General features: G+C 48.7%; 2 protein-coding genes and 1 non-coding gene across 3 annotated transcripts; 1 reads left to right on the top strand and 2 right to left on the bottom strand.

Moving 5' to 3' along the window:
- Positions 1-2,142: 2,142 nt before the first annotated feature.
- Positions 2,143-10,744, bottom strand: MED10 (mediator complex subunit 10). Its single transcript, XM_006047710.4, has 4 exons — positions 10,540-10,744; positions 9,436-9,519; positions 5,234-5,336; positions 2,143-2,762 (listed from the first exon to the last, which is right to left on the bottom strand). Exons 1-4 carry the CDS (start codon positions 10,659-10,661, stop codon positions 2,664-2,666), a joined length of 408 nt encoding a protein of 135 aa, XP_006047772.1. The 5' UTR covers positions 10,662-10,744; the 3' UTR covers positions 2,143-2,663.
- Positions 10,745-77,915: 67,171 nt separating this feature from the next.
- Positions 77,916-135,932, top strand: UBE2QL1 (ubiquitin conjugating enzyme E2 Q family like 1). Its single transcript, XM_006047711.4, has 2 exons — positions 77,916-79,009; positions 134,588-135,932. The coding sequence occupies exons 1-2, from the start codon at positions 78,215-78,217 to the stop codon at positions 134,717-134,719; spliced, it is 927 nt and encodes a 308-aa protein (XP_006047773.2). The 5' UTR covers positions 77,916-78,214; the 3' UTR covers positions 134,720-135,932.
- TRNAC-ACA lies at positions 82,158-82,230 on the bottom strand. Its single transcript has one exon. It is a non-coding gene; the product is annotated as a tRNA-Cys (tRNA).
- Positions 135,933-144,179: the final 8,247 nt, after the last annotated feature.

Genomic DNA, 144,179 nt, shown 5'->3' with positions numbered 1-144,179 from the left:
ATTCATCCTCTCAAGGATCCACAGTAAATGGCCGAAGGCTGCCTGATCCTCAGGCCCAGAGCAGGCAAAACAGCCCCCTTTGCCAGCTATGTCCTGCGAGTTCCGGAACCCAGATGGGAATCGAGGATGCCTGTGGACCTGCTGGGCAGCCAAGCAGAGGGGTGCAAACACCCCTTCCAAGGCTGGGGGTTCGGGAAGCCCACATCCAGATCGTGAGATGCTTCCAGAGGACGGGGAGGGTCTGCTGCGGTCAGGTCGCTGTGTCAAGTGCAGAAGTGGAACCGTGTGCACCGGAACCCGCGCTGGACAGGCGGGCTGCACGCCACATGCGCTCTCTACATGCCTGCCGTGAGCCTGGGCTGCAGGGCCGTGCTGCTCCGGGCCGTGATGGGGACCACCTCCTGCAGCTCAAGGACTGTGCTGGGGACCGAGTGGACTCGTGGGAGCTGGGCCTCCCAATGCCCACAGGCGCTGACAGGGCGGCCGGAGGCGGCAGGGCCAGTGCAGGAGGACCCAGGGCCCAGGCCTACCGGACAGGCAGTCTTCATCCGGCAGAAACCAGGTCAGGAGGCGAGGCCTTTCCCGGTGACGTTCAGGAGAGGACGAACCACTGACGAGGAGGTAGCAACTTCCTTAGGGGCCTGGCCCCGACTCCTCGCCAACACAAGACCCCTTGGGGAGCGAGGGCACACAGGAGCCCCCATGCCAGAGGAAGGGGAGGCTGAGAGCCAACAGCTGGACTCACCTGACACTACAGCCCGCACTACGCCCAGACCCCGTGAGACTGAAGGGTCCCAATCCCGGGGGTCCAGAGTCACTGGGGCGGGTGCCCCTGTCCACGCCCAGACCCCGTGTGACTGAAGGGTCCCAATCCCGGGGGTCCGGAGTCACTGGGGCGGGTGCCCCTGTCCACGCCCAGACCCCGTGTGACTGAAGGGTCCCAATCCCGGGGGTCCGGAGTCACTGGGGCGGGTGCCCCTGTCCACGCCCAGACCCCGTGAGACTGAAGGGTCCCAATCCCGGGGGTCCAGAGTCACTGGGGCGGGTCCCCCTGTCCACGCCCAGACCCCGTGTGACTGAAGGGTCCCAATCCCGGGGGTCCGGAGTCACTGGGGCGGGTGCCCCTGTCCACGCCCAGACCCCGTGAGACTGAAGGGTCCCAATCCCGGGGGTCCAGAGTCACTGGGGCAGGTGCCCCTGTCCACGCCCAGACCCCGTGTGACTGAAGGGTCCCAATCCCGGGGGTCCAGAGTCACTGGGGCGGGTGCCCCTGTCCACGCCCAGACCCCGTGAGACTGAAGGGTCCCAATCCCGGGGGTCCGGAGTCACTGGGGCGGGTGCCCCTGTCCACGCCCAGACCCCGTGAGACTGAAGGGTCCCAATCCCGGGGGTCCGGAGTCACTGGGGCGGGTGCCCCTGTCCACGCCCAGACCCCGTGAGACTGAAGGGTCCCAATCCCGGGGGTCCAGAGTCACTGGGGCGGGTGCCCGTCCACACCCACACCCTAGTTCTGGGTCTCGATCCCAGCGGGTCTGGAGTCACTGGGGCGGGTGCCCCTGTCCACGCCCACCTCCCCGTGAGACTGAAGTCCCCAGCATGGGTCTCAATCCTGGGGGGTCCGGAGTCTCTGGGGGCGGGAAACCAGCAAGGCAGTTCTGGGGGCCCAAGCCCAGAGCCCCTGACCCAATAGGTCCACCTTCCCAATAAACGAGTCCAGGACATTCTGGAGCCGGTGGTCTGTGAGACCCTTGAGAACCACTGCCCTGGGTCGGCGGCTCTGAGTCAGCCCACGGATGCAGCAACAGCATTGCCCAAGTTCAGCAGCCACACTGCCTCCCGCTGCCCGCCCCGCCCTGCAGGTCAGAGGGCACAGTAACCCCATGCAGCCCCGCAGGCTGACCCACGGGGCCCCGCGGCGGCGGGGGAGGAACGCTCCTGAACTGTGGTCACTACAGCCGCGAGGGCCCCTGTGAGACAGGCTTCGGGGCATCAAGTTCTGCCTTCTGCTTTTGCTTCTCCTGTTCCAATGCCCACAGGACACATTTTACCAATATTCCTCACACTTGAGCGAAGTGATCATGGTTTATAAGACACACAGTACTAAATTATAAAAATGTTATAAACACAATTCCACGGAGCAAGTAAGTATTTAAAGACTTTATTACGTTAGACAAACTGAAGTCCTTGGAAACACAGTTCCACTGAACGCATTCTTTATGCAACCACACTCAAAAATATACAATTTAAAGTACTTCAAACCAACTTAAAGTACTTCTCATATTAAACCAATTTTTCCCATTTTTTTTTTCAGTTTTGACATTAAAAAAAAAAAAAGGAACAAAGAGTACATTAAAAGAAAACTGCCAGCGCGGGTTTTTAAAAACGTTTGGTTTACCTGTCACATTATTTCCAAGGCTGCTTGGCCGTGGAGACGCAGATGCCTCGCGCTCAAAGCTGTGCGATCACCAGCTGTCTGAGGGGTGAGGACCACACGGGGCACCAGGGAGGGCAGGCTGGGGGCACTGCCTGCACGACCGCAGGCCCCATCCCCAGAGGCCCGCAGCGGGGACGAGGGGACGGGCGATGCGCTCAGTCACAGCGGCCTGAGGGCCACGACCAACTCTGCAGGACGAGGAGGGTCTTCAGACAGAGGGCGGGTGCAGTTAGGAGGGAGGGTGGTCCTCCCCTCGGATGCTTCGGTACTTAGCCATGTCTTCTGGAAATACTTTAGAAAGTTCTTGAATCAACAGGCTTTTAAATTTCTAAAGAGGAAAAACACACACGGTCAGCATGCTTTTGCTGGGGACCCGCCACCCGAGTTAAAGCAGAAGCCCGCCGAGCCTCAAGCTCAGGAGACACCGTGCCCTCGTGGGGCTGTGTGCTCGGCCCCGGAGGCGACCCCGGGCCCACGGCAGCGGGTAACTGCCCGAGACCGCGGCGGGTACGGCAGCTGCCTGGAAAATAAGCTTCACTCAAACGCCATTTCTTTGCTCCTGCCTCTGACGACAAAGAGCCAGCTGCACGGGCAGAGAGGGTTTCTGCACATGACACACAGCACAGGAATCGTCATGGAATATTTAACTGAGCAATTATTAACTCAAACCGCATCCAGGCCACTGTGTGCACACAGCCTGAGCGAGGCTTTCGGAGAACCCGGAAACCAGTCTTCCCCAAATGCTGGGGCTCCTTGAGCCTTGCTATTAGCGTATTTGTTTTAATCCGACCTCAGATGCAGCTAATACCGGCCAGCATCTCAAAGCCTTTTCTAACGAGCTGTACAGTAAAGCTGTACCGCAGGGAAAAACAGAGACCGCCCTTAGGTGAAGACAGGAAGACATCCTCAAAGGAGGCTGCACACCAACGCTCCAGGAAGACAGAGCTCGAGCAGGCTTCAGCACACGGCCCACCAGGCACACGAGCTGTCCCGTGAGGCGTTCACGGTGACAGGAAATGACACCAAGAGGCAGAGAAAGGAACGCAAACCGCACGGACAGCGCTAGCGTCACTGCCGGCGGGCGGGTGGGCGACCTTCCCGACGGCGGAGAGGACGGGAGCGCAGGGACCCGGGAGCACACCCCCAGGGGCCGCGACCCTGCTCCTGAGTGGTGGCCCCTGCTGGACGACACAGCTCAGCCACACGGCGGTCGAAACCACCCCAGCTCACGGGGATGATGCCCAGTTCAAGAGCAGCTGGGGCTCCAGCTGACAAAGCAGAAGGGGGGCCGTGGGCGCCACACGAGCCAACACGACACAGCCACGCCTGGGGCAGGGCCCCTGCCCTGAGCACAGGATGGCCGTCACTGCGGTCCCCACGCAGCCATCCCGTAGCACGCCAGACACCATGCGGCACGCTGCACCCGGGGGCAGTGGCAACACATGCCTCGTGCTCTTGGTCTCCTGGGGCTCGGGCCGCGGGGAACACAGGGCAGGGATGGAGAGAAAGCTGGCCCGCAAGGCCTCTCAAAGGGGCAGAGATGCTGACCCTGGAGGGTGGGCAGGGCATAGAGGACGTGCGGGGGTCCCAGCAGAGGAGACGGCAGGGGAGTGGCCACGGAGGAGGGGCTCGAGGTCAGCCAGGCCGGCCGGAATGAAGACCCGGGTGGAGGGTTCCTTGTCGGAGGCCAACGGGAAGGGGTGGCAACACCCACCCCACAATCTGAATCATGGGCAACTCAGTTTAAGGAAACAATTCCAGGCATCATGCTCAAGATGCCAAGCTTTCTGGACTTCATCAACACCAAGAGTCGTGGAAAGAGCAGGGCCTCCGTGGAAAACAGGGAATCGGGTACAGGGGACGTGAACTGGCTGCTGGCAAGGATCCCCGAGGAGGAGAGGAGGAAGGTACAGAAGCCTCCAGGCCCATGACCTGCAGTGGCAGGGACGGGACTGACCAAGGGACGCAGAGAGCACCCCGTGCAAGCTGCGGACACTAAAACCTTACAAATGAAAACAGCACAGTGAAGTCAGCGACAGCTAACACTACAAAAATTACCTGGGACTTTCCTGAAAGACTGCCACATCGTTTCATTTTTTTATGCTATGACACGTCTCCAAGGTATTTAATTTTATTACCTATTTCCTTGGAAGGAAGGCTCTGACAAACCTAGACAGCAAATCAAAAAGCAGAGACATCACTTTGCCTACAAAGGTCCATATACAGTCAAAGCTATGGTTTTTCCAGTAGTCATGTACAAATGTGAAAGTTGGACCATAAAGAAAGCTGAGTGCTGGAGAACTGAAGCTTTTGAACTGTGGTTGTTGGAGAAGACTCTCGAGAGTCCCTTGGACTGCAAGGAGATCCAACCAGTCAGTCCTAAAGGAAATCAGCCCTGAATATCCATTGGAAGGACTGATGCTGAAGCTGAAACTCCAATCCTTTGGCCACCTGAGGTGAAGAGCCAACTCACTGGAAAAGACCCTGATGCTGGGAAAGATGAAGGGCAAAAGGAGAAGAAAGCAGCAGAGCCAACTCAATGGACAAGGAGCCTGAGCAAACTGAGGGAGAGAGTGGAGGACAGGGAAGCCTTGCGTGCTGCAGTCCACGGGGTCGCAAAGAGTCAGACCTCACTTAGTGACTAAACAACGACTGAGCAACAACCTGCTACACAATTCAGAAGTCTCCAACCGTGTAATGCGGTCAAACAGCTGACACCTCACAGGGTCTATCAGCCTAACTGGCTTTGTGAGCACTTCTTGCTGCTCTGACATCACTTTCCATTTATAAGAACCTTACCTTCATTGTGTCAATCTTGCCTTTAACTTGCTCATTCTTCGCCAGAGCCCTCTCCAGGCACTCTTTGGTGTAGAGCTGGGGGTTTCGCCCTTGATCTATGTACCTGGAAACAGGAAACATCGCCGTTAACATCCTCACGGCTGACACCTTCTCTCACAGTTTCCTTACGGGGGAAAAGACAACGGCAGAGCTTGTAAGCTCACACGGCCCTGTTTAGAGGGAACTGTGTCCAGGAACCGGCTGAGTCAGGGTTCCTTCACTACACACGTAGGGATCACTTGCGCTCATGTTACTTCTAATCATATGAATAACTCATGAAGTCAAGTGATGATCACTTATAACCCAAGCAAGCTCCATGGCCACACCAGTTCACACATTTCTCAGCATTCGTGTTTTGCAAAAGGTTTCACCACCTCTCCATCCTCATGACAGCCTGTAAGGTCAGGCAGCTCTTCACAAGAGAGAACCAAGTGTGAGCCGGAGCCTCGGGCCTGGGCAACACAGGGAGCCTGCCGAGAAGCAGCCGTGTTCTGCGTGCACCCAGTCCTGGAGGGGACGCGAGAGAGGAGAGCCCCGTGCAGGAGAGCAGGCCCTGCCCATCCTGAGATCAGTTCACAGACTGGGGAGAGACGGGGCTGATATACTACTTTCTTTTTTAACTTTTTATTTTGTACTGGGGTATAGCCGGTGGGGTATGAGCTTCCCTGGTGGCTCAGATGGTAAAGAATTTGCCTGCAATGCAGGAGACCTGGGTTTGATCCCTGGAATGGGAAGATCCCCTGGAGAAGGGAATGCCAACCCACTCCAGTATTCTTGCCTGGAGAATCTCCAGGCACAGAGGAGCCTGGCGGGCTACAGTCTACGGGGTCGCAAGAGTTGGACCCGACTTAGTGAATAAATCACCACCACGTAGCCAATTAACAACGTTGGTAGTTTCCAGACAGACAGCAAAGGCACTCAGCCATACATATATGTGTATCCATTCTCCCCAAACTCCCCTCCCAGACAGGCTGCCACATAACACTGTCAGAGCTTCTGTGCTGTACAGTAGATCCCTGCTGGTTTTCCATTTTAAATGCAGCAGTATATACACGTCTACTGATCCTTTCCTAAGTACCTGGATTTGGACTAAGACAGATTCTCTCCAATTATTTCTTAACAATATAAAATGATTTCTTGAAATTTCACCTTGTCGCCAATCAACCAAAGACTTCACTGAGCACACGCCTAGATGAACATCCACATTTTACCCGGGTCAGGCCACATGTCTGCCTGAAGACCTGCACGTCACTCGGCCAAACAGAATTATTAACAAAGAAAAAAAACCACGACAACCAAGTCCCATTTTTATGCTCCAGTTAAAAAAAAAAATTATCATTTCAGATTAAAGACATTAAGTTACTATTGATGGCATAAAAATTGACCTTTAATTACGACATAGCAAAATATTAATAAATCAAAAGTTCTAGAAATCCCATGTTACTGGGATGTATTTGAAATGATGGAATGAAAAAAGCCAAAATTATGATTAATTCTAAGCAAAATCCATCCATTTCTGGGGGGAGAAACCTGACTGGCCCAAGTGTCCAAAATAAACCACCCTTTCGACAGTGACGTCACCTAGATTAGATGCTTCTTTGGAGACCAAGGGTTGAATCCCACGTCTGCCAACTCCCCGACCCCGAGTTCCCGCCAGGAGGGCCGAGCTTCACGCTGTCAGCTCTGGCGCAGTCCCTGCGGACACCCTCCTCCACCGGCACAGAGCGACCGCAAGTGCGCACTGCTGCCCACTGGGCGTCCAGAGGCCACCTCATCTCAGCCCACGGGGGTCCCAGCTGGCCCTGCGGCCAGCTGTGGCTGCAGCTGCAATGGCAGAGCCTCGCCATCGCCACCCCTTCAGGGGTTTCGCCCTCCTCTGCTCCACTTCGGAAGCCGGGAGTGGTCCTCGGCGTCCGTCAATCTATTCATCCCACACACTGAGGGCCAGGACGGCTCTGATGAGGACTCTTCCGGAAAGGGGAATCGGGCTCCACTTCCCGCGCCTCGCCCGCAGGAGTCTAGAGCTGTAACGCCCGCCCCTGGGCACCACGCCCGCCCCTGGGCACCATGCCCGCCGGCCCGCAGGACGGGACAGAGCTGAGACCCTGAAAAGTGCAGCCTGTGCGTGCTGACTGGTGCACAGCTGCTGAGCTGTGCTGTGACTAGGACTTCTATCTCTGACACTTGGGGACGTATAATGAGAACTTTTCCCTCTACTGTGCAAGGAACTCCAGTGATTCACATCTTCAGTTTTACTGGAGAAAGCCCCAGAATTCTCTTGCTGTTCCAAGCCAGCTCTGGGAGGAAGGCTGCTTAGCCCAGAGAATTGGCCCTGGTCAAGGACAACACAAGTCCAGGATTTTTAAACTAAAAACAGAGTTGCCACATAATCCAGGAATCCCACTCCTGGGCATATATCCAGACAAAACTAAAATTCACCAAGATACGTGCGGCCCTGTGTTCACAGCAGCACTGTCTACAACAGCCCAGACGTGGAGACAACACAAGCGCCACCAGAGATCAACGGGTAAAGATGATGTGGTGTATAGTTCAATACTCCTCTGCCTTTAAAAAAGAAAGGAAATAATGCCATCTGCAGCAACATGGATGGACCTAGAGATCATCACACCAAGTGAAGTCAGAAAGACAGAGACAGATATAATATCTGTCACCTACATGTGGAATCCAAAATACGGCACAAACGAACTATCTCTGAATCAGAGACAGACTCACGACGTAGAAAACAGCCTTGTGGTTGCCAAGGGGGAAGAGGATGGGCAAAGGAGGGATGGGAGCTTGGCATCAGCAGAGGCAAACCATATCGGATCCAACCCGCACAGCAAGATCCTACTGTACAGCACAGGGAACCACAGGCAGCACCCATGAGAAATCATAATGGAAAAGAACACGAGAAAAATACATATGTAACTAAATCATTTTGCTACAGAGCAGAAATTAAAACATTGTATATCAACTATACTTCAATATTCAATAGAGTAAAATTTTAACAAGCCCAGAAGTTTAGCCTCCACTCCGACACTGACTAGCCAGCAAGACAGTGCAGTTACCTAACAGTTCTTTCACCTGCAGAATCAGGGCACTAAAACCTGGATTAATAAAACCTAAAAGAGTTCATTTCCCAGAGGCACTCTCCAGGCCATGACTATACCCGGGTGCAGCTGACTCTCTCGCAGCAAACAGTAAACATCCTTCCCAAACATCACTCTTGGAAGAACTTTTTTTTTTCCCCCAATGAAGCACATATTATCATCTCCTAGAACTATTACTGCCAGGGCAGTCTGGGAGACACCAAATTCATACTTCTCGGGTTGTTTCTGCCTTTAATTTTTATTTTTTTATAATATAGCCACATGAGACTTTCTCATTCTCAAGAAAAAAAACAGAGGTCAGGAAGTCATGGGGCTGACCTTTCAGCTAAGTAGGATCTTGAAAGTCTATGATGTCTTTCAAATATTTCAAGAGCCATTATTCACCTGTAACTCTTTTCCAACAATACTATACTGAGATCTTTTTTTTTTAATTGTTTAGTTCTATTAGAATATAAGCTCCATGAAAGTGAAAGTGAAGTCGCTCAGTCGTGTCCAACTCTGCGACCCATGGACTGTAGTTGGCCAGGCTCCTCCGTCCATGGGATTTTCCAGGCAAGAATACTGGACTGGGTTGCCATTTCCTTCTCCTGGGGATCTTCCTGACTCAGGGATCAAACCCAGGTCTCCTGCATTACAGACAGACTCTTTACCATCTGAGCCACCAGTGAATCCCTGAAGCTCCATGAAGGCAGGTATTTTTCTCTGCTTCCTTCCCTGGCATATGCCCAGCACCCAGACCGTCCCTGCCACAGAGCAGACACTTAAACACTGGTGGTCAAGGAAAAGTGTTAGTTGCTCAGTTGTGTCTGACTCTTTGTGACCACATGGACTGTAGCCCACCAGGCTCCTCTGTCCGTGGAATTCTCCAGGCAAGAATACTGGAGTGGGTTGCCATTCCCTTCTCCAGGGGATCTTCCCATCCCAGGGATCAAACCCAGGTCTCCTGCATTGCAGGCAAATTCCTTACCATCTGAGCCACCAGAAAAGCCCTATGATAAGGAAATCATTACAGGAAAACCAAACAAGAACCAGAATATCAAGTACGGTACTTACTCAAATACTTCTAAAGGGACCGTGATATCATGAAGCTGCTGTCTGCATTTATCAATATCCTGTAAGCCAGTAACAATAAAATTCCTGGGGGAAAAGCAATAAAAGAGAACATTAGGTTAGTTTTGGAGAAGGCAATGGCACCCCACTCCAGTACTCTTGCCTGGAGAATCCCAGGGATGGGGGAGCCTGGTGGGCTTGCGTCTATGGGGTCGCACAGAGTCGGACATGCCTGAAGCGACTTAGCAGCAGCAGCAGCAGGTTAGCTTAGATGACCACACTGGGCAGCACCCACACCGAGCCGAGGAGGGCTCTAGAGGCCTGTTCCTTACCCAGGAACAGGTGACACGCAGCTCTCGGCTCTTTGGTTAGCTCAGGATTCCCCGGAAAGCTCTGGAATTATACAATATGCTCACATATCCCTCGATTTTCTTTTTGAACAAGGAATTACCAATACTGAAGGGTCAGAAACCAACAGGAATAAGGGCGGGAGCCTCTGAGATTTTGTGTACCCTTTGAGACAACAAGGGAGGTGGTGGGGGGACTGGAGGCGCAGTGGACTGGCCTTCAAGAGTCCATCCTCCGAGTCTGAGGGAAGAAAGCCACCAGGCCTAGTTTAATTTCAGTTCGGCTCGGGAGTCCTCCTAGAACACCGGGCTGGTCCCACAGCACTGCGTACGAAGGTGGGGTTGCAAACACGGCTGTTATGTTTGAACCTCCATAAAGCTGCGAGCCCTTATCCACAGCATTTGACTCCGCCTTTGGTCCACCCCAGGGGCCTAGCACCAGGGCCTGCACAAGGCTGTTGCCAGAAAAACTATTTCATAAGCGTTCCGTGGCCCCTCTCAGCCCCCCAGCAACCACCGTCATGCGATTCCTCCAGAAACGGTAAACTGTTATCTGGCCCTGATGACTTCTCCAAATGGGGCCTGAAGGGAAGGTCCCAGCCAGGGCAAGGCGGGAAGAAGGCAGCGGCGAGCGCCCCTGCGCACAGCCCGGACTAGGAGGGACAGGCCCCCGAGCAAGAGTTGGGGATAGGCAGAGGCTCGCGGCCGGACCCGGCTTCCCACTCCGGCCCAGGCAGACACCGCCCCGCCTGCCACTCACAGCTTCTGGTTGAGCCCGGCCTGGCTGCTGGGCTGGAAGTCGCTGACGATAATGCCAAGCTGCCGGATGTTCTCCACGAACTTCTCCAGGTGCTCCTCCAGGTGGTCGAACTTCTCCGCCATCGCCGCGCAGCCCGCACACCGCCGCGGGCGTGGTCCTGCCCCACCGCTTCCTGCTTCCGTCCGGGCCCGCCACCATTTCCGCTTCCTCTGGGGGCCGGATGGGGCGGGGCCTGGGTAGTGGGGCGGGGCGGCCGGGGTGGGTCATGGGGCGTGGTTTGGTTGCGGGGCGGGGCGTTAGGCGGGGCCGCCGGGGCGGGGCTTGACCGTGGGGCGGGGCGGAGTCAGCTTGGTCCCGCCCCAGCATCCCTAGGCCCGCCAGGTGTTGGTCCTCAGGACCTGCAGGCGTGGCTGAGGGACACACAGAGCCAGCGGTGGGGAACTCTGGGTTCCCGCTCTGTCTCCCCTGGCCCTGAGCAAGTTCGCTAGCCTCTGAGCCTCTTGTTCTCATCCGTAAAATCGGGATAAACGAGACCTGACCGTTACCTGAAGTTTGTTAGAAGAGAAAATGCCGAGAAGGCTGAAGCCCAGCGGGCCGTACTTGGAAAGAGTAGCTTTACTCCACGATGAAAAGACTTTTTTTTTTTTTTTTTTTTTTTTTTTTGCCTGAGTATGCGAATTACAGGTGGTGGTGGTTTAGTCGCTAAGTCGTGTCCGACTCTTGTGACCCGTGGGGCTGTAGCGCGCCAGGCTCCTCTGTCCATGGGATTTTCCAGGCAAGAATACTAGAGTGGGTTGCCATGTCCTTCTCCAGGGGATCTTTCCAACCCAGGGATCGAACCCAGGCCTCCTTCATTGCAGGCAGATTCTTTACCGACTATAATACAAATTACAGGTTAATTACTGTTTGTAAATAATTGAAAATTTCATTAGTTTTCTCTCTGCTTTCATGAGAAACTAGATGATGAACAGTAAAGAAAAGCAGATTGTTGAAAAGATGAGTCAATTCAGCAAGTCCATCAGGAAAACAGAGAGAAAATAAACGATATTATAGATGAATGAGGGAACATAAATCAGTAACAGTGAAACCTGTATTCATATTTTGAAAACTTGAAGAATGTGGACAATCTTCTAGGAAACTCCCAAAAGTTAACCTAAAAATAAAAACCCAAAATCAATAGATCCTAACCTTCCAAAAAACTGGCCCAGGAGACAAAAATCTCAAAGAAACCAAAGACATCAAGCTCTGACTGTTTTTAACACTAGTTTGTTCTTTTTTTTTTTTTTTTAACATGTATCATGTTCCTGTTCAGCCAGGTTGGACTCTTTGCAACCCCCTGGACTGTAGCCCACCAGGCTCCTCTGTCCATGAGACTCTCCAGGCAAGAATAATGGAGTGGGTTGCCATTTCCTCCTCTGGCGGATTTTCCTGACCCCAGGATTGAATCTATGTCTCCTGTGTCTCCTGCATTGCAGGCAGATTCTTTACCCACTGAACCATCAGGAAAAGAATTTCAATCTTAGATGTTTTCAGAGACTAGAAAAAGAAGAAATACATTCCAGCTCAGTTTTAAAGAGTTATGTAACTTTGATAGGAAATGCAGACAAGGACAGTCCAAAAAAAGGAAGAAAATATGGGCCAATCTTCCTTCTGGAAGCAGATGTAAAAGTCACAAAATATTAGCAAATTGAATCAATTATCCTGTATGAACTATTAACTGCTACATAAACAAGCCTCCTCAAAATTTAGTGACTTGAAACAACTATCTGCCTCTATTTTGCTCACAAATTTGAAACGTGGACTGTGTATGACATTCATAACTTGCCCCCTGCTCCGTGTCACACTGGCTGGATGGCTTGGCTGGGTCTGGTGGATCTGCTTTCAAGATGGCTCACTCCCATAGCCATCACATTGATAATGGATGTTAGCTGGGAGCCCAGCTAGACCGTAGGCTAGAAACCACAGACCTTCACATAAGTCTCTGAAGAGGGGCATCATTGCTTCATGGTGGCTGGGTTCCAGGAGCACATAGCTCAAGAGAAGTAGGTAGAAGCTGCACTGCCTTTTATGGCCTTGCCTCCAGAGTCCACGAGCATCTCTCCCACCATCGCTGTCACACAGATGGCTTCCCAGGGAGGAACAAAACCCCGGTCTCTCAACGGAAGAAATGAGAAGCCGGTTGTTGGAAGAACAAGTGAAATCGAGATCTTTCTAAGACATTTTTGGAAAATTCAGTCTGTCACACGTCACATTGGGGAAAAAAATTATCTGTTGGGCTCTTCCTAGGACTTCAAGAATAGTGAATATTATGAAATCTTTTATGTATTTAAGTCCATTGAGGATTAAAGCAGAGAAACCTCTCAGATAGATTCTTTAAATAGACACGATAAAATTCAACTTGATTTGTTGCTGTTGTTCAGTTGCTCAGTTGTGTCCGGTTTTTTGTGAACCCATGCACTGCAGCACACCAGGCTTCCCTGTCCTTCACCATCTCCCGGAGTTTGCTCAAACTCATATCTGTTGAATCGGTGATACCATCCAACCATCTCATCCTCTGTCGTCTCCTCCCCCTGCCTTCAGTCTTTTCCAGCATCAGGGTCTTGATTGATGGGTTAGTTTTTTTTTTTTTTTTTAACAAAGAAACCTCTGAGAAAACTAATAGAGACTTCCTGGTCCTAATAGCGGGTAGATACTATAACCTTAGAGAGGGCATTTGACTTAATGATAGAACTTTGGGAATACTCAACAGCCACGGGAGCAGCACTGGGCTGTCACTCCTGTCCTCCCTGTGGTCTGCCTCTTTTGACCCTGAACCTCTGCGTACTTCCCATATCTTATACCTTAGCTTCCCAGCTGTGTTTTAGGAATTCTGAGGACAGGAAGCCAAACTTAGACATCCTCCAGAGTCCCAGATGTATGCAAACTAGCTCACTAAACAGTTTTTGATTATGTGAAGGCCACCGGGGAAAAAACAAAGGAAGCAACAGACAGAACCCAAATGCCTGCTTTTTCACCATGGGTGTAACTCCCCGGGAAGCCATCCTTTTCTGTCAAGTAGACCCTGGGGGCAATTTGCTCTCCATATAATTAAGAGAAATGGGTACTTCTGAGGTTTAGACTTACAGCCCCATCTGTGCTCCCCCTCCCTCTGTCTTTTTCAGCACTTAGCAAGTTGTTTGGCCACCTGATGCAAAGAGCTGACTCACTGGAAAAGACCCTGATGCTGGGAAAGATTGAAGGTGGGAGGAGAAGGGGACGACAGAGGATGAGATGGTTGGATGGCATCACTGACTCAATGGACATGAGTTTGAGTAATCTCCTGGAGTTGGTGATGGACAGGGAGGCCTGGCGTGCTGCAGCCCATGGGGTCGCAAAGAGTCAGACAAAACTGAGCAACTGAACTGAGCAAGTTGTTGCTGCTGCCTCCTATACTTGCATCCCTAGCTCATCATGGACCAGTCTCTAAGAGCAGCCGTGGCCGTGGACAAGGTTGCATGGAGATGCTCTGCGCTGCTGCTTCTGCCCATAGTCAGCTGGTCTGGGATCCTGTTGCCCATTGTATCAGTTCCCTAGGGTTGCTGCAACAAAATACCACAGACAGAGGGACTTACAGGATAGAAATGTGTGGTCTCACAGGCCTGGAGCCCCAAAGTCTGAGACCCAGGTGTCCGCTGGGCCGATTCCTTCTGAGACAATCTGCTCCAGCCTCTCTCCTAGCTTCCAGGGGTTTGCTGGCAGTCCTTCCTGCGCCTTAGCTTGTAAATGCATCAACCTGCTCTCTGCCTTCACGTTGACAGCGTTCTCCCTGTGTGCGTGTCTCTGTCCAAATTTCCCCTTTTTTATAAGGACATCAGCTGTATGGGATTATCGCCCACCTTAGTGACTTCATTTTAACTCAGTTACATCTGCAAAGACTCTGTTTCCAAGTACAGTTACATTCTTAGGGACAGGGAGTTAGAATTCCAATGTGTGTTTTTGGAGGGGATACAGCTGAACCTGTAACACCCACCTCTTCTCTTCGGGAATGTATCCCTCATTCTGTGTATTGTGACCGCTGCTGCTGCTGCTGCTAAGTCACTTCAGTCATGTCCGACTCTGTGAGACCCCATAGACGGGCAGCCCACCAGGTTCCCCCATCCCTGGGATTCTCCAGGCAAGAACACTGGAGTGGGTTGCCATTTCCTTCTTCAATCCATGAAACTGAAAAGTGAAAGGGAAGTCACTCAGTTGTGTCCGACTCTTCTCGACCCCATGGACTGCAGCCCACCAGGCTCCTCTGTCCGTGGGACTTTCCAGGCGAGAGCACTGGAGTGGGGCGCCATCGCCTTCGTGGGACATTTAATTCAGGCCAGGTCACAATGAGTACAATCATGGTCTCATTTTTTACATTCTTGTGATCTGTGATTAGCCATCAGCTCCCGTTTTCGTTCACATAAGTGTTCTCTTTCCTCTCTTCTCCCATTTCCATTGGTGAGCGTGAGAATAAGAATGGGAGGTTTTCAAGTCTGACTTTTGAAACCATCCCAAGGAGAGCCATTGAGATCCACTGAGACGCCTGGAGTTTGCAAGAATCTCGAAATCACTTGTCTCCTCATTGTCCTAACTCACTGTTCCATTGACTATTGTTCTCTGATGAAACCAAAAGCCGTTCAAGTCCACTGAGACTAACAGGAAAATTCTTGCTTTTCCTCTCTAAGCAGCTAAGCTGTGGCTGCTTTCCTTTTACTGAGCATGGTAAATATTGTTGATTTGTTTGTAAGGAATGGTTTAAGATGTAAACACCCCAGGCTCCAAGAGCAAATAGAATTAGGCTGGGAAATCCCAGAGATTTGGAGGCGCACTGGGTGGGGCTCTGCACGCAGAAACCCGCAGGGCTCTGCTGACCTGAGGGTGTTGCTTCCGTTCCCCTCTGAGGTCAGCATGGTCTGCCCCGCAGAAATTTCCAGGGTTCTAATACTTTGTGACCTTGGAATCTGGAGGCACTTTCTTTCTTTCTTTCTTTTCCATTTGCATTCTTCTTGCTCGATCAGTGCTCGTGGCCTTTAGGGATGCCATTTGGAACATTTTTGCCATACATTCTCATTTATACTGAGAACCAGATTCAGCTTAAGTTAAAAAAAAAAACTGCAGCTATTCTACCAAGAGGGCAAAACAGCTGGTTTCTGCCTTCCTCTTTGTGACTTTTCCCCACATTAGCAGTTCTAGCAGGAGGGAATATTTGCAGCTCTGTTGCTTTGATGACGATCATGGTGATGGTGATGATGATGACGATCATGATCACACTGAGGCCAGTATCTAGCATTTTGCTGAGCCCTTTATATGGATTATCTCATTTATTCTTCGTAACCCTAAGAGGAAGCTTCTATAATGTGCACCATAGATGGTCAAATGGAAGCCAGAAAAGCTTCCCTAAATACAGAATTGAGAGGCAGAATAATTCCAACTGTTGAAGGATGCTGAAAGCATTTTTCCATAAGTAGCTCATTGACACATGAGTGTTCAAGTAAATCAGATTTACCACTTATTCTATTAGGGTCACATGCCAGTGAAAGTGCGAGATTTGTGCCATAAAAATAATAAATTGTGTCTTGGTTTCACACTAGTAATTATTGAGAGGCAGTAAGATTTCTCTTCCACTTCCTTTGACATGAAACATCTGTTGTTCCACCTGAAATTCTTTGTGATGAACCTGTGACGAGACTATACTGCTGTCGCCTACAGATTCTCATGCAAGCCAATCAGAAGATGGAAGTATGCAATTGACACTCACCATTAAGTTTTGATGAAGAGTTTTGCTACAAGTTCAAGAGGAGACAGGGGAAGCATTATGGAAAGAGCGAAAAGCTGAGACATCTAACTGTTTAGCCAGTTATACACACAAACACAAAAATATAAACCTTTTAGACTTCATGCCAGTTTTCACCCTGTTAGCTCCTTCAGTACGTTGCTGAGGTCCTGAGATCTCAAACACTAGCGTAAAAACTGGTGACATTCAGCAGAACTCTAAGTTTGTCTTAAACACTAGGAAGAGAAATGCATTTGGTGTAAGTAAGCTCTTCTAATTGTGACGATCCAGAAAGCAAATCCTTACCTTGCAGAAAATCATTGTGCCCATGGGTGGAGAACACCTGCTTCTGGTTCTAATCAAGAAAGAGAACCGGGACGCTGCCAGCAAAGAGCACGCGAAATAAGCAAACAAGAAGCAGCTTGTGTCAGAAGACTAAGGAAAATATATCAAAACCCTTCAGTCTGGAAGACGGAAGCTGAGAGGGGCTGTGATCAAGGTCTGCACAACTTTGGTTACAAGGGACACCAGAACTAGTGTCAACCTCCTAACCTTCTGGAAAATGGCTTTAGTTGTGCTATAATGGCTCCTGTGAGAAGCAGATTCCAAGATAGGATTGAGTATCCAAGATACTTTTAAAAGAAATATTGGTAAAAGAAAATTGGGAAGGAATCAGAAAAGACTGGGAGAACCATCAGACCAAAGTGCAGTTCTGATTCCAAGAAAAGGAGAGAAAGAAGGATGCAGGGAGGGAGGGAAGGCATGAGGGGAGGAGAGAGGAAGGAACAGGGTGAGCTGGCAGGCTAGAAGCATCTTAGACGGCAGGGCAGTTCTAGGGAGAGTTAGGGAAGACCACTATGAAGTCTTCAAACCTAAATCCCTCACCAGCAGAGTCCCATATCTCTCAGGATGAACATGACTTAGTATTCCTGCCTCACTGAGTCACTGGCTGGAAGCCGTCCCTGGGAGCAAAAACCAATACGTTTCCAAGCAGAGCACTGGGGCCTCTGGTCCATTCTGGCCACTGCACTTAGGGATCTGAGAGCTGCTTTTCTGCAGGCACCACATCAGGTCAAGTAACAATCAAAACCACAATCATGACTGTGGCCGTTCACCGACAGGCTGCTCAGAGACAAGCATTACACTAGATGTTTTACATATGTTAAGTATAATTTTCAAGCAGCCCTCCAAGCGAGGTACATTTGCTCCCCAATTTCAGCGAGGAAGCTGAAGCTTGGAAGGGTAAGACGCTTTCCAAGACTACACAAGTGGTTGATGCAGAGGCGACAATGGATCCTGAGTCATATTCTTCCCACAACAAATAGATCAGAGGACTTTCACTTCTGCAACAAGACATACTGACTCCCCTGAACTTAAGCTAAGAAAAAAAAAAGTGTTTTTTTAAATATAAAAAATGCTGAATATGGGGCTTCCCTGGTGGCTCAGCAGTAAAGAATCCTCCTGCAATGCAGGAGACAAGCAAGTCACAGGTTCAATCCCTGGGTCAGGAAGATCTCCTGGAGGAGGAAATGGCAACCCACTCCAGCGTTCTTGCCTGGAGAATCCCATGGACAGAGGAGCCTGGCGGGCTACAGTCCATGGGGTAGCAAAGTGTCGGACATGACTGAGTGACTGAACACACAATGCTGCACGTGTTCTGCATAATTCACAAGTGACAAGATGTGAGAGCGACACCCTCACACTTTCCAGCAAATGACTCCTCACAGCCCTGGGCCCTAGATGATTCCAAATGGCATTCCTTGAGTCCGCCTGACTGTCTACAGATGGAGCTCGGGTGTGGCCAGCAAGGGACAAAGTCCTAATACTTCCTTCCTACATGACTGTAAGAATTACCTTGGTCATCAGCGGTCTCCTCCTAGAATCAAAGTCATGTCTATAAACACGTAAAACATCCAGCATGGCACACAGCATGTGACAGGCCTTGGACAAACGTGGTCCCCTTCTATGAGCTTCTACCAAACATGCACAAAGTCAAGCTGTTCTTCTTGTACCACGAACTAACTCTCCAGTTAACATTAACTATTAATATTAACTAATAATAACTAATAATAATATCAATTATATATTTAATATAATTACTTATAATACTAATAATCTGCTGTAGATTTTTACACTCTCTGTGTAACACCATCCACACACCCTTGCTCTGCTCTGTTACCCCAGTTCTGTGGGTGGGCTGGAGGAGGCAAGCAGGTGCACCTCCCTGAACAACGACATGAGACATTCAGAGGAGTAGACTGTGTAGTCTGAAAATTCTCATCCTCCAGCAACTTGGGCTGCAGCCCTCATCTCCCCTTTGAGAGTTTCCAGGCCTCAAGAGGAATCCCAAGGGACTTCCCTGGTGGTCCAGTGGTTAAAACTCCATGCATCCAAGGCAGGGGACGTGGGTTCAATCCCTGGTCAGGGAACTAAGATCCCATATGCCATAGGGCATGGCCAAAAAAATAAATTTTCTAATTAAAAAAAAAAAGAATGAACTCCAAGTACTTGCCACCCCAGGGCCTGGCTGGCCCCTGGTGGCCCTTGTCTCCTGCCTCTGTTGGGTTCCTCCCTCTACATGGAAGTGCCCTTTCACGCTTTTGTCCCATACTTGGGGAACTCTCTTGTCCATTTCAGGAATGTTTTCACTCACTGACTCAGACAGAATTGTAATTCTCTGGTCAGAGCTCTGGCACATTGGAACCTGTTCTATCCTGTGAAGACAGTGGATCAACTAGAGGCTAAAACCAGAGACCCAACCTATAGGCACGTGAGTGTGGTGGAGACTACAGAATCCAAATAAAACCCATCCTTCCTTCTTCCATGAAATTAGAAGACTCTTGCTCCTTGGAAGAAAAGTTATAACCAACCTAGATAGCATATTAAAAAGCAGAGACATTACATTGCCAAAAAAGGTCCATCTAGTCAAAGCTGTGGTTTTTCCATAGTCATGTATGGATGTGAGAGTTGGACTATAAAGAAAGCTGAGCGCCCAAGAATTGATGCTTTTGAACTGTGGTGTTGGAGAAAACTCTTGAGAGTCCCCTGGACTGCAAGGAGATCCAACCAGTCCATCCTACAGGTGATCAGTCCTGAGTGTTCATTGGAAGGACTGATGCTGAAGCTGAAACTCCAATACTTTGGCCACCTGATGTGAAGAACTGACTCATTGGAAAAGACCCTGATGCTGGGAAAGACTGAAGGTGGGAGGAGAAGGGGATGACAAAGGATGAGATGGTTGGATGGCATCACTGACTTAATGGACATGAGTTTGAGTAAGCTCTGGGAGCTGGTAATGGACAGGGAGGCCTGGCGTGCTGCAATCCATGGGGATGCAAAGAGTTGGACATGACTGAGCAACTGAACTGAACTTCCTTCTTCCATAGAAATGGAAGTGAAGTCAGGCCCATGACTGCCTTTCTGGGCCACATTTCCCAGGCATGCATGGCCTTGACACTGAGAAATTCAAGTAGAAGTGATGTGGCCAGATTTGGGTCTGGGACTTAATGCATCTGCTGGGTTTTCCCCACGACCACTCCCCTCATGTCTCTGCCTGGACCTGGACAAGGCAATGATGGTCCAGTAGACCTTCCTGAGATGATGGAAATCTTCTAGCCTATGCTGTCCAAGGTGGTAGCCCCTGGACATTTAAAGTGTGGCTAGGGCAGCTGAGGAATCACATTTTAATTGTAGAAGAGCCTTGTCAGCAGTGGATACTGTATCAGACACTGGCATCCTTGGGGATGGAGGAATAAAGACATGGACAGAATGTGGGTCTTGGGATGCCTGGCAGAGCAGACTTACCCCACCAGTATGGACCACTTAACTCAAAACTGTTGCGAGTCGGGAGAAGTCAGTATTAGTATAGTGTGGCGGGGTGGTTATGGCAATGACCGGCAGGGGTCACTTTGTCCGTTCCAATTCCACTTAGTTAGCTCTGCCGCTTAACATCTGTGTGACCTTGAGCAAGTTGCTTAATGTCCTGTGCCTCAGCTCTCATCACTGCACACTTCGCTACCCAGGGATTAAACCCATGTCTCTTATGTTTCCTGTATTGGCAGGTAGGTTCTTTACCACTAGTGCCACCTGGGAAGCCCAATAGTTACCATAATCTGTAACTATTATTATAGAACATATCGTATTATAGTATAGACAGTTGTTGAATTATTCCTCTGCTCCAGGGTAGAGACTGTCGTTAATTTTCTTGTTCTTCAGTGATGAGCACAGTGAAGATGCTAAAAACTGTTTATTGAATGAATGAATAGATAAGTAACTCCTCTAGTATTCGTTTACCTGGAAACCCAATACCTTAGCTGTCGAATTGCTGCTTCTGAGCCTTCCCTTGGACGTCCAATCACCATGGCAGTCCAGTAGCAGCCCAAACAAGGGTTCTCTGTCCCCACCACCCAGAGCCTCCCCAGGGAAATAGCCCTTCCAACCCTCACAGAAAGGTTACTATGTAGCCTTCCCTGAGCACAAAGGCTGGCCGGGATGACTCACTCCTGTGGGCTGTTGGCAGAGACACCTTCCAGATCACTCTCATCAATTCCAGTTTATCAAGTGTGTGTCCCCAAGGAGTGCTGGGGACAGGTGGAGACCTGAGGCTGGAATCTAAGGGCCTTGGCAGGGGCAGCACTGTGCCCCAACTCCCACAGGTAACTTTTCCTAAGCGGGAGCCTGGCCAGGAATCTCTGTTCAGGCACCGGTGGAAGGGGAGGGTGTGCAGTCCTCCCTGTAGTCAGGGCAGGACCAGGGAAGAGCTGGCCAGTGGCAGTAGCTAGAGACCCACCTGCACACCCATCAGGCAGCGAGCCTGGGGGTGGTGGTCAGCCAGCCAGGGCTCTCCAGAGAAACAGAACCGGTAAGATATATAACTTATTGATATATATGTAGATCTATTGTTGTTGTCCAGTCGCTCAGCCACGTCTGACTCTTTGTGACCCCATGGACTGCAGCACGCCAGGCTTGCCTGGCCTTCATTATCTTTCGGAGTTTGCTCAAACTCAAGTCCATTGTGTCGATGATGCCATCCAACCATCTCATCCTCTGTTGCCCACCCACCACCTTCTCCTGCCTTCAATCTTTCCCAGCATCAGGGTCTTTTCCAATGAGTTGACTCTTTGCATCCGGGGGCCAAAGGATTTGGAGCCTCAGCTTCAGCATCAGTCCTTCCAGGGAATATTCAGTACCAGTGTGAAGGCCTGAAAACCAGGGAGCTGAAAACCTAAGTTCTGATCTGAGCATAAAACCCCAAGAATCAGGAGTGATGACGTCCATGGGTTGGACATGGATGTCTCCACTCAAGCAGGGCAAATTCGTCTTTCCTCAGCTTTTCTGATCTGCTCAGTCCCTCCACAGGTGAAGGGGGGTCTTTGCTTGCTCTGCTGAGTTGAATGCTAATCCCTTCTGGAAACGCCCTCCAGACACACCCAGAAACCATGTTTTCCTAGCTATGGGGAGGCCCCTTAGCACAGCCATGTTGAGAAATGCAATCAACTGTCACACCCATACTACTTTCTGAAATCTGAAAAATTGAATGCCGACCCAGGTCCGGGGCCACTGTTGGGGTTCGGAAGAAGCACCCACAAGAACCGTGGGTCTGTCCAGCGGGAACACAAGGTCTCAGGGAGTGAATGCTGTTGGGTGGGGGCCGATCCACAGGAGCCTTTGGGGGTGAGAGCTGAGTAAGCGTGGGCTTGGCCGCCATTCTCAGTGGTCCTGGCTTCCATACAAGTCCGTGTAAGACAGGAAGCCTGAGTAGAGAGGTGGGGTGTCTGCGGGGACACTCAAGTGAACTCGGCTGAAGGAGAGACTGAGGGAAGAACCACGTGTGGCTCTGTGTTCCAGCAGGAAGGCGAGGATGAAGAGAATCCAGAGGAAGGAATCAAGGGGCATGGAGTTGGTCCCAGCCACGTGGAGGCCAAGCTGCTTGCGGGGGGTTCCCAGTGGAAATACCCAGCAGACCGTTGTGAAGATGCCCTGGGTGCTCAGTGTCAAGGTCATGTCATGGCCATGGTAGGAGGGGTGAAGGGGACCCAGGACCACAGGTTACGGATGCCAGGTATGGGCTGAGAAGGTTCAGGGAGAGCGTGTGGGGTGAGACTCGAAGGGCTCAGGGTGGTCATCCAGGGCTCTGCAGTGCACAGCAGAGGCTGGAAAGAAACCCAACAAGGTGGGGAGAGAAGGGACCTTGGAAGGTTCAAGGTGATGTGGGGTGTAAGGACCTGGAAGGCAAGACGGAGCAGCGACTCAGACGGGAGCTGGACACAGGGACAAGTGACCACAGGGAGGGTGAGTAGGAAATGCACCCATGGTTAGCAGAAAGCGAGGCTCTGGAGGGGCACATGGGGAGTCTCTTCCAGCATCATGTGAGCAGGGACCTGCCTGTAGAGTGATGCAGCTTGCTGGTTTTAGAGTGTTGTCCTGTGGTGGTTTTGGACTATGGATGAGGGCCGCAGCAGACGCTCGCATCCTGGGTGGTTGCAAGTGAAACCAGCCCTTCTAAAGAGGCAGCATGAGCCAGGCTGCTCATAATCACCTCACACATTTTAACTCTGCTTCCCTTGTGGCTCAGCTGGTAAAGAATCTGCCTGCAATGCAAGAGACCCAGGTTCGATCCCTGGGTCGGGAAGATCCCCTGCAAAAGGGAAAGGCTACCCACTCCAGTATTCTGGCCTGGAGAATTCCATGGACTGTGTAGTCCATGGGGTCACAAAAGTCGGACAGAACTCAGGTACTTTCACTTTCAATCCTCACCACAGGTGGAGCTAGTAGTAAAGAGTGGGACGGCCAATGCAGGAGACCTGGGTTTGATCCCTGGGTTGGGAAGATCCCCTGGAGGAGTAAATGGCAACCCACTTCAGTATTCTTGCCTGGAGAATCCCCATGGACAGACGAACCTGGCGGGCTGCAGTCCACAGGGTCGTACAGAATCGGCCGCGACTGAAGCAACTTAGCACGCACGCCATGCACGCAATCCTCTCAGCAACCTTACAACACAGAGTATATTCTATAGATGCTACTGTTCTCTGTCAGATACAGGACAGAGGCGGATGGAGGTTAAGCAGCTTCCCTGAAGCTGTGTGGCCGGTGGAGGCCAGGCCAGGATTGAACACAGGCAGCAAGCTCCAGAGAACAGGTTTCTAAGACAGCAGGGCTGCTGGGCACAGGAGGAGCAGCTGGTCAAGAGATTCCACCCGACGGGTTTCCTGTGTCACTTGGTTAATCTTTGTAGAAGATTGAACAGTGGCCCCTAAGAGACATGTCCATTGGCCCAGCCCCTGGAACCTAGGAATGTGGCCTAATTTGGCCAAAAAAAAAAAAAAAAAAAGGCCTCTTCATGTGTAATTAAATTAAGGATTTGGAGGTGAGGAGACCCTTCTGTTGTTGTTCAGTCGCTCAGTCGTGTCCGACTCTTTGCAACCCCATGGACTGCAGCACGCCAGGCTTCCCTGTCCATCACCAACTCCCAGAGTTTACTCAAACTCATGTCCATCGCGTCAGTGATGCCATCCAACCACCTCATCCTCTGTCGTCCCCTTCTCCTCCTGCCTTCAATCTTTCCCAGCATCAGGGTCTTTTTCAGTGAGTTGACTCTTTACATCAGGCGGCCAAAGTATTGGAGCTTCAGCTTCAGTATCCGTCCTCCCAATGAGTTTTCACACCTGGAGAAAATAAATTACCATTGTATTGAGCCATCAAATTTGTGGCAACTTGTTGCAGAGGCAGTAAGAAGCTAATACACTCTTATCAAATCACAGAGGACGTTCTGGAGTCTGTCCTGAGTTCACTCCCTGCTAACCCTGAGACATAGACATTCCTGTTCCCATTACCACACCTGGAATCTTAGCAAGTAGCATCTCCAGGAAGTATTTGAAAATTCCATGAGCCACAGGAACTTCACCCTGAAACACTCAACTCGGAATGTCTTTCTCAGACTTTGGGGCACCTAATGTGGCACCCACAGCAGTCAGATTTATGAACTCAGGTGAGGTGGGCTTTTGCACTAACTTGCCTGTTAGCAAGAAGAGCAAGGCTATATGACCTAGAATGGAATTTGCTCAGGTTCAAATGCTTATTAAATTTTTTTTGTATTACACAACTTTTTTTTTTAAGTCTGATCCTTTAATTTTATTTATTTACTTTTGGCTGTGCTGGGTCTTTGTCGCTGATATGGGCTTTCTCTAATTTTGGCTAGTGGGGGGCTACTCCTTGTTGGAGTGCCTGGGCCTCTCATCGCAATGGCTTCTCTTGCTGAGGAGCACCAGCTGTAGGTGGGGGCTCAGGAGTTGTGGCCCCCGGGCTTAGTTGCTCCATGGCATGTGGCATCATGCCAGACCAGGGATCAAACCCCTGTTCCCCGCATTGGCAGGCAGATTCTTAACCACTGGATCACCAGGGAAGTCCTGTATTATATGACTTTTACTCCAATACTCAAACCCATTCTCACCATCAGACATAATTCTCTGCCACACAGTGGGAGACGACTCATCCAGCCTCCGCCCGCTAATTGTCCTCCACGGCCTGCCTCCCACGCCTGGGACTTGAAATGTACCCAAGGTGCCAAGGCCGGTCTCCGCAGCCCCTCCCCACCCTGACAGCACAGCCCCCTAACGCCCTTCACGCGGGCCCACGTAGTTATCCTGGGAGTTACGAGTTGGATATTCATTCATTTCAATACCATGCCTTTTCCAACCCTTGGATAAAGGTCTAATGACTTGTTAGACGTGTAAAATTGCTAAGAAACTGTCACACTGAGAGTGTCACAGGTCTATTCATGGGGTCTGCTCTGCTGAATTATGTATGTGTACCCACAGCCAGAATATCACCATCCCAAGAGCTGTGTTTTCTTAGCTTTCACTCTTTCATGTTAATCTCCAGTCTGTCGATCTGAGGATAACATATTTCACAAACATAATCACAGAAGAAATTATCCAGCTCTGGTTCTGATTAAAAGCATAAATAACTTTTTTGCATAATCATAACAGTAAATTAAAAATCGTCCAGCCTCTAAATTGTCAAAGGACTTTTGTACTTAACACATAAACCACTAAGATAAATAATCTCTCTAAGGTATATATTTTATCCCAGCTATATATTTTATTATATTTTGCATGCTCAGTCACTTTAGCTGTGTGAGATCCCATGGACCATAACCCGCCTGGCTCTTCTGTCCCGGGAATTCTCCAGGCAAGAACACTGGAATGGGGTACCATTTCCTCCTCCAAAGTCTCTTCCTGACCCAGGGATGGAACCTGCATCTCCTGTGTTTCCTGCACTGCAGGCAGATTCTTTACTGCTGAGCCATTTATCCTTCTACAATAATTGTTAGAGTTTAAATTCCATATTTTCCAAATAGCATATGAGTTCTCATTCCTTGAGAGGGTGAATTAACACGTCTCAAAACTTAGTACTATTTATAGAAGTTAAATTGGGGACAGGGAGAACCACTCCATTTCAAGCACTTTTACATATGTTACTGTAATTAACTTTAGAATTTCATTTTTCCTGTATTACTTCTCGGTGCAGCTCCTTGGTCTCCCTCATTTCTCTTTTCTCTGTTATAGGCTATTTCTTTATGGGAGCCCTTTGGGTAGAAACAGTGGTTTTTCCACAGATTTTCCAGAACTCTCTGGGGTGTGCTGAGGTTGTAAGACTCACAGCTGATTAATTCCTGCTACAGGTACCCCAGTGAACACCCCACCCCCGGTCACCTTCCTCTGACAGGAGTCAGTTATTGCTCTGAAAAGTCCCCTCAGGTCATGTGCTGGATGATCCGGGGATGCTCGGCACATGTGAGTGTGTGTGAGTGAGTGTGCCTGTAAGGTGTGCAACTGTGTAGGCTGATGGGGGGGTGTTCAGAGGAGAGAGACAGCCATAAACACCTGGTGAGAGATGATGTTTTAACTTCAAAGTTTTATCTTCACTCAACAACCAATTGATAAGCCCCTTGGACATCTGGAAATCGAAGCGAGGTATTCATGGTCTCTTCCAAGCCGAGGGCAGCCTGCATCCTTTGGGGGAGAGGGCAGGAAAAGCAGGGAATCTCCTGGGGTGGGGGAGGGTAGGGACAGCAAGGGTGTGGAACTGGGAACCCAGAACTCACACCAGAACAGGATCTCTAGTATACAGAGCAGAAGTTTCCATAGCTGCTTCCTGCCCAGCCCGAGGCACCCTAGTGAAAGTCCCTTTGTGGTTGGTTTGTTTGTTGTTTGTTTTTTAATATATTGTATACCTTTTCCAACTTCTATGCACTACATGAATAAAAAACTCAAAACATACAGGAGGACTTACAAAGAGCAGCTGTCCTGGGCCCCTTGCTTTCCAAATGCCCTCTTTTCCCTGCTGTTTCCTCTTCCAGTGGTTCTGAGCATATCTCTACAAAATGTGCTTGTTAAAAAGCCTGATGCTGGGAAAGATTGAAGGCAGGAGAAGGGGATGACAGAGGACTAGATGGTTGGAAGCTATCACCGCCTCAACGGACATGAGTTTGAGCAAACTGCAGGAGATGGCGAAAGAAAAGGAAGCTCGGTGTGCTGCAGTCCATGGGTTGCAAAGAGTCAGACAGGACTGAGTGACTGAATAACAACAGTTAACATTACTCAACCTGTCAATTACATATTGATCTCATCCTTTGACATGTGAAGTCTTTACTGTGCCCCAGCCCTGGTCCCAACAAGTACATCCCTATTTTTAATTTTCCTATTGATTCCTTAGTAATTTTAGTAATGCTCTCTCATCTCTTAACTCCATCAGTATAAATCACACATCCCTCAAATGTATAAGCAACTTAGACCCCTAACAATGATCTGAATGAGCTCTTCAGGGCTTCATCTGTAGGGCTGATTCCACACATTACAAAGCGGCCAACAGTGATACCTTCCTGAGACTATGCCATTTTTTGAAAACCAAATGCTGTGTTTTGAATCTGTTCCTTTTATTGTACTGTTCATTGTTTTTCTCATGTCTTTTAAGGATTGGCCTTGTTCACATCTTCCCCACCACTACCTTCTCCAGTATCTGTTCTATCCAGTCAAATCCTCCTTCTGCTGGAATGACCTGCAGGAGTTCCCCATCCTCACCCTCCTAGCCTGGATCCACTTTCCAGGCCACATCACTGACATCTTGGAGCTTCTCTCCTACTGAGTGTGGCTCACCGTCTCCTGGACCCCACATCTTCCTCTTGTTTGCCTTTCTCAAGTATAAACGTAAGTGAAAGTGAAAGTTGCACAGTCGTGTCCGACTCTTTGCAACCCCGTGGACTGTAGCCCGCCAGGCTCCTCTGTCCATGGGATTCTTCAGGCAAGAATACTGGAGTGGGTAGCTGTTCCTTTCTCAGGGGATCTTCCCAACCCAGGGATCAAAACCAGGTCTCCCACGTTGCAGGAGGATTATTTGCTATCTGAGCCACCAGGGAAGCCCAAGAAAACTGGAGTGGGTAGCCTATCCCTGCTCCAAGGGATCTTCCTGACCCAGGGATTGAACCAGGATCTCCCGCATTGCAGGTGGATTTTTCACCAGCTGAGCTAACAGGGAAGTAATTTTTTTTAATATATATTCTTTAATTATGGAAGTATGATAGCTCATTCACACGAGACCTGGAAAATATAAAACAAAATTTAAGTAACCTTTGATAAGAGAACACTGGTAGATGCAATTTCTGAATCTTCACACATCTGAAATGTGTTCATCCTGCCTTCATAGTTTATACTTTGATAGTTTGGCTGGGTAGAGAAATCTTAGTTCCAAGTCATTTTCCTTTAGAACCTGAAAGACCACTCCATTATCTTTTAGCATCCAATGTAGGTAACAAGAGATCTTATTTCAAGCCAATGTTTATTTACACAAAGAGCCTTTCTGAACCCTTGGTTTTCTGAAATCCCCCCAGGAATGTGTCAGGGCTGGGGGGGGGGGTCTCAGTCATGGCACTAATAACTCAGTGGACTGTTTTAATCTGAACACTTTTGTCCCTTAATTCTGGAAAGTCCTCAATCTCTGTTATATATTATTCCTTCCCTCTGCTTTCTTTAATTTACTCCTATTAGTCACATATCAGGCCTCATACATTTTTCCTTCAGGCCTTTTTTTTTTTTCTCGTACTCTACCCTATTGCTTCCCAGGTGTCCCTAGTGGTAAAGAACCCACCTGCCAAAGCAGGAGACATAAGACACACAACAGATGTGGGTTTGATCCCTGGGTCAGGAGGATCCCCTGGAGAAGAAACCCACTCTAGTATTCTTGCCTGGAGAATCCCATGGACAGAGGAGCTGGTGGGCTATAGTCCATAGTGTCTCAAAGAGTCAGACACGATTGAAGTTTATGCGTATATATGCAGTCTCTTTTGCTGTTATTCTGCTGTCTGGAAGATTTTCTCTATTTAATTTTCCAACTTTTCAATTTTTTTATCCCAGCAATTATCTTTTATTTCAAAAAAGCATTCTCTTATTCTCCGATTGTTCTCTTTCTTATTTAGTAGAAGTGTTATGTCTTAAATCTCTGAGAACACTAAATAGTGTGGGGGGATGTCTTTTCACACCCAGTAAAGGGCTCTCTTGTTCCCTGTATTAGTTCCATTTGCTTTGCTCTGTTTCTTCTCCTTTTTCTTTCTTTTCTTGCAATGCTAACAGGGCTTTGCAGTCACTGCGAGCACTTTTCTCCTCAGTTGGTCCCTGCTTACCCATTGCTGATGAAGTGCAAAGCAAGAGCTCAGCTGCTTGTGGGCTGCGTGTGTGTGGGTGGAGCGCTTTCACTCGGCCCAGCTGGGGATGGTGGGGACAACCAGCATGTTTCAGGGCCCTAAATGCAACATGGGGAAGACGCCGCTCGGAAAACCAGTTCCCACGGCTAGCTGCCTGAATTCTCCCAAGACATTTCACTGAATGTCTTCAGAAAATAATTCTACTTTCAGGGAAGGGAGGTGGATGAGGTAATAGGGATTGTTTGTGCTGGCTGTTGGATGTCATTGTTGCTGTTTTAGGTAGGCTTAGTCACTCAGTCAGGTCTGACTCTTTCGGCCCTATGGACTGTGCCCACATGAATCACAGTTGTGACTGTGGCCATATGCTGAGTCCTCTGAGTCCTCCTGTGTGTGCGCTCAGTGACTCAGTCGTGTCTGACTCTCTGCAACCCCATGGATTGTACCCACCAGGCTCCTCCGTCCACGGGATTTCCCAGGCAAGCACACTGGAATGGGTTGCCATTTCCTTCTCCAGAGGATCTTCCTGACCCAGGGGTCAAACCCGGGTCTCCTGCATTGCAGGTAGACTCTTTACCAACTGAGACCATGTTTTTGCTAGGAAATAAATTTCCAGGCATGGAATGGTCTTCCTGAGAGATGGAGGAGTGTTTGATCCTTAGAAAAAACACAGCATCTCCTGCAACCATGTCAAAATCCTCTAAGTATAAAGAACAGGGAAATCAAATCATATATTTATGTGACACCAAAATTGGTGGAACCAAACCCCAACTGAAAATTGATCTGGTTTTCTTGGGTCAAGATGAAGAGGCAATTTCTAAGACATCCCCAATGAGAACAAAAATCAAAGTATGATGATTTGCAGGCAAATGAAATAGAACTCTTTCATCATGTCAAAACGAGGATGTGGCCTATTCTCAAATGTATGTTTCTGCTATTCACAGATTTCCCTTGCTTCTTTAGTGGCATACTTCTCAAATGATGTATGAAACCAGATAGCCTTGCTTGCAAGCATGAATCTTAAAATTGAGAATGTTGTAGTGGTCACCTAGTTTTGGTTCTAATTTTAGAGACAAAGAAACTAAATCCCGTGGGAGGCGATAGAAGAAGGGACACGGTGGGGGTGGGGGTGCTTCCCTGGTGGTTCAGTGATAAGGAATCCACCTGCCAATGCAGGAGACACAGGTATGATCCCTGGGTCGGGACGGTGCCACATGCCACGTGAGACTGTGGACCACAGCTATTGAGCCTGAGCTCTAGAGCCTGGGAGCCACAACTACTGAAGCCCACACACCCTAGAGCCCATGCTCCACAATGGGGGATGTTACTACGATGAGAAGCCTGTGCACCACAACTAGAGAAAAGCCTGCACAGCAACGAAGACTCACCAAAAATAAATCAAAAAAATTATATAAAATGGAAGAGACATGGGGTTAAGAAGGGAAGACTTGGGTTTGGATCGGTTTCCTAGTTTGAACTGGCCACATTGCCTGGGATGTGCTTCCAGTTAGTTAATATGTGAACATGAATCCTGGTAACAGAAATCTGGGGTGTTCTAGTTCCCAACAGACTCTGAAAAATATAAAAATTATCTGAGAAGTATAGTATGAGCATTCCAGATGCCTTAATTTAAAGGACAGGGAAGACCCTAGACATTCGCTCAAATCCATTCTAAACATTATTGTTTGAAGGTGCAGGTGAATTTTCAGAAACTAGATTGTTCTCCGATATTCTTCATGGAGCTCTCAGAAGCAATGGAGAAGGATCTGAAGAGGGGTCAGAGATTTGAAGAATCAGGTGATACACTCTGATGCCTTCCCTGTTCAGGGGAAGAACAGAACTTATAAGCAATTTGACCAAATCACACAACAAGTTAAACAACAGAGGCCCGAGGAGCTGCAAGCCACAGGAATGTTGGATGTGTGGATAAATACTCACCAACACGTTCTCTAAGACCGTTCCCTCCAGAGATACATGGACAATTAAAAAACAAGTCAGGAAACCATGATTGGTAAAGGTAATCTCTGGGTGATTAACATCATATAAGAGACATGTGGCTAGATCCTAGTTGATGAGTTTTAGTATTATTTAGCATTTATTTAGTATATGAAAGTGAAAATGTCAGTCAGTGAGCCATGTCTGACTCTTTTTGACCTCATAGACTGTAGCCTGCCAGGTTCCTCTGTCCATGGGATTCCCTAGACAAGAATACTGGAGGGAGTAGCCAGTCCCTTCTCCAGTGGATCTTCCCAACCCATGGATTGAACTGGGGTGTCCTGCACTGCAGACAGATTCTCTACCATCTGAGCCACCAGGGAAGTCTCTCATTTGTATACAATAGTGTTTAGTGCTATATAATATATTTACATGGACATTTAAATTCCTTTTAATTTCTCCTTTTAAATTTTTATTGAAGTATAGTTGATTTACAATGTTGTATCAATTTCAGGACGGAGGTTCGTAACATTGTACAGGAGACAGGGATCAAGACCATCCCCATGGAAAAGAAATGCAAAAAAGCAAAATGGCTGTCTGAGGAGGCCTTACAAATAGCTGTGAAAAGAAGAGAAGCAAAAAGCAAAGGAGAAAAGGAAAGATATAAGCATTTGAATGCAGAGTTCCAAAGAATAGCAAGAAGAGAAAAGAAAGCCTTCTTCAGCAATCAATGCAAAGAAATAGAGGAAAGCAACAGAATGGGAAAGACTAGAGATCTCAAGAAAATTAGAGATACCAAGGGAACGTTTCATGCAAAGATGGGCTCGATAAAGGACAGAAATGGTATGGACCTAACAGAAGCAGAAAATATTAAGAAGACATGGCAGGAATACACAGAAGAACTGTACAAAAAAGATCTTCATGACCAAGATAATTACGATGGTGTGATCACTCACCTAGAGCCAGACATCCTGGAATGTGAAGTTAAGTGGGCCTTAGGAAGCATCACTATGAACAAGGCTAGTGCAGGTGATGGAATTCCAGTTGAACTATTTCAAATCCTGAAAGATGATGTTGTGAAAGTGCTACACTCAATATGCCAGCAAATTTGGAAAACTCGGCAGTGGCCACAGGACTGGAAAAGGTCAGTTTTCATTCCAATCCCAAAGAAAGGCAATGCCAAAGAATGCTCAAACTACCACACAATTGCACTCATCTCACATGCTAGTAAAGTAATGCTCAAAATTCTCCAAGCTAGGCTTCAGCAATATGTGAACTGTGAACTTCCAGATGTTCAATCTGGTTTTAGAAAAGGCAGAGGAGCCAGAGATCAAATTGCCAACATCCACTGGATCATGGAAAAAGCAAGAGAGTTCCAGAAAAACATCTATTTCTTCTTTATTGACTATGCCAAAGCCTTTGACTGTGTGGATCACAATAAACTGTAGAAAATTCTGAAAGAGATGGGAATACCAGACCACCTGACCTGCCTCTTGAGAAACCTATATGCAGATCAGGAAGCAACAGTTAGAACTGGACATGGAACAACAGACTGGTTCCAAATAGGAAAAGGAGTTCGTCAAGGCTGTATATTGTCACCCTGCTTGTTTAACTTCTATGCAGAGTACATCATGAGAAACACTGGGCTGGAAGAAGCACAAGCTGGAATCAAGATTGCCAGGAGAAATATCAATAACCTCAGATATGCAGATGACACCACCCTTATGGCAGAAAGTGAAGAGGAACTCAAAAGCCTCTTGATGAAAGTGAAAGAAGAGAGTGAAAAAGTTGGCTTAAAGCTCAACATTCAGAAGACGAAGATCATGGCATCTGGTCCCATCACTTCATGGCATATAGATGTGGAAACAGTGGAAACAGTGTCAGACTTTATTTTTGGGGGCTCCAAAATCACTGCAGATGGTGACTGCAGCCATGAAATTAAAAGATGCTTACTCCTTGGAAGGAAAGTTATGACCAACCTAGATAGCATATTCAAAAGCAGAGACATTACGTTGCCAAATGCAGCCTACCAGGGTCCTCTGTCCATGGGATTTTCCAGACAAGAGTACTGGAGTGGGGTGCCATTGTCTTCTCCGCGTCTAGTCAAGGCTATGGTTTTTCCAGTGGTCATGTATGGATGTGAGAGTTGGACTGTGAAGAAAGCTGAGCACCGAAGAATTGATGATTTTGAACTGTGGTGTTGGAGAAGACTCTTGAGAGTCCCTTGGACTGCAAGGAGATCCAACCAGTCCATTCTGAAGGAGATCAGCCCTGGGATTTCTTTGGAAGGAATGATGCTAAAGCTGAAACTCCAGTACTTTGGCTACCTCATGTGAAGAGTTGACTCATTGGAAAAGACTCTGATGCTGGGAGGGATTGGGGGCAAGAGGAGAAGGGGATGACAGAGGATGAGATGGCTGAATGGCATCACTGACTCGATGGACGTAAGTTTGAGTGAACTCCGGGAGTTGGTGATGGACAGGGAGGCCTGGCGTGCTGGGATTCATGGGGTTGCAAAGATTCGGACATGCCTGAGTGACTGAACTGAACTGAACTGATCAATTTCAGGTACAGCAAAGTGAATCATATATATATATATATATAGGGTATATATAATGGTATATATATATACACCATTTTTTAGATTCTTTTCTCTTATAAACCATTACACTGTATTGACTACAGTTCCCTATGCTATACTCAGTTCAGTCACTACTGCTAAGTCACTTCAGTCGTGTCCCACTCTGTGCGACCCCATAGACGGCGGCCCACCAGGCTCCCCCGTCCCTGGGATTCTCCAGGCACTAGTCATGTCCAGCTGTTTTTGACCCTCTGGACTGCAGCACTCCAGGCTTCCCTGTCCATCACCAACTCCAGGAGTTCACTCAAACTCATGTCCATCGAATTGGTGATGCCATCCAACCATCTTATCCTCTGTCATCCCCTTCTCTTCCTGCCTTCAATCTTTCACAGCATCAGGGCCTTTTTCAATGAGTCAGTTCTTGGCATCAGGTGGCCAAAGTATTGGAATTTCAGCTTCATCATCAGTCCTTCCAATGACTATTCAGGACTGATTTCCTTTAGGATGGACTGGTTGGGTTTCCTTGTAGTCCAAGGGACTCTCAAGAGTCTTTAACACCACAGTTCAAAAGCATCAATTCTTCAGTGCTCAGCCTTCTTTATAGTCCAACTCTCATATCCATACATGATTACTTGAAAAACCACAGCTTTGACTAGACAGACCTTTTTCAGCAAAGTAATGTCTCTGCTTTTTAATATGCTGTCTAGGTTGTTCATAGTTTTCTTCCAAGGAGCAAGCATCTTTTCATTTCATGCCTACAGTCACCATCTGCAGTGATTTTGGAGCCCAAGAAAATAAAATCTCTCACTGTTTCCATTGTTTCCCCATCTGTTTCTCCATGAAGTGATGGGACCAGATGGCATAAGCTTATGAGTTTTAAGCCAACTTTTTCACTCTCCACTTTGACTTTCATCAAGAGACTCTTTAGTTTTTCTTCACTTTCTGCCATAAGGGTGGTATCATCTGCGTATCTGAGGTTATAGATATTTCTCCCAGAAATCTTGATTCCAGATTGTGCTTCATCCAGCTCAGCATTTCATATGATGTACTCTGCATATAGGCTAAATAAGTAGGGTGACAATATACAGCCTTGACACACTCATTTCCCGATTTGGAACCAAGTCTGTTGTTCCATGTCCAGTTCTAACTGTTGCTTCTTGACCTGCATAGAGATTTCTCAGCAGGCAGGTAAGGTGGTCTCGTATACATGCAGTCCTTATTAGTTATCTATTTTATATATGTGGCTGTGTGTGCTAAGTCACTTCAGTTGTGTCCTACTCTTTAAGACCCTATGGACTGTAGCCCGCCAGGCTCCTCTGTCCATGGGATTCTCCAGGCAAGAATGCTGAAGTGGGTTGCTGTTTTATATATAGTAGTGTGCATTTTATACCTAGCAGTGTGTACTTTATACGTAGTAGTGTGCATTTTATACATAGCAGTGTGCATTTTATACATAGCTGTGTGCATTTTATATGTAGCAGTGTGCTTTTTATACATAGCAGTGTGTATTTGTCAATCCCAATCTCCCAATCCATCCCTCCCCCCTAGTTAATTTCTAAATAAATGCCCATAAGCATCCAGAATCCCAGTGGAAAATATTTGTTTCCTGGACCAATTGGCACACACACGGTCCTCTTTTATCCATCTGGGCCCTCCCATGTCCTGATTTTGCCCAGGGGGTTTCAGAGCAGGACCTAATCAGCTATGGGTGATGACCTGGGCTGCTCCTGACCACGGGTCACCTGACTGTCCTGTCTGATGATTTCTGCGTTCTTAGGAAGTAGGTGGTTACAGTCAAATCCTGGGAGGGAAATGTCAAGATAGAAGAAAAGAAGCTTTGAGAACATGGGGTTGAGGGGTGGGTGGGCAGTCCAAGCCACCCAAGACACTGTGTCTGAGGCCAGCGGAGGCCTGCTCTCCCCTGACCAAGCGGTGACGATGTCTGCGCTGCCCCACCCTCCCTGGTGGCCACCTCCAGGGGTCCCTCATCCTCCTCCGGGCTTCAGCTCGCTCGTCTGTGAGACGAGGCTCGGGGGACAAAGACCCCCGGGGGCTATCCCAGCACCAAGTTTCTTATCACAAATAAAAATAAAAACTTTCTCCCTGCGGAACCTACTGCCAGCATAAGCCCCTTCGGTGGCTTCTCTGATCTGGCGGCGGAGTTTAGTCACTGAAGCCTGTGGAGTTTTTAACTCATTCTGGGTTGCACAGAAGTTCCAACTTCAGCATGCCTTGGTGAGAAACGCGTTAAAAATGTCTTTAAAAGCAGTCACGTTCACTTCAGTGCTTCTCCAGCTGAGGGACCTATTTTATCTTGAATTATGACATCGACACTGAATTTTAGACACCGCTGCTGCTGCTGAGTCGCTTCAGTCGTGTCTGACTCTGTGTGATCCATAGACGGCCGCCCACCAGACTCTGCCATCCCTGGGATTCTCCAGGCACCAGACGTGCGAATATACCTGTCTGGTTACGTAATGCAGGTGGACGATCTTGTTTAAATGAGCAAGCTTGATTAAAAGCCTCCACAGACGCTCCTATCAGTGCTTTGAAATTGATATGGTGACTTACTCTCCTGGCACAAGCACCAGTGAGCAGGAAATCTCGGCCATGAAGCCCATTCCTCTTTGACCAAGTCCCATTCAATAGGCTGCCTGCCTTCCTCCCCCTCAAGGTCAACGGCACGACGGTGGAGTTACGAAAGTACAGCGATATAACTCCTGACTCATGACGGCCAGGGCTGGGCGTCTGCCCCAGAGGTTACATAGCTGTGGTCACCTCGTCTGGTCGGCCAGGTCCCTCTCAGAGAGGCCGTCTAGTCTCTGGCCTCCTGCCCCTTCTCGATTTCAGCAGCCCCAGGAATGCCTGTTCCAAGCCAAGAGCTTCCCTGGAAAAACACAGGTTTACAGCAGAGCCAGCTGCTCTGTGGGCAGCAACCTGATTCAGCAGGACGACCAAAGGCAAGGTCAGACAGGAGCCGGCGGTGAGCACAGGGCCCTGGCTTCCATTCTTTCTCTTCCCCCTGTCGCTCTCCCCGCCTTTAATTTTGTTCTGTGTTCACAGGGTCCTCTTTTAATAAAGGCAATCGAGTCTAAAAAGAACAGAGGATTTATTTAAATGTCAACCCAGGAAACTCTTGGGAATGAGCTGGCGGTCATAAGGAAGAAAGATGTGTGTTTTCAAATGAAGGAATTGTAGGCTGAAAAAAGTACACGCAATCTAAAGGCTGAGAGTTCTGTTTTCTTTGGTGGGAATTTTTAGGACTCAGGCCTGGGAGGCAGCATCTCAAGTGATCACGAGAGAACGGCTCTAGGGAGGCGAGGGGAGGAGCCAGCTTATAGAGAAGTTTTGCAACAAAGGACAGGGAGCCTGAATATCAAAAGATTATTGGTAATTAAAGCAAACCATGTATCGAGTGGAAGATGCAGGAGTCTGGGCTCACTGAAATCTTTCCTTTCACAGGTGTCTCAGCTACGTGGAGCCAGCTTCCTGAGTTTTTCAATCCTCAGCTTCCTTTGCTCTTGTTGTTGTTCAGTCACCCAGTCATGTCCCACTCTTTGCAACCCCGTGGACTGCAGCACGCCAGGCTTCCCTGTCCTTCACTATATCCTGGAGCTTATTCAAACTCATGTCCATCCAGTCGGTGATGCCATCCAACCATCTCTTCCTCTGTTGCCCCCTTTTCCTCCTGCCCTCAATCTTTCCCAGCATCAGGGTCTTTTCAGTGAGTTGGTTCTTTGCATCAGGTGGTCAAAGGATTGGAGCTTCAGCTTTAGCATCAGTCCTTCCAATGAATATTCAGAGTTGATTTCCTTTAGGATGGACTGGTTTGATTCCCTTGCTGTCCAAGGGACGCTCAAGAGTCTTCTCCAACACCACAGTTCAAAAGCATCAATTCTTTGGCACTCAGCCTTCTCTATGGTCCAACTCTCACACCCGTACATGACTACTGGAAAGACCTCAGCTTTTACTATGCTCACCCGAGGGAGTGGCTGCAGTCTGATGGCTGCTAGATGGCAGGTATTCTTCTTCCTGAATGTCCTCAGGGCTCACTGGTTCACATCAGAGGGCTGGAATCCCCGATGACTGTGACATCCTTGTTTACTGATGTAGCAGGAAACCCTCCATGTCTCAGAATGCACCGTTCCAAGCACAGGTCTTCTGAGCCTTCTCTAGAGCTGCAGGTCAGCAGAGTTGGGGTACTCTGCACTTTCCGCCCCCAGCACGTTGAGGCCAAAACAAAGCAGTGGTATGGTGGGCAGAGGGGCAGGCAAGCTCCTTGATAAAAAGGATTCTGCAGAGGGAATAAGTCAACCGCCCAGGCCATCTAATTTCAGATCCTTAGCCGATCTTACAGAGAAGTTCATTTCTTCCCCCCACATCCCCATCCAGTGGCCTCTGTGAGGATTTCACATGGCTGTGTCTAGAATGGATCCCTCTCAATAGTCCAATTCCAGAGCAAGCAGACTTGAGGAAAAAAAAAAAATCAGACCAGACTCTCGGGACTGATCAAGCAGAAGTGGGTGCAGACCGTGGTCTCTGTGACTGTGATAAGACAGGAGGACGCCCACAGCGTCACCAGCTCTGAGTACCGTCCACGCACACATGCTGCCTCCTCGCCAAGGACACCACCACCTCAGCACAAGCCCCGGGCTGACCCTCCCACCTGAGTACCAGCCTTGTTTCCTTTTCTGCCTCCAAGACAGCAAGGCCTTGTGGATCCCATGGGGGTAAACGGTGCTTCCTCTCCTGACTCATCAGTAAGTCAGTATCACGAATAAAAACTGCTGCATTGGGGGTTTTGATTTTAGTTTTCTCAGGGGGGTGGGTGTATACCCTGAGAAAACCATCATTCTGAAAGACACATGTACCCCAATGTTCACAGCAACACTATTTACAACAGCCAGGACATGGAAGCAAGCTGGATGTCCATCAACTGATGAATGAGTAAAGAAGCTGTGGTACATCTAGACAACAGAGTAATTACTCAGCCATAAAAAAGAATGAATTTGAGTCGGTTCTAGTGAGGTGAATGAACCTAGAGCTTGTTATACAGAGTGAGGTAAGTCAGAAAGAGAAAAACAAGTACTGTCTATCAATGCATATGTATGGAATCTAGAAAAATGGTATTGATGAACCTATTTGTAGGGCAGCAATGGAGACATGAAATTAAAAGACACTTGCTCCTTGGAGGGAAAGCTATGACAAAGCTAGACAGCATATTAAAAAGCAAAGTCATTACTTTGCCAACAAAGGTCTGTCTAGTCAAGGCTATGGTTTTTCCAGTGGTCATGTATGGATGTGAGAGTTGGACTGTGAAGAAAGCTGAGCGCCGAAGAATTGATGCTTTTGAACTGTGGTGTTGGAGAAGACTCTTGAGAGTCCCTTGGACTGCAAGGAGATCCAAGCAGTCCATCCTAAAGGAAATCAGTCCTGAGTGTTCATTAGAAAAACTGATGCTGAAGCTGAAACTCCAATACTTTGGCCACCTGATGCAAAGAACTGACTCATTTTAGAAAAGACTCTGATGCTAGGAAAGATTGAGGGCAGGAGGAGAAGGGGACGACAGAGGATGAGATGGTTGGATGGCATCACTGACTCAATGGACATGAGTTTGAGTGAACTCCAGGAGTTGGTGATGGACAGGGAGGCCTGGCATGCTGCAGTCCATAGGGTTGGACAGACTGAGCGACTGAACTGAACTGAACTGGATGGAGACAAAGATGTTGAGAGTGGACTCGTGGACATAGTAGCGGAAGGAGAGGACAGGACGAATGGAGAGGGTAGCATCCACTTATATACACTATCATGTGTAAAATGGATAGCTAGTGAGAAGTTGGGAGATTTTACATCAGAGAAAAATCCAAAGTTCCCTGGGAAGAGCTCAATTAATAGCTTCCAGACCCCAATCTCTTTTTGATAACACTGTTGACATCCCATGCAAAAACCTAATAGGAAAAAAAATGCACCTAAAAAGGTTAGATTTTCAACAAGACTGTTCCCAGCATGAGTAACTGAAATAACTGATAGACAGAAAGTGGATCTGAACTGTCACAACCCAGCCCCCCAGACCTGGCGAGCCTTTTAAAGAAGTAAACCTCTGTTAGCAAACGCACTCAAGTGTAAATGATCTCGACACGCAGCCTTTTGACACCGAAGAGGGAGTTTAACAATAGTTTGTGACAGGTAAGTTTGAATGTGCAGAATTGGAGAAGATAACATTCCTCCACTGTTTCTTTAATTACAGCTTTGAGAGAGGAGGTTGTCAGTTCCACCTCATTCAGGAAACTGTCTTGTGATGTCTCTGTTAATTAAGACTGTCTACCTGTTGTCAGGCTTCCTGGGTGGCTCAGATGGTAAAGAATCTGCCTGCAATGCAGGAGACCCCAGTTCGATTCCTGGGTCAGGAAGATCCGCTGGAGAAGGGATAGGTTACCCACTCCAGTATTCTTGGGCTTCCCTTGTGGCTCAGCTGGTAAAGAATCTGCCCGCAATGCGGGAAATCTGGGTTTGGGAGACCTGGATTCGATCCCTGGGTTGGGAAGATCCCCTGCAAAAGGGAAAGGCTACCCACTCCAGTATTCTGGCCTGGAGAATTCCATGGACTATATAGTCCATGGGGTTGCAAAGAGTCGGACACAGTCGACTTTCACTTTCACCTGTTGTCAGGGAGGCTCCTCCTCATTTCCCAGCCTTGCGGTAGGTCTCAGGCTGGGGTGATCAGTGCAACTCTCCAAAAGAGGGTGCAATGGACGGGCCATCCACTCGGACTCACGTAGCTCACCCATGCCTTTGACAAGAAGTCCCTTTCGGCATGAAAGCCACGGCATGAGCCCCCTGGGAACCAAGCACCAGTGTCTGTCATGGTCATCACTGAACAAGAGCTGTTTGAGTCACTGATGTTTTCATTACCTGTTGTCTGCAAAGGGAAAAGGTCTGGGGACATCTGGATCCACCTCTCATAAAAGCCCTGCTCAGGAACGAATCCAGAAGGTCTGTGTAACTACTCCCCCATCTAGCCGGTAGAATGTAACATCATTCTTGCCTGTGGGCTCAATTCCATGACACTTGATTCCAAAAGACAGAATATGGCAAGAGGAGGGAATAACGTTATGGTGGAGAAATCTGGGAATCTCCACTCCACATGACCAGGGTTTGAAAGGTTGTTGTTGAATCACGCGAATACACCGGGATTTTTGGCCCCCAGAGGAGAAGAATTCAATCCGGGGCCAGAGACGAGGCTTGATTGCTCAGAGCTTTTGTGTAATAAAGTTTTATTAAAGTATAAAGGAGATAGAGAAAGCTTCTGACATAGGCATCAGAAGGGGGCAGAAAGAGTACCCCCCTGCTAGTCTTCAGCTGGATGCTATATAGTCACTAGCAGTCTGTTAATGAAAGAAAGGAATGTCTTAAAATTCAGAAAGGCACTAGGCCCCTCGCCCATAAGATGCATTTTGGGATAATCTTGGCACCAAATGGTTTATCCTGGGCCATAAAATGATTAACTTGAATCTTAAAGAAGGGCAGACCACCATACAAATAGCTTCATTTACATAGATGAGGGGAACAATACCTGAGTATAACATCCTGGTTTGTCAAGTAGGTTCTGGGCCAAGAGGCGGAACCGACTTGGAGACAGAGTTTGGGGTAAAGGCATAGTACATTAGCATAGCTTAAGACAAACATTTCCATAAGAAAAAGGCATTGGTTATCTCTAGGCTCAAGAATAGCTAACTTCAGGCGAAACCTGGTGTCATTAAGGCAACACAGTATTTTAAGATAAACCTCCCTTTAAATTTGTATAGAGAAGGAAGAAAATATTGTTAGTTTGTTTCCTCCTGCCGCTTAAGAGAAAGAAAAATGTCTGACACTTGCAGGCTATTTCCTCCATTTGGAGACCCCTCTCTCCTTGGGGACCCCTAGATTTCCTATCAACCTGCCTAGGAAATGACTCTCTCAGGTTATCCTGCCCAGGGATGTCATGTCCAAATCGGGTGCCCCGATGTGATGGGCTACAGAAGACCTCCCCTTCCTCCCCCAATCATCCTGTGTATCGACATGAAAGAAAACCTCCAAGAAGATAAACTGAGGGACATTCTAACAATACCCAGACTTTTCAGGTGGCTCAGTGGGTGAAGAATCCGCCTACAATGCAGGAGACGCGGGTTCGATCACCAGGTGGGGAAGACACCCTGGAGAAGGGAATGGCAACCCTCTCACCCCTCAGTATTCTTGCCTGGAGAGTCCCATGGACAGGGGAGCCTGGTGGACTACAGTCCACGGGGTTGCAAAGAGTCAGACACGACTGAGCAGCTGCGCACACACAGCACACAGCGAATGATAATAACCCTGCAGGGGTCCCCCAGGTACATAGCTGTGTTTAACGACACCCCAAAAGACACCTGGACTTGGAGCTTTATAAACCCAAGGGATCTGTTGAGAATGTTGGCCCCACGCCATGAAAAGCATGTCAGTGGGCAATACTTACAGCTCACAGCCAACTGGGCATGATGTTTGGTGGATTCTGATAAGACTCCTCAAGAATTAACTCCAGCCCCAAATCAGGATGGACACCATCCCAGTGGACCCAGACTTCTGAGACCACCCGTGTTATTCCTCCCACATGTGGTCTGGGCTGCTTGAGTGGTGCTATTACATGGCGGACCCATGACAGTTGGCCATGTCTGGTCTCAGCCTTCACTTAGGGAGCCTAACAGGGACCCACATAGCACTCCGAGTCTGTCCCACGCTCCTGTGGTATGGTCCCTCTGAACAGGGTACCTTTCATCAGCTGTGCCCTTGATAGTTCCCAGCCAGGAGTGAGCAGGATGGAGGGAGAGAGAGAGGAGATGTAAATTCTCACAGGGAAGAGCATCACCTCCTACTTGAATTGAGAGTTTAAAAAATGTTCTCTCGTGTGTGGCATCACGGAACTTCCTGTGTGATGCCACCAAACACCCACTCATGGAACACAGATTCCAGTTCTTCCTCCTCCACTGCCCGGTGCCAGGGAGGACCGAGAGGAGCTGACCCACCCCCGGAAGATGACACCGATGATGTGGATGTTGGTAAAACAATGAACAGCTAAGCAGTTTTAAAACTGACAATGTTGAAAGAAAAAAAAAAAGGAAGACTGGAGAATCTTGCCGGAGGAATAGCTGAATGTCAGCGAGGAGAAAGAACCCTGAATAAACCCAAAATATGTTTTAAGGAAATCCTGAAAATGCCTTCTGTATAGCATTATCTTATGCTGCTAGAACTGCCAATTTTTAGTTTTCTCACTATTTTTATTTTCTTGAGAAATGATCATTTTTATAAATAGCTTTCTAAATGTCAAGCTAACTGCTGAATAATTTATCTCACCTTATCCTGAATAACTTGTATTGTTCAGTCGCTAAGGCGCGTGCGACTCTTTGCAACCCCACGGATGGCAGCACAGCAGGCTTCCCTGTCCTGCTCCATCTCCTGGAGTTTGCTCAGATTTCTATCCACTGAGTTAGTGATGCCTTCCAACCATCTCATCCTCTGTCATCCCCTTCTCCTCCTGCCTTCAATCTTTCCCAGCATCAGGGTCTTTTCTAAGCAGTCAGTTCTTCACATCAGGTGGCCAAAGTATTGGAGCTCCAGCTTCAGCATCAGTCCTTCCAATGAATATTCACGGTTGATTTCCCTTAGGATTGACTGGTTTGATCTCCTTTCAGTCCAAGGGACTCTCAAGAGTTTTATCTGATACCACAATTCGAAATTCTTTAGTGCTCAGCCTTCTTCATGGTCCAACTCTCACAACCCATACATGACTACTAGAAAGACCATAGCTTTGACTAAATTAATCCTTGCTTAATTTTCTTCGGCATCACGAAAGGATTGGGGGAAGGGATCATCAATGGCTGGAATGCAGTCATCTCTTTGAATGTCCTGTTGGCTTTGGCCATTCAACAGTGACAGCCCATGGCCAAATTCCCAAGATAGATTGAAGCCACCGAGGATCAAAGATAGGAGCCATGGGAGTGCTTCCTCTGTAGCAACAGTGAGCCTGTGACTGTTCCTCAAGGAACAGAGTGTATATCTACCTGGTCCAGAGCACTTTGGACACTTGTTTACTTGGACATACTGGTCTCCCTTGTAGGGGCTGCAGAACTAGCCTGCGTCCAGGATGAAGTCCAAGAGACTTAGCTTGACCTAGAAGGAGGTTCTACAAGGGCGTGCCTGGAGCATTTGCATCACCTGGTGTGTTAGAGGCTCACTGGCTGAATCAGGAATTGGGGTAGAAAAGGGACAGTGACCTGTGAGTTAGCACACCCTTGGGGTCACTCGGATGCACCTTCATGGGTGAGGACACCTGGTCTACAACCCTGGTTCTCAAACCTGGCTGAACATTAAATAATAATAATAATAATAAACTGATGTGTCTGTGGAGCTTACGGTTCATTGATATGGCACATGGGATGGACACAGGTTTTCAAAACTGCTCCAGTGATTCAGAAGGGCAGCAAAGCTAGGGACTACTGGTCAGGAACAACCCAGCAGATCTGCGTCCACGTCCTGCCCCCACATACGCATCGTGGGAATCCTACAAATGTCTTCCAGAGCCAAAATATTCCTTTTCTCCCAAGGTTGTTCTAGAACAGGGCTTATTCTTCTCCTGCATGTCAGAATCTTCAGAGGAAGTTACAGAGATTTTCATTTAATTGTTTTTAAATTACTATTTATGAGGTCATTCTATTGTGCAACCAAGGTTAAGACTCAAGGGTTACAGAGGTATCCTACATCCTCATCTGGAAGGATTTCTCCTTTCCCAACAAGACGCTGAGTCATCTCAGAAACGGGCTTGGCGATGTGATCCTGTGCTTTATAAGGGATAAGCTGGGAGGTTGGGGTTGACATATGAGGTGATGGTAGCACTGAGTCACTTCAGTCGTGTCCGACTCTTTGCGACTCCACGGACTTAGCCTGCCAGGCTCCTCTGTCCATGGAATTCTCTAGGCAAGAATACTGGAGTGGGTTGCCATTTCCTTCTCCAGGGGATCTTCCCACCTGGGACTGACATATACGCATTACTACACATCAAATAGATCACGAATGAGAACCTGCAGTACAGAACAGGGAGCTCAACTCATTCCTCTGTAATGACCTATACGGGAAAGAATCTACAAACGTTTATGTAAATATACATAACTGATTCACGGTGCTGTACCCCTGAAAGGAGCACGACTTGTGAATCAACTATACATCAATAAAAAGAAAAGAAAGAACAAGATACTTGAGCCCCGGTTCTGGCACAGAGCTCCCAGAACCCTTGGCAAGTCCTGTGTCTAGTGTTCTGTTAACGAGATGATTTTGGAAGGCAGCAAGGAGGAGGGCGGGTGGGCAGGGACTCAACCTTTCAGAGTGCTTTAGACGGTGGATCTTTCGGTCCCACCCCCGACTCGCGGGATCAGAGGCTGGAGACTGAAGGACGCAACCAATCCTTCCTCTGTAGTGAAGCCCCCATAAGAAGCCTGGGGTGGGAGGGCTTCTGGGCTTTGAACAGGAGAAAATCCAGGGACTCTGGTGCTCCAATGGCCGGTGCTCCCAGCCCCTCCCCCACGCCTTGTGCTCCGGGTCTCTGCCGTCTGCCTCTTCCCGAGGTCTCTCCTTGTATAATACGCTGGAGAGCCAGGAAGTAAGGTGTTGCAGCTCTGTGAACCGCTCTAGCAAATTAGTCAAAACCGAGGAAGTGGGGGGAATCACTGGACCTATAACCTAGGTAGGTCGGAAGCACAGGTGAGCGGGCCTTGGAAGTGGTAAAGGGAGGGGGGTGGGTCCTGTAGGAATGAGCCCTTAGTCTGGGGGACTGGACTCTGTCTCCAGGTGGGGGTGGCGGGACCCCCAGCTGGTAACACAGAACTGCTTGCGTGGTGGAGCAGGGCGCTCCACACCTGCGGGCGGAGTCAGAAGGGTCAGGTGGGAACTCCTGCCAGAACACAGCAGGCTGCTTGGAACCCAAACCACCGTCAGAACAGGAGGAAACTGGGAAAGGAAGGGGGTCAGATCTAGACAAAATACAAATCGAAAACATAAGACCTGTGAGCTCCGCACAGTCTCCTTTAAACGCATATATTGCTAAAGGAGATTGCTCAATATGCACTCATTCAAGTCCCTCTCCATTAAGAAATAGAGTGCTGTCTACTCTCCGCAGTAGTTTGGCACCATTTGGCTCCTAGTTGTTCACAAGCCCACCCTCCTGAGTGACATTTTAGATGGGCCCTGGGTTCCTGCACCTGTCTTGGGACCCGGGCACATCAGAGATGTCTGAGCAACACCTTCTAGGATCTCAGCTTCCTGGGCTGCCTCGTAGCAAAGCTCTTTCCTTCCAGGCATTCCTGCTTCTGTAAAGAAATGAAAAAGATGCATCTCTTCCCCTTTAATTTAAGGAACATCCTTAATTAGGGCAATTTGATTAAAATCTTTTAAATAAATAATCCCAAATTTCATTTTAACATAACCAGTTTCAAAGTAATTAAAATGCCCTGGAAGATGTGAATCAAATCTCCCAGAGAAAATATCCTAGCCTCCATTTAAATTTCTAAAACAAGTGTGCAGATTCCTACATAAAATCATCTTGACTCAGCTGCTGCTTCCTCCAGGAAGCCCTCTGTGACTTACCCCCAAAGTAGACAAAGCCCCTGCTCCAGGGCTTCCCGACTCTGTGGACCTTTCTCCCTGTCACTCAGCGTCCCCAGCCATTAATCCCCAGCTGATTGACCCCTCCATCTGCCAAGGATGCAGCCCTCTGGGTGGCTCTGTCTTGCACCCGTGGTGCCTGGCCCAGTGGCTGGTGCGTCCAGTGGCTGGTGCAGGTAAACAGAGAGCTCTTCCTTGGACTCCAATGAGCCTGTGCTCTTTCTCTCATCTTGCAGCCTCCTCTAAACAGTCGAGTTGCCCAGCACTCAAAATCAGGAGGGATTCAGGAAGTTCATCACCCGGCAGGGAAACTTAGCACCAGGAGCAGGACAGATCCTGCCACTTCAGCAGGGCCAGCTGCAAAGCCCAGCAGGGCCGCTCGGTCTGGTTTATTCCATCCTGGCTCGCTATCGCTCCAGGTGAGCAAACACAGAGCAGGAGACACGCCACAAATCGGGAGATCAGAGAGCCCCGAGCGAGACATTAATAAATGCTACCACGCCGAGGGGGGCCCTGGAGAAGGGCAGATGTGATTCAAAGTGGAGGCTCCTCCTCCTGATTCCCTGGGACTGACTGTGTCCCGGGAATCTCTGTCAGAGCTACAATTCCAGCATTTGTCCTGGACTGAATTGTGTCCTCCAAACCTCACAGGTTGAAGCCCCAGCCCTCCAAGTGACTGTATTTGGAGGCGGGGCTTCTAAGGAGGTGAGGAAGGTCAAAGAGATTGGAGGGTGTGAGCCTGATCCAGGGCGTTCTTTATGAAAGAAAGGAGACACGCAGGTGGGAGACCTCTCTCCCTTCCCCCATCTCCCTCTGAACTCATAGAGAAATGGCTACGTGAGGACGCAGCAGGAAGGAGCCATCTGCAAGCTGAGGAAGGCGGTCCCACCACACCCAGCCTTGACCTCAGACTTCCAGACTCTAGAACATTGAGAAAATAAATTCCTGTTGTTTCAGCTGCCCTGTCTGTGATTTTTTTTTTTTTTTTTTTTTTTTGGTTAGGAGAGCCCTAGCAAACTGATACAGCATCATTCATTTCTGCTTTATCAAGAACTCTGTGTTTGATTTCATCATGTAAACCTGGGAAAATAAACAAGATGACTGGTTTTGGAAGGTGGAACCGTCCAGAGGCGAAAGGCGTGCTTGGCGTCCTCAGTACTCCAGCAGGAGACCTTGGGTGTCGGCAGCTCAGAGTTCACTCGCATACGGCCCTAGGTCTTCTGTCCTTGCCAAATCCTTTACCCTCTTTCTGTAACCCAGAGGTTTGCCATGGGGGGCAATGGTGTCCCTCCACAAGGTCACTTGGCAGTATCTGGAGACACTTCTGGTCCTCACAAGGGAGGGGGTTTCTGTAGACATCCAGTAGCTATAGAACCAGAAGGCTGCTAAACCCCCTGCTATACAGGGAAGGCCACCAAAGAACAAGCCCACCCCAGGGACGATCGTGCTGAGAAGCCTGCTTGCACACCCCGTCCAGACTCCGATTCTAAGTTGTCAGTGTTTTCAGATCCCACATTCATTCATCCAAACCAGTCATCATCAGTGGAAGAATGTAAATAATTATGAAACCAAAACAAAGTTGTGGAAGAAAATAAAAAGCAAGCAAATAAGTCAAGATTAACTTTCCAGTTGGCATTGATTAACCTTAAACAATCAGTCTTATTACATCACAGTGCAAATAAAATATCAGAGGCCAAATAAGAAGAGGGTTCCTTTTTCACTGGCTTTATCACCTTGGCATGTTTCCTGATGAGGCTCATGTTCAGAACGGTGGCCGGAGCCTGTATGACATTCGCCCTGTGAATCCAATGTCAGACGATAGAGAGGCATGTCATTATACCTGCAGGAGGCTGAGTTCACTTTCCCAGCTTCACGTTTTATAATATAATAATTTCTCATATAATTAGACATTGTTACAGCATGTGATGTCACCAACACTCAGAACTCTTCTTGGGGGGATTTTCCATGCCTGTGCTGCACCCAAACGCGTTCCCAGTCTCCAAGATGTTCAAATCTTTTTATAGATCTCACTAATAAAAACAGAGAAAGAAATAGCATGGCAGCTGCTAAAGGGGCCTCTTTACTGGGACTGTCTGGGTCCTCATGGTGACTGAGCGCCGCGGCGCTTACGGAGGTGACACTGGCCTTGCCCTGGGCATCGTGTGGCTGGTACAGTGGAAATGGTCCCCACCTTGGGTAACATCTGGCAGATCAGAGGACTGACTCCTGCTTTTGTGGTGCCCCAACCGCTGTCTGTGAGCTTCCTGGGGCTGTCGTAGCAAAATACCAGCAACTGCGGAGGCTCAAACGGAAGAAATGCATTGCTCACAGGGCTGGAGGCCAAAAGTCCTAGATCAAAGTATGGCAGGGCCACATTCGCTCCGAAAGTGCTAGCCTGCTCCAGGCTTCTCCCCAGGACTGGTAAATGCCCACAGTGGCCTCTGTGTATGCTCTTCTCAGCATCTGAACGTCCCCCTTTTATGAGGACTCCAGTCATATTGGATTGGAACTCACTCTAATAACCGTTGCTATGGACTGAATGTTTTCAGTCTCTAAGTCACGTCCAACTCTTTATGCACACACACATAAATGCACACACGGACTGCAGCATGCCAGGCTTCCCTGTCCTTCACCAGCTCCTGAAGCTTGCTCAAGCTCATATCCATTGAGTCAGTGATGCCATCAGACAATCTCATCCTCTGTTGTCCCCTTCTCCTGCCTTCAATCTTTCCCAGCATCAGGGTCTTTTCCAATGAGTCGGTTCTTCCCATCAGGTGGCCTAAGTATTAGAGTTTCAGCTTCAGCATCAATCTTTCCAATGAATATTCAGGGTTGATTTTCTTCAGGATGGACTGGTTTGATCCCCTTGCAATCCAAGGGACTCTCAAGAGTCTTCTCCTGTGGACTGAATGTTTGCCCCTAAACTGATATGTTGAAGCTTTAGTCCCCAGTATGATGGCATTAGGAGGTGGAACCTTCAGAAGGTGATTAGATCACCATCATGGAGCCCTCACAAATGGGATCAGTGCCCCTACAAGAGGACTTCCCAGGTGATGTCAGTGGTTGGTAAAGAATCCACCTGCCAATGCAGGAGACCTGGTTCAACCCCTGGGTCGGGAAGATTCCCTGGAAGAGGAAATGGCAACCCACTCCAGTATTCATCCCTGCAGAATCCCATGAACAGAGGAGCCTGGCCAGCTACAGTCCATGAGGTCACAAAGAGTCGGACACGAATGGTGGACTAGCACTTTCACCTTCTTTCTTTTCTAAAGACTCCACCTGCAGGTAAGCTCACATTCGGAGGCCCTGCTTGCATCGGTTTGTTCCTTGAGAAACGTGCTCTGGGTGTCATGCTTGTTGAGGGGCTGCAGAATGCAGGCCTTGAGCAAAGTCCTTCATACACGTTCTCAGAGTGAATCCCTCCACAACCCAAGGGTGGGCTGAATTTACTCCCACTTGTACAAAGCGGACACTTAAATGGGATCCACTATCACAGCTGGGCATTGTACACTCAGGCTTAAGAACAATGTCTGACCAACGCTAAAGGCCACGCCCTTTCCCAGTCCAACGTGCTGCTCCCAACAGTTTCTCTTCATCCTGGTAGTTGAGATGAACCAGGTTTAATTTAGCTCTTCTAAGGATCTGAGGGCCTTCGGAGCCCCTAGAGAAATCCCTTGTGTCACTCATGTGTGACCAGGAAATTCGATTCCATGATTCTATATTTTCAACAAAGGGGACAACTTCAGCCTTCCAGCTTTGCGTGATTTTTCTAAGTCTTGTCAGCAGGGTATCAGAGAGCTGACAACTGATTATTTGTTTTCCGTTTTTTTGAAGCAGAAGGCAGCTCTGCCCAGCTCTAGGGGGTCAGTTCATACTGTAATGGCCGTGAGGCCAGCTCCCAGGTCAGTGGGCACCGTCACAGGGGCATTGGACGGATGGCCCCCCGGACCTGGACTGAGGTCAGGATTCAGCATGACGTCATCGCTTCTTCCTTCCTAGCATCCGCAGGCTCGCCTGTCTTCCGCCCGCCCCACAGCCCAGTCCAGCCTAAACGTGACTTGAAAGACAGACTGTGTACTTTGCTCCACAAACCAAGATATTCACCTCCCGATTTAAATCATGCCCATGATGTAATGAAGGAGACCCAGGTTCGATTCCTGGGTCAGGAAGATCCCCTGGAGAAGGGATAGGCTACCCACTCTAGTATCCTTGGGATTCCCTAGGAGCTCAGCTGGTAAAGAATCCACCTGCAATGCGGGAGACCTGGATTCGATCCCTGGGTTGGGAAGATCCCCTGGAGGAGGGCAACCCACTCCAGGAAGTATTCTTGCCTGGAGAATCCCCATGGACAGACGAGCCTGGCAGACTACAGTCCATGGGGTCGCAAAGAGTTGGACACGACTGAGTGACTAAGCGTGAATGCGCACACACACACACACACACAATGTAACATCATACTGACGAATGGAAACTCGCTGTCCTGTGAGCTAGATGTATTTCCTGGGACAGACATAGCTGGCAGAGGACTTGTGATGATCGGCACGTTCATATAACAAAGCGCCCCCTCCCCAGCCCCCAAGGTTCTGTCCGCCATCATCCCCATCTCCTCCTTACTCCTCCTTCATTGTTCGCCACCTCCCACACAAGCATGCTGTGTTATTTTTTCTCATCTTCTGTTATAGATTAAGTTGTGCCCCAGAAAAGATAAGTGCAGTCCTCAGAGCAGGACAGGGAAGCCTGGCATGCTGCAGTCCATGGGGTCGCGAAGAGTCAGACACGACTGAGCGACTGAATGCCAACACCAACGACAACCCCTAGGACCTGTGAACGTGCCCTCGTGCATTATAGGCTTCCTTATAGCTGTAATCAAGTTAGGAAGAAGCCATTAGGGTGAGCCCAAGCCCAAAGAGCAGGGTCCTTAGAAGAAGAGAAGACATGTGAACACACAGACACACACAGGGAGGTCTCCCTGTGGGGACAGAGGCAGCTGCAAACCTCGGAGCCGCAAGGATTTCCGGGAGCCGGCAGAAGCCAGAAGGAGGTGAGGAAGGGTTGACCTAGAGGATCAGAGGGAGCTCAAGCCTGTCAACACCTTGGTCTCCAACGTCTGCTCCCCCAGAGCCAGGAGAGAAGAAACTCCCGTGGTTCTAAGCCGCCCAGTTGGTGGTCCTTCATCACAGGCACCGCCGGACATTATATTCCTTCCAGCAGCCAAAGACCTCACCTGTTATGAGCCAGTCAGTGTCCAGGGCAGTTTCAGATGGCTTAAATAAATTCATCCGAGAACTTCTCCTAGCGGTAAAAGGTTGAGTTCATTTCAAACAAAAGCACACAAACAAAAAACCTCCTTTAAAATTGAACGGGGCTTCCCAAGTGGCTCAGACAGTAAAGAATCTTCCTGCCAATGTTGGGGAGCTGGGTTCGATCCCCAGGTCAGGAAGATCCCCTAGAGGAGGAAATGGCAACCCACTCCAGTATTCTGGCCTGGGAAATCCCACAGCCAGAGGAGCCTGGAGGGCTACAGTCCAGGGGGTTGCAAAGATTCAGACAGGACAGACCGTGCATGCATGCAAAACCGAATGATTTCTGTTTTATGGGCAGAACACAATGTCCCCAGCACTTCCTGTCCGGCCGCTTTGTCGGGAGCTGGGACTTGTCATGAGCTCATGCTCGGGGTGGCAGAGTCTCCAAAGGGCACCTGGGTCGCTGGCACAGACCAGCAGCAGGCAGACTGCTGCCGGATCCTCAGTGGGACAGGGTCCGAGGGCACCTTTATCACCAGCCAGCCAGAGGCCCCTTCTCTCCTTCAGCGCTTTCCTGAGTTACTGCCAACCGGCCTGGCTCAGCTTCATCCATTAAGAAAAAGTGCTCACCAGGGAGAGGCTCTGTGGGCCATGAAAATGATTATGGACTCCGACCTGGAGGATCAAGGAGGGACAAAGGGAAGGTCAAACGGAAAACAGGCAAGACCTGTAATATCTACGGCAGTGCTTCTCCATCCCTCCCTGGACCCCTGATGCTAAGAAGGCTTGGTTCTACGCAGCACATGTGTAGCTATCCATCTTCTTTAATAATGGCCATTAATTGCCCACAGTTTCAATCTAGAGGACAAAACAAATGAGGGAGGGAGTTCTGATTAATTCTGCTCCTAAGAAGCTTCTGAATATTCATTGGAAGGACTGGTGATGAAGCTGAAGCTCCAATACTTTGGCCACCTGATGGGAAGGGCCAACTCAAGACAGGGAAAGACTGTGGCAAAGATTGAGGGCAAAAGGAGAAGGGGATGACAGAGGTTGGGATGGTTGGATGGCATCACCAACCAATGGACTCAATGGACATGAGTCTGAGCAAGCTCTGGGAGATGGTAATGGACAGGGAGGCCTGGCATACTGCAGTCCATGGGGTCTCAAAGAGCCAGACAGGACTGAGCGACTGAACAAAGAAGTTGCTAACAGTGACCAGGCTGCCATCTCCCCAGCTCTTCTCGGTGGAATTCCCATCTCAAGTACATGGTTACCGGGGCAGTGATAAGCAGCTTGTTGCTCTGTCCCAGCGGGGCATGTGAGTCCCGTGGGAGACCCTCTACACCCTCTGGAAGCACTGTGTCTGGCTTACCAGCGAGGCCTGGAGAACACACCAGCAGTGGCCTGCCTGTACAGGACCAATGTGTCAAGTGACTCAGACCACCCCTCTCAGAACCTGCCCTGGGCCCAGCAACTGGCCTCTGGGCTTCCAGACCCAGGGTGCAGCCCTGGGGGAGAACTCTGTCCATGTGGGGCCACATTGGCTCTAGCTGCTCAACCAGCCACACTGGCCATTTAAATCACTGCCCATGGCACAGAGGGCGATGGTTTCCTGCCTATCTCACCAAACCAGCAAGCCCAACCTGGCTAGAGGTGATGCTGGGAAAGCAGTCCAATTGCCCAGATCTGAGCCTCACCCAGGAGGCTTTGTGTAATTGGCCCTGGGGAAGTGGGTATCAGTTTATCCCAAGATAGCCCCATGCACCCACCCCCGTGAGCCTGTATGTAGCCATGTTGAGATGGCTGAACTAGAATATTAACCCCTGCCACACCAGAGTTGCAGTCTATACTATTCCTTTAACTATAAAAGCCTAGCCTAGTCTACCACATTTAACAAATACTCCTTGAATGCATGAATGAATGAATGAACAAATGAAACCTTATCTGACCTCCTCAGGTTTGGAAGGAGAGTTTTAATTTTTTTTAATTTATTTATTTTAATTGGAGGCTAATTACTTTACAATATTGTGGTGGTTTTTGCCATACTTTGACATGAATCAGCCACGGGTGTACATGTGTTCCCCATCCTGAACCCCCCTCCCACCTCCCTCCCCATCCCATCTCTCAGGGTCATCCCAGTGCACCAGCCCTGAGCACCCTGTCTCATGCATTGAACCTCGACTGGCGATCTGTTTCACATATGGTAATATACATGTTTCAATGCTATTCTCTCAGATCATCCCACCCTTGCCTTCTCCCACAGAGTCCAAAAGACTGTTCTATACATCTGTGTCTCTTTTGCTGTCTCACATATAGGGGAAGAAGAGTTTTAAAAGTGATCTGCCAATTCTGAGACATAAAGATGAAGGTTACTTTCCCGCTCAACAGTGATTCAGTAGAATTTGTTATTTGGCAGGAAAAGGGCAATGCTCTATGAAAAGTGAATAATAAGTTTTTCACACCTGCAAAATTGCCTCACAGCAGACCTTGTTTAACCCAAATAAACCAAGAGTAATTTGACTTTGGAATTAGATTAAATATGGAGAGTTGCAGACATGAGCCACAACTTAGAAAATGGAAGCAAATGGAAATTGATGAGTAAAAGGAGTTTCTAATAAACCATTTGCAAGTGTGACGGGGGCAGTGAGCTGCCAGGGCCGTGCTGGAACTCGTTAAATTTTCTCATTCTTTGTATAGCAAAAGCCCTGGTTAAATGACGTCTTATTTATCGAGCGTCAAACAAACAACATCTCATTAAATTCAACTCTTGGCTCAAACATTTACACAATAGGAAAAGCAATCTTTCAGAAAATCAAGAGATTGAGAAATAATTTTGAAATTATGTAAGTAATGAAGGAAAGTCATGTGTTTGTGTGTGTGTGTGTGTGTGTGTGTTCTTAGCAGCTAAGTTGTGTCTGACTCTTTGCAACCCCATGGACTGTAGCCCGAGAGGCTCCTTTGTCCATGGGATTTATCCAGGCAAGAATATTGGAGTGGTTGTCATTGCCTCTTCCAGGGGATCTTCCCCACTCAGGGATCGGACCGGCATTTTCTCGTCTCCTGTCTTGGCAGCTATTTCTTTACCACTGAGCCACCTGGGAAGGCCAATGAAGAAAAGTAGCAGCAGCCCAACGCAGGAGTCCCCAGATCCTCATGGAATGATAACTAGCAAAAACTTCCAGTGATACACAGAAACGAGGGCATTATAAACGCATAAACAGAGGCTCAGCACAAAGAAATCACTGACTGGAAGAACATGGGCAAATATATTTGCAAAGGAAAGTAGTAATAACAGCCTCCGATTTACTAAGTCATTTTTTTTTACTTCATAAGAAAATATATATTTAATAAGGTTCTCAGCTTTCTGCTGCTGCTGCTGCTAAGTCGCTTCAGTCGTGTCCGACTCTGTGCGACCCCGTAGATGGCAGCCCACCAGGCTCCTCTGTTCCTGGGTTAAGCTACGTTTTTCTTAAAAAGATGCTATGTTAATTCATATGCTGCGCTCTTCTGGATTAACATGACCTTGAGAACAGGAAAGATGTCTTCTTTCTCCTGACCTCCATATGCAAACCCTACGCCTAATGCCATTTTACTGCAGAGCATACGTCTGGAGTATCTTCCACTAATCATATCATTTATAATAACATAAAAGCAGGTAAAGAATCTACCTGCAATGCAGGAATCACAGGAGATGCAAGTTAAATCCCTGGGTCGGGAAAATCCCCTGGAGAAGGAACTAGTAACCCGCTCCAGTATTCTTGCCTGGAGAATCCCACGGACAGGGCAGCCTGGAGGGCTGTGGTCCACGGGTTCATGAGGAGTCAGACACTGTGGAGCACAGGCGCCACAGGTATGCATGCATACCTTTACTGCTGTCGCGTCCAACTCTCTGCGACCCGGAGGACCATAGCCCACCAGGCTCCTCTGCCCATGGGATTCTCCAGGCAAGAATACTGGAGGGGGCTGCCATGCCCTCCTCCAGGGGAGCTCCCCAACCCAGGGATTGAACCCAGGCCTCCCACATTGCAGGCAGATTCTTTACTGTCTGAGCCACCAAGGAAGCCCACATGTATATATAATATATACAAATAGTACTGTATAATATATGAACAAAGCTAGTGGAGATGAGGGAATTCCAGTTGAGCTATTTCAAATCCTGAAAGATGATGCTGTGAAAGTGCTGCACTCAATATGCCAGCAAATTTGGAAAACTCAGCAGTGGCCACAGGACTGGAAAAGGTCAGTTTTCACTCCAATCCCAAAGAAAGGCAATGCCAAAGAATGCTCAAACTACTGCACAATTGCACTCATCTCACACACTAGCAAAGTAATGCTCAAAATTCTCCAAGCCAGGCTTCAGCAATACCTGAACCATGAACTTCCAGATGTTCAAGCTGGATTTAGAAAAAGCAGAGGAATCAGAGATCAAATTGCCAACAACAGCTGGATCATGGAAAAAGCAAGAGAGTTCCAGAAAAACATCTATTTCTGCTTTATTGACTATACCAAAGCCTTTGACTGTGTGGATCACAATAAACTGTGGAAAATTCTGAAAGAGATGGGAATACCAGACCACCTGACCTGCCTCTCAAGAAACCTGTAGGCAGGTCAGGAAGCAACAGTTAGAACTGGACATGGAACAACAGACTGGTTCCAAATAGGAAAAGGAGTACATCAAGGCTGTATATTGTCACCCTGCTTATTTAACTTATACACAGAGTACATCATGAGAAACGCTGGGCTGGAAGAAGCACAAGCTGGAACCAAGATTGCCCGGAGAAATATCAATAACCTCAGATATGCAGATGACACATTTATGACAGAAAACGAAGAACTAAAGAGCCTCTTGATGAATATGAAAGAGGAGAGTGAAAATGCTGGCTTTAAACTCAACATTCAGAAAACTAAGATCATGGCATCCAGTCCCATCACTTCTTGGCAAATAGATGGGAAAACAATGGAAACAGTGACAGACTTTATTTTTCTGGGCTCCAAAATCACTGCAGCCATGAACTTAAAAGATGCTTGCTTGCTCCTTGGAAGAAAAGTTATGACCAACCTAGACAGCATATTAAAAAGCAGAGACATTACTTTGCCAACAAAGGTCTGTCTAGTCAAAGCTATGGTTTTTCCAGTAGTCATGTATGAATGTAAGAGTTGGACTATAAAGAAAGCTGAGCACCGAAGAACTGGTGCTTTTGAACTGTGGTATTGGAGAAGACTCTTGAGAGTCCCTTGGACTGCACGGAGATCACCAGTCAATCCTAAAGGAAATCAATCCTAAATATTCATCAGAAGGACTGATACTGAAGCTGAAACTCCAATACTTTGGCCACCTCATGCAAAGAGTTGACTCATTTGAAAAGACCCTGATGCTGGGAAAGATTGAAGGGGAGAGGAGAAGGGAATGACAGGGGATGAGATAGTTGGATGGCATCACCACCTCAATGGACGTGAGCTTGAGTAGGCTCCAGGAGTTGGTGATGCATGGGGAAGCCTGGAGTGCTGCAGTCCATGGGGTCACAGAGTCAGACATTACTAAGAGACGGAACTGAACTGAATATAAACATGCTATATGTTACATATTATAACTATTTACACTTAAATATAATGATTTCCATTATGTTTAATGAGTATTAATAACCATAATAATTTTGTATGTATATATTAAATCTGTAAATATATATCATATTGGAGACCCTAAAGTCTCTTTGAACTTTCCTTTTTAGATAGGTTGTTGTTAAAAGCAAATGCATTATTTTATAAATAAGTTCATTTGTATCATTTTTTTAAGACTCCACATATAAGCAATATCATAAAATCCTTCTTCTTCTCTGTCTGACTTACTTCACTCAGTATGATAGTCCCCAGGTCCATCCATGTTGCTGCAAATGGTGTGATTTCATTCTTTTTCATGGCTGGATCATATTCCACTGCATATACGCACCACGTCTTTATCTATTCTCCTGTCAGTGGACATTCAGGTCGCTCCCGCGTTTCAGCTATTGTGAACAGGGCTGCAGTGAACACTGGGGAGCATGTATCCTTTTGACCCATATTTACAAAACAGGAACAAACTCACAGACTTAGATAAGAACTTATAGTTACCAGAGGGGAAGGATGGGAGGGTGTATAGTAAGAGAATTTGGGACTGATATGTACACACTGCTGCATTTAAAATTGATCATCAACAAGCACCTACTGTAAAGCACAGGGAACTCTGCTCGGTAACTCTGCTCGTAACAACCTAAATGGGAAAAAAATTTGAGAAAGAATAGATACATGGATATGTACACCTGAAACTAACACCACATTGTTTATTAACTATTCTCCAATATAAAATTAAAAGTTGAAAAAAAAAACAAACAGATGAATTCAGCTTAGGAAATGAGCAGCCCCGGGGCAACTACACTGAGAAACACATAACCTTGTTTCAGCTACCACCCTGGGGAACTCTCCTTGGAGACAGGGTAATATCTTCAGGATGACTTCAAGGCTTTCTCTATTTACATATTTCTAGTTTAACACTACTTTCCTATCTGAATAATTTAATGTCAGTCCCGAGCCTGAATATTTTTACATTTTCCTATTACAAAATTCAGCAAACCCTAGACTTTTAACAAGGCAGTTTGCACATGCCCCCGTGACCTCAGAGTCAGTGACGTCTGCAGATCATCAGCAGATGCATCATTATTCCACTTTGCAGGTAGACTGCTTCTACGTCACAGACACAGCTCTTGCGTGTTACTTTTTAAAATAGCTCACTCTGGTTGCATGCCTGGGCTGTTTGTCCTTGCTTCTGCATTGCCTTGGAGAGGTTCCCAGGCTGGGGCCCCGGCAGGGCTGGGCTGGGCTCCAGAGTCTCCTGCAGCCTAGGGCTCATCCACTGGGAGATGAGGGAGCAAGCAGCTCCTGGCCCAGGAAGCTGACGCCCCTATCCCTCAGGTGCCAACCTCCCCTTCCCCATGGTGCCAGCCTCCCCTCCCCTACGAGTCCCAGCCCCCCTCCCCCATGGTGCCAGCCCCCTCCCCCATGGTGCCAGCCTCCCCTCCCCCAAGAGTCTCAGCCTCCACTCCCCCAAGAGTCCCAGCCTCCCCTCCCCCAAGGGTCCCAGCCCCCCTCCCCTACGGGTCCCAGCCCCCTCTCCCGTGGCACCAACCCCCCTCCCCCATGGTGCCAGCCTCCCCCAAGGGTCCCAGCCTCCCTCCCCCACGGTCCCAGTCCCTCTCTCCCATGGGTCCCAGCCCCCCTCCCCCGTGGCTCCAGCCCCCTCCCCCACAGGTGCTAACCTCGGGTCAGCAGGCCACTCCTCTGCCTGTGCATCTCTGCACCCTTCCTTCTCTTGTTGCTGTTCAGTCATTCAGTCGTGTCCCACTCTTTCCGACTGCATGGACTGCAGCACAGCAGGCTCCCCTGTCCTTCACTATCTTCCAGAGTTTGCTCAGATTCATGTCCATTGAGTCAGTGGTGCCATCCAACCATCTCATCCTCTGTTACCCGCTTCTCCTCCCAACCTCAATCTTTCCTTATATCAGGGTCTTTTCCAATGAGTCAGTTCTTCACATCAGGTGGCCAAAGTTTTGGAGCTTCAGCGTCAGTCCTTCCAATGAATATTCAGGGCTGATTTTCTTTAGGGTTGACTGGTAGGATCTTGTTGCAGTCCAAGCGACTCTCAAGAGTCCTCCAGCACCACAGTTTGGAAGCATCAATTCCCTACAGGGCCCCTAAGACCTGACCCTTCCCCCCTTCAACAATAGAGCATGGGCACAGAAGAGAAAAGAGCATTGGGTGTGACCGCCCACATTAGGAGACAAGAGGACAGATGGTCCCCTCTGCCCTCCACTCCCTCCCTGAGAACATGCTTCCATCCACACACTCCCTGGGTTCCAGGCACACCCTCAGGTGCCAGGTACTCTGCTGGGCATTGAGGGCTGGAGAGGAGAAGGTGAGGCCCCAGCTCACAGGCAGTCAGTTCATCACCCCCCTGAAACAGGCAGAAGCCTCTGTTACAGTGACATGAATCTCCATAGCAGGATGAAGGGAGCATGACTCAGCGCCCCCTCCCATCCCATCTGTCCCAGATCCCACCTGGGTGGTCCCAGAGCCCCAGCACCACTTTCTGGGACAAACCCAGGGGAAGCTTCAGTAGTCCCAGGAAAAGGGAAAACGTGAGCCCTCCAGGTGTCTGCCTGAGGGTTGTCAGGAAAGACAGAACGAATGGCCAGGAAATCGTTTCACATATTAAGGCTCCAAGGGCTTCCCGGGTAGTCAGCTGGTAAAGAATCCACCTGCAATGCAGAAGAGCCCGATTCAATTCCTGGGTGGGGAAGATCCCCTGGAGAAAGAGTAGACTACCCACTCTAGTATTCTTGGGCTTCCCTGGTGGCTCAGACAGTCAAGAATCTGCCTGCAATGTGGGAGACCTGGGTTCAATCTCTGGGTTGGGAAGATCCCCTGGAGGAGGGCATGGCAACCCACTCCAGTATTAGGGCCTGGAGAATCCCCATGGACAGAGGAGACGGGCAGGCTACAGTCTATGGGGTCAAAAAGCGTCAGAGGCGACTAAGCATGCCCCAAGCACATTAAGAGTCCCAGCGCCACTGTGCGGCAGTCTGGGCACGAAATCACCGCACAGAACAGTGTTTTAGGGACAAATGAAATGTGCGCTCCAGCCGACTTAAACGTGAGCCTTGGCGATCCAGTGCTTCACAAACTAGCTGGAGAAGGTTGGAACTAGAAGCCAGGCCCATGTGGAGCAGGCCAGGACTCTGTGCGCCAGGACCCCAGCCCTGTGCAAGGCAGCGTGGAGGCTCATCAGGCCAACACACTGCTGCAAAGGTGGGGGTGGGTATATTCAATGGCACCCCACTCCAATACTCTTGCCTGGAAAATCCCATGGACGGAGGAGCTTGGTAGGCTGCCGTCCATGGGGTCGCACAGAGTCGGACACGACTGAAGCGACTTAGCAGCAGCAGCAGGGCGGCCCCAACAGAGTACCACGTGGTCACAGTTCTAGAGGCTAGAAATCCATGCTGAAGGGGTCAGCAGGGTTGGTGTTTCCTAATGCCTCCCTCCTGGGCTTGCAGACAGCAGTCTTCTCCCAGAGTCCTCCCACGGTCCTCCCTGGGTGCCTCGGGTCTGTGTTCTCATCTCCTCTTCTAAGGCCACCAGGCCTGTTGGATCAGGCTCCACCCTCATAACCTCATTTTACTTCAACTGCCTCCAAAAAGGCCCTTCTGAGGTACTGGGGGTTAGAACTTTAACACATGAAGCAGAGGGTTACAGGACCCGATTCCGCCTGTAACAGGTAAAAATTGTGAATGGATGTCTCGAGGTAAGGGAATGTTGACTTAAAACATAGTCACTACAGGGGATGACAGAGCATTAGATGGTTGGATGGCATCACCAACTAAATGGACGTGAGTTTGAGCAAGCTCCAGGAGATGGTGAAGGACAAGGAAGCCAGGCTTGCTGCAGCCCCTGGGGTCACAAAGAGCCAGACATGACTTAGTGACTGAACAACAACAACCTAAAGTTGAGAGATACCAACATTCAGAAAGCTAAGATCATGGCATCCGGTCCCATCACTTCATGGCAAATAGATGGATTAAAAATGGAAACACTGGCAGATTTTATTTTCTTGGGCTCCAAAATCACTGTGAGTGGTGACCACAGCCATGAAATTAAAAGATGCTTGCTCCTTGGAAGAAAAGAGATGACCAACCTAGACAGTGTATTAAAAAGCAGAGACATCACTTTGCTGACAAAGGTCTGAACAGTCAAAGCTATGGTTTTTCAAGTAGTCATGTATGGGTGTAAGAGTTGGACCATAAAGAAAGCTGAGCACCGAAGAATCAATGCTTTTGAACTGAGGTGTTAGAGAAGACTTTTGAGAGTCCCTTGGACTGCAAGGAGATCCAACCAGTCCATCCTAGAGGAAATCAGTCCTGAATATCCATTGGAAGGACTGATGCTGAAGCTGAAGCTCTAACCCTTTGGCCACCTGATGGGAAGAGCTGACTCATTGGAAAAAAAAAAAAAACGCTGATGTTGGGAAAGATTAAAGACAGGAGGAAAAGGGGGTGACAAAGGATGAGATGGTTGGGTGGCATCACTGACTCAATGGACATAGTTTGAGTCGCAAAGAGTTAGACACGACTTAGCAACTGGACAACAACAATGTTTTATTCAGTGGGAATTTTTAGGACTTTAAGCCCAGGAGACAGCATCTCAAGTAATTCTGAGAAAACTGCTCCAAGGCAGGGGGAGGGCAGGGAGGAGTCAGGTTACATAGAAGTTTGCAACAAAGGGCAGGTAGTCTGAAAATCAAAAGTGTTTTTGCGAATGAATGAAAACCAGACATCTCAAGGTAAGGAATTTAGTGCTTGTCCGTGTACGGCAAGAGGCAGGAGGCTGAGCCCGCTAAAATCATCCTTTCCTGTGCCTCTCAGCTACCAGGGCCAGTGTGGCAGGTACTGCTCTCCTTCCTGCACGCCTTGGAGGCTGATGACTGTGACCTGCTTGTTTATTGATGTGGTAGGAAACCCTCCATCTCTCAGGGAGGATACGGGCTTCTCCCCACCCCCCAGCCATGCTCAAGTAGACATTTCTGGCTAATTCAAATAATTGGCACCCCGTGCGGCACAGGTAACCAAGAAAGGGGAGCTGAGGGGTCTCAAGGAGCTGTGAGCCTCTGGGGTGGGGGGCATTTTCAGGCACAGAGGACAGAAGCGGAGTAGGGCAGGGATGAGGGACTGGGCGAACCTGGCACATGGAGGAATTTGCTAGAGGAAGGGGACCATCACGAGACCACAGGGTGGACATAAGCGCTGGATTCCACCTCTCCTCCTTAGCCCAGAACCAGCCCTGCTGGGCGATCGAGGCCAGCAGTTCAGCACACACATTTGATGTGAGAGAAATGTCCGAGCAACCAAGAAGGATCCTCAGCTGCAGGGGCTCCTCCCCTTCTCGAAAAATATAGTCACAAAAATGCTCTGCCCTGCAAGACATATACGTATAAGCTCTTCTATCCAAAACCCCAAACGTTGTTCATATAATGAGTTTGAAAATAAAAGAAAAATATTAGAAGCCCTTCTTCATGAATTCTGATAAGGATATTATTCTGTTCAGAGGCTTCCTAATTATAAAGCTGCACAATAAACCCCAATTCCAGCAGAGTTATTCTTCTTCATCAGGCAGATGGTAATTGCTTTCAAAAAATATATATATGTGTGCAAGACTTGTGGCTTATCTGCTTAAGCTATCTGTTTTGGAGGAAGTAATATCTATCTTCTTAAATTGCCTAATTTCTTATTCTGCAGAGGCTCACTCAGAATAAAATCTCTTTTCAAGAAAATATTGCTGTCTAGATGAAACAGCAGCACTAAAACTATAGAATATTTTCTCAGAAAAGATGAGATTGCAAAGTGATAGATTCAGAGGGAGGTGTCATAAACGTTTGCTCCCCAGCTAAAGTGAATGCAAACAGCAGCAAGGAGGCTTTAGGCTGTTCAGATGCTCGGGCTCAGACACATGGGCAGGTTGGCATGGGGGTGGCCTCTGGGCTCATCCAGACCCCAGGAAGGGGGTGGGGGAGCTGCAGGCATTTTAGGAGTAATCCAATGTTGATTTCCCCAAGGGTCACAGATAACCGTCTTCTTTCTTCAACAGTGACTTGACATCGAGTGGTCCAGCCATAGATGGAGATAATGCTTTCCTCCCTATAAGATGTTTCTGGGCAACAAATGCTTTATGGTGTGTTGAGGGGGTGGCAGTTACATCATACAAGCAGGAGATGGTGTAGGACACAATTTTAACACAGCAGAGCAAAGCCTATTGGAAAAGAGAGAAGTCAATTCAGCATCATCTGTAAAAGAAAATCATGGCTTCCCAGGTCGGTGGTCCAATGGCTAAGGCTCTGGACTCCCAGTGCAGGGGGCCTGGGTTCAATCCCTGGTCAGGGAACCAGATCCCATGTGTTGCAGCTAACTGTTCGCATGCTGCAACTAAAGATCCCCCGTTCCACAGCTAAGACCTGGGGCAGCCAAACAAATAAGTAATCTTTTAAAAAAAGGATCCAACTGCTTTGCAAGAGATGCAAAAGACTCAGGCTCGATCCCTGGGTTGGGAAGGTCCCCTGGAGGAGGAAATGGCAACCCACTCCAGTATGCTTGCCTGGGAAATCCCATGATCAGAGGAGCCTGGTGGGCTACAGTCCATGCGGTCACACTGAACGCGCGCGCGCGCACACACACACACACACACACACACACACAAAGAAAATCACAGAAATAGACTAGCCTGGATTAAAACAGGACAAATAAGAAAAAATCCCAGGGCCTTGTACATAGGAAGGATAAGCATGGTTGTACAAACGTTGGACCCTCCCAGGGCTAAATAATAATTTACTCTGGGAGAGTCACCTGCTTTCCGGGCAGTGGGGCTCATGCTGCCCCGGAGCCATTTATGCTGAGACCAAAAGCATGGAATTGCTGGAAGGTGACCTCGGGAGCAAGAACCAGAAAGTTCCATGAGACAGAGCAACCATGGTCAGACGGAAACGTGCACCGTCTCTGCTTTAGAACAACAAACAGGCCAATCTGTCTTTTGTTTGTTGGCTCGTGAGCCAGTGTCAACAGAGATCCAAGTCTGGGGCAAAGAGAAAAGTGCTGCTCACAATATCCACGAGGGCTAAAACATAAAACCCTCTCAAGTAGGAAAACAGGACATTTGAAATGTTTTCCAAAAGAGTTCATGTTACTTCAAAAAGAGTTCATGAACTTGCTAGTGATTCTTCCCATCAATGCTTGTGTATATGCTCCAGCCCACTCACACACCCTGTGTCCAAAACACATCAATTTCTTGCAGAAATATTCATAATTAAATCTTACATTTTTAACAAGTTAAGGACAAAATGAAACCCAAACGTGGACTTACAGAGGTAGAGCGGCATCTCAGAGTCAGCCGGGGCAATTCAGAAATATCATTCACAGACTTCACCTCTGGTCCAGCGGTGAAGAATCTGCCTGCCAATGCATGGGACAGGGGTTTGATCCCTGGTCTGGGAAGATTCCACATGCCTCAGGGCAACAAAGCCTGAGAGCCGCGACTCTTGAAGCCCATGCACCATGGAGCCCATGGTCCACAATGAGAGAGGCCCCCGCAAGGAGAAGCCAGACCACCACAACTCGAGAGTAACCCCTGCTCTCCGCGACTCAAGGAAACCTGCAGGCAGCAACCAACACCCAGCGTCGCCAAAAAGAAGCGAATAAAACGAAAATAAACATCATTTGCTTCAGAGATAAACATCTGATGACTCAAACCACCAGCAGCAGCCCCTCAATATCTTGCTTTCATTGGGTTAAAGAAACATTCTCGCACTCTGGGACACTCGTAGCTTCTAAATCCATGAAGAGACGGTCACAGCCACACATCTTAATTACGGCCTCTGTTTTCCATCAGAACCATGACCTTTGACCGTGGCTTTTCCCACCTTTTTTTCCCTAGTTCACACTCGCTCTAAATTAAGCTAGTATATAGGTTTTTTTTTTTGTTCTCTGTCCCCAGCCTTTTCTATGTGTTTGAAAGAGTTCTCTGCCAGGGCTCTCTCGTCATCTGATTCGTCTGTTGAAGGGGCTCTTACCACAGACCTTAGGATAAAACCTTCCCCTAAATTCTGTGCCAGGAATTCTGGGAAAATATCTGAGTTCAGAGACCCCGTGTCATCACCATGGTTTCAGCTGCCAAGCAGCAGTCACGACTCACTCCAGTGCAGGGCAGTCAGTGTCTCCTTCCCGCGTTGCCTGGCTGTTCGTGTGGTCCCATCCCTTAAAGAAATATGGGATTCCTCTGGGGCAGGCTGCCTGGCCGGAGACACTATCCCCTGCTTCAAAAGCAGATGGGGACCATATATCACTGGAACAACAAAACGACTCCTCCCACGAGACTGTCACCCCTCCCAGTCCATGCTGCCTGAACACGGGGACCACTGCACAAACATCTCCGGGCAGGCAGCCTCACAGGTGGGGATGGCTTTGATCAAACCGTGGGCTTTTCATATATCTGGAATCTAGAGAAATGGTACTGATGAACCTATCTGCAAGGCAGGAATAAAGGCGCAAGTGTAGAGAGCAGACTTGAGGACACATCGGGGGAAGGAGAAGGTGGGACAAATCGAAATAGGAGAGCTGACGTATATGCTCTACCACGTGCGAAAGAACTAGCTGGTGTGAACCTACTGTCTAACATGGGGAGCTCAGCCCAGGGCTCTGAGGCGACCTACAGGTGGGGGATGACGGAGGATGAGAGGCAGGCTCAAGAGAGCAGGGACATGTGTACACACAGCTGATCCACGCTGCTGGACAGCAGAAACCAACACAACATTGAAAAGTAATTATCCTCCACTTAAAAATAAAGTTTAAAATTATCAGATCAGTCGCTCAGTCGTGTCCAACTCTTTGCGACCCCATGAATCGCAGCACGCCAGGCCTCCCTGTCCATCACCAACTCCCAGAGTTCACCCAGACTCATGTCCATCGAGTCAGTGATGCCAACCAGCCATCTCATCCTCTGTTGTCCCCTTCTCCTCTTGCCCCCAATCCCTCCCAGCATCAGAGTCTTTTCCAATGAGTCAACTCTTCACATGAGGTGGCCAAAGTACTGGAGTTTCAGCTTTAGCATCATTCCTTCCAAAGAAATCCCAGGGCTGATCTCCTTTAGAATGGACTGGTTGGATCTCCTTGCAGTCCAAGGGACTCTCAAGAGTCTTCTCCAACACTACAGTTCAAAAGCATCAATTCTTTGGTGCTCAGCCTTCTTCACAGTCCAACTCTCACATCCATACATGACCACAGGAATTGGTCATGTTAAAAAATATTTAAAAATATAGGCTTTTCTATTTAAATATTCATTACTGGATTAATTCATTTAGGCATGTAAACAATTATTCAATAAAAAACAATGTTCAGAAATGCCATCCCCTGAAAGAGAGCAGGACAAATTTTATTTCACATTGCTTCTGAAGATATTTGTTATATATCTTAAAATCTCTTTTGCTGTTCTTTGAGCTTTGTTTCCTCAGATGGTGGTTCTCTAGGTGGTTTTTTCCTCCAGCCTTTGGTGGTGTTTCATTCTCTGCATATGGGATTGCTCAGGAACCCCTGCTCATTCCCCGGGGAAGGCTGAGGCTGAATTTGCTGTCTTCCATGACTGTGGGTGAGGGACATGAACAGAGGAGCAAACTGGCACTGGTCATCAGATAGTGTTAGTCACTCATTCGGGTCCAAATCTTTGCAACCCCGTGGACTGTAGCCCACCAGGCTCTTCTGTCCATGGAATTCTCCAGGCAAGAAAACAGGAGTGGGTAGCCATCTCCTCCTTCAGGGGATCTTCCTGACCCATGGATCAAAACCAGGTCTTCTGCATTGTAGGTTGATTCTCTACTGTCCAAGCCACAGGGGAAGTCTATTTGTCCAGATAAGCAGCTTCTAATTCACCCTGAGATATCCAGTAGCTCCCATGCTTTCTCCGAACTTTGGGTGCATCTTCCAACGCTGCCTGTTGTGACCCAGCAAGGATCACCTTGGTGACTGTCAGGAGTCCCCATCCTATTCTTTATCTTCAGTTCAGTTCAGTCACTCAGTCGTGTCCAACTCTTTGTGACCTCATGGACTGCAGCACGCCAGGCCTCCCTGTCCATCACCAACTCCAAGTTCACCCAAACTCATGTCCATCGAGTCAGTGATGCCACCCAGCCATCTCATCCTCTGTCATCCCCTTCTCCTCCTGCCCCCAATCCCTCCCAGCATCAGGGTCTTTTCCAATGAGTCAACTCTTCACATCAGGTGGCCAAAGTATTGGAGTTTCAGCTTCAGCATCAGTCCTTCCAATGAACACCCAGGGCTGATCTCCTTCAGAAGGGACTGGTTGGATCTCCTTGCAGTCCAAGGGACTCTCAAGAGTCTTCTCCAACACCACAGTTCAAAGGCATCAATTCTTTGGCATTCAGCTTTCTTTATAGTCCAACTCTCACATCCATACATGACTACAGGAAAAACCATAGCCTTGACTAGACGGACCTTTGTTGGCAAAGTAATGTCTCTGCTTTTGAATATGCTATCTAGGTTGGTCATAACTTTCCTTCCAAGGAGTAAGCATCTTTTAATTTCATGGCTGCAGTCACCATCTGCAGTCATTTTGGAGCCCCCCAAAATAAAGTCAGCCACTGTTTCCACTGTTTCCCCATCTATTTGCCATGAAGTGATGGGACCGGATGCCATGATCTTCATTTTCTGAATGTTGAGCTTTAAGTCAACTTTTTCACTCTCTTCTTTCACTTTCATCAAGAGGCTCTTTAGTTCTTCACTTTCTGCCATAAGGGTGGTGTCATCTAAATATCTGAGGTTATTCATATTTCTCCCAGCAATCTTGATTCCAGCTTGTGCTTCTTCCAGCCCAGCATTTCTCATGATGTACTCTGTGTGTAAGTTAAATAAGCAGGGTGACAATATACAGTCTCGACGTACTCCTTTTCTTATTTGGAACCAGTCTGTTGTTCCATGTCCAGTTCTAACTGTTGCTTCCTGACCTGCACACAGATTTCTCGGGAGGCAGGTCAGGTGGTCTGGTATTTCCATCTCTTTCAGAATTTTCCAGTTTGTTGTGATTCACATAGTCAAGACTTTGGCATAGTCAATAAAGAAGAAATAGATGTTTTTCTGGAACTCTCTTGCTTTTTCGATGATCCAGCAGATGTTGGCAATTTGATCTCTGGTTCCTCTGCCTTTTCTAAAACCATCTTGAACATCTGGAAGTTCACGGTTCACGTCCTGTTGAAGCCTGGCTTGGAGAATTTTGAGCATTACTTTACTAGCCTGTGAGATGAGTATAGCTGTGTGGTAGTTTGAGCATTCTTTGGCATTCTTGATCAGCCTCTGTGGCAGAACGTTTGTGTCATGGATTCATTGAACTGCTTTCCCTGACAATCTGCTTCAGTCTCTGCTCTTGTCTTTCAGGAATGCCTCTGCATTTCAGGTCCACTGAGGGTCCTCTTTCTTATTTTCTAGCAGTTATGCTGGTGGGAGTGGAACACAGTGCAACCAACTTGGAAAAGAGTTTAGTAGTTTCTTGCAGAATTAAACATAGACCTAGCCTTTGACGTGCTCCTTGTCATAACCTGAAAGAAGTGAAAACATACATTTAAAAAGACTTGCATCTCGGTGGGCACAGAGGCTATATACACAATATCCAAAACTGGAAACAACCCCAGAGTCCTTCGACAGGAAAATAGATAAACATATTGTGGCATATTCATACCATGAATACTGTTATTCAGTTGCTCAGTCGTGTCCCACTCTTTGAGACCCCATGACCTGCAGCATGCCAGGTGCCTCTGTCCTTCACTGTCTCCCCGAGTTTGCTCAAACCCATGTCCACTGAGTCAGTGCGATGAATACTATTGATCAATAAAACAAAATACCGATACATGCACGACATGGATGAATCTCACCTTGAGACCATATATTGATTATATATCGGTTGGCAGATGTCAGACACAAAAGAGGACCTACTGTATAATTCCATTCATAAAAAAGCTCAAAAATAAGCAAAGCCACTTTATGGTAATAGATACCAGAACAAAGGGTGCCTTTGGTGGAGGCTTAGGGCGGGCTTGACACATCATGGAGTGAAGGAAATAGTCCATATCTTAACTGAAGTCTAAGCTACACAAAGGTCCGTCTAGTCAAGGCTATGGTTTTTCCAGTACTCATGTATGGATGTGAGAGCTGGACTATAAAGAAAGTTGAGTGCCTAAGAATTGATGTTTTTGAACTGTGGGGTTGGAGAAGACTCTTGAGAGTTCCTTGGACTGCAAGAAGATCCAACCAGTCCATCCAAAGGAAATCAGTCCTGAATATTCATTGGAAGGACTGATGCTGAAGCTGAAACTCCAATACTTTGGCCACCTGATGCAAAGAGCTGATTCATTTGAAAAGACCCTGATGCTGGGAAAGATTGAAGGCGGGGGAGGAGAAGGGGATGACAGAGGATGAGATGGTTGGATGGCATCACCGACTCAATGGACATGAGTTTGGGTGAACTCTGGGAGTTGGTGATAGACAGGGAGGCCTGGTGTGCTGCGATTCATGGGGTCGCAAAAACTCAGACACGACTGAGCAACTGAACTGAACTGAACTGAAGCTACACAAGTGCATACATGCTTGAAAACCCACTCAGTTGTGCAATGAAAATCTGTGCACTTCACTGAATGCAAATGAACCGTCTACTTTAAAAAGTTTGAAAATAAGATACTATTTTTGAGTACCAAATTTGCAGAGTTTATTTTTAATTATTTTTTTCAAAGCTGACATGAGAGCACTAACACATTTATTGTCCCGCACTGCTGGGAAGATAAACAGCAAAAAAGTTTCAGAAGATTCCATTATATTCTAATGCTTTGAAAATGCGTAAGATAAATATAATACATGCTCTCAGTTTCAGCTAATTACAATATTTCACTCACCACCCCTCAGCTGTGTCAGGAAGCAGGACTGACTTTCTCAGAATACTATATTTGGACCCATATTTAGAGCTAATATTTAAGGTAACAGTGAATAGAGACACACGCCACCTTGACACACAATATCAGCTGTCATTTTATACTTCCATACAACCAGAAAGGAACTGTCTTTGCCTCTAGCAAAGATAAAAAGGGCAGGAAGAATGAGATGATTATCTCTGGAAACCTCTCCAGGACCAAGCAGCTTCTTCAGAAAAGAATGCATGACTCATTTCATCAGTCAAGCATGCCTCAACTGCCAAGAGAAAAATCTAAATTCCGTAATCACAAAAGCCATCTCAAGCTCTTTCTTCTCTGCTCAAAAAGCTAAGTATAGCCCAAGAGGAAGCCTTCAGCAACCATCGTGGTGATGGTTCACGGGGTCTTCTAGGCGGTCCCCACGCTGACCCCCTCTGGACTGGACCACCTGACCTTTGGAGGTCATGAAGGAACAGCGTAGGGATGTTCTGCCAACTCCTGAAAGACGCCACAGTGAGGGCGGAGGGGAGGCAGCTGTGGGCCGCAACGGGGAGCCCTCTGCAGCCATTCCAGCACTCACGCAGCTCTGGGCGGCGAGCAGCTAAAACCCAAGGGCGATTCCCCTGTTTTGGCTTCCTCATCACCCCTGTTTCTTCTTTTGTTTCTCAAACACCTCAGTACCTTTGTCATCAATTTTCTAGGTTAAATATCTCCTGTTGAAACACTTGGCATATCTCTGTGTTGCTGATTTGTTGTTGTTGTTATTCAGTAGCTAAGTCATGTCCAACTCTTTGAGACCCCATAAAATGCCAGCCTTCCCTGTCCTTTACTATCTCCTGAAGTTTGCTCAAACTCATGTTCACTGAGCCAATGATGCCATCCAACCATCTCATCCTTTGTCGTCCCCTTCTCCTCCTGCCCTCAATCCTTCCCAGCATCAGGGTCTTTTCCAATGAGTCAGCTCTTCGCATCAGGTGACCAAAGTATCGGAGTTTCAGCATCAGCCCTTCCAATGAACACCCAGGACTGATCTCCTTTAGGATGGACTGGTTTGATCTCCTTGCAGTCCAAGGGACTCTCAAGAGTCTTCTCCAACACTACAGTTCAAAAGCATCAATTCTTCGGTGCTCAGCCTTCTTTATGGTCCAACTCTCACATCCATACACTACTACTGGAAAAACCATAGCTTTAACTAGACGGACCTTTGTCAGCAAAGTGATGTCTCTGTTTCTTAATCTGTTGTCTAGGTTTGTCATTTTTTTCTTCCAAGAATCAAGCATCTTTTAATTTCATGGCTGCAGTCACTGTCCACAGTGATTTTGGAGCCCAAGAAAATAAAGTCTGTCACTGTTTCCACTTTCCCCCCTCCTATTTGCCATGAAGTGATGGGACTGAATGCCATAATCTTAGTTTTCGAACGTTGAGTTTTAAGCCAGATTTTTCACTTTCTTTTTTCCCCTTCATCAAGAGCCTCTTTAGTTCCTCTCCACTTTCTGCCATTAGGGTGGTGTCATCTGCATATCTGAGATTGGTGCTCTTGATTCCAGCTTGTGTGATCCTGATTGGACGTGGACTATTACAGGATTAGCACCAGGAGTGAGTCCAAAAACTGAGAAGACCAGCTAACGGCTTTGACTTGAGCACAATGATGGAATCAGCGCTGGTGGAAAATGGCGAACTGGTAGTCAGTGCAAAGCAGCGGCAGCAGCTCTGTCGTGTTCAGCACCTGTGCTGCCTGAGATGCAGGATGCACTTGAAAGGAAGGTTTGGGGAGAGCACACAGCTGTTGCACTTGGCCCTGACGGTAGAGACACTGATGACTGTGGAAAGGCAGAAGATGGGGGGCTCTGCACAGTGGGGAGAGAGCTGGTGGAAGGAAAACAGGCTCAGAGATCAGAACGCTCAGCTCAAGAAGAGTCAGAGCCGGCAGGACACTCCACCATGGCCCTAAAAGACCATCATAAAGCTTAGAACTGCAGCACTGGAGCAGCTGAAACCAGTCCCCAAAGCTGCTTCTTGAGGCTGCAGAATCATAAAGGACACTGAATTCACAGCTTTGCCAGCACTCAGATGTGAGAGCCTGGTCATGGATTGGGAAGAAACAGAACCCAGATGACTGAGACTGGCCCATCTAGGTGACTCCGAAACCTTTGAGAACCTAGAACCCTAACTGCCCTTGCCTGCCGAGGGAGTTTCACCACACCTGAATAAGGATACTAGCTCCTACACCTGGAAAAATGTTAGTTGTTCAGTCATGTTCAACTCTTTTTGACCCCGTGGACTGTAGCCTGCTGGGCTCCTCTGTCCATGGGATTCTCCAGGCAAGAATACTGGAGTGGGTCGCCATTCCCTTCTCCAGGGGATCTTCCCAACCCAGGTATCAAACCCAGGTCTCCTGCATTGGGAGGTAGATCCTTTACCATCTGAGCCACCAGGGAAGCCATTCTATGCCTGGCGGCCCCATGCTAATCATACCCAAGGAAGTCCTCCCCAACACTCACCTGCCACTCCTCCCTGCCCCCAAACCAGAGCCCAGCTCACCCCAAGGGAGCAAGTGTCAGGTCTGATCCAAGAGGAGAGAGCCTGGACCCTGGGAGAAAGCAGCAAAGCCCTGCCCTGTTATGGCACAACCTACAGCATGTGGATGAGGCATCTGGATAAGGCATCAGGCCTGGGGGTCCAGGCTCCCTCGCCACCACCTCCTGTGAGTCTGGGCAAGAGCCTCACTGCTGTGACTTCAGACGTCTGTGCTGTAAAATGGAAAGCCGAGTTTTCAATTAAATAATAAATCCTTCTGCATCCATCGAGGGTCTTGGGTAAGCGCAAAACACTGTATGGAATATTCCCTGATGCCCTCATGCTCTTTACTTTAGCGCTTTCTAGAGCAACTTTCCAGGGAGCGCTCAGAGGGTGATAAAGACGTCCTCCCCAGAACCCCGGCTCCAGGAGGGCAGGACTCCCGCACTCTGGTCTCCGCAGCGACTGCATGAAGCAGGTGCGCATAGAGCGACGGGGCGGCACCATCCGTCCAGGTGTGAACCTTGGCTTCACTGACCGTTCACTGCGTCATTTTGGACCAGGTACTTAATTTCTCTATAAAGTAAGGCTAAACATGCTGCCTACTTAAGAGGTGTTAGGTCCCATCACTTCATGGCAAATAGATGGGGAAACAATGGAAACAGTGAGTGACTTTACTTTCTTGGGCTCCAAAATCACTGCAGATGGTGACTTCAGCCATGAAATTAAAAGATGCTTGCTCCTTGGAAGAAAAGTTATGACCAAGCTAGATAGCATATTAAAAAAAGCAGAGACATTACTTTGCCAACAAAGGTCCATCTAGTCAAAGCTATGGTTTTTCCAGTAGTTATGTATGGATGTGAGAGTTGGACTATAAAGAAAGCTGAATGTCGAAGAATTGATGCCTTTGAACTATGGTGTTGGAGAAGACTCTTGAGAGTCCCTTGGACAGCAAGGAGATCCAACTAGTCCGTTCTAAAGGAAATCAGTCCTGAATATTCACTGGAAGGACTGATGCAGAAGCTGAAACTCCAATCCTTTGGCCACCCGATGCAAAGAACTGACTCACTGGATAAGACTCTAATGCTGGGAAGGATTGAAGGTGGGAGGAGATGGGAATAACAGAGGATGAGATGGTTGGATGGCATCACCAAATCGATGGACATGAGTTTGAGTAAGCTTCAGGAGTTGGTGATGGACAGGGAGGCCTGGCGTCCTGCAGTCCATGTGGTCACAAACAGTCAGACACGACTGAGCAAACTGAACTGAGCTGAAGATTAAGTGAATTAAGATTCAGATCACATAGTGCTTGGGATGACACAAGCTACGAATTGCCATGTGAGTGTTGGCTTTGATGATTGGTGGAAAAACGAAGGCCATTATAGGTCATGTGCCTAGTGACATCAGAGATCAACACTATGCTGCCTTGCAGTGAATTCTTTTAGTGAAAAAATGTCTTTGAATTTTGGTCATGATCTCAACACCTCTGTTGAAGGGAATAAACAATGTGCACGATTCGGGCGCTGACATTCTGAGCTGGTCTGGTTGATGCCTTTTTGAGACTGGACTCCAAAAGAAATAGGACCAGCTGGAAAAAATCGATACAGCCCTTTGAGACAAAAAAAAAAAGAAATGGTCAAACCCAGTTCTGCATCTCTTTATAAAAACTGCCACTGGAGAGAGCTGGCCCCGACATCACTGATTCGAATGCTCATGGGAGTGTCATTGGCGGGTACAGCGCACTTCCCAGACGACTGATGACGGTGGTGATAACCAGCTTCCCTTCCTGTCTCCCTTTCTTCCCTTCGAGGCAGACAGGCCTCGGCTCTCTCTGCAGAGATTCCCTAGCTGTCCTCCTCCCCATCCCATCACTGCTTGCGAAGGGAGAAGGAACTCAGGACCCGCAGTTGTCCTTAGAGATTATTTTCTTTTGCGAAATGCTCATAATTCAACTGTCCTAATGGTGTAAACTTAATCTCTAATAAGGTAATTTTTAAAAACTTGTTAACTTTTTTTTCCATTGTAACTGCAACATATTCCTTTTCAGAGTGTTGGAAAATCAAATAAACAAGAAAAATTTTAACACGAAGTGTAACCTATACACACTGCTAGGCTGGGTAGTTACCCAGTCATTCTTCTCAGACAGAACTTTCTAGAATCTCCTGGGATAAGAAGGAAAGGTCCTTCTTCCCATTCCTGCCTTTACCATGCAGTCACTGAAGCAAGTCTCCGGGTCCATGGACTGGAGGGTTGAGGGGAGAGTAAATTGAGAATACCTACCTGTACTAATGTAATAATTGTTATTTCAATTTTCCTCCTTCAGTCATTCTTCCTACACATAGCTTTATGTAGCTGTAGCTATAGTGTGGATATACCTTTTCACTCTGCTTTCTTACTTGAAATTATTAAGTTCATCATAAATATTTTCATTTTGCCATATAATCTCCATAGCTATAAGGTTATTGCTGCATACTATTCTCTCAAGTGGATTAGGTATAATAGGTAAGATGACCACAGTCTCACCTGCTGGTCAGTCCTGCTTTGGCTTCTTGCTTCAGCATCAGTATTAAATGAGATCCCAGGTAGCTCAGATGGTAAAGCATCTGCCTACAGTGTGGGAGACCTGGGTTCAATCCCTGGGTCTGGAAAATCTCCTGGAGAAGGAAATGGCAACCCACTCCAGTATTATTGCCTGGGAAATCCCATGGCCGGAGGAAGCTGGTGGGCTACACTCCATGGGGTCACAAAGAGTCAGAGGACATGACTGAATGACTTCACTTTCTTTCATTTTAACTTTTACTTAAAAACAAAAACAAAAAAAGCTGCATTCAGAGAATAAATTATATGGTCACTCTAATAATCTTCCCAACCAGAAATAAAGACCTTACAGACAGCTGCCTGGGATTTCAGTTAAACCATTCCCAAACCACATGGGATGACACCCCTGATTCAGGTAAGAAACATTTCTCTGAGGCCTCCCCCAAGGCCCGCTAGTCTGTGGGGATGACAGTCACATCTACAGAGGCTTTCTCACCTCCAGCTCCAGAGCAGGACCAATACTCAACCCAAGCAGAAACCTTGTAGTGCAAGGTACAGTCTGGGGCAGCTGGTCAACCCCAGCACAGGCCTCGGAGACATGGGGTCGGGGTGCAAGGCCCAGCACAGGGCTGAGCTGGGTCAGCTGCTCAGCTTCTTTGAAACAGCTTCTTCATCAATAAAATGGGTCAGATAAAGCCTGAGATGGCGTCTCTGGCCGTAAAATGATAAAACATGTAATGCTCGCCTGTCCCCACCAGCATCGCCACCAGATCTTCTAACATTCCATCTTCCCACTGGTTAAATGAACTCAGCATATTTACAGACAGACCCTGTCATCTTCCTGGTCCACTTCTCTTCAAAAATCAGAGCTGGATAGAATGGGGGTCACAAAAATGTCCAGGAGACCTGGACAACTACATCGCAGTCAGTTACAGCGAGACTTGGTCACCAGCCACTGATCTCGCTTGGGCAGAAGCTCTGCCCAGTCCCATCCACTGAAAAAACAGCCTCCACGGAGACGCACCTTTGTACCTCGTCCCCGATCCAGGGACCATGTCCCAGGGTGCATGCACTTGCCACAAGCCAGCGAGGACTGGCCAGCACCCTGCTCTGCTGGAGACAACCCCAGAAAACCCAACCGCAGACCATCAGATCTGTACTTAGTCCCGGGGTGGTCTGAAAAGTTACTTTTCACAGTGAAAATTTTTAACAATTTGGAAAAAGTGAAAATGGTAGAGTCATTTAGAAACAATCATCATGATGACATTAGAATGAACACGCTGGGCAGATGAATTTAGAGGGTCCTCGAGATAGATGAAAGCCAAACCAGAAACAGCAGAGAAGTCTGGAGTCAGCCCTGAGCCATCTGGGTTTTCGGGGGGAGTCCTCCTACTTTCATAGCTCAGTCGGTAAAGAGACTGCCTGTAATGCAGGAGACATGGGTTTGATTCCTGGGTCGGGAAGATCCCCTGGAGCAGGAAATGGCAACCCATTCCAGTATCCTTGCCTGGAGAATCCCATGGACAGAGGAGCCTGGCGGGCAAGAGTTGGGCACGACGGAGCGACTAGGCGCACACACACCTCCTACACCGCGGTGCTCATCACCGCCCCACCCGGTTCCCGATTGCGCAGCCGGGCCACGCACACCAGACCCGGCCCGCGGGGCAGCGCCATCGCTGCAAACATTGCCTCCACGGCTTCTCTGGTTGGTCCAGCTTTGGGGGCTTTTTGCTTGAAATTTCACCAGATAAAAATACTTGTCAATGGGTTCGAAGCAGAAAGAGGGGGGAGGGATGAAAGCGCCCAAGTTGAGGGAGGCTTCTCACCCTTTCCGCTGCCGGTCCCGAGGTCACCCGCGGGTACCGGAGTCCGGGGCCCGCCCCGAGCACCCGCGGGCGCCAGCGTCGGACGCAAAAGCCAGTGCTCAGAGGTCCCTTCCTTCCCCTTTCGGAACGCAGGACCCCTGTGGCGTGGAGGGGACGAGAGGAGCCGGGCCGGGACGCAGGGGTCAATTCATGAAACGGTCATCTTCTAAAGTCCTGACTCGAGGCGTGGTGGGGGCGGGAGCTATTCTTTAGGGCTTGCGGCGCTCTCGCTCCCTGAGTCCTACTTCCCAGTCCCCGATTCTTTGATTGGTCTTTGGGAAAGCGCTGGTTCCGCAGACCCAGGTCCCGGATTGCCGTGTGGGACTCCAGGCTCCATCTGGGACGAGGGAATCAGTAAACAGGTTGCTTTCCATCCTTTCCCCGACGTCCCCTTCCCCTCGGGATTGTTCGAACCAGGGGAAGCGAGGTCGGAGGTAGGTCACCGGCCGGCGGCCAAGCCTGGATCCCGGGGCGGAAAAGCTGGGGGCCTCCGAGACCCCGAGTGCGCGCCCACACACGCCCCTTGTCTCCCTACTTCGCATCCTCGTTTCGTGTCTGCCGGGCTCCGCGCGCGGCGCCCCCGCAGCCGGGCTCCCGGTGTGGCCGGCGCGAGCCGTTGTCTCCCCCCAGCGGCCGTGCGCTTATAGCCGCCCGACCCGGGCGGGCGGCTGGTGGGGAGCGGAGAGGCTCGGCGCAGGCAGGCCCACGGCCCCGCCCCGCGCCCCCCCGCCCGGACCGGCAGGACCGCCCCCTCCGCGCCGCGCGCGGCTCAGACGGAGCAGCCGCCTCTGCAATGTCAGCAGCCGCAGCGGCAGCGGCGGCGGCGGCGGAGACGCGAGCGGCAGCGGCCGGGGCCCCGCGGTAGCTGCCCGCGCAGCACTGCACGGCCCGGCGGGCGCGCACGGCCCTAGCCCGCGGCCCCCCTCGCTGCCTCCGGGGCGCGGCGGCCGGCTCTGCGCGCCCCGGCGCGGCGCTCGGACTCGAAGCCAGCCCCGGCTGCGGCCGCGCACAAAGGACCGCGGACGCCGGGCTCCGGGGACCGGCCGGGGGGGACGGACCACCGCGCCGCGCGCCCTCCACGCCTCCGCTTCCCCGGCGGCCGGAGCCCGAGCCCGAGCCCGAGCCGGCCCCGTCATATGACAGCGGCGACCCAGCGGCCGGCGAGAGCGCGTGCTGCCCACTCGCCTGCGCCACGGCCGCCGGCGCCGGGGGTGGCCTGCGCCGCGCCCCGCTGAGTGGTCGCCGGTCGCCGCCCCGCGCGCCCCTCGGGCTCCGGGCGCAGGAGCCCAGGGGAGACCCCCGCCCGCGCCGAGCCTAAGATGGCCACGCTGCTCCGCAAAATCGGGCTCATCCGCCTGCACAACCGGGACACCGAGGACCCCAAGCACCACCACAACAACCACCGCGCCGGCGGCGGCGGCGGCGGCCCGCAGAGCGCGGCGCTGCGCGGCAAGGGCGGCGCCAAGAGCGGCGGCCACAAGCCCCCGCAGCAGCCGCACCCGGCCGGGGGCGCGGGCGACGCCAGCCCCGGGCCCGGCAAGGGCAAAGGCAAGCGCGCGGCGGAGCTGGCCCCGCGCGACAAGGCGCCGCCGCCGGCGGCGGTGGCGGCGGGGGCGCCGGGCGCCGGGGGGCCCCGAGAGCGGGCGGCGGGCGCCAGGGCGGGGCCGGGCCCGGCGGCGGCGGCGGCGGCGGCGGCGGGCGGCAGCCTGGTGCCCGCGGCGCGCCAGCAGCACTGCGCGCAGGTGCGCAGCCGGCGCCTCATGAAGGAGCTGCGGGACATCGCGCGCCTCAGCGACCGCTTCATCTCCGTGGAGCTGGTGGACGAGAGCCTGTTCGACTGGAACGTGAAGCTGCACCAGGTGGACAAGGACTCGGTGCTGTGGCAGGACATGAAGGAGACCAACACAGAGTTCATTTTGCTCAACCTCACCTTCCCCGACAACTTCCCCTTCTCGCCGCCCTTCATGCGGGTGCTCAGCCCGCGCCTAGAGAACGGCTACGTGCTGGACGGCGGCGCCATCTGCATGGAGCTGCTCACGCCGCGCGGCTGGTCCAGCGCCTACACGGTGGAGGCCGTCATGCGCCAGTTCGCCGCCAGCCTGGTCAAGGGCCAGGTAAGAGGGCGGGCGGGCGGCTCGGGGGGCGCGCGGGGCGCCCTTGAAACCTGCCTCCAACGGGGAGACGTCCCCCGGGCGCCTCCGCTCGACTTGCCTGAGCGTTTTCTCCCTTGCCCGCTTTCCCATCCGGTCGCTCCGGGTCTCCGCCTCTCCAGAATTCGGGTTCTCCCTCCCGCACACCCTCCTGTCTCACCTCCTCTGTCCTTCTCGCCGATCGACCCTCCGGCTCTGCCTGTCCACCTCCGGTCCTCGCCTCAAACCCGCTGCCTCCATCCGCTCCTGCCTTTTTCCCCCTTGCCCCTCCACCATCTCCGCCTCCTCCCTCCCTCTTTGCTCCCTAATCCCCCTCTCTCCTCCCCTCCCGTCCCATCCCGCCCCCGCCCCCTCCCAGGTCTCCTCCGTGGCCTCCCCATCTCCTGTAGCCATAATCTCCCCGAAGGTGAAACTTTATATGGATCTCATCTTCTAAATGTCCAGCCCAGTTTATCGCCCCCTCGCCCGCCACACACACAAAGGTTTACCCCACTCCCAAATAGCTCAGGGATGCCCTGCGAGTTGGAGGGGGGGGGGGGTTGTCTCTGCAGAGGGCCAGCTGCCTGCTGCCGAATCTGCTCGCTGGCCCTGCTTCGTCCTGACGGGCATCTAGTGCAAGGTGAAAATTCTGCTCTTGACAAATTTCACTGGAGAGGCAGAGGTGTGGTGTGAGTCGTTCTGTAAGTGACAAGGCCAGACTCCCCCAGGAAACGCCTGGGACCTGCCTCTCACCAGGACCATCGGCTCCTGGGAGATCTAGCTCTCTCTCAGACCTGTGAACTTCCTTCAGTTTCCTCATGCCCCCAGGGCTTAAATCCATCATCAGGGTTAAAGATTTTTGACGACTAAAATCAGGGGCAAGATTGATGTCTGAGTCTTCTCACCTCCTGCCCCAGATGGCAGCTTTACTGTAAAGAACCCCCAGAAAACCTGACAGGGGAGAATGAATGAATCTTCTGAAATCCCTTCCCCTAATCCCAGGGACGGGGGAGCCTGGTGGGCTGCCGTCTACGGGGTCACACAGAGTCGGACACGACTGAAGTGACTTAGAAGCAGCAGCAGCAGCAGCAGCTGCAGGCAGAGGTGTGATGGTTTTTCTCTTCCCAAGCTATATGCTCTTGATCATGTTCAGGTTGGTTGATGTTTTCCTAAATCTCTATTGAGCATTGCTGCTACTGCTGCTGCTGCTGCTAAGTCGCTTCAGTTGTGTCTGACTCTGTGCGACCCCTGAGACGGCAGCCCACCAGGCTCCCCTGTCCCTGGGATTCTCCAGGCAAGAACACTGGAGTGGTTCTATTGAGCATTACTTAAAAAAAAAAAACAAAAAAAAAAAACATAGTTTTATGTGGGTGTGTTTTAGGTTTATGGAGAATCACTGTTTTGTTTAGGAGACCCCAAATGACCTCGATGTGATCTTTCTACAGCCAGCATCTTAGAAGCCATCAGTCCCCTGTCACCTGCCTCTTCAGGATCTTTCACACTAATCAAATAATGCTTGTTCTGCCAATTTCACTAGAGGTGGAGCCCCTGGGATTCCACGCCAATTGCCTTGGCACTTAATTCTTGACTGAGGTCTGTTTTCACCAAGTAACTATCCTGCTAGTCCAGCTTTCCTGGGGTTTAGCTTCCGCTTGTTTCTCCAGTTCGAAACAGCATGAATGTGGCAGCTTTAGAAAGGCAAGGTTTAACGCTTTAACATCAGAAATTCACCCTGAAGCTTGTGGTTTCATGCTGGCTCTGATGTGATGGGAGCCTGCGATGGAATACAAGCCACGGGGGTCAGAGGGGGTCCCGTTTATATTATCAGGATTTGTACAAATGATGGGGAAGACTTTTTTACAGAAATGCATCTGTTATTGGTATCAGACAGCTCTGCTAATCAGAACTCTCTAGAACACTCTCTTACCATCTTTTATCCTTCATGGGGATGACTTTGAGGACATGGGGCAAAGGAATATCATTCTGCCCTATAATCATAGAATCATAGCATTTAGGTTTGGAAGCGATCCCAGAGGTCACATGGACCTCAGCATGCATTTTGAAAGATGCAGGAAAATAAAGATTTCAAATGACAAGTAAGGACTTTTTTCCCTAAGAAGAGATCTGTCTTAGTAAGTTGTTAATAAATATTTGCCACGTTCACATCAGTGCTGTGAGTGATCGTTCTGTTGGTGCCTCGGCACTTCTATTAAATTGGGCAAGTCCTTGGATATATATTTCTTTTCTCCGTACTCCAAATTGAGAATCTTCATACAGTTGGCAAGATAGAGACCTCATTGTTGCAAGTAATTATCAACATTTTTATTTATTAGTTTCAAAATCTTAGTTGAACTCAGCACCTCCCCCACCTAGCATATTGTGTTATACTTAGCCTGTTCTAAAGTCTAGCATGTGAAATATCTGAAAGGAAGAGGAGGACTCAGAAATTTTTAAAAATACCAATTCAGTTCCTTTGCACTTTTCCTGCTGACTTCAGCATCCAAAAGAGCCGTGTAGGGTACACACAAACCCCTCAACATGCAGGTAAGGACCGGAGGAATGGTCGCCCACCAGTGTCTCAGGCTTCTGTGTGGGACAGGGTCCGGGTAGTTTGGGGGCCCTGTGTGTTAGGCACCTTTCCTGCTTTTGTGAATTTCCTAACAGGTTGTTCATCGCACGTACCTTGGTTACCGAATTATTTCCATAGTTAAAGGTAATAAATAGGCTTTGGGAAAGCAATCAAAATACCCGATGAGGTTTTCAAAGAGAACCAAGAATGCTACCAAACCAATAATTACTTTAAAAGGCAGAACGGTTCCATTCTAGTTACCTTCCCCTCTCTGTTGGCATTTTTTTTAGGATTCATTTTTCTTACTCGACAAAGTTAGAAAAGTCTCCGTTTCCTCTTTCGCAGCTGCTAAGCTTAACTTTCTGAATTGGGGATACCCTAAAGTCGATTTTGTTTCTCTGCCTTTAGACACATCATAAAATACTTTTAGCATAGCATAGTGAAGTCGCTTGTCGTGTCCGACTCTTTTCGACTCCATGGACTGTAGCCTACCAGGCTCCTCTATCCTTGGGATTTTCCAAGCAAGAATACTGGAGTGGGTTTCCATTTCCTTCTCCAGGGGATCTTCCTGACCCAGGGATCGAACCTGGGTCTCCTGCATTGTAGGCAGACGCTTTACCATCTGAGCCACCAGGGAAGACAAAATACTTTTAAGGGTCATATTGAGAAGAGATTGGTCTTCTTAATCAAATGGTCACATAAAGAAGAGATCTGCTTCACCATTTTGTGTTGAGCATTAAATGTTTGGGTTTATCTTGCGGTGTGACAGATCAGCCATTTCACATTACCTGACTCTTGGGGGCCCCATGTTATCAACATCTCTGGTGTGCTGCTTTAGGAATTTTGTCTGTTTTAAATTAACTTACCAAATATTTCTTCTGTATATATTCTGTGTAGAGATGGTGACATACGTACCTTGCCTGTTTATTACCAAATCTTCTTCTGGATACAAAGAGACATTTTAGCTAACTCTTCGTTTATGAAATTAAAAGAGAAATCTCCATGCCTTGGAGGGTCCTGCCTAGGCCATGCCCTGTGCGTACTGGGTCTCACTCCCGGAATAATTGATGATTCTACAGATGCCCTCTGCTTGCACTTGTCTGAGCAGAAGGCTCCCCAAAGTGACTTGCTGTTGTTCAGTTGCTCAGTTGTGTCCGACTCTTTGTGACCCCATAGAATGCAGCACATCAGACTTCTCTGTCCTTCAGCATCTCCCAGAGCTTACTAAACCTCATGTCCATTGAGTCAGTGATGCCATCCAGCCGTCTCATCCTCTGTCATCCCTTTCTGCTCCTGCCCTCAATCTTTCCCAGCATCAGGGTCTTTTCAAGCGAGTTGGCTCTTCACATCAAGTGGCCAAAGTATTGGAGCTTCAGCTTCAGCAGTATAGGAGTCATAGTGGCTTGAGGGTGCATTAAGTTGGGGTTCTATTTTCACATCAGTGTGCCTCCTGAGTGTCTCCTTTTTAATTAGTGAGATATCACCCTGGGCAGGGGAACCAGATGGCACTTGAAAGAGAGTTTCTTACTCCTCCTCTGCCCCCTTGGTGCCAACCACGGGACTCAACCCAGCAGGAGGTGGATGCATTAGCAGCAGTGGCCGCTAGCATGTACTGTTGGCTCTGTGTCAAGCTCTGGGCAGCTGAGCATTAGGGTGATCAGCTTACCTGGCCCTGCTGTTCCTGTGGTCACTGTACAGGTGAGGGAACCTCAGCTCCACGCCGTCAGGGGAAGTGAATGCAGCTTCGTGTGCTAATACCAGCAATGACTGTGAGGCTCTGAGCACCAGCCCATGGTGGTGGTGGTTGTCCGTGATGGCAGAGTCACACGCAAGCCACCCTGAGTATCTCCAGCCGGTGGTTGGAGGTGACCTATGGGGTCATCATTTGTGTCCACAGAGGACAGGGACACAGTTAGGAGAAGAATGAGAACAGTCGGACTGAAACACCTTCAGTTCTCAGTGTTTGAACTAGAAATAGGTAAGCGATTCTGGGACACTTGAGTTTCCTGACAGCAATCCTTTCTGGAATTTTGGAACACAGCAAAGTGGCAGGTTTCCAAGCTTGTGAACATATGATGAAGAAGGAGCAGCCCTGCAGATCAGCTTTGGTTGATGATAAAGTGCATCTCAGAAGTCAGCTTTAGCGCTTCAAGGGTTCTGTGTCATGCGTGTTCCTGAGTCTGGCACACACACACACACACACACACACACACAGCCCATCTTCAGGATTTCTTCCAAAGTACTAGGCCTGGAAGTAGCTTTTTACTTGTCACTGCACAATCTCCATGGCTTCCCAGGTAGCTCAGTTGTAAAAAACCCGTCTGCCAGTGCAGGAGTCTCGGGTTCAGTCTCTGGGTGGGAAAGATCCCCTGGAGGAGGGCATGGCAGCCCACTCCAGTATTCTTGTCTGGGAAATCCCATGGACAGATGAGCCTGGCGGGCTACAGTCCAGGGGGTCGCAAATGAGTCAAACACAACTCGGCGACTAGAAGCAAGCAAACACAATCTCAAAAAGTAGCGAAGAACAGCCCTGTGGGTTCCTAAAGTATACTGGCGTCTGAGCTATTGTAGTTCACACAGCATTCTGAAAGCGCTGTGTGGGTTTGCTAAGTCTCTGACCCAAAGTACCGCAGTCTGGGGCGCTCAAACAACAGGCATTTACTTCTCGCCTTCTGGAGGCCAGAAGTCTGAGACCAAGGTGACAGCAGGCTTGGCTTCTTCTGAGGGGAGGAGGATGTTCTCAGGCCTCCTGCTCAGCTAGTAGACGGCCGTCTGCTCTCTGTGTCCCCACGTGGCCTTCCTTCTGTCTCTGTGTCCTCACCTCCCCTTCTTGTAAGGACACTGGTCTTACTGGGTCAGTGAAAGGGAAGGTCGCCCAGTCGCATCCGACTCTTTGTAACCCCATGGACTATACAGTCCCTGGAATTCTCCAGGCCAGAATACTGGAGTGGGTAGCCTTTCCCTTCTCCAGGGGATCTTCCCAACCCTGGGATCGAACCCAGGTCTCCTGCATTGCAGGCGGATTCTTTACCAGCTGAGCCACAAGGGAAGCCCAAGAATACTGGAGTGGGTAGCCTATCCCTTCTCCAGGGGATCTTCCTGACCCAGAAATTGAACCGGTGTCTCCTAGCATTGCAGGCGGATTCTTTACCAACTGAGCTATGAGGGAAGCCCTTCTGTTACTGGATCAGGGCCCACCCTAATGACCTCAGTTTGACATGATCACCTCTGCAAAGACCCTCCACACATGGTTAGTTACCTTCTGAGGTGCTTGGGGGTAGGACTCCATGCTATGAGTTTTAGTGGGATCACTGCACAGCCCCATGATGAGCCGAAACAGGAATTTCTTAACCAGTTCAACATCTTTTCTCTCGAGGCTGTTGCTGGTTTGCAGAGTAACATAAATGAAGCCCACCTGTGTGCACTCAGGACCGCACTCAGAGGGGTCAGCTTGGAACAGAGGCCGTGGCCCCTTTAAAGGGAAGCTAAGAGAAGCAGGCGTGTAAACAATGACAGCCGGGGCGTGGGTCATGCCATGTGACTCAGCCAGGAGAGCAGATTTGTGTGTTTCGGGGCGGGGGTGGGGGGTGTCTTATGAGTCACTCTGCCATTGTGTCCTGTGCCCACGTGTAGGTGACAGAGGTCATCACCCATGCCTGATGACTCTGCGGCTTTAGGTCTCCGTGTGCTCGATGATTCGGAGGAAAAAATAGCTTGTTCCGCTATCAAGTAGGGCGGGCGGGAGGACACGGACAGGCCTCTGCATCCTAAAATAGTCCCACGCCAACTTGGCGAGCTCCCACACGCCGGCTCCGCAGCGAGGCTGCACATCCCGGGCTGACGGTGCAGTTCATAGCGGTAGTGATTCACTTTACCCTGGTTGTAGCCTTTTCAGGATCAGCACATACAGAAGGAGGATGCAAATGCCTTTCTGTTTACTTGTCTGATTGATAGGAAACGGTGTAAAAGGTTTGCTTTCCGTTTTCAGGGTCAGGAGAGTTTAGGGGCTTTTCTTTGGTCTTCAGTGGGACATGCCAAACCAACTAAGAGGTTGAAGTTTGTTTTAACCCAGAGCCCTGCCCTTTCTCACCCCCAGGAACAGGCATGTGTGAGTGCGGGTTTAGAAGGAAAGCGGCCTCAGTGGTACCTCTATGGGGGCAGTAAAGGGACCAAATGACTTGCATGTCCATTTAAAAGATAAAATTTAAAAAAAATACAGCTACTACTAATGGGTTCTCTGAGCCACATTTCAAATCTCTTGAATCCTAGATTCTTACTGGGTGGATAAGATGGTGGGAAGGGCTTCACCGGTGGTTCAGTGGTAAAGAATCTGCCTGCCAATGCAGGAACTGAAGGTGACACAGGTTCGATCCCTGGGTGGGGAAGATCCCCTGGAGGACGGCATGGCAACCCACTCCAGTACTCTTGCCTGGAGAATCCCATGGATGGAGAACCCTGGCAGGCTACAGTCTATGGAGTTGCAAAGAGTCAAACGTGACTGAGGTGACTTCGCACACCCACGCATGCAAGGGAGTGGGGAGATGGGATGGGATAGGGGAGGGGTAACTCCTATCCTCTCTGCTGGAGGTGGTCAGCCCTGGGTCCATTAGATGCTCTGGGAAGCCTTTAAATTATTCCAGTGCTCACGTGTGTGCTCAGTTGCTGAGTAGTATCTGACTCTTCGCAACCCCATGGACTGTAGCCCACCAGGCTCCTCCATCCATGGGAATTCCCCAGGCAAGAATACTGGAATGGGTTTCCACTTGCTCCTCCAGGGCATCTTCCCAACCCAGGGATCAAACCCATACCTCCTACATTGGCAGGCAGATTCTTTACCACTGTGCCACTTGGGAAGCCCACATTATTCCAATGCCAGGTCCCCATCATCGAAGATTCAGATTTCTCATGGATAAGATCAGGCCCTAGTAGAGTCCTGCTGGAAAATCTACTTGATTGTAATGGATGACCAGGGCTGGACCAGAACTGCTCATTTATTCCACATCCACCATCTGTGGTCCCTCCTCCCACCAGCAGCCAGAGCTTCAGGCGGTGGTGGGTGTAATGAACTCTTCACCTGCCCCCCCTCCCACCTTGCTTGAACTCACTGTCCTGTGTCCACCCTGACCAGCCCTCTGGAAGCCCTGCTTGTGTAGAAGAGACTGTCACATAACCCAGGCCTGCCTCCCTGGACTAAGGAGTGGAAATGCTGCAAAAAGGGAGCGTGAGTGTCAAAAGAGTCCTCACCTCAGATCAGACACAGCTCCAAGGGCTCAGGTGCAGGATCACCCAGAACTGTGGATAACTAGCTGGTTCATGCACTGTAGGCATTGAGTGCCCTCTGTGCCAGGCACACACTGGGCACACAGGGAATAAAATTTGTGGAAAGTGCTGGTCACCAAGAACTATCTGCTGCTGCTGCTGCTAAGTTGCTTCAGTCATGTCCAACTCTGTGCGACCCCATAGACGGCAGCCCACCAGGCTCCCCCGTCCCTGGGATTCTCCAGGCGAGAACACTGGAGTGGGTTGCCATTTCCTTCTCCAATGCGTGAAAGTGAAAAGTGAAAGTGAAGTCGCTCAGTCGTGTCCGACTCTGTGTGACCCCATAGATGGCAGCCCACCAGGCTCCCCCATCCCTAGGATTCTCCAGGCAAGAACACTGGAGTGGGTTGCCATTTCCTTCTCCAATGCATAAAAGTGAAAAGTGAAAGTGAAGTCGCTCAGTCGTGTCCGACTCCTAGCAACCTCATGGACTGCAGCCTACCAGGCTCCTCTGTCCATGGGATTTTCTAGGCAAGAGTACTGGAGTGGGGTGCCATCGCCTTCTCTAAAGAACTATCTAGTGATTGCTATTCAGTTGCTCCATCATGTCCGACTCTTTGCAGCCATGTGGACTGCAGCATGCCAGGCTTCCCTGTCCTTTACTATCTCCCAGAGTTTGCTCAAACTCATGTCCATTGAGAAGGAGGTGCTATCCAACCATCTCATCTTCTGCCACCCTCTTCTCCTCCTGCCCTCAATCTTTCCCAGCATCAGGGTCTTTTCCAATGTGTCGGCTCATTACTTCAGGTGGCCAAAGTATTGGAGTTTCAGCTTCAGCATCAGTCCTTCCAATCAATATTCAGGGTTGATTTCCTTAAGGATTGACTGGTTTGATCTCTTTGCTGTCCAAGCGACTCTCAAGAGTCTTCTCCAGCACCACAGTTTAAAAGCATCACTTCTTCAGTGCTGAGCCTTTTGTAAGGTCCTCCTCTCATGTCTGTACATGACTACTGGAAAAACTGTAGCTTTGACTACATGGGCCTTTGTCAGCAAAGAGATGATTATCTAGTAGGGATGATGCGAAACCTGCTCACATGTGTCTATGATATGTCCAGCAGTCCTGCAGTTACTGCTTGCTTAGTATTTAGAAAAGGCCCGTTCACTGGTGTGTACAGACTGGACACCTGGCCACGGCCTGCGTGTGCACTGGGGACTTATGAGAGGCAGGGTTCTGGGGTCAGCAGGGTTTTCCAAGCTTCTCCGTGACTATCCCAGCAGGAACGCTTATTGCAGGTACCTGACTGTAACACTGAGGGTTAGCCTGCTTTTCTGAGTATTGTTTCACTGCTCAGTTCGGTTCAGTCACTCAGTCGTGTCCAACTCTTTGTGACCCCATGGACTGCAGCATGCCAGGCTTCCCTGTCCATCACCAACTCCCAGAGCTTGCTCAAACTCATGTCCATCAGGTCCATGATGCCATCCAACCATCTCATCCTCCTCTGTTGCCCCCTTCTCCTCCTGCCCTCCATCTTTCTCAATCAGGGTCTTTTCCAGTGAGTCAGTTTTTTGCATCAGGTGGCCAAAGTATTGGAGTTTCAGCTTCTGCATCAGTCCTTCCAGTGAATATTCAGGACTGCTTTCCTTTAGGATGGACTGGACAAAGGACCCCAGATGGAGAGCGTCAGGGGAATAAACAGAATTGGGACCGACCAGGTGGCATTGGTTAGGAGAGGAGGGCCGGGTGGGACCTGGGAGCGGGAGGAAGTGGCCAGAAGGTGCCGCTGCCCACCTGGCGGGTCTGGGATGGTCTACCTCCTCCTCCCAGCCTGGCTTCTCCCCGCCCCACCCCGCTGTCTCCCTACAGGTGTGTCGTCCCTGCTTGGCTTCCTGTGGTGCCCCATCCAGCTGCTCCATCCCCTTCCATCCTCCCTGCTGGCATTGCTCTGGTTCCTCTAAACCCTCACCTGGCCTTCTCACGCCCTTGATCATGACCATTATAGAATACATCCAAACCCCCAATCAGCACCCACCCGGGGTGTGGCTCTTCCCACCAGGGCCCCCGGGAAGTCCCTCTCCCACCAGCCCCACCCTCCCAGGGCACACCGTAGGTCTTCCCCTTTGCTGAGCTCACAGGCACATCTGGATCTGGAAAGCTCCCCTGTTCATCAGTTGAGCCCCTTCCATCCTCCAAAACCCTGCCGAGATGCCTTAGCTCCCGAGGAAGACTCCTCCATGACTCCTCCAATAACGCGAGGGCTCTATTCTCTAATACCTCCACGTGGTCTGGACAATGTTGATTTCTACGCTCATCCTGCTAGACTGCATTACCTATTGCAGCTCTGTTTCACGTTCCCCTCACCCAATACCCAGCATATCATATGTGCTGAACAAATGTGTCCATTACCAATTTGCTCAACTGAGCACACACTCCATCCCCTCCACTCGTAGCTATTTGAAATAAAGTAAGACTGTGAATTTGCCAGGTGCTTCCTGTGGGCTGGCTGCTGTGCAAATGCTTTAGTGGGTCATTTGATTAAATCTTTGCAACAGCCTATGGGGTAGGTGCTGTTGTTAGCCCCATCTTACAGAGGAGGAAACTGAGGCTCGCTGAGGTTGAATCTGTGCCCAAGGCAGATGGCTGGTAAAAGGGCAGAGTGGAGATGTCACCAGGCAGTCTGTCAGAGCCACCTGGTCCTGTGGGCTGTCACATTGGCAGGTGGCACCCCCCCCCCACCCTGACCACGTAGCACGTGCAGCTTGGTCGTTCTCATGGGTCCCCACGCTCCTCAGGGATAGCTTTGTAAGGATAACATGCTTGATTTTGCTACAACTCAGAATTAATACACAAGGGGTGGGACTTGATGTAGCCATCAAATCTAATCTAAAATTCCATAGTTTATGGTACAGAATTTTCCACAAACTTGAACAACTGTATTGGCCCAAATTCAACCATCAGCAGCTTGTATCAATTATGTCAAATGGAAGAAAGTTTTAATTCTTTCAAACTATAGGAGAGAGAGAATTATTGCTGCATTATTTCTTCTATACACAAAAAGGAAAGACATTTTAAAGATTCTGAAGATACCTGGAGAAAGAAATGCTTTCTGAAGGTAATGGTTACATTGGTGAAGCCACACAGGTTGAAGAAATTACTATTTTAAAAATAGTTTCTGTAAAATAATAATTCTCCATATCAATATTTAGCAAGTATCCCCAAGATTTTTTATTATTATTAAGAGTTCTTGATGAGAGAAGGAAATCCTATCTTTTAGTGGATCAGATTACATTTTAAAAGTCAATTCAGCTCACTTGAGAATTAAAGGAGGAATTTCCCAGAAAAATATTGTTAAGGGGGTACTTGCCATTTTTTGATGGTGAAAATCAGACATTTCCAAACATCAGAATATGAAATTACAAAATGTTATTATATGGTGATTATAATAAAAAGCAGCTATTCTTGTTTTGCAAAATTGGTCATTTTGTGCACACACACACACACAATTGCTTTTCCTTACCAATACATATGAATGAGAGTGATTTTGACTATCAGGCTGGGAGCCGGTTTTGCTTCCCAAGAGACACCAGCTAGGTATTGCATGTAACTGTACAAAATAAGCTTTCATTGCAGCGAGGATTAACCTGTGTTGGTCTTCCACAATTAGAGGCATACCCTACCCTACTCTGCTCCCCTGCCAGTGGAAATAACATGAAGGAAACTTGAAACTGAATTTGTTACAAGCTTAAATTAATTGTAACAAGATGACATGCGCTTTTACAATGTAACTTTTAAAAGTCATCCGAATACTAAATGAATCATGATTTCTTTAATCTCAGTTTGTACAAGAGGACTAAGTCTCAGGGAAGCTTCCTCTGTAGGTCACGTGTGAGGGGACACACTCCCCTGAGGTTGGAGCCCCTCCAGCTTGGCCTGGGGAAGGCTGCTGCTGCTAAGTTACTTCAGTCGTGTCCGACTCTGTGCAACCCCATAGACGGCAGCCCTCCAGGCTTCCCCGTCCCTGGGATTCTCCAGGCAAGAACACTGGAGTGGGTTGCCATTTCCTTCTCCAATGCATGAAAGTGAAAAGTGAAAGGGAAGTCGCTCAGTCGTGTCCGACTCTTCGCAACCCCATGGACTGCAGCCCACCAGACTTCTCCATCCATGGGATTTTCCAGGCAAGAGTACTGGAGTGGGGTGCCATTGCCTTCTCCAGCAGAGCCCCGCAAATATGTGGGTTAGGGTCCTCAGGAAGCCCTTCATCCAGTGAATGCCTGAAGCTAACACAGATGAGCTGCCCGTAGTGGCCCTTGTGGTCCCTCCCCTCACAGAACTGCTTGTTTTTCCTTTGATCACTTTTATAATGCGTATTAGGAAATATTGTAATCTTAGCCCGTAAAAGACAAAGTTTCTCTATAAGGGCCAACTGGTAAAATTACATAAAGCGTAAAGGAAATTATTTTAATTCATAACTAAAACTAATCTAATAAAAAGTGACTTTGAACCCTACTGGATTGAATTACAGTGATTTTTGTTTCTGTAATTTTATTTAAAAGATCCTGGCATCCGCCTTTTCATAGACAAGAGAGATGGATGCCTTTTGGTTATTCTTGCAGATCAGAGAAGGAACCAGAGGCCCCAGGAGCCCCTTCCTACAACCTCAGATCCCACAAGGCCACGCTTAGCATCTGTGGACATCTGGAGACCCCTCCTCAGAACAATGCATCAAATGCACAAAATAAAATTCACAGGAAAACAGACTTAGAAATATAGTTATCACCTTTTTAAAATGAACTAAAACATGAAGTTAAAAAGCACGACTTTATTGACACATTTAGTATCAAGACCTTGTTAGTGGGGTCCAGTGGCTAAGACTCCATGCTCCCAATGCAGGGGCCCAAGTTCCATCCCTGATTAGGGAGCTAGATTCCACAGCCAAAAAAATAAATAAAAATAAATATTAAAAAGAAATCTATTTACTGTCCTAACTGGACATAGAAACTGATGACATTTCAAGCTATCTACAACTGTGACGTGAGTTTTAAATGTCTGGGATTTCTCTTGGTAACAAAATGAAAGCGATGCTAAATCTGCTCTGCTCTGTTACTTCCAAGCACAACTAAATGAAGTGCTGAACTGCAGTTAGGAGTTAATGAAAATAAAGACAGCTTTTGCATCTAAGCTTATGTTCCCTTGAGGATTCGTGGCCCCTGGAGCCCATGGCTCTATGTGTTGAGAGCTGTCTTGGGAAAGAACTTAAGTCTTACCACACAGCTCATGGCCAGAACCTCTGGGGATGAGGTTCAGGACCTCAGCATGTAGCTCAGTCATGGTCTTGTTGGGTGGACTTGGGATAAAGCCATGGACCTCAAGCAGGGGCTGGCTGCACCCCAACCCCTCCTCCCAAGCCTGCTTCCCACCTGAGCCTCAGTTGCCTCACCTGAAAATAACCCCACATCACAGGTGTATTATGATGCTCAAAGGAAATGATGGCCGAAGGTGCCTTGCATACAGGAAGTGATCAGTAGATGCTCCTTCTTATAAAAGTAGAATTTTATTGAAATAAATATATAAGAAAAGTACAACCAAAGATCCAGAATTGGTTTTCCATTCAATATCCATCACAGGAAGCAATCTGCTTTCATAAGTATTAGTATTTCAGAGTGATACTGACATTCAGTTGGTTCAATTTTTTTTCTTTATTTGATCATAATTTTATAATATTCACAAAAACCACAGTGCAGCCCCCTCTTTGCTCTCTCAGAACTGTCACCTACCCTTGTGGACTCTTGTCATCACCTGCTGACTCTCCATCATCAAGTCATTTTATATTGTTAAGAGTTGATTTCTAATACAAACCATGATTATGTATCCAAGCACAGATTTGAGAGCTTTTTCAGCTTTACAGCCTTGCTCTCCAAGCACCCTGTTTGTTAGCAGTATATTTAAATTACCTTAATTTCTTCTGCTGCTAAGTTAGAAAATCACATTGAAGAATATAATTATTTCACACATTTATCTTCTCAATCACATCTTGGTTGAGATGCTTTCTTTATTACAGAATTTGAAGTCCACATGAAAACTTTTGGGCTTCCATTTTGTTTCAAGATGAAAAGCTGAGTCAGAAATCAAATTTTAAATGTTTTCAAATGCTGTGGTTTCCAGTAGTTATCACACAGAATGAACACAAATTGCCTCAGTACAACTGAAAGAGAGTTTCACTTAGTGGTTCTTTGCCTGACTGATAACCTTTAGGGAAAGTCTTTTCTTTCTTTCTTTCTTTCTTTTTTTTTTTTTTTAGAGTGTATATACATGTATATTTGTGTATATATATATTTATTTATATATATATATGAATAAGTATACATAGGTGTATATATATATATATACACACACACACACACATGTATATACATTCTTGTACCTCTTTGGCTATTATAAAATATTGGTTGTAGTTCCCTGTGCTATATGTTAGATCCTTGTTTTTTATCTGTTTTATATGTTGTAGCGGTATGTATGCTAATCCCAAACTCAAGGAAAAGTCTTTCTTTAATGAAATTCATAAGAAGTGTAGTTGAAATGTTCAACCTACCTATGTGTACAATATATTACAATAATTGGAAGATAATCAACAGCAAACACCAATCTTCTCTTATTGCTTAGTCAGCTAAGGCTCTGAGCATTGGCCTGGACACTGGGGTAAGGCGTCCTGCATTTGACAAAAGAGCGACTAGATGTCTTCGGGGTTTTTTCCAGCTCTCAAGACTCCGATGAATGGAACCAGCATTCTCACGAGGAGAGGGAATAGTGTACGGTTCGTTGGTCCTCCAGGATGTTTATGTTGTTTCTGTTGTACTCCCACTGGTTTCCCGAAAGGTTAGCAATACTGAAATCTGAAATTCAACCTCTGAGATCACCAGAGACATGAAGCCCCCTCCCATCCCCAGGGGCTCTCAGCTTGCAGGGTGCATCAGTCTAAGAAGGGGTGTGAGCTGCTTTGTGGAAGGAGAGTCTGTAACAACCTCTAACTCAGTGTGTGGGCCTGGGTGGTGTTGCCATAACTACCCCTGTAGGTTGGTAATGTTTTCAGCACTGTAGTCAGCAAATAGAAACGGTTCTATCCAGCACTGCTCAGACTGTTTATTTCACAGGCATTTATGTCTCTTTTCCCCTCCTGTAAACTCATTATTTGGCTGTCATTGAACCTTCTGGTTGAGATCATTTAGTTGCCCTACCCTAAGAAAGGCTTCGCAGATGGCATTAGTGGTAAAGAACCCGCCTGCCAATGCAGGAGATGTAAGAGATGAGGGTTCAGTCCCTGGGTTGGGGACATCTCCTGGAGTGAGGAAATGGAAACCCACTCAAGGATTCTTTCCTGGAGAATCCCATGGATAGAGGACCTGGTGGGCTACAGTCCATAGGGTTGCAAGGAATTGGACATGACTGAAGCAATTTAGCACACACCCCAAGAAAAAATATCAATAGCCCTCAATCTGCAGCTTGGCCCCAACCATGTAGCACTTAGAAGTCTCAGAGGACAGCTGATCACCCCATTCAGATGAGGAGGCACCTAGCAGCTGTTGGCCAACCCCTGACTTGATTGCCCTTGGGGCTAGGATGCCTCACAAGAACAGATGACCATTGTTTAACCTTTTCAGGGTGTTTGAAGAAGGGATAGATGGTCTCATGCCATCTCTGTGGCCAGGAGAAACCCAGGGTTTTCAGAGCTGGGTCTTGATCAGCGCCCAACCCAGAAAGACACCCACAGCCCAGAACTCTAAGCTCAAATCTGGAAGGAAGTGTAGGAAGGATGCAGCCAATGGCAGGAGGTGAGAGCCACAGGTCTGCATGGAGGAAGGAGTGAGCATGCTGGCCAGCAGGGCTCTCAAATAGAAGTGGACAAGCCAGATTGTGGAGGAAGGAGTGAGCGTGCTGGCCAGCAGGGGCTCTGATAGACGTGGACAAGCCAGATCCCCACCTCGGAGCAGTGCTTGCATTCAGCATTGCTGCTGACAGAGCACTTCTCCTGTGGCTTCCTGGGGATCCAAGATGAGAGGAAGGCCAGCCCGAGGAGCAGGGCAGACTAGCAGACCCAAGGGTACAGTAAGTGCCTGTTTTATTGAGCTCCCAAGGGCAATGTCATTGAACCAGACCATTACTCCTCAAGTGGGGACTAGGGGCTTAGTGATAATTTCCAAGAGGGATTTTTCTCTCCCTATTGTCTCATTCTGTAGCATCATTAAGTAGGTGTTGTCAAATATTCAAGTTTGAGGGCTACTAATTCGAAAGATCACTTCTTAACAAATAGGTGAGGAAAAAGTGGAAACACTGACAGATTTTATTTTCTTGGGCTCCAAAATCATTATAGGCTGTGACTGCAGCCATGCAATTAAAACACACTTGCTTCTTGGCCAACAAGCTGTGACAAACCTAAACAACGTATTAAAAAGCAGAGGCATCATTTTCCCTACAAAGGTTCATGTAGTCAATGCTATGGGTTTTCCAGTAGTCATATCCAGATATGAGTTGGATCATAAAGAAAGATGAGCACCAAAGAATTGATGCTTTTGACCTGTGGTGCTGGAGAAGACTCTTGAGAGTCCCTTGGACTGCAAGGAGATCAAACCAGTCGATCCTAAAGGAAATCAACCCTGAATATTCATTGGAAGGACTGATGCTGAAGCTGAAGCTCCAATCCTTTGGCCACCTGATGCAAGGAGCTGACTCATTGGAAGTGACACTGATGCTGGGAAAGATTGAAGGCAGGAGGAGAAGTGGACAACAGAGGATGAGATGGTTGGATGGCATCACTGACTCGATGGACATGAGTTTGAGAAAATTCTGGGAGACAGTGGAGGCAGGGAAGCCTGGTGTGCTGCAGTCCACCGGGTTGCAAAGAGTCAGACACAACTTAGTGACTGAACAAAAACAATAACAATTAGGAAGAAGACAGTCTGCCAGAAAGGGCTGGACAGAATGAACTTGTTACAGGACTCCTCGAGGTAAAAGACCACCCTACTAGTGTGCATTCAGGACAGAAGGAGCCTTGTCCAGAATTCCTGTGGAGCAATCCCCGGAGTTAATGGAAACTTCCATTCTGTGCCATTGAATTAAGTCGACCCAAAAAGTTAAAGGAAAATTTAAGATTTTTGCCACAAGGAAACACTTCTGACATGTCAGCTTTCTAAACCTATGGTGAATTTCATAATTTGTTTGGTCTTCAGAAGAACAATGCAGTGTTATTAACTAGTCTTACAAGTCAAGCATAGTTTGAGTGATAGAATTTTTCATCTTACAAGTCAAGCGTAGTTTGAGTGACAGAATTTTTCATAAGTCATCTTTCAGAAGTGTGAATGTCTAAATCACCCATTTATTTGCTCCTTAGTATTTCCCTTTCTTTTTCATGTTATTTTCTCTACATAATTACAGTGAATATTGGTGTATTGTACCCAATCTTCATTTTTCCCATTTCCTGCCAGTCTCATTTATCCCACTACTCTCTGCCAGGCTTTTAAGTCAGTTCAGTTCAGTTCAGTTCAGTCACTTAGTTGTGTCCGACTCTTTGCGACCCCATGAATTGCAGCACTCCAGGTCTCCCTATCCATCACCAACTCCCAGAGTTCACCCAAACTCATGTACATCGAGTCGGTGATGCCATCCAGCCATCTCATCCTCTGTCGTCCCCTTCTCCTCCTGCCCCCAATCCCTCCCAGCATCAGGGTCTTTTCCAATGAGTCAACTCTTTGCATGAGGTGGCCAAAGTATTGGAGTTTCAGCTTCAGCATCAGTCCTTCCAATGAACATCCAGGACTGGTCTCCTTTAGGATGGACTGGCTGGACCTCCTTGCAGTCCAAGGAACTTGCAAGAGTCTTCTCCAGCACCACAGTTCAAAAGTATCAATTCTTCGGTGCTCAGCTTTCTTCACAGTCAAACTCTCAGATCCAAACATGACTACAGGAAAAACCGTAGCCTTGACTAGACGGACCTTTGTTGGCAAAGTAATATCTCTGCTTTTGAATATGCTATCTAGGTTGGTCATAACTTTCCTTCCAAGGAGTAAGCATCTTTTAATTTCATGGCTGCAATCACCATCTGCAGTGATTTTGGAGCCCCCCAAAATAAAGTCTGACACTGTTTCCACTGTTTCCTCATCTATTTCCCATGAAGTGATGGAACCAGATGCCATGATCTTCGTTTTCTGAATGTTGAACTTTAAGCCAACTTTTTCACTCTCCTCTTTCACTTTCATCAAGAGGCTTTTTAGTTCCTCTTCACTTTCTGCCATAAGGGTGGTGTCATCTGCATATCTGAGGTTATTGATGTTTCTCCTGGCAATCTTGATTCCAGCTTGTGCTTCTTCCAGCCCAGCATTTCTCATGATGTACTCTGCACAGAAGTTAAATAAGCAGGGTGACAATATACAGCCTTGGCGTACTCCTTTTCCTATTTGGAACCAGTCTGTTGCTCCATGTCCAGTTCTAACTGTTGCTTCCTGACCTGCATATAGGTTTCTCAAGAGGCAGGTCAGGTGGTCTGGTATTCCCATCTCTTTCAGAATTTTCCACAGTTTATTGTGATCCACACAGTCAAAGGCTTTGGCATAGTCAATAAAGCAGAAATAGATGTTTTTCTGGAACTCTCTTGCTTTTTTCATGATCCAGCAGATGTTGGCAATTTGATCTCTGATTCCTCTGCCTTTTCTAAAACCAGCTTGAACATCTGGAAGTTCACAGTTCACGTATTGCTGAAGCCTAGCTTGGAGAATTTTGAGCATTACTTAACTAGCGTGTGAGATGAGTGCAATTGTGTGGTAGTTTGAGCATTCTTTGGCATTGCCTTTCTTTGGGATTGGAATGAAAACTGACCTTTTCCAGTCCTGCGGCCACTGCTGAATTTTCCAAATTTGCTGGCATATTGAGTGCAGCACTTTCACAGCATCATCTTTCAGGATTTGAAATAGCTCAACTGGAATTCCATCACCTCCACTAGCTTTGTTCATAGTGATGCTTTTAAGTCAGTAAGTCACAATATTTACAGAGAGGTAGCATATTAGAAGGAAAAAGCAATGGCACCCCACTCCAGTACTCTTGCCTGGAAAATCCCATGGACGGAGGAGCCTGGAAGGCTGCAGTCCATGGGGTCGCTAAGAGTTGGACGCGACTGAGTGACTTCACTTTCACTTTTCACTTTCATGCATTGGAGAGGGAAATGGCAACCCACTCCAGTGTTCTTGCCTGGAGAATCCCAGGGACGGGGGAGCCTGGTGGGCTGCCGTCTATGGGGTCGCACAGAGTCGGACATGACTGAAGTGACTTAGCAGCAGCAGCAGCATATTAGAAAATATTTCAGAATGCTCTAGAAGGTCTCACTCTGAGGTTGTCTGAGTGAACCCTTTGAACCCTTTAAAACGTATTCCTTGCAAACCTTAAGTAGGTGCCATGTGTTAAGTTTAACATACAGTGATTCCAGTATTATTTTGACTTAATAAAACTTTTACTGTTGTACAAACCAGAAGAATGTGCAGCAGACAGTCTGGGGAAAGGGTTTGGTAGCAACTGGAAGAGGAGAGAAGACCACCAGTGCAGAGGAGGGTGGAGTTTCCTCCGTGCTGGGCCTTGGGTGGGGCACCCCTCCAGTTCTTTATGCTGCCTGTTGCTGCTAAGTTGCCTCAGTTCTGTCTGACTCTTTTCAACCCTGTGGACTGTAGCCCCCCAGACTCCTCCGTCCATGGGATTCTCCAGGCAAGAATACCGGAGTGGGTTGCCATTTGCTCTTCCAGGGGATCTTCCCGACCCAGGGATGGAAGCTGTGTCTGTTACCTGTCCTGCATTGGCACGTGGGTTTTTGCCACTAGTGCCACCTGGAAACCCTCTTTGCGCTGGTGTGGACTGCAGGGTTACCTGTTCTGACACCGCACTGGTCTCAAGCCATGCCCCGGCCAGGGGAACCGGGTGCCAGGCCTCGATTCAAAGGTCTCCTCAAACCCAGGTAGGCTTAGTTAGCTTTTGTATTATGATTTTATACTGAAATTTTGTTCCAGAAGATTCTAAGTTTTCTGTGGAATCTCGGGATTAAGCAGAACTGGGGAAACACATTCACCTGTAGACCCAGATTTCAGTGACGCTTGCTGAGCTGTGATGACATTTGGTATTTCCTTGGCATGCAACCAAATCTCTCCCCAATATAGCATGGTTTAAAGTCCTGTGCTGGGAACACTGAAGGGCTTCCCTGGTGGCTCAGATGGTAAAGAATTCAACTGCCATGCAGGAGATCTAGCTTCAGTCCCTGGTTTGGGGAGATCCCGTGGAGCAGGGAATGGCTGCCCACTCCAGTATTCTTGCCTGGAGAATCCCATGGACAGAGAAGCCTGGCGGGCTACAGTCCATGGGGTCACGAAGAGTCAGACACAACCAAGCACAGGGTACAAGCACAGGAGCTAAAGCTACGAGACTCGAAATCCTGCATCTCACGAAATTCCAAAGTCAAGGTGGTGAGCCATCTCCTCAACGGGAAATCGCCACGGTCAGTTCCTGTAGGACTGCTCAGCATGCAGACTGTTTGTGTGTCTGTAGGGTTCCGAAGGCCTTTATCAGAAGTAGCTGATTTCACTGTCTCCTATGTGAGGGTTCTTGTCTATTCTGGCTGCCTTTCCTAGTCAGAGCTGAACAGGATTGGTCATGTGGAAGTCAGAACAAACTCCTGCCAGCCCTCCCCAGGGGCTCGGAGGCTCTGGGGTCAGCGAAGGCGGCCTTTGCAGGCCTTCCTGCTGGGCTGCGCGACCCCGCCCCAAGTGTGCACGCGAGCCTCAGGCCACCCTGAGTCAGACTAGTGCCCCCGCAGTGGGAGCATCTCCGTAGAGGAGGAGTACCTTCCCCCGGGGGGAGCACTTTGGTGCGGCTTCCAGGGGGCTTGTGGGGCCATGGGGACTAGACCAGCCCTTCCGCCTAGTAGACACCCCATAGCTATTATAGGAGGAAGTTGAGCTCGTAACCTTCCAGTAGCCAAGACTGTGAATCATCAAAGAAAGATTAAAGGTGTTGAGTGCACTGTAATTACAGTGTCAGTAAAGTGGACATTTTTAGCAACAGACACTCCATCAAGATGGTGTTTCTGGTTGACACTGAGTATCGAAATAATTTCACCCCCTGCAACGTGAGCATCCCAGGTGATCTGAATTTTTTGTTTCTCCTCTAAACACCAACTGTACTGATCCTGGTGTCTTAGTAAATGAGAATTCCTCTTATGAGCTTTTTAATCATGTGCCCTTGAAGGGTCCTCATTCAATTTGCCAGAAAACAGACCACGGGGACACTCATGAAGGCTGGCATTTACAGTCCAGGAAAGAGTGAGCGAGGGTCCTGTCCACTGTTCTCAGATGATCAGTCTGCACGGAGGGCTGGATCTTTATTTTGTCAAGTAAGTTTAATGGGAAAGAGCTCCCCTGTAAACATCTGTCTCTCTGTGGTCTTAGCCTGATTAGGGTTTCGATGAGGCCAGATCAGTTCATTCTGTCCTCTCCCCCTCCTTCCTCTCAGCAGTGACTTTCCTGACTTGAGCCTGCCCTGGGCTGTATTATTACGGGAGGGCTGCTGCAGCCAGCAAGCGCCACAGTCTGGGTGGCTATGCAGCAGACGTTTATTTGTCACAGTCCTGGAGGCTGGAAGTCAGACCACGGTGTCCACAGGGCTGGTCTCCTTGGAGGCTTCGCTTCTCGGTGTGTAGACGGCCGTCTCCTCAGTGTCCTCACGTGCCCGTCCCTGTGTGTGTCCTGATCGCCTCCTCTTAGTAATACAGCACGAAAAGGGAAAGTCGCTCAGTCACATCCGACTCTTTGTGACCCCATGGACTATACAGTCCTTGGAATTCTCCAGGCCAGAATCCTGGAGTGGGTAGCCATTCCCTTCTCCAGGGGAATCTTCCCAACCCAGGGATATGAACCCAGATCTCCCACATTGCAGGTGGATTCTTTACCAGCTGAGCCACAAGGGAAGCCCAAGAATACTGGAGTGGCATCAGTTCAGTTCAGTAAAGTTGCTCAGTCGTGTCCGACTCTTGTCGACCCGATGGACTGCAGCACACCAGGCCTCCCTGTCCATCACCAACTCCCAGAGTCTACCCAAACTCATGTCCATTGAGTCAGTGATGCCATCCAGCCATCTCATCCTCTGTGGCATAACCCTGTTTATTTTAGAATGTATTCCAATTTCAAATGGCACTGTTCAGCAATGCAAAGCCGCGATTATGTTTGCAGCCACCTAATACCAGGACACCAGTCAGGTGGGATCAGGGCCCCTCCAATGACCTCACTTTACCTTACTTACCTCTGTACAGACCTTGCCTGCAGACAGTCACATTCTGAGATCCTAGGGGTGAGGGCTTCCACATACAAATGTTGGGGGACATGGCTGAGCCCGTAACAGAGTCTTTCTTTCACACCGTATGGTTTTGGCCGCTTGTTCTCCTCTCATGACCTGGATTTCCGGTTTCCCGTCTTCCTGTTGTTGTCCGGAGGCCCCAGCACCTCCTCCACGGCTGCCTCCAGGCCCCTGGAGTGAGTGTCTGGATGTTTCTCGTCTCACAGGCCCTGTTCCTCCCACAGCACCCCATGCACACGTTCCTCCTCATTGGCAGGAGGTTCCTGTTTTCTTCGCTTTTTCAGAATGCCTTGTTTTTTTGCTTTCCCTAAAGATTATAATTGCCTTGATTTTTTTTCATACTTTTCTTCTCTTCCTGAAAGATTCTTTCTGGCCCTGTGGGCTGTGGCCTTCTCCCCCTTTTTTATCAAACCAGGGATTGAGGGCCCACCATCTCCCTGGTGCTCACCCCAGCCCCCTGTTATTCTCCCTCACCTCATGACTTTTGCCCCCCTTTTCTTTCCACGACGTTTGAACATCTCCCCACCCCTGCTCCCACATGGCTCCCTCTCCTCTGCTTGGTCCCTGCTTGACTGGAATGTGCTTCTCCCTCCTGGCTGTCCAGCCATCACTGCCTCCCATGTCCCCATCCACCCTGGACCAGCCACTCACCCTTCTGTTTCTCTCTGGGTCGGTGTTTCCTCTCCTCCGCTTCGGCCAGGTGCCTCCTTCTCCTTCTGAGCATCTCCATCAGCCCTGCAAGCAGGTGTCTCAGAAAAGGGGCGCTGTGCCCTGTGCATCTGTTGGGGGGTCTGCAGAGGCAGAGGACCCTAGAGGGTTTGCTGTCAGGAAGGCAGTGTGGACATGCTGGGTGGACCAAAAGGGAGAGATGCTGATGGGCTGATGATTTATTTGAAACTACAGCTTGAGAGTCAGCCATCCTGGAAGGCCACATTAATGGACCAATTGCGGTCAAAATTAGAGTGAGTATGCTTTAATCAAACTGATTTTTATGCTGATACACCCAAGTTGTTGCATTTTTTTAATTAAAACCGATATTTATCGTTCTAGATGTCTTAACCAAACTTAGATGTAGGATGCTTTCTGAAAACCCTAATTTCCATTTTTATGGTAATTATATCATTCAGTCTATGAGAAAACAATTCTTCATTGGTAAATTTATTGATCGTGTCTGAAACAAGCCCCTAAGAGTTTGGGGGCATACATCAGATGCAAGGTTTATCAGGAAGAACTGTTTATCCAACCATTTGCACTATGCATGCATTCTTGTTTTATTCAAAAGTAGAGGAATTCATTAAAATATCCCCAAGTATCTCTACCAGCCTGAGAACAGGCCAGGACAGCCCTTCTTGGTGACAACTCCTGGCAGAAGTGAATATAATTTATACACAGAGCCATGCTTCTCCTTCCAGCGTCCTGAATGCCTTGTTCAGCTCCAGGCCGACTAAACAAGCCCTCCCATCTCTGGTTCTCTTGGAATGTGGAACTCTGCAGGGCAAGGCGGGCTTGGTTTCATGGCCAACATTGACAGAGGTCAGGAACACTGTACAGACTCTTCCTGAATGAATCTCCTCAATCACAATTATGTTCGTCTGAGTGTCCAGATGAAATGCTTTGCAGATGACGGACACGCAGCATCTTTTCCACAACTGATTGCCAAGACCAACTGACCCCAGATGTTACACAAGCAGAGGGATTTTTCCATAAACTTCACAAATATCAGAGTCTAACAAAATGTCATGAGACTGAAGCCTTAATACATATAATCCAAGGCATCTTATAAAATAAAAATTCATGTTTAAAGTATTACGGTAATTTTCTTACTCAAACAGCATACACTTAGATATTTACATTTTAATTTAGGAATGATATTGCTGACTTTCACAGGATCATAGTTAAAATGATCTGTGGGCTTTTTTTCCTTCCACTTAATGCAGTTAACCACAAAAAGCCAATTAAATGAAAAGCAACAAATGGGTGTTCTCTGTTGCAGCCGGCTTTGATCTTCCCCCATGATATCATGATTTATTAGAGAAGTTAGATGGCTCTAATTCAGTTCAATTTAACAACAGTTATTGACTTGGAGTCAAATGCCCTTATGAGATTAAAGTAGGACCAGGGAATGTTTTATTTTTTTAATTTATTTTTAATTTATTGTAGTGAAATATAGTTGATTTACAGTGTTGTGCTAGTTTCTGCTGTACAGCACAGTGATTTACATATATATATACATATATTCTGCTTGTATATTCTTTTTCATATTCTTTCCTCTATGGTTTATCAGAGGACATTGAATATAGCTCCCTGTGCGATACCGTAGGACCTTGCTGTTTATCCGCCCTATACATACTTTAGTTTGAATTGCTAATCCCAATCCCCCAACCCATCCCTCCCTCACCCCTCCGCCCCTTTCTCAACCACAAGTCTGTTCTCTGTCTGTGAGTCTGCTTCTGGTTCACACATAAGTTCATTTGTGTTGTGTTTATCCCATAGGGCTTCCCCGATAGCTCAGTTAGTAAAGAACCTGCCTGCAATGCAGGAGACCCCAGTTGGGTTCCTGTGTCAGGAAGAGACACTGGAGAAGGGATAGGTTACCCACTCCAGTGTTCTTGGGCTTCCCTTGTAGCTCAGCTGGTAAAGAATCTGCCTGTAATGCAGGAGACCTGGGTTTGATCCCTGGGTTAGGAAGATCCCCTGGAAAAAGGAAACACTACCCACTCCAGTATTCTGGCCTGGAGAATTCCATGGACTATACAGACCATGGTGTCTCAAAGAGTCGGACACAACTGAGCGACTTTCGCTTTAGACCCCACATATAGGTGATATCATGGTATTTGTCATTCTCTGTCTGAATTACTTCATTTAGTATGACCATCTTTAGATCCAGCCTTGTTACTCCAAATGGCATTATTGTTTTTATGGCCGAGTAATATTTTATTGTATATACATGCCACATTTTCTTTATCCATTCACCTGTGGATGAATAGGCTTCCCAGGCAGTGCTAGTGATAAAGAATCCACCTGCCAATGGAGGAGACATAAGAGATGTGGGTTCGATCCCTGAGTTGGGCAGATCCTTTGGAGGAGGGCATGGCAACCCATTCCAGTGTTCTTGCCTGGAGAATCCCGTGGATAGAGGAGCCTGGCAGGCTACAGTCCATGCAGTCACAGAGAGTCGGACACGACTGAAGCGACTTGCACAGCACAGCCTCTTCTTTACCCACTCATCTGCCGATGGGCACTTAGGTGGCTTCCATGTCTTGGGTGTGATAAACAGTGCTTCTGTGAGCATAGGGGTGCTTGCATCTTTTCACATTAGAGTTTGCCTCTTTTCCGGGTGTGTGCCAGAGAGCGGTATTGCTGGATCGTATGGCAGCTCCATTTTTAGCCTCTAAGGAACCCCCTTTTTAGTTTCTAAGGAACCCCCAACTGTTCTCCAGAGCGGCTGCACTGGTTTGCATCCCACCAACAGTAGAGGTGTGTTCCTTCTTCCAGGAGACGTTTCATGATGCTCAGGCAAGAGCCCAAATCAGTCCATGGCAATCAGGGGTCAACAGTGAGTAAGCTGCCGAGGGGAGCCAAGACTCAGGCGTGCTTCTGTGCCCGGCGCTGAGTCCAGAAGCTCGAAGGTCCCTACAAGGTAGCACACAGCCTGATGCCTTTGTCCCCTACCTGAAAGACGGCCTCTCAGAAGACTGCCCTTCTCAGAGGCGGCCAGCTGTGGCCTTTGTCCACTCAAGGCAAGACTTCTGATGGCATACTTATATGATGCTATTGCGGTTTTTAATCATCTCTTTTTTTATTCTTACCATGAACATCAAGGGCTCAGTATTTCCTGAAGGGGCCAGGAAAAGCATGGATTTTGCAATAATGCGCAAAATTTTAATGTTATACATTGTTTTATCTAACATGTAAAATTCTGATCTTTTTTCTGATTATAGAAAGTATTACATACTTATTGTACAAAATCCATCCAATAGCAGAATGTACAAAATAGGGAATGAACAGATCCAGAATTCTACCTGCCAGAAATGATGATTTTTTTACACACACACACACCACACATACACACGTGAGCTCACACACATGCACACACACACACACGCACACGCACACACAGCTGCACCAGTGTAACAGCTTCCACAGTACTGGCATCGTGCTGTGTGTGTGATGGTCTGAAGCCTGCACGTCTGTTCTCACCAGTGCACCACGCACGTCTAAACATTAGGTCGCTGAGCCCGAGCAGGTCGCTCTGCAAGGCTGCCAAGCACCCCAGGTGTGGAGTCGTGGGCTCCGGAGCTGCCCACAGAGCAGCCTTCTCTCTTATCGTTCTTGTGCATCACAGTCACTCCCCTGTGCTTCTGTTACCGTGAAAGACCCTCCCAGAAGCAGGTCACTGGATCCGAGGGGGTGGGCACACGTATGGATGGGACAGTGTTGTCAAATTGCCTGTCATCAGGGCCACTCTAGGCTGCATCCCACCAACAGCGTGCGCTTGATGCCTCTCCACACCCCTGTGCTTGTTATTCCAATGCGTACTTCCTGGTCTCACTGACAAAACAGATCTGGTTATTTCTTAAACCCTGCACTGAACTGCCTCCCTGTTTGTTTATCTGCCTCTGTATTTGTCTTTTTTAATCGTGTTCTGGTTTATTTTCAATGCTGTGTTAGTTTCAGGTTATAGCACAGGGATGCAGCTCTGCATATATATGCATACGTGCATTCCTTTTCAGGTTCTTTTTCCTCATAGGGTATTGCAAAATATTGAATATAGTCCCCTGTGCTGTACACTAGGTCCTGGTTGTTTATTTTATATATTGTTGCTCAGTTGTGTCCAACTCTTTTCCACCCAGTGGACTGCAGCACGCCAGACTTTCCTATCCTTCACTATCTCCCAGAGTTTGCTCAAACTCATATCCATGGAATCGGTGATGCCATCCAACCATCTCATCCTCTGTCATCCCCTTCTCCTCCTGCCCTCAATCGTTCCAAGCATCAGGGTCCTTTCCAATGAGTAGGCTCTTCCCATCGCGTGACCAAAGTGTTGGAGCTTCAGCATCAAGTATGTATTTGTCCATCTCAAGCTCCTAATTTATCCACTCTCCCTTTTCCCCTTTTCTAACCATAATTCTTTTTCTATATCTGTGAGTCTATTTCTGTTTTGTAAATACATTCATTGATATCTGTTTTTTTTTCCACATCTAAGGGATATTATATGATATTTGTCTTTCTCTGTCTGACTTCATTAAGTATGAAAATCTCTAGGTCCTGTAAAAACATTTCTTTTGTAAAACTGAGGTATAGCATCTGTATTCGTCTGCTAGGGCTGCCATAACAACGTACCACAGACTGGGCGGCATTTATTTTCCCATCGTTCTGGAGGCTGCAAGTTCAATATCAAGGTGTGGGCAGGGTCAGTTTCTGCTGAGGCGTCTCTCCCTGTAAGTGGGCATCCCTCTGTGCCTGTCTGCACCCTAATGTCCTCTGCCTATAAGGACCCCAGACCTATAGGACTAGGGCTTGCTTCGGACTTGCCAGTTCTCCCCAGGTGGCGCTAGTGGTAAAGAACCTGCCGCCAATTCAGGTACATGTAAGAGATGCAGGTTCAACCTCTGGGTTGGGAAGATCCCCTGGAGAAGGAAATGGCACCCACTCCAATATTCTTGCCTGGAGAATCCCATGGACAGAGGAGCCTGGCGGGCTACAGCCCGTGGGGTCACAGAGAGCTGGACATCACTGAGCGACTAACACCTAACACCTCACTAGTGGCCTCATTAACCTTGTGCGTGCCATGTGCTTAGTCGCTCAGTCGTGTCCAACTCTTGCGGCCCCGTAGACCGTAGCCCGCCAGGCTCCTCTGTCCATGGGATTCTCCAGGCAAGACTACTGGGGTGGGTTGCCATTTCCTTCTCCAGGGATCTTCCCCACCCAGGAATCAAACCTGGGTCTCTTGTGTTGCAGACAGACTCTTTACCGACTGAGCTATGAGGGAAGCCCTGATTAACCTTAATTACCACTATAAAGGCCAAATTTCTAAGTAGAAATAAGGGCCGAGATCAGCTGAGGATCTGAAGACCTGATGGGGTAAGGACCTGCTTCCTGGATCACTTACATTCTGGCCCCTGGTGGCTGCTGGCTGGGCCACCCCATCCCCCGGGCTCTCTGGGGAGCATATGGCCTCCCTTGGAGGGAACTGGAGAGAGAGCAAGAGAGTGTGCCCACAGCAGAGGCCCCGTCCCAGAAGGGACATCCCAACGGCTCTGCCGTGATCTGTTCATGTGACAAGTGACAGGTCCTGGCCATACTCATGTCACAGGTCACCAGGGGCGGGAACCCCAGGAACGGGGATTTGGGGCCACCTTAGAGGCTCCAAAATCACTACAGATGGTTACTGCAGCCATGAAATTAAAAGACGCTTACTCCTTGGAAGCAAAGTTATGACCGACCTAGATTCAAAAGCAGAGACATTACTTTGCCAACAAAGGTCCGTCTAGTCAAGGCTATGGTTTTTCCTGTGGTCATGTATGGATGTGAGAGTTGGACTGTGAAGAAGGCTGAGCACCGAAGAATTGATGCTTTTGAACTGTGGTGTTGGAGAAGACTCTTGAGAGTCCCTTGGACTGCAAGGAGATCCAACCAGTCCATTCTGAAGGAGATCAGCCCTGGGATTTCTTTGGAAGGAATGATGCTAAAGCTGAAACTCCAGTACTTTGGCCACTTCATGCGAAGAGTTGACTCATTGGAAAAGACTCTGATGCTGGGAGGGATTGGGGGCAAGAGGAGAAGGGGACGACAGAGGATGAGATGGCTGGATGGCATCACTGACTCGATGGATGTGAGTCTGGGTGAACTCCAGGAGTTGGTGATGGACAGGGAGGCCTAGCGTGCTGCTATTCATGGGGTCTCAAAGAGTCGGACACGACTGAGCGACTGATCTGATCTGATCTGATCTAGAGGCTGCCCATTACAGGATGGGCCATGTTTGCTGATCTGGTCAGTAAGGCTTTGTTTTCGTTACATTTTCTAAACAGTTATTGTTGACATATGGGAAAGCTGTCAAACTTTCACATATCCATAATATATTCATACAGATGTATGTCCATTTCCATCCCATTTTTACTGTGACTTCTTTATTTCGGCCTCATGGGCAGAGAGAATTGGGTTAATCGTGGCCCACCCGTCCTTCTCTCTCTCGTCTTTTATTGAAGAAAAGATGCTGATGTTGCAGCAGTTCAGTCCATTCGTCTCTTCGCAGCAAGCACTGTGTGTGAAGACCCGTCTCCTCACACCTGCATCACAGGATACACCCCCGTGTGCTCTTGCAGTAGCTTCATAAGTCTATCTTTTGCATTTCACGTGTGGTCCATCAGCTTTGTGGGTGATGAGAAGCCCAGCTTCTCTGTGTACTGCAGGGACCTGGCCATCCTCCACTGCCCTTTACTTTTTTGCCTTCATGATTATGTACAATCCCCACAAACATAGCATCCTCATGGGCTCTGCTCACCCATCTCCCTGCTCCTGCATGAACATTATTCTGTCTTAGGGACACAACCTCCTAGCTTGCTACTCTGTCCAGCGTCAGGTAGGACAAGACCCCCTCTTTGCTCTTCTCAGCCCTCTGTGGATCATTCATGTTGCGTGTAAATTGTTTTCAACTGTTTGTCAAGAATTTTATCACAGTAAGGAGCTCTCATTGCTGCAACAGAGCACACCTGGAAATCTCAGTGTCCACGATGAGTGTGCATTTCCTGCACATGGTCTGATGGGGGCTGGCGCCACTTCCCACCGTGTGTCTTCTCCATCGAGAGGATGTCAGGCACATTGTCAGATTCCCAGCCACGGAGGACGAGGATGGCTGAGCATGGCAGCTCCTACTGGCCCGCCCACAATGGATGTGCCAACCTGTCACTGTCCACTGGCCAGAACTAGCCACACTGCCACCATTCAGTGTGCAAGAGGTGGGGGAGCACAGGGCAGGAATGCCGCCTACCCCATCAAGTTCCTCAAAAACAGCCACGTCTCAGGCTCAGCAAGTTGTACACATTAAATACAGACAGCATTGGCCCGTAAATCATGCCTCACAGGGGTTGAAAAAAATTGCTAAGCCTTTAGGATTTTCTGCGTAGGCAATTCTATCATCTGCAAATAACGAGGTCAATAGGTGATTGCATCCCAGTGACATGAAAAAACTCTTAATACCATGAGATGCAGGCAAACAAAGCTGGAGCCAAACGATCATTTTTTTGCCACTTCAAATATCAAGATCGAACAAGCTTGATTTTTGTATATTTGCATCACAGCACAAGCCAACATGAACATCACATGACAAAGCCAGGAAATTGTGAAAAATTGCCCTGTAACATTTAAAATATCACTGCAAAACATACCTGGGATTATCTTTCTCATTCCCAGGAAAAGGGCAGTTTTGATAATTTAATTATTTCACTCCCTTTGATATCTAATTAGCACCTCCAAAATAAACCCTATCCCAAATTGTCGACTGTAAACATAACCATTGCATGAGCTATTTTCAGTCAAAGTGGAAGAAGAAATTTGTCTTCTGTAAGCGTTGACGTTGTTAAAGATGCTTATTGGAAACCTCTGATCAGAACTGGTGTGCTGGTTGGTTTTAAGTCTTCAGGGGCTTCCCTGGTGGCTCAGATAATAATGAATCTGCCTGCAATAAGGGAGACCCGGGTTCGATCCCTGGGTTGGGAAGATCCCCTGGAGGAGGAAATGCCAACCCACTCCAGTATTCTTGTCTAGAGAAACCCATGGACAGAGGAGCCTGGTGGGCTAAAGTCCATGGGGTCACAAAAAGCCAGACATGACCGAGCGGCCAGCACTTCACTGCAGGGCTCAGAGGATGCTGGTCTGTGCTCACAGTGTCTGGGTGGGACCGTCCACCACCGCTATCTGTGACACCATGGAGATGACCCCTCCAGCAGGAGCACTAGTCCTTAGGCTGTTACTTAGGACGAGAGCAGGCAGGGGGTGGTATGGTGAGAACAAGGTCTTCTGTCATCAGATAAGGTTGGTATATCCTGGCTTACTCAGAGCCATTAAATTTCTTATGCTGATGATACGGTGCTATTTCTTGTGAAAACTGAGACGCACATGGGTCCTACGATGCCACGTTTGGCACGGTGAGCTCCGAGTCTAATCCCAGCTGCTGGCTTGGGTCGCTGTGGGCGCATGTTCAGTTGCTCAGGTGGTCACCCCTTTTCGACCCCGTGGACTGTAGCCTTTGGGTCACTGACGAACTCCTGTCTACCTCTGCTGACACAGAGAAGCGATTCGCCTCTTCATTCTCCACGGGATCATTTGCAAAATTACGACCATGTCCACCTCCCAGGGGAGGATTAGATGAGCTGATGTATGAGATGCCACGTGGGGAGCCCACGTCCCACTTCGCTCTGGCGTTCTGGCCGGGACGCAAGGGAGCCTGTACCAGCTTCAGTGCTGGTGACTCTCCCGGATCCCTGCTTCCCCCTCGGGAAGTGGCTGGACCATGAGCGGGGCACTGGGTACATGGTCCTGTGATACCTCCATGGAGGCCTTGGGTACCTGAGACCGTGAGCTGGGATGCCTCAGCCTCACGTGTCCCTCCCAGCACACAGTGAGAAGGGGTTTGTTCCCCTCCAGTCTGTGCTGTGTGTTCACAGGTATATGAAAATATATCTGTGGGCATAAAATACATAATCACAGCTGACCTGAACTTGCCATACAGACTAACTCCATACATTATATCTATGGTTAAATTAGGTATCCAGGGGACTTCCCTGGTGGTCCAGTGGTTAAGGCTCTGTGCTTCCACTGCAGGAGCCCTGGGTTCAATCCCTGGTCATGGGACTAAGATCCCACATGCTGGGAGGTGTGGCCAAAACATAAACAGGCTCCTCTGTCCATGGAATTCTCCAGACAAGAATACTGGAGTGGGTTGCCACTCCCTTCTCCAGGGGATCTTCCCAACCTGGGCACTGAAGCTGGGGTCTCCCACATCGCAGGAAGATTCTTTATGGTCCCAGCCACCAGAGAATCCCATTAGAAACTTAAGTTTCCAAAATGGAAATACAATTCTCTTAAGTTACAGTAGGCTAGCACCTGACAGCCAGCATGGCTTTCTCATCTTCCCACTGAATGTTACCAAAGAGTAAAGCCGGTCTGCTGACACCAGGTTGTGGTGAAGGACAGCACAGTGCTTTTTGCGAGGCATCCAACATGGGCAAGGAGAATGGGCAGCCCATGGTCAAAAGACCCAAAGTCCCCAGTGGCATTCAGGGAAGGGTTTTAAAGACAGTGTTTAGGATGAGGGTCAAAGGTGCCTGATCAGCTCATGAACCTATTTTTTCATTGGTTGGTGGTGAGGTGGTTGTTGTAGTTCAGTTGCTATGTTGTACCCAGCTCTTTGCAACCGCATGGACTGCAGCACGCCAGGCCTCCCTGTCCTTCACTGTCTCCCAGAGTTTGCTCAAACTCATGTCCATTGAGTCAGTGATGCCATCCAACCATCTCATCCTCTGTCATCCCCTTCTCCTCCTGTCCTCAATCTTTCCCAGCATCAAGGTCTTTTCTAATGAGTCAGGTTTCACATCAGGTGGCCAAAGGATTGGAGCTTCAGCTTCAGCATCAGTCCTTCCAGTGAATATTCAGGACTGATTTCCTTCAGGATTGACTGGTTTGATCTCCTTGCTGTCCAACGGACTCTTGGTGAGATAACCAAATATTGGGGGTCAACCTCATCAACCTTCTGGTTCCAGTGGGTCTAGGGTCTCCACGCTTGTGGGAAGCGTACAGTTAACTTCTTCCACCTGGTGGGGGTTTAGCATCTGAAAAACAGCTCAAGGGTACAGCTCAGAATATTTTCTACAATCCTCAGGGAGGAACTCAAGGCCCTTGACTGTTTCATGGCTGAACTATTATTGTTCTGTCTTACTTGACTGTTTCCCTTTGTGGCCTCATCGTTTGACTTCTCTGATTAAATTTCTTCTTTGGAACTCTGAGAAGGCCAAGAAGACTAACGTTTTTCTACAGACGAGAGGCGGGGACACCCAGAGGGGTGGGAGACAGCCTGTCCCTGGGAGGGGCCCACGCTGTCCTTGATCTTGTTCAGTTGCTCAGTCATGTCCGACTCTTGGCGGGTCCTGCTTGGTTCCAAAAACTTAAACGATGATTCTTCAGAACATTTGATTATGCTGTTGTTTACTCAGAAATCTTTAAGAATTACCTTATTTAATTTGTATTACATTTTAGATGCCCTGAGAATATATTTGGGTTCAATTTGTATAGTTTTTGTTAGACTTCATAGCAAGTCTATCAAGTAAAAAGTTCACGTATCTGCAAAACACAGTTTGCATTGGGTGTGCAAACATTATCTGTCGAATTTGTTTTTCCTCAAACGCTATGTCTTTATGAAAAGTATGAAAGTGTTAGTGGCTCAGTCATGTCCAACTCTTTACCACCCCATGGACTATAGCCCGCCAGTCTCCTCTATCCATGGAATTCTCCAGACAAGAATACTGGAGTGGGTAGCCATTCCCTTCTCCAGGGGATCTTCCCAACCCAGGGATAGATCCCGAGTCTCCTGCATTGCAGGCAGCTTCTTTACTATCTGAGCCACCCAGGAAGCCCACTGTGTTTGTATGCTGCTGCTGCTGCTGCTAAGTTGCTTCAGTCGTGTCCGACTCTGTGCGACCCCATAGACAGCAGCCCACCAGGCTTCCCCGTCCCTGGGATTCTCCAGGCAAGAACACTGGAGTGGGTTGCCATTTCCTTCTCCAATGCATGAAAGTGAAAAGTGAAAGTGAAGTCGCTCAGTCGTGTCCGACTCCTAGCGACCCCATGGACTGCAGCCCACCAGGCTCCTCCATCCATGGGATTTTCCAGGCAAGAGTACTGGAGTGGGGTGCCATTGTGTTCTGCCCTCTGTGGCTCCCTCTGGTTTTTTGGTTTTTTTTTTTTGGCCACACCAATTGTTATTGTGTACAATTATATTGACCAAATAGTTACCCAACTTGATCTTTATAAAGAAAACAAAATTAATTCGACTTGCCATGGTGTAGTCTTAACATTGAGATTATGTAACTAATAATGTATAAATCAGAGACTCCTTTTGGTCCCATTGTGGGGTTTGGTAGATCTAGGAAGCTGCTGCTTACTTAGATAATGCGGGAGGGATGTTTACAAATCAGTGGGGTCCCGGCTCCAGTCGTGACTCTGCATTCCTTTCGGGGTGACCCCGCTCCCCACCTACCAGCATCCATTTCCACCTTTTACCGTAGAAGGTGATGGTTGTTGTCTCTGCCACGCCAAAGAGCAAGACATAAATGAGAAAGGTCGGTTGAAAATGATGTAGAAACCATAGTAGGCTTTGCAGGGATTGCTGTCGACTTGTAGAACAGGTTTTGTTTACACAACATTATAAAGTAGAAGGTACCCACAGGTCAGGCATCAGTCAACCTGGCACCTCTGTCTCCATCACGACGCCCGCCCTTCGGCATGCTCTGGCAGCCAGCTTATAATACACACATGTCCCTAGAGGGGAGGCGAGGGGAGGTTCCTTGTCTGCTGATTCAGCTTGCAACAAGTTTTGAGAAAAGACAAGCCCCCTACCCACTATGTGTAACAACAGACCCGTGTCCTCATGGGAGGGATTAGAGGGAGGGATACACTTCTTCCGCTGGCCCCAAAGTTCAGTCCCTTTGTACAAAAGAGGAAAATTAATTTGGGCAAACAATGAAAGGAAACAAGTATAACCCTGATTACCGTGAGAGGAGGGTGTGAGGCTAGGAAAGGATCCAACAGTCTGATATAAAGAAATAAAGCGATCCTTTCTGTTAAAGGGACTGGCGCAACGGGGTTTATTGCCTTTAGAAATCTATTTAACATTTAAATACAGTTGTAAACTGCTCAATTAAAGAGTGGACCGATATTGTGCAAACCTGCTGATAACCTCAGCATGTGTGGGTGGGAGCCACTCAGTCTTTATGTATGCATCAGTGAGGATTGCTCTGCCTGGTACAGCAGATCCATGGTGGGCAGGGAAAGGGAGAACGTTAGCCAGTCGGTCATGTCCGACTCTGCAACCCCGAGGACCATAGCCCACCAGGCTCCTCTGTCCATGGGATTCTCCAGGCAGGAATACTGGAGTGGGTTGCCATTTACTCCTCCAGGGGCTCTACCCAACCCAGGTCTCCCTCATTGCAGGAAGATTCGTTACCATCTGAGCATTCAGATTCCAGCTCCACCTGCAGTGTGACCACAGGCTGTTTAACTCTGAGCCTATTTCCTCCTCATGAGGGCAGGTATCGAGATCTCTCTATGGTGTGGATTAAGCGAGTTGATCCATGTCACTCTGTCAGAACTGTGACCGGCCCAAGCTTTATGTTGTTGTTGTTCGTTGTTCAGTCACTCAGTCATGCCCAACTCTTTGCAACCCATGAACTGCAGCACACCAGGCTTCCCTGTCCTCCACCATCTCCTGGAGTTTGCTCAAACTCATGTCCATCGAGTCAGTGATGCCATTCAACCATCTTGTCCTCTGCCACCCTCTTCTCCTCCCGCCTTCAATCTTTCCCAGCATCTGAGTGTTTTTGAATGAGTCAGCTTTTCGCATCAGGTATCCAAAGTATTGGAGCTTCAGCTTCAGCATCAGTCCTTCCAATGAATATTCAGGGTTGACCAATCCTGGTTGATTTAGGACTGGTTGGATCTCCTTGCAGTACAAGGGACTCTCAAGAGTCTTCTCCAACACCACAGTTTGAAAGCATCAATTCTTCAGTGCTGAGCCTTCTTTATGGTCCAACACTCCATACATGACTACTGGAAACACCATCAGATCAGATCAGATCAGATCAGTCGCTCAGTCGTGTCTGACTCTTTGCGACCCCATGAATCGCAGCACGCCAGGTCCCCCTGTCCATCACCAACTCCTGGAGTTCACCCAGACTCACATCCATCGAGTCAGTGATGCCATCCAGCCATCTCATCCTCTGTCGTCCCCTTCTCCTCCTGCCCCCAATCCCTCCCAGCATCAGAGTCTTTTCCAATGTGCCAACTCTTCACATGAGGTAGCCAAAGTACTGGAGTTTCAGCTTTAGCATCATTCCTTCCAAAGAAATCCCAGGGCTGATCTCCTTCAGAATGGACTGGTTGGATCTCCTTGCAGTCCAAGGGACTCTCAAGAGTCTTCTCCAACACCACAGTTCAAAGGCATCAATTCTTCGGCACTCAGCCTTTTTCACAGTCCAACTCTCACATCCATACATGACCACAGGAAAAACCATAGCTTTGACTAGACAGAACTTTGTTGGCAAAGTAATGTCTCTGCTTTTGAATATGCTATCTAGGTTGGTCAAAACTTTGCTTCCAAGGAGTAAGTGTCTTTTAATTTCATGGCTGCAGTCACCATCTGTAGTAATTTTGGAGCCCAGAAAAATAAAGTCTGACACTGTTTCCACTGTTTCCCCATCTATTTCCCATGAAGTGGTGGGAAAGGATGCCATGATCTTTGTTTTCTGAATGTTGAGCTTTAAACCAACTTTTTCACTCTCCACTTTCACTTTCATCAAGAGGCTTTTGAGCTCCTCTTCACTTTCTGCCATAAGGGTGGTGTCATTTGCATATCTGAGGTTATTGATATTTCTCCCGGCAATCTTGATTCCAGCTTGTGTTTCTTCCAGTCCAGCGTCAGCAAAGTGATGTCTCTGCTTTTTAATAATGTCTAGGTTTATCATAGCGATCCTTCCAAGGAGCAAGTGTCTTTTATATTTGTAGCTGCAGTCACCATCCTCATTGATTTTGGAGCCCAAGAAAATGAAATCTGACACTATTTCCACTTTTCTCCATCTATTTGTCATGTAGTAATAGGACTGGATGCCATGATCTTAGTTTTCTGAATGTTGAGCTTTAAGCCAACTTTTTCACTCTCCTTTTTCACTTTCATCAAAAGGCTTTTTGGTTCCTCTTCACTTTCTGCCCTAAGGGTGGTGTCATCTGCATATCTGAGGTTATTGATGATTCTCCCAGCAATCTTGATTCCAGCTTGTGAGTCATCTGGCCCAGCATTTCACATGATGTAATCTGCATAGATGCTAAACAAGCAGGGTGACAGTGCACGCCTTTAGGTACTCCCTTTCCAGTTTGGAACCAGTCTGTTGTTTCATGTCCACTTCTAACTGTTGCTTCTTGTCCTGCATACAGGTTTCTCAGGACCCAGGTAAGGTGGTCTGGTATTCGCATCTGTATGCTTATTATATTACAAAGCATGTGTTGGTTGAAGATTCCCAGTGATGTTTATAAAAATCACTGACTGAATTCATTTATCTACTTACTGTAGTTCTGACTTAATCAAAAAGAAAAGATTCTGTAGCACCACCCTTATACAAATAAAGAGCTGAAATCAGAACATCCCTAAAGTAATGAAGTAATGACCTGAAAGCAATAATAGCCATCCCAGGTGCTTATAGAAAATCACTTTTTAAATTTTTATTAGGTCAGCCAGAATCAGCCCGTCAGTTTCCTAAGCTTTTCAGGCAGAGACTAGAAATTTGAGTTTAGAACCAACTTCCTTTCTTGATTACAATCTTGAGACTGTTTTCTGGTGACAGAACATGGTGTTTTCTAGAAAGATGCCCACCCCTTCCTTCTCAGCACTGAGTAAGCTATTTCATCTGTTATTTTTGCCCTGTATTTTCTTGCAAACAGAAAAGGCAGGTGTTGGGTTTCACCCGCACTGGACCCAGCACCTGTGTGACACCCGCCTATGGCTGGATGGTAGTATGTAGTCCTGATGGTTTGCAAGCCTTACCTTTATGCAGGTGTTCATAGCACGTGGCCAAAATACTGAGTGCTGTGCAGTAGGGCTCTTCATACTCCTAGTGCTTTCTTCATTTAATGAGAAAATAGCGTGAGGAAGGCAGTGTAGGGAGCTGGGGGGCAGGCTGGGGGGGGTGGGAGGCATAGGACATAATGCAGGGGCAGAGGCCCCCGGCGGTGGAAGTGAGACCCTGGCCTGCGATGGACGCTCACCGGCGGAAGTGCACAGGCTTGCAGCACCTGCCCTGGCTATGGGTGCTGCACCCGGGTGGGTGCTGTATTTCACCCCAAGACCCTCCAAAAAGTACACCCGATGAAACACTCTTAGTTTTTAAGGTCAGGTGCACTAGGATTCCTATGTTAGGATATCTTTGCACCACTGGCATGGCTCAGAACAGTCTGGGGTCCTCGGAAGTCAGGGTGGGGAAATGTCTGCCCCGGTAGGGTACTGGGGGGTGTCTGCAGTCTGGGTGGGGAGCGGGGAGGGGGTCTGGATGGGGAGGGAAGGCAGGGGGCTGCTCCCACTCTCACCTCCCTTCCTCCCAGCCTCCCTTCCTCTGCCTCTGCCTCCAGCACTGCACCTCATTAGCACCTCATTATCAGCAGCACACAGAACTGTCAGGGTCAAGTTCTCCGGGCAAATACACCAGGCGTGATTCAAGTTTACTACAGGCTGCTTGCTTACTCAAGGTTTTTCACACATAGATGGCCACTTTTCCCAGGAAAGAGAGTTCCCCATTCTTTTATATTGAAATATGGTTGATTTACAATGTAATGTTAGATTCAGGTGTACGCACAGTGACGCAGTCTACATTTCATATATATATATATGTAAATTATATATATATATTCTTTTTCAGATTCTTCCCCTTATAGGTTATTACAAAATACTGAGTGCTATCCAATAGGCTCTTGTTAGTTATCTATTTTATATACAGTTGTGTGCATCTGTTAATCCCATCCTCCTAATTTATCCCTACCCTGCCTTCCCCTTTGGTAAACATAGACTGGTTTTTCTTGATGTTTTTAGTGTAGTGTCGGTGATTTACGATGTTGTGTTAGTTTCAGGCGTACAGCAAAGTGAATCAGTTGTACGTATTCCTGTATCCACTCGTTTTTAGATTCTTTTCCCATTTAGGTCATTACATAGAATTGAGTAGAGTTCCCTGTGCTTTACAGCAGGTCTTTATTAGCTGTATATTTTATGTATAGTAGGGTGTATATGTCAGTCCCAATCTCCCAGTTTATCCCTCCCTCCTACCCCCCAGTAACCATAAATTTATTTTCTACATCTGTAACTGTATTTTGTAGATAAGTCCATTTGTAACTGTATCTATTTTGTAGATAAGTCCATTTCTGAGGGAGGTAAGTCAGAAAAAGACAGATACCAAGTGACGTCGCTTATGTGTGGAATCTGAATTATGGCTACATAAGTTTGTTTTCTGTCTGTGGCTCTATTTTCAAAACACCCCATTTTAAGGCCATGGAGGTGGGACAGGGCTGTTTGTCCAGGGCCCCCATGTTGACTCATTGTGGGATGGAACGGAAACTTGGGACCCCCCAAAAAAGACACAGGTGCATCCTGAAAGGGTGCAAAACCCAGCCCAGACCTCGGCCAGTGTATGCGGACATGCCTAGAAGCAAAGGTGCCCCGCGCGTGACGCGTTCCTGGGGACACTTGTCTGGCTCTTTCCGTTACCTGGAGCAGGGTTTCAAGGCTCATCCTGTTAGCGATGCCCACCCGCCCACGAGTGTCCTTATTTTCCGTTTTTAAAACCAAAGCACCATTGTCTTCACTGGACTTAGGTGCCTCCATGATGGTTGCCGTTCCTGGGGCAGGAGCACCCCACCCGCCTTGGCGTAGGGAGAGGTGAGGGGTCAGAAATCGCTCCATGCCCATCCTCAGGGGTGGCCTTACCTATGAGCCTGGGGACCACCAGCTCACATCAGTGCTGGAGCTCCATGGTCTCATGAGGGGGCAGGGCCAGCAGGACAGACCCTCCCACACAGCCCCTGACCCAGATCAGCCCCCACAGCCTTCTGCCTCAGACTGAGTCTCCTTCTGCCACCCCCTGGACTTCCCCTCCACCACCCCACCTCTGAGCACCCTCCAGGAGAGTGCAGCCTCACAAACAGCCCGACTCAGGCCATGACCCCTGCCCCAAGCCAAAGCAATGTCGCGGGAGCCGGCATCCCAGGCCAAGTTCAGGGGCTCCTGGTTTCAGCCCTGTTAGGGATTCTTGGTCACTGCCCCAGCTCCCAGCCCTCACTGGGCTTCCCTGGTGGCTCAGACAGTAAAACATCTGCCTGCAATGCAGGAAACCCACCCGATTCCATCCCTGGGTCAGGAAGATCCCCTGGAGAAGGAAATGGCAGCCCACTCCAGTATTCTTACCTGGGTAATCCCATGGACGGAGGAGCCAGGTGGGCTATAGTCCATGGGGTCGTAGAGACAGACAGAACTGAGTGACTCCATTTTCACTTTCTCCCAGCCCTCACTCGGGGTGACCTGCAGGTGTGTTGGGCTGGGAGGGGGGGGTGGGCGGAGCTTGCAAGGAATCCCCCACTTTCTCCCCCCAGGACAGGAGGGCCCTGGCCCCCACTCACCTCCCCCCCACCACCTTCAAAACCAGAAGGGCTGGCCCAGCAGGCCTCCTTGGCTGAGCGAGGGACTCTTGGGGGATGGTCCAGACTTTGAGAAACAGCTGCCTAGAAAGTTGGTAGTTTGGTCCCTCAGTCGTGTCCAACACTCATGACCCCGTAGACCATAGCCCTGCAGGTTCCTCTGTCCATGGTATTTCCCAGGCAAGAACACTGGAGTGGGTTGTCATTCCCTTCTCCAGGGATCAAATTCAGGCCTTCTCACTGCTGGCAGATTCTTTACTGACTGAGCCACCAGAGAAGCACCAGAAAGTTGGTGGGGTTTGTGCAACATAGGAGGTGGGGAGGTACACACTATTGGGTGTAAGATAAGCTCAGGAATGTATTGTGAAAGGAATATAGCCAATGTTTCATAATAACTATCAATGGAAAATAACCTTTAAAATGGCATGAACAATAAAAAATTCTTTTAAACTTATGTAGAAATACAAAGTTAAGAGAAAATGGGAAAGCTATGGAAAAACTGATCAGAAGGTTGATAAGTTGGATGCCCGCGGTGTCCACGCAATGGCTGCAGTGGTCGCCCTGGTGACCGTGTCCAGCAGGAAGTGGCCAGCACCTGGGAGGCGGGGGGAGGCTGAGCTGCAGACTCCAGGGTTCTCGCTCAGGGCATGATGTGTGAACCAGGACGTGTGCACGGAGACGCAGTCTGCGTGGCTCTTCAAAGACAAACCGTGTTCTGGGCTGCTGTCTGAGGCTTCATCATGTCCCCATCTCGATGGCTTCCATCCTCACCCAGCACTTTGAGAAAGAGAAGCTAGCTGACTGCAGACCCTGCCTTCTCAGACCCATCCCACTGGAAGCAGGTGAAAGGCAGGCGTGGGGTCTCTCCAGTGGGCAGAATTGAAATTTCACGTCAGTAGGAACACCACCGCTTTCCTGAAATTCAGTGAAGTAGTGAAGAACAGGGCTTCCTGAGTAGCTCAGGTGGTAGAGAATCTGCCTGCCTTGCAGGAGACCCAAGTTCAATTCCTAGGTTGGGAAGATCCCCGGGAGAAGGGATAGGCCACCCACTGAAGTATTCTTGGGCTTCCCTGATGGCTCAGATGGTAAAGAATCCATCCACCTGCCGTGTGGGAGCCTGGATTTGATCCCTGGGTGGGGAAGATCCTCTGAAGGAGGAAATAGCAACCCACTCCGGTATTCTTGCCTGGACAATCCCATGGACAGAGGAGCCTGGAGGGCTGGAGTTCCTGGGGTAGCAAAGAGTCAGACATGACTAAGTGACTAAGCATGCACACACACACATAGAGTAAAGAATAAAGAAATCCACAGTCTTCATCTTGCGATGTCATGTGTCGGGGGCAGGAGCAGAAGGTTGGCCTGATCCTGACCCGAGAGGTCCGGTGGGTAGGAAAACACCCCCGAGCCCTACTCACTCACCAGGACGCGGACCTGCCCCTGTGAGAAGGCTGATTATTGTGATGGAGCCAGGTCAAGGGGAGTGTGACCAAGCTGATGAAGATCCCCTGCAGGGATCTCCCAGCAGGGCAGAGTCTGCTCTCCAGCTTCTCCAGGCACCAGGATCCACTAAGAAGCAGCAGACCCAGAAGCGGCAGCTGTGCTGTGTTAAACGGGCCCTCCAGCTTGGAGACGGGAACACGCCGTCCTCGACTGGCCCGTGGCCAGCAGCTCCTCCCACGCCCTGTGTGTAGCAGATGGAGACCACGGATGCCCGGCGTCCCGGAGAACAAGGCCCCTGGGGGGTGAAGGTGCCCGGCCGACCAAGGTCCCCAGAGTCAGGCAGGAGCCGAGGTCCCCACAACGGTGGCCAGAGGGCCAGATGCTTGGTGCCGAAGGCAGATTGGGCACCCTGATCAGCTCAGAGCGTGCACGTAGGGTGAGCTCCAGGTGGGAAGAAGGGTGCAGAGGGGAGGGGATGGAGGAGCTCAGGGAGCCCGGCACCCTGCATCCAGCGAGAGCAGCCAGGCTCCAGTGTCCTGCGCAGCGAAGGGTCAGTACCTGGCTCCCTCACCGACTCCTGGGAGCTGTTCCGTGTTCTGAGAGCCGGCCTGGCCTGGCATTCAGCTGGGGGATCTGGTGTGATTTTGAGCATGTGGTTGGCTTCTCTGTGTCTGTTTCCTCACCTGTGAATCAGGGTTGATGGGCTGACGATAGCAGAGCCCACCTGGTGGGGGTCCGGGGACCACCCCCCACCCCACTTAAGGAGTCTGTGCAAGCCGGGTCCTGAGGACAGTGCCCAGCACAGCAGGGACGAGCCGCCGCCGCCACCATGACTGCCTTTAAAGAGTGAAGTCCAGCTGCCACTGCCTGTGTCCCACACAGCTGGTGAAACCCACTGGGACCCAGTTGCTTAAGCAGAACTATTGGCAGAGCCTCCGGAAAAAAATAATTCTGAAGCAATCACCTTACATAATTTAAAGTCTGATCATCACGTTCCTTTTTCCCTGTTTGCTTCTCCTAAGAAAATGCAATCTGTCTTAAAACAGATCCCATAATTGCTAGAACTTTATTTAAAATGTAGAAGAAAGAGATGCTTATGTTTTGCAAGAATCAAAAATATCCATGAACTGCGCCTTTGGTGCTGCCAGTGGCTTGAGGATGGTTTAACGGTTATCGAGTCGTCCCTTCTTATCTGCGGGGACACACTCAGCCCCCCAGCAGACGCGGGAAACCATGGATAGTACTGAACACTACACTGTGTCTTCTCTGTGTGGAAGTGCTGGACAGGGAGGGTTCGCGTCCCAGGTGCCCGGGTGGGACTGCGGGCAATGGTCAGGCACACCTCATTTCACTGTACTCCGCAGATAATGTGGTTTTGTTGTTTTTTTTTTAACAAAGTCAAGGTTATGGCAACCTTTCATCAAGCAAGTCTATCAGTGCCAATTTTTCAACAGCATTGTTTTGTACTTGGGCTTCCCAGGTGGCTCAGACAGTAAAGAATCTGCCTGCAATGCAGGAGACCCGAGTTCGACCCCTGGGTTGGGAAGATCCCCTGGAGAAGAAAATAGGGACCCACTCCTGTGTTCTTGCCTGGAGAATCCCATGGACAGAGGAGACTGTGGGGCTACAGTCCATGGGGTCACAAAAAGTCGGACACAACTGAGTGACTAACATTTTGCACTTAATGCTGATTTTTAAATGTTTCCATTGTTTTTTTACACACAATGCAATTGTGCACTTAATTTACTAGAGTGGTGTGTAAACACAGCCTTTATGCACTGGGAAACCAGAATATTCGTGTGACTCACTTTAAGATACTCGATTTATTTCAATGGCCTAGAACCAAACCTGCAGTGTATCCAAGATCTGCCCAGGCATGAGATTTTATCTTGCTGTTCAGAACAGTCTGTGATTTAAAACTTGTGAAGTTTTATTTCTGGAATTTTCCATTTAGTATTTTTGGACTGTAGTTGATAAGGGTAACTGAAATCACAGAAAGAGGAATAGTAGCTAAGGGGCACCACTGGGTTAAATAACGTGGCTTCACTTTAATTTCTATTAAATATTATCCAGGTTTATATAAAAGTGATGCTGACTTTGTCATCCCGAGAAGTTCACAAAAATCAAGAGAGACTATCTGAAAACATTGGTCTTTTAATAACTGGGAAACCACTTTAGAGACTGTAGTGGAGAGTCTTCCCGCCCAGAAAACCTTCCTTCCTGACGGCAGTGGCCGCGCGTCCTTGGCCCTGATGAGGGTCAGTGCTGTGGAAAGCTGGCCTGTGGTCCTGCCAGGGAGGGCATGCGGGTCTGGCCAATTGCATTCATGCATCCACTCCTCCAGGGCTTCCCTGGTGGCTCAGATAGTAAAGAATCCGCCTGCAGTGTGGGAGACCTGGGTTCGATCCCTGGGTGGGGAAGATCCCCTGGAGGAGGGCATGGCAACCCACTCCAGTATTGTTGCCTGGAGAATCCCATGGACAGAGGAGCCTGGCGGGCTGGACACGACTGAGCGAGTAAGCACAGCACAGAGCATTCTCTTGTCCAGACATCCCCAGTGTGCCACCCGCAAGGCCCGTTCCAAGCCCTTGCCATCTCCCTTCCCTGGTGTCTCCAGCAACCTGCACAAGGTCTGCTCTGTTTATCTATGGGAAATACAGTTTATCTATGGGAAATACACTGCTTTGCACATCAGCAACTTTGATAGACCAGGCCTGTCTTTAAGCAGGGATTCTCAATGTCCGGCATCTAATGCCTGATGGTCTGAGGTGGCACTGATGTCCTAATAACAGAAAGAAAAGGCATAATAAATGGAATGCGCTTGAAGCATCCCGAAACCGTACCCCACCCCAGTCCGTGGGAAAATCGTCTTCCCCGAAATTGGTCCCTGGTGCCAAACAGGTGGGGGACTGCTGTCTTTCAGGGTGGGTTGACCGCAAGAGCGATGCTCCTGGTGTGTGTGCAGTGAAAGGCTGTGTGCTGATGGGGAGAGAGCCCTGGCCTCCTCCCAGGTGTCCCCCGGTTCGCCCGGTTATCTTCCCTAGACACGGCATCACCTGCTGGCGCTCTGCCTGCCTCAGGTGGACGCGTGCAGCCCCGCGATGCTCTGTGAGGACGTCTCCGGTAGAGGGACCACAGCGCCTTTCTGCAGAGGAAGGTGTAGCCACGAGTGCACCCACACAAAGCTTCATGCCGCTCCCTGAGCAGAGGAGCCTGGGCTTTCCACCTACAGCCACTGAGGGCGGGTCCATTCCGTCCAGCACCATGAGCGCACTGCCCCCAGCGTCCTCTGTTCCAGCGGGATCGTCTAGCGGCCTGCTGTGAAACGCGCTTTTCTAATAGGCTTTGTGTGTCTTAACTATGAATTAGTACCCAGCGTCAGAATTAGAGGACAGACCTTGTGTCCTCAAGGCATAACTTTCACAAAAATAGACAGCTTTTTTGTTTCTGAGATGAAAGTTTTGAGTTGATCATTTCTAGAGTCTGCCTTACAGTCTTTTTTTTTTTTTTTTTTTTTTGGTGGTTTATATTTTAAAAATAAGACCTTTAATATATCGTAGAATTTTTATGGGCTTCCCAGGTGGCACTAATGGTAAAGAACCTGCCTGCTAATGCAAGAGACATAAGAGATGCAGGTTTGATCCCTGGGTCGGGAAGATCCCCTGGAGGAGGGCATGGCAACCCACTCCAGTATGCTTGCCTGGAGAATCCCATGGACAGAGGAGCCTGGCAGGCTACAGTCCATGGGGTCACAAAGAGTCAGACACGACCAAAGTAACTTAGCAGCAGCAGAATCTTTATAGTATTTTGCAATGAGGATATAGAGGCTTGATTTTTTAATTGAAGTATACTTGATGTAAAATATTATTTAAGTTATAGGCATACAATATAGTGATTTGCAAATTTTAGAAGGTGTAGTTCATTTATAGTTATTATAAAGTATTGGCTGTATTCCTTTATTTTATACCTAGGAGTTTGTATCTCTTACTCCTTCACTCTTATACTGCCCCCGCTCCTCTCTTCCCACTGGTAATCACTGGTTTGTTCTCTTATATCTATGAGTCTGGTTTTTTTTTTAATATACCAATTTGTTTTGCTTTTTAGATTCCACACATAAGTGATACCATACAGTATTTATCTTTCTATGTCTGACTTACTTCACTTAGCACAGTGTTTTCCAAGTCCATCCATGTTACTGCAAATGGCAAAATTTCATTCCTTTTTATGGCTGAAGACCCTGATGCTGGGAAAGATTGAAGGCGGGAGGAGAAGGGGATGACAGAGGATGAGATGCTTGGATGGCATCACCAACCCAATGGACCTGAGTTTAAGTAAACTCTGGGAGTTGGTGATGGACAGGGAGGCCTGACGTGCTGCAGTCCATGGGGTCGCAAAGAGCAGGACACGACTGAGCGACTGAAGTGACTGACTGACTGAATATTCCATTGTTTATGTATACCACATCTTTATCCATTCAACTGTTGATGGAAACTTAGATTGTTTCCACGTCTTGGCAATTGTGAGTAACGCTGCTATGGACTTTGGGGTGCATGTATCTTTTTGAATTAGTGGTTTGCGTTTTTTTTTCTTTTTTTGATAAATACCCAGGAGTGTATTTGTACAGTGTTCTATTTTTAGTTTTTTGTGTCTCACCAAAGATGTTCCCAATAAGATCTGAGACTAAATTACAAATAGCTGGGGTGGGGTGTGAGGATGATGTGACAGGAGCCATGCTGGGCATGAATTCTGGTTAAAACCCAAAAGGAGGGCACAGGGACCTGAATGCCCAGCACAGGGACAGGACGTGGAGGGGAGCTGAGCCTCTGTGTCCTCGGACATGCTGGCTGCCGGGAGGGAGCCCCCCAGGTCCGGCAAAGCCCTTTCCCGGCGGGCTCTGCATGTCCCGCGGGCCCAGCCACAGGGCCATCTCCCTTGGTCCCATGCCCTCCCAGGCCCACTGGTCCTCACCTGGTGGTCTGCGGGAAGCAGCTGTGCCTGGTGGAGGTTCAGCCGGTCAGTGGAAGCCCACTGACCAGCCCTGACCACCACGCTGAAGTGAAGCGTTGTCTGGAGGGTTAATGCGATGCAGTGTGTGAAAGCGGCCCCAACACTGCAGCTCAGGAGCTGACGTGAGCCGGACACGGAGCGGATGCCTTTGCACTTGTGGACAGGGGCCATATGGGCAATCAGGGGCTTTCATGGCTGTCAAAACCCAACACCTTGGCAGTCCAGTGGTTAGGACTCCGTGCTTTCTTTGCCAAGGGCTCAGGTTCAATTCCTGGTCCAGGAGCTAAGATCCTGCAAGCCATGCAGTCCAGCCAAAGGGAAAAAAAAGAACCATTTCCAGCACCAGCTTGTTACCTGCTCAGGTGGCCACACGGCACGTGCCCACAGCATCATTCTGCCCCCTCACTGCCTGCCCTTCTGAGCCCCTCTGCTCCCCCTCCCCTGCCTTGGCTGGTGCTGGGTGGGGTCCCTGACGGGCAGCGGGCTCCCCCTGTAAACTGACCATCCTCCAAGTCCAGGTATGAGGCCTGAGGTTTCCCTCCAGGTGACTCCTGGATTCCAATCAGCTCAGGGACCTTCACATTTCTCTTCCTGCAGTTTAAACAACATCACTGTAGCCGCACACATACACATGTGCACATACAAGCACACATGAGAGCGTTCGTGTACATACATGCATATGTATGTACATGTACACGTGCACACGTAGCATACACACACACACACACACATTCTCAGACCCATGGTCAAGGCTGCGGAGTCAACTCGGCATGTTTCCAGCCCACATCAGCCTCTCCCTGATGCCTCACTGGACCACATCCAGCAGGAGTGCCTTCCTCGCTGGTCAGCGGTTTCAGAGTCGCCCTTTAATTTGGGAAAGCATTGCTCTGAAGTGGTCTCGTTCACTGCAGAGTCTTATCTGTCCTCTAGAACTTGTAAGCCGACCTGCTTTGAATGGCAGAGCTTCAAAGAGAGGTGAGATCACTGCCGTCTTTCCAAGTGGACCTCCTTCCAAATCCACGTGTTCCTGTGTTTTCCTCAAGCCGAGCACAGGTCGGGTCTGAGCACCTCCTCCACGTGCGGCGTCCTCGAGAGAGTCTACACTGAGCACTACACACGCTTGAAACCCACATCAGGGGCTGGGGTGTGCGAGTGCTTTTATTTTTTTATTTTTTATTTTTTTTTTTTTTAACAAATGACTTAATTTTATTTTTTTTTTTTTTTTTAAATTTTATTTTATTTTTAAACTTTACATAACTGTATTAGATTTGCCAAATATCAAAATGAATCCGCCACAGGTTTACATGTGTTCCCCATCCTGAACCCTCCTCCCTCCTCCCTCCCCATTCCATCCCACAGTCACACGTTCTAAGACTTTAAAAACAAATTGCAGCCTCTCTGTAATTCAACACACGAAATGAGTGAAGGAGCCTCAAAACTTTGCATGAAGAGTCTGTAAGTTCCTTCTAGTTTTAAAGGAGCAAAGCTTGTAATTCATGGGCAAGTGAACCATGAAAATGTCATGAAAGTATGTTTGCAAAGAAGAAAAATAGAAGAAAATCTAATCAAGTGAGAAATGTCAAATGAATATGTTTATGTCAACCAGTTAAAATGATGTTACTGAAAGGGCTAGGAAAGCAGCCCTACAAATACAAAATACTGGACTTGCCTGAAGATGTTTTTGTGACCGGATAAGCCATCATAATATTCACACATTTTTTTTCCAGGAGGGCAGAACGAAACTAACTTTGCCAAAGAATAGGGATAAGATCGTCTGTGATGATTTCAAAGATTAAAATCCCCATTTATTGTGTTCATCCTGTGCCTGGCACTGAGCTGAGCATCCTACACCTGTTAATACATTGCTGCCGCTGCTGCTGCTAAGTCGCTTCAGTCATGTCCGACTCTGTGCGACCCCATAGATGGCAGCCCACCAGCAAGTCCTTATAAAACCTCAGTGGCATATAGTACTGTTATTATGCTTATTTTCCAGGTGAGGAAGTTGCAATTCAAAGAGGTTAATTAACACATCCAAGGTCACACAGCCAGGAGGTATTGGAGCAGGGCTTTGAGGCCAGGTGTATTGAATTCTTCACCCCTGTTCACCATGCGCGCGCACACGCGTGCACGAACACACACACACACACACACACACACACACACACCCTAGCTTCACCAAGTGTCTTCCCATCCTTTTCTGAATACAGCCATGTCTTTCAACCTCCACTTTGGGGTCCCTTATCCTCACCCACCATGGTCTGGCGAACACTTTCCACCCGTATTTCAAGGCTCAGTTCAAGTGTCTTCAGACATGGAAATCTTTCTGAACCCACAGACAATGAACCCTACCTCTTCTCCTTCCCTCTCCCCAAGGTAGACCCCACCCTCCCTGCTGAGCTATAAGTTCCATGAGGATCAGAAGCGTTTCCAATTTAGAAAACCCTGCAGTCCCAGTTGCAGAAGGAAATGGCAACCCACTCTGGTATTCTTGCCTGGAGAATCCCATGGACAGAGGAGCCTGGCAGGTTACATTCCACAGGATCACAAAGAGTCAGACACGACTGAAGCGACTTGGCACACACGCACGCAGTCCCAGTAACCAGCCCAGTTCGTAACTCCGGGAGGACATGGGGCAACCATTTGCTGAATGAATGGAGATGGACCGTCTTCCCCTTGCTCGGGGCCATCTTTATTCCATACACCAGTGGCTCTCGTTCGGGGGTGATTTTATCTCTCAGGAGACATCTGGTGATATCTGGAGACGCTTTGGATGTCATAGCTCATGTAATACCGCTAGCATCTCCACAGATGCTGCTGAATATCCTCCTGTGCACGGGACACCCCCCAGCAAAGACTCACCCAGCCCACATTGTCAGTTAGTGCTGAGGCTGAGAAACCCTGACGTACCCCCTTCCGTCTCAGCACCGACAACACACTTCAGTTCTCTCCCCGCGATGAATCTTAGGCCCTGCCGCAGGGGCCGCAGTCCCTGTCTTTCTACACCCAGGATTCAACATACTGAGTGAGCGAATGAATGAACGAGAGATGAGTAGGAGACAGAGACGGACTGAAATCCAGCGTGCACGCTGCAGGTAGCAGAAGCCGCAGCAGACCCGACAGCTGGTGCAAGGACATGAGGCTGGGGTCACTCATTAGCTCTGTGGAAGTGTTCTCATGTTGTTCATTGTGATTGACACACCCCCCAAAACAAAAAAATCCGTGAGCAAAATAGAAAGATCAAACCAAGCACCAACGAATGGCTATGTTTGGCAGATGCAGCCCCAGGGAACTGGGTGCTTATGAGCACTGCTTGGTGTCAATATTACAGTGAGATTTTGAGCTTTTTAAGGTGATTGGGGCAGAACCCTATGGTTATGTATAACTGTACATTTACAATCTGGAGCAAGGCTGATGGTCATCAAGAGAGAGAGGGTACTTTTCTGAGCTCTTAGTGAGAGCACAGAGCTATCATGTAGGCTGAGTAAACTCTCAGATCAGGTCCTTTAGCATTAAAGTGGAGGTGTTTTAGGGAAAAACAAGAGTTATTTGAAGGGAAATCTCCAGGAAAGACTGTGAGTATTAGTTACATGGAAACGGATAAGAGAAACCATCAGGTTAGGAAAATAAGAAAAACTGTTCTTAATTTGTTGTATACACCTTAAAACTCTCAACATGTTTTGAAATTCAGTATCTTATCTGAAGTTCGTAGTGCTGCTGTGAAGTAGGTTTTGTCCCTGATTTATAGAGGGACGTACAGAGGGTACAGAGAAGGCGATGGCACCCCACTCCAGTACACTGGCCTGGAAAATCCCATGGACGGAGGAGCCTGGTAGGCTGCAGTCCATGGGGTCGCTGAGGGTCGGACACGACTGAGCGACCTCACTTTCACTTTTCACTTTCCTGCATTGGAGAAGGAAATGGCAACCCACTCCAGTGTTCTTGCCTGGAGAGTCCCAGGGACGGGGGAGCCTGGTGGGCTGCCATCTCTGGGGTTGCACAGAGTTGGACACGACTGAAGCGACTTAGCAGCAGCAGCAGTACAGAGGATCAGGGAGAAGGAAATGGCAACCCACCCCAGTCTTCTTGCCTGGGAAGTCCCATGGATGGGAGCCTGGTGGGCTACAGGCCATGGGGTCGCACAGAGTTGGACACGCCTGAAGCGACGAAGCACGCACACACAGAGGGTCAGAGAAGTTAGGCTGCAGTTTTCCCCAGAGTCCAGACTCCAGGAGACTGCTCCCTGGAAGGAAGAATGGGAGACGCAGCATCACCAAGTGTTAGAGAAACACAAAGCAAAACCACAGTGAGGGGTCACCTCACACTGGTCACAACGGCCACCATGAGAGCGTCTACAAACAAATGCTGGAGAGGGTGTGGGGAAAAGGGAGCCCTCAGACACTGCTGGTGGGAATGCAAACCGGCGCAGCCACGATGGAGCAGTGTGAGTGAGTGAGTGAAGGTCAGTCGTATCCAACTCTTTTCGACCCCGTGGGCTATATATGCAGTCCATGGGATTCTCCAGGCCAGAATACTGGAGTGGGTAGCCCGTTCTCCAGGGGATGTTCCCGAACTAAGGATCAAACCCAGGTCTTCCACATTGCAGGTGGATTCTTTACTGTCTGAGCCACCAGGGAAGGCCATGGAGCAGTAAGGAGGTTCCTTAAAAAACTGAGCGTCCATATGATCTAGCGATTTCATTCCTGGACATATATCTGGAGCAAACTCTAATTCAAAAACTCTTTAATCCATGCACTCCCATGTTCATAGCAGCACTGTTCACAGTAGCCAAGACATGGAGACAACCTAAGTCTCCATGCACAGGTGAGTGAATAAAGGAGATTATATACATTAATATATGTGCATGCGTGCATGCTAAGGCACTTCGCTCATGTCTGACTCTTTGCAACCCCATGGACTGTAGCCCACCAGGCTCCTCCATCCATGGAATTTTCCAGGCAAGAATACTGGAGTGGGTGCCCTCACCTTCTCCACGTACACACGCTACTATATATGAAATACATAATAAACACGAACCTACTGCATAGCACAGGGAACTGTACTCAATATCTGGTAATAACATAAAATGGGAAAATATATGTCCATAATGCGTGTATTCAGAGAACTAGCATAAATGTGTGTGCACATATATATGTGTGTATGTGCATATGTAACTGAATCACTTTGCGTACACCTGAAACTCATACAGCGTTGTTAATCAGCTATACTTCGATTAAAAAACTAAAGACGTTCCCTGGCAGTCTAGTGGTTAGGGCTCATTGCTGTCACTGCCTTGGCCTGGGTTCAATCCCTTTTTGGAAAACTAAGATCCCACAAGCCACATGGCACTGTCAAAAAAAAAAAAAGAATGGGAGTTGGTTCAACGTCTGAGTGACCTGGACCATCAAGGGGCCCGGGGTGGACAGAGTGCCCCTTACCTTCCCGGCGCAGTGGGCTCCTCACGGACATTTCAGCAAGCGTAGCTCAGCCACCCTGGTTTTCAAGCCCAGTGTGTTACTGGGCGATGCTTAAGTAGCCAATCAGAGGAGGACAGGCGGTCTAAGCAGAGATATCTTAGCTGCAAACTCGGCACGAGGCGAGAGGGGAGGTGCTGGAGGCCAGCTGAGCGCAGTGGAGATGCTGAGACCCCGGCTGCCACACACACGCTCTGTCTCCCACAGGCTCTGTCTCCCAGCTGCTGAATTGACTGGGTGCTGGTGTTCCATGTTCATAATTCTTCTCGGGGAGAAGAGGCCACAAAGACTGGTCTGTTCAGGGTTTTGTCTGTTATTTTCTGTAACAATTGGGACTTTCACAAAGAATGAGCCAAGTATACGTTCATGCCAAGAGCACAGGAACACTCCAAGGGTATTGTGAGCTGGTATTTGTCCGGCTGCTCTTATTTCAGAATTCTCAAGTCACACCATAAATTTTCAGTATCATAGAAAAGAATGATAGACATGGTTAGAACTGGTGGTGTTTTATGCAAAAGAAATTAGCTCTTGATACTTGCTCCCACTTATGTAGAAATTGATACTGACATCCCTGCAAAGATACATTTGCCTGTGTTTAATGAAATAATGCTGGACTTTGATCTTGGCTCACACAGTGATGATTATAAATGTCTTAGCTTCTCGTGGTCCCTTTGTATCTAGTATAACTACATCCCATAAGCAAAGCAAGAGAGGCACGGGGACATTTCTAGAAGTCAGTAAATGGTGGTTTCCTGTCTTCTTTTCCCATTTTCCTTCATCATTTAGCAGCTTATTTGACATGGCTGTTGTTCAGTCACCCTGTCGTGTCTGAGTCTTTTTGACTCCATGGGCTGCAGCACGCCAGGCTTCCCTGTCTCAGCATCTCCTGGAGTTTGCTCAGACTCATGTCTATTGAGTCGGTGATGCCATCCAACCATCTCGTCCTCTTTTGCCCCTTTCTCCTCTTGCCTTTCCCAGAATCAGGGTCTTTTCCATTGAGTCAGCATCAGGTGGCCAAGGTATTGGAGTTTCAGTATCAGCCCTTTCGATGAATAGTCAGGGTTGATTTCCTTTAGCAGGAGATCAACTGCTTTGATCTCCTATTTGATGTGGACCAAACAGCTAATTGGAGAAGGCAATGGCACCCACTCCAGGACTCTTGCCTGGAAAATCCCGTGGACAGAGGAGCCTGTTAGGCTACAGTCCATGGGGTCGCAAAGAGTCAGACATGACTTGAGTGAGTTCACTTCATTCACTTCATACTTTATCACTGGAGAAGGAAACGACAACCCACTCCAGTATTCTTGCCTGGAGAATCCTATGGACAGAGGAGCCTGGCGGGCCATGGTCCATGGGGTTGCAGAAAGTCGGATACGACTGAAGTGACTGAGCGTGAGCACGAAGCAGCTAATTAGAAGAGGTGGTCTTGCCCTTGACTGGCAGGGGGAAAAGTTCAGCCAGAGAGATGGCCAGAGGAGACACAGCAAAACGGGCTCCAGTGGCTGACTCCTCGGCTGGGCGTGGCTCTGAGTCTCCCCTGTTGGAAAGACAACACGTGTTGAAAAGGAACTAGAAGCCCTGAATTTAAATGTGTGACACACCCTTCCATTCTCAGTTCGTAGGGATCGGTGCCATTTCCCCCTTGGATTCAGGTGTCTACCCAGGAGACTTGTCAGTGGGTTATCAGAGCTCGGATGGGGGATGTCACGCACCCAGCCACACAGACCTAGGGGGCTGCCTTTGCGGGGGGACAGGTATGTGGTGAGGCCCTGGGGGTGAGTCTGGTTCCGTCCGGGTCCCCTTACACAGGTGTGCACGCCCGTGTTGTGCATCACATGTCAGGAATGCAGAGAGCCTGCCCAGAGCGCATCGTTAGTGAAGGTTCGCCTGTTGAGAACAGCATGCGTGTGTTCACTAGTGGGTGAAATTGCGGGTGTTTGCATCCCACCTACAAAACGTGTGTGTGAGATCCTCAGGATGAGAAGCGGATCTGCCAGGACAGGCAAGCGAAGGGAGGTCGGGTGCAAGGACGTGTGCCCGAGAGGCTCACACAGCGTTTCCGCTGATGGGCTGTCACATGGGAACTGGCTGAGCGGGGGCAGTAAGAACAGCAACAGCTCATCTGACGGGGAGTCCGGCCCCGCCCCGCTCCTGTGGTCCTTCGTCCGCCCATCCCCACCACCGCCAAGTTAAACCCCCTCCCTAGGGCTCCCCGAGGGGAGTGATGGCCTGAGTCGTGGCCACTCGGTGGGGTTTCCTGGTTCCTTCTCATGGTCTAGAGCCTGTGGCCGTGCCGAGATGAACCAGACCCTCTATTCACTGCAGCCCCACATGCCCCGTCCTTCAGACCACGGCCTGCCCGGGCACTGAGAGCTGGGCAAACCTCTCCCCTCGCTCCCCACCACCAGGGACTGCGTAGGGGAAGCGCTGGCCTCACCTGAACCCCTCCCTGGGAACACTCAGGGCCAGGCTTCTGCCCTCGTGTCAATGGCCCCTCTGTCTTCTCAGGAGCTTGTTCCCTCACAGCATGAAATACAAGAAAGTCGATTATTACTCCTGAGCTTGAATGTGAAAATTCAGAGTGTTCAAGTGTGCATGTGTGTGTGAATGTATAAATACACAGATTATACATAAACGCATTATCTCTAAGTTGTAATTAAAGGCACCCTGAGGTGGGAGGGAAGAGAAGTTAGAATAGCATTTTTGCCTCCAGGGCAAGGCGCTGCGTTCTGCATGGATGCTCTTTTGATAAAGCTGGTCCTCCCAGAGACCGCCTGCCTGCATCCAAGGATGAGCGTCTTCCAAGGACGCCAGCAGCATGCGTGTCTCTCCCTCCCCCAAAAGTTTGCCTGCCGCTGGGTTACCAAAGCCGTGATGTTCCCTATCTCTCCTTTCATCGCAGACTTCAGAAATCCCCGCCTCTGTGAGTGTTCTTCACAAAGAGGGCGGTAATCGGGATCGCTGCTGGGCTCTAACCTGCTTTTTATCTTTTCCCTCTCACCCAGGGGCGGATCTGTAGAAAAGCTGGCAAGTCGAAAAAGTCCTTCAGTCGCAAGGAAGCCGAAGCCACCTTTAAGAGTTTGGTGAAGACTCATGAAAAGTACGGCTGGGTCACCCCGCCCGTCTCTGACGGCTGATGTTCGCGCCGTGCACTAGACGCTTAAGCTGCCTCTCCACACACACACACACCTGACATCTCCTCTCCACGCTGAGCACCCTTCATCCTTTTTATAACTCCAGCCTTCGGAATGGAATCCTGAATGCCAAGGAGACGCCTAAGTTATTTATGATCAGATGTGTTTACAGAGAGAAGGAGGGGGAGCCAACGCTGTTCGGGATTAGATTTCGATGATGAATGAATGATCATCTCTAGGTCACTTTAGATCACACGTCGAGATGGTGATGTTCCCCCGCCCGCCTGCCCTCCCCGCCCCGCCCCCACCCCATCACTGGGCCTCTAGCTTCTTCTCCTGACAGCAGCTTCAAAGAGCAGTCAGGAAACTCAGCTCCCCTCGCTCGCCCGGTTGACACGCCCCTAGGAACGCCACGCCCCGTCCAGTCCCCGTATGCTGTGCCCCGTGTCTCTTTCTCTCCCCGGCAGGTCAACATCGTAACTTGAAGACACATCTTTCTGTGGCCCCGTGTCATGACATGTAGACCTCGTTTGTGCTCTATGACCGCTGGTTCATGAGAACAAAAAAAATTTAATGTGGCCAGGTTCTCGGGATGGAAAACAGCAACCGCCCTCTTGGCTAGACCGTGCTCCCAAGGCCGATGCTGAAGCATGTGCGGTCCGCAGCTCAGCCCACGCCCGTGGGTGAAGGCGGGGTGCTGTGGCCACCACGGGGCACACAGGTGCAGACGCCGGGGTGGGGGGCACTCAGAGCAATGGTGTCGGGTTGCGGAAGGGGTCTCTTCCGACATCCTCAGACGCTCCTACGACGTTCCTGTTCCTGTCTCCTCTCTGCTGGTCGACCCACCGCCGAAAGCAAAAGACAGTCTCCCATCCGCTGAAGCCACCTGACCCGTGTCCTGTGTGCGCGTGGCGGGGAATGCCAGAACTGCCTTCGGAGGCCCGGTGACGGTAGGACAATTTGCATGGCCCAGTAGTCACTCGTGTGTCCCCGAGGCCGCGATGCGTGAGCACCCTCACTTGGATATAAACTCCTGTTATTTAATCTCCCCACAATTTCAGTTTTCTCTTCTGTTAAGTTACTTAGACCTTTCCAAGAAGTTCCATGAAATGAGGAAACCACTGTTTCTTATAATATGCGGAAAAGAGGTAAAATGTTCATTCCAAGTGGAAAAATCTTATTGGACACATTTTAAATAAAATCACGCATACCTGAATCCGGTCATTGTGGGCTCTTCTTCCACTGAAAGTATTTATTTTCGGGCTTTCCAGGTGGCGCTAGTGGTAAGGAATCCACCTGCCAATGCAGGAGACACCAGAGGCACAGGTTCGATTCCTGGGTTCATAGTTCAGATACTACACGTGCCAGGAAGGCATTCCTGCCACGAGTTGCAGGAAAGGAGTCTCAGGAACCAATGGTCTTTTCAAAAATCCAGTGGATTGGAACGGTCCCCAGAAGCAGCCAGAAAGACAATAGGACACTGGCTGGAAGGACTGGTGGGTTATTTGGCCGAACCCGGATGCTGCCAGTCCCAGTTTAGCACCGTGAAGGAAGAGGAAACGTCTCTGCTCACTATGTTAAATCCTTCAGGCAGTTTCAGGTGCTCGGCGTCCCGTGCACCTGTCCCAGTTGGTCAGAGCTCTCAGACACCAAACCTTAAAGCCAAGGGCCAGCTCCTCCCAGTAGGGTTTGTCCTTACCCGAATCTACTCTTTATTGCTACTTTAATTATTTTAACCATGTTCTTACGGCCCCGAATACACACGCAGTTCTGTGCAGCTAAGATGCTTGACCTCTTGTTCAAGTTCCCTCTGAGTAAGAGTAGTCATGAAATTCGATGACAGTGAACTTAAGGCATCCGTTCACCTGATCCTCCACGGCAGAATTCTCCATCCTGGAAACGTGACATCCAGCCTCCGGTCCCTGGGCCCCTGGGCTCCAGTCTATAATGGAATCACACGTGGGAGAGTGAGGGCCTAGGGCAGAAGCACTGGTCAGGGAGAGCACCTCGGTTTCTTTCTTTCCAGAAGTCCTCTCTTCCAATTGTAAAATAAAAGTAACTTTCTACTAGGAACGTAGGTACATATTTGACCCAAACCTGGGTCACTTGAGTGCTGCTCATTAACTGATGGAACAGCTTGGCCACGGTTGGTTCAGGTGCGGCCAGGTGGTGGGCAAGGTAACTGCCAACAGCAACGGGGAGGGAGACCATTGGCTTGGCTCCATTCCAACCTGTACATCCTAGACTTCCTGTGCGTGGCGTTTCCATTAGGTTTGTTAGAAACCGGAAATTATAGAAGAAATACCTCTTTGTTTAAAAAAAAATGCTAGTCTTCACTTAAATTGGGAAGACTTTTTTATTTTAAAAAGCAGCAGGGAATAATTTAAAACTCAACTATTGCTTTGACTCTTAGAAGCAAGAATTGCCCTTTCTGGGGGCTGGAGGGAAATATGGCAGAGTTGGCCAAACAGCAGAGGCCGGAGGGACTGTTCCGTGATGACCCTGCGTGTGGGTCCTTCCTGCCCTCTGGGTCGGGCTGGCAGGGCTCGTTCCCACACGGGCCAAGAAGCTCATCCCTCTGCAGGTGGACAGCAGGCAGGAATTGGACGGGCCAGCACGTGTTCAAGGCCTGCCATCTCCACACCCCTGCTCACGGACAGGAACTTGAATCCAGCCGGTGCCCACAGAACCAAGGGAGTAAAAAGCAAACCCCCATGTGCCTCCTTTCCAGCCAGCACTTTTCCTGGACTGACTGCCCGAGCCCCTGGGTGTCCCCTCCACAGCAGGCCAGGGGCTGTGCGTGGGACCTGCGTGTAGCTTACGGTCTTTCTGAAGATCAAGAACGACTGCTGCTGAGGAAGTTCTTTGGCTTCTGTGGTGTCTCAGATGGTAAAGAATCTGTCTGCCATGCAGGAGACCAAGATTCAATTCCCGGGTCAGGAAGAACCCCCTGAAAAATTGAATGGCCACCCACTCCAGTATTCCTGCCTTGACAATCCCATGGACAGAGGAGCCTGCTGGGTTACAGTCCATGGGGTCACAAAGAGCCAGACGTGACTGAGTGACTAACACTTTTACTTTCAGTAAGTTCTCTGTGATCAGTAAGGTTCCACACACTCACAGAGAGTCTCTGGAAGACTAACAATTTCTTAAATTCATTACTCAGAAAAAAAAAAAACAGGGTTTAGACCTCAATTTTTCAGCCCCCAACTTCATTCCATTTATCACAATTCAACCTTATTTCGTGAGAGGAAACTTGGGCCTCATGAAAAAGGCCCGGAACAGAAAGACAAACGCCTGCAGTGTCTGTGTGACTGGCGAGTCACGTCAGCTGTTTGAGCCTCTGTTCCCTGGGCTGCAGCTTCCCTCATAGCTCCATCATAGGGTTGGGAAGATCCTGTGGAGAAGGCGTAGGCTACCCACTCCAGTATTCTTGAGCTTCCCTGGTGGCTCAGATGGTAAAGAACCCGCCTGCAGTGCGGGAGACCTGGGTTTGATCCCTGGGTTGGGAAGATCCCCTGGAGAAGGGAAAGGCTACCCACGCCAGTATTCTAGCCTGGAGAATTCCATGGACAGAGGAGCCTGGTGGGCTACAGTCCATGGGGTCTCAAAGAGTTGGACAGGACTGAGTGATTTGACACAACCTTATTCCATGAGAGGGAACTTTGGCCTCATGAAAAAGACCCGATACACAAACGCCCACAGTGTCTGTGTGACTGGCGAGTCACACCACCTGTTTGAGCCTCAGTTTTCTGGGCTGTAACCTCCTACCAGGTTGGCATGAGAATGGACGTGAACAATGAGGGAAAATGCTTGGGAAGCAAAAAACTGTCACCTGAACTTGAAGTGTCATTTTTAGAGTACGAGGAAAGGTATATTACAAGGCACTTGGATGTGGGCTCAGATTGAGCGGTTACAATGGCTCGGATGCAATCAGCTTGGAATCCTACGCTGGCTTTCTGTCCTCAGCCCCTTCCTTTAAGTCAGTCAAGCACATTCAGTGAGCATGTCTGCACCCACTCGATACACGGAAAGTAGAAGTTAAAGACGCGGCTCCTCCTGGAGGCCTTCAGCAGACGAGAATAGCACACAGATAGCTAACGCTGCACGGCATCGCAGCATTTGTGGCTCAGAGGGGTCCTGGCCAATCACCGGGGAAGATTTCGGAGTGAGTCAGCCTTGAGCTATGTCTGCGGAAGAGGGAAGGCCAGGATGGGGCAGGGTCTCCATCCACCCTGGCCCAGGACGGGGCACTGGGCAGCCACTTGTCCCTTCTCCCTGCAGGGACCCTGTCTGTGGATCTGATTTCTGGAGGCAGGACAGCCTATTGGCCTCTGGGGCTGCCCCCTTCCCTAACAACTGGATTCCCACATTTCATCTGAACCCTCCCAAAAGCATGCAGAATTTTCACAGAATGTGCTTGCTAGAGAAGCAGAGCTGATCCCAACTGCAGTGAGGGCGGATCCACTGAATCTAGGAGGAACTTAAGTCTAGCTTGATACACCCTACTGTGGAGGCACCAAGCCCAGCGTGGCTTTTCCAAGTCAACCACAGAGGTGACACCGAGGCCACTGTCTTGGTGGTGCTTTCTGATCCATGGTGCTTCCCACAGACCATTCGGCAGTTCACACGACCCCCATCCCAGAGCACGCCTTTTATTTCACTGTTGGGTCCAAAGAGCCACAGACCTTCCAGAGCTGGGTGGAAATCACCCAAAGTCATCCACTCTGCGTTGAAAGCAAGTTGCTGCAAAAGACAGTCTGTACTCCCTCCTGTTTTGGGAAGCCGTGGTGAGGGGCTTGGAGCTCAGTCCACGCGGCCACAGTACTTTTCTTCCCCTCCCAAGACGTTAAAATAATAGACAGCTTCACTCCTTAACTTTCAGCTGTGACGCTATGGTCTGACTCATCTGTTTGATTTTTGCCGCCTCCAGTTTACATAGTATTGAGTATCCCTGGATCCCAGGGCCCATCTGACCTGTAAGATATGACCAACCAATGAACTGGGACAGCCACGCACACGCTGTTGTCATCAGGGCCGGCAGTAAGCACTGTCAGCTCGGCTCCAGAAGAAACACAGGCGCCCAGTGTGCTGGCCAAAGACACAAGATCAAGGCAGAATGTTTAAAGAGAACGCAGATCCGAAAGTACCAGTGTTTATCACCAGGTCGTAATAGGGCTAAGTAAATAGGAGAGTGGACGGGGGAGGGGGAGGCGGCTCCAAGGTCCTCCTCGTGGGTCAAGAAGGCAGTATGTGGTGAGGAGATAAACGCTGTACCCCTTCTCACTGCAGACTCACCACTATTTCCTGCCGAGGTCCAACAAGGAGGCGCTTCCCCGTTTCTTCTGCTGGAGGTAAATTAAGACACGCAGTCACTTCGTACGTCTAGGTCTTGGGAATCACTGCTGATAATACGCCTAGAGCTACACTAGAGCTGCTGTGGCCCGAAGTGCTGGGTTTCGTGTCCTGCTCGTCCTTTTTACTGACGACATTTTATCTCTTGAACACTGTCACTATGGTGACCACGGTAGAATGCCATCTACAGCTGTGGGCTCTTGGATGCTTTCCGACTATTACCACGATGCACCCTGAGGCTTCACTGTATACTTCTTCCAAGGTTGTCCTAGTCTGGGATCCGCAAATGAGAGAGGGGAAATTGCGTGTGCCATAAAATAAATAGGAAAGAAATGTTGACTGTTAGAAGAGGTTGAATGCCCGAGTCACATAGTCTAGAGGCCAGGTCCTAAGAGGGAAAATCGTGATTCTAAAAAGACTCTAACATCAATAAATGTCTCTCCGTGGAACGTCTGCTGCGCCCTTACTTGCTGTGCGTCCACATTTGCCTGGACTCCTCCGAACTTCCACGGACCTTATCCTCTGTGGTCTGCTGTGGGCAGCTCTGTTGTGTAGTGTCTGCTGGTGCTCTTGTGCTTTATTTGTGGTTTGCCAAATGAAAACTCTGAAGCATGTCTCAGGTATTATCTATAAAAATCGATGAAATGTGAACCAAATCTAAGCATTTGTGTGATTTACATTTTTCCTTCAGTTGTCATATGCATTATAAACAGGTTTGCCAAGGATCCCCATTAAAGTTTCTCAACATAATTGACATTGTGTGCTTGGCACAATAGTGTCGCCTAAACTAATACCAAAGCACAGAGATACGTCTCTAGAAAACTCTTATGGAGTGGTAATTCTGGAAAGTGACAGTTTTCATGTAACACGAGCTCACTTTGGGCGCTTCCCTGGTGGCTCAGTTTTGTGAAGAATCTGCCTGTCACTGCAGGAGACACAGGAGACGATCCACGGATTGGGAAGATGCCCTGGAGGAGGAAATGGCAACCCACTCCAGTATTCTTGCTTGGAAAACCCCAAGGACAGAAGAGTATGGTGGGCTACAGGCCGCAGGGTCACAGAGTCGAACGACTGAGCCACTGAGCTCACGAGCTCACTTTATTTAAAAGATACTTCAGCCAACTTTTCACACCAGTATATAAGTTGGCTTTTAGTTTTAAATTGTTTATCAGAGAAGCTTCTCAGCCCTGGTGTCAGTATTTGAGACTGTTTCCCAATCAAGAGCACATTTTTCTTAAAAAAAAAAAAAAAATCTCTAAATGTGATTTGGTATTAACAGGTGAAGGCTTCGGAATTAAACAGCCTTGAATCCCCTCTACCTCTCATCACATGTGAATAAGGAATTTAGCCTCCCAGACGTGGTCTCCACTTTCTGAATGAAAGTTAGGAAGTGACCATTTACAGTGGAGTTTGCTGCGACAAGACCAGCACTAAGCAGGGAGCAGGGCACCCCCTCCCTGGCATGCAACTGGCACTCAGAGCATTTGGGGGAAATAACAATGAGACTGACCTGGAATGGTCAAGCTGACAGCTTGACTTGGCTGTTAGAATCTACTTTAAGCTGTTCATTTCCTTCCAGGTGAACTCACACCCTTTCCTGTGAGCAAAGGCAGGGAAGGTCCTCCATCAGCCGGGCGTTGGCTCTGCCTTTCTCTCGGGCGATGGAGAGGGACGTGGGTCCAGTCCTACCCTCTTCCCTGAAGCGTATCCAAGTCCAGCTGGTGGGGGAGTTGATGCAGTGGCCTGGGTAGCCTGTGTCCGGGGATATTTCTTCCTTAAGGCAAAAGTTAAAGGCCCAACGGGACTGCAGCTGACCCCTAACCTAAGACGTGTGGTCTACGTCTGTACCCGGACGGATCAAGACTACGTAAGATTCACGCCCTGGGCCTCTGCTGTGTTTGTCACTTAGGTGTTTATCTTGAGTTCTATTTCCATGCTAGAATAACTGTTTCCTGTTAATCAAAACAAGTTACTTTTACTTAAACACAAGGATAAAGTAGAGATATGGAGGTAGATGTGTACACCATCTGTTTGCAAAAATGAAGTTTAAATAAACTGTGTTTAGTCTGCTCAGCCTCCAAGTGTAGGGACTGTGTATAATCCGGCAGGGATTGGTCCTTATAGAAGCAACAGGGTCAGAACACGGTGAGTTTTGAAAGCAAAGCATATTTTGTTGTTTAAATTTATCCCAGAGAAGTTTGGTAAAGATTTTTTTTTCGAGTCATGAAAGGTTTTTTAATAAGTATTTTGAAGATGGTTGTTCAGTCGCTAAGTCCTGTTGGACTCTTCACGACCCCATGGACTGCAGCACACCAGGCTCCTCTGTCCTCCACTATCTCCCAGAGTTTGCTCAAATTCCTGCCCATTAAATTGGTGATGCCATCCAACCATCTCATCCTCTGTCAAATCCAATCACGTAACTGTAAGCAACATGAATGAACCTTCCCATAGGGAACTATTCCTTTTTTTTTTTTCTTCCTGTTCGTCCACATTGGCAACATTTTTAATTTCTTGAAGACCTTTTAGAACTACTTTCTCACGTCATCTCCATGAGCAGCGTTTTGAGGTGGACTCATGAGCAGTACCATGCTGAGGTTGAAGATAGAAAGCAGAAGTTGAAAGCTTCATTGATTTTTCTAATCTGATTTCACTTAAACGTGGTCAATTATTGCCCTGTGTCACTTAAGCTTTACATTATGTAGATCCTAAAATGCCTTTTAAATCTCTAACTTCAAAGGATACTTCTAGCTACAATGGTCCAAAGTCTACCGATTTTAAATAATACAGATAATTTTGCAGATAATCTCTTACAGATAATCTCTTCTAGGACCTGGAGGCTCCCAGGGTCTCCCTTCTCACCTACTGGGGGCTTGTGTCCTCTTTCCATCATCCTCAGAGCCCGGGACTTCAACAGCATCCAGGGTCCACCTTTCCCACATTCAAATGGCAGGAATAGAAACCATTCTTAGCAAGTGATTGCATGGAGCTTGCTCAAATTTACTCCAGAAAGTTAGTGTTGGAAATAAAAGCAAAGGCTCTGACTTCAAATCTTCATGCCAAGTGTTTATTTAATAAACAAACTGGAAAGGGCCTCAGCGGTCACTGGAAATGAATGACCCGGTCATTTAATTTGGTTCAGTCTGCCCCAGGGGAAGTCCTCAGCCTAGAGCCTGTTCCCATCACATGGGGGTTTTGAAACTAGTCTGTCCCAGTGACTTCTCATTATGAAAGGACTCTGCAACATAAGAAGTGTAACCTAAAGACCTCACTTTTCAGAAGGATGTTTCTTAGCCATAGAAAAAAAGTGAAGTTGCTCAGTCATATCCAACTCTCTGTGACCCCATGGACTGTAGCCTAACAGGCTCCTCTGTCCATGGGATTTTCCAAGTAAGAATACTGGAGTGGGGTGCCATTTCCTTCTCCAGGGGATCTTCCTGGCCCAGGGATCGAACCCAGGTCTCCCGCATTGCAGGCAGACGCTTTACCATCTGAGCCACCAGCGAAGCTCATTTTAAATTAAATTCAGAGTCCACGGTTCTCATCCAATACATTAAGAAGCTGGGACCAGAGATGGGAGCCTGGTTATTCTGGTCATGTTTTCCTAGATGTAAAGATATATCTGGTGCTTCCCTGATGTCTCAGACGGTAAAAAGTATGCCTGCAATGTGGGAGACCCGGGTTCTATCCCTGGGTCAGGAAGATCCCCTGGAGAAGGAAATGGCAACCCACTCCAGCATTCTTGTCTGGAGAATCCCATGCACCGAGGAGCCTGGCAGCTACAGTCCGTGGGGTTACAGAGTCAGACACGACTGAGCAGCTAGCACTTCCATCTACACGAGTGCTTGTGTTTGATGCATCCGTTGTCTTGGAACATAAAGAATACATAGATACACCAATAGACACATAAAATTTAAATAATAGTTTCCCAGCTGCCATAACAGGTCATCACAAGCTGAGTGGATCCAAACAGCAGCAGAATTTATGCTCTAACAGCTCTAGAAGCCCGAGATCACGAAGCTGGCAAGACCACACTTCCCGTCACTGGTCTGGGAAGGTTCCCCTTGCCTCTTCCAGCCTTTGGTGGTTCCTGGGGTCCCCCGGCCGTGGC

The sequence above is a fragment of the Bubalus bubalis genome, chromosome 19 (genome assembly GCF_019923935.1).
Source record: "Bubalus bubalis isolate 160015118507 breed Murrah chromosome 19, NDDB_SH_1, whole genome shotgun sequence".
Taxonomy (NCBI): Eukaryota; Metazoa; Chordata; class Mammalia; order Artiodactyla; family Bovidae; genus Bubalus; species Bubalus bubalis.
This window is presented reverse-complemented; position numbering and strand designations above follow the sequence as displayed.

Coding starts and splice junctions, on each gene's coding strand:
- MED10 (XM_006047710.4), bottom strand. CDS start 10,661: ATGGCGGAGAAGTTCGACCACCTGGAGGAGCACCTGGAGAAGTTCGTG. Junction 9,520..10,539: donor GCCGGGCTCAACCAGAAGCT/GTGAGTGGCAGG, acceptor CTTTTCCCCCAG/GAATTTTATTGTTACTGGCT. Junction 5,337..9,435: donor GTCCCTTTAGAAGTATTTGA/GTAAGTACCGTA, acceptor TCCTGTTTCCAG/GTACATAGATCAAGGGCGAA.
- UBE2QL1 (XM_006047711.4), top strand. CDS start 78,215: ATGGCCACGCTGCTCCGCAAAATCGGGCTCATCCGCCTGCACAACCGG. Junction 79,010..134,587: donor CCAGCCTGGTCAAGGGCCAG/GTAAGAGGGCGG, acceptor CCTCTCACCCAG/GGGCGGATCTGTAGAAAAGC.